Genomic DNA, 144,179 nt, shown 5'->3' on the forward strand with positions numbered 1-144,179 from the left:
ATGGGCTCCTCCTTGACACACTTAGTGATAGTTTACTAATTACTAAGTTTTGCCAGTGCATAGCAGAACAGGTAACCTAAAATTAACTTTTAAAATCTTCAAAAGTTTGGGTGGTACTTTGTCCTTGTTTTTTATTTTTTAATTTCAAAATTGATATGTGCTTCATGCTATTAGATCCCAAACCACAACAATGGTACAGAGAACTATCCTTACCCTACCAGCCATACATTTATTTCAAATCTTTTCATTATTCAAAATAAAATATACTATATTACATCAAATTGTTTTAGGTGTTATACAAACAATCACAAATTCAGATATTATTCTATGTACTTTATTACATTTCACAAAACAGATATTATGAAATTTTATTAAACAAAACGTTCAATGTTTCTGTCTTCTTTTTCAGTTAACACTGAGTAGTGGATATCATTCCTGGTCGAGTTATATAGAAAACAACTTTATTCTTTTGTAACATTTGCATGGAATATCCAAGGAGACTTGCATATAATTTATTAATTTCATTGTTAGTTAAGATAAGGGTTAGATCCACATTTCACTTGCACATTCTTTCTCTGCTAGCACAGAGCAGCATAACTTTAAATCACTTAAATATCTTCATAGACTAGTATTGCATGTTAGCTTTGCACAAATGCATTCATGAAATCACAGCAGCTGTGGATGACAACTCAAGACAAACAAGGATCAAGACTTAAGAGGCCTAGATTTTCCTGAGGAGCCACGGGCTGATCACTTTTCAGGTCTTAATACTGTCACTACTCCATATTATGGAAGAGGTATTCACATCTTCTTTAATTTTTTTTATTTAAAATTTGGTATCATTAAACTGTGGACCTAGAGTTTTTTATTTTTATGAGGTCTTCCTACACACTCAAATCTTTATCAAATGTAGTGGTATGTAAATAACTATTTCTGTCATGGAATTTTCTTGGATGTATCATAAGAAATTTGTCCATTTCAATAAAAGTTTTGAATTTTAAAAGAGCTGAGTTGTGAGATATTACCTATATGTGACATAGAGTAGCACAAAGTTAAAGTTCTCAATCAAACATGGAAGATTTCACAACCATTTAAACACATACACATTGTATACAAATAAATACATACATAAATTGGAAGAATGGGAATAGAAAGCAAGACAGAGCCCAAGAGAACAAATATTTAATCTTGTAATTAATACCTTGGTAAAATTGAGAGAAGGTGGTGGCATGATATAAGACCTAAAGATATTAGAAACTCAATCACTACTGCATCACCATCTGGATCCCATGTAGATTTTCTGTTGGGTTGACATCACCCATTCCCTGCAAATTTCTTGGCAGAAATCCTATGTCCTGATCCTGTCTAATTATGTTTAGGGACTCCAACACTACACCCAATACCTGGTTACTAATGGCCACTCATAAGCAGGGCAACAGTGAAAAGGGTCAAATAATGGAGAAATAAATACAAAGCGTACAGTTTAGAGAGACAAGGAGCACCAGGAAACAATATTGCAGGCAAGGCTTGTGATGAGAGAGATAAAGAGATTAAGGGGAGGCCTGATCTAGACTGGAATAAAGATCTCGCACATCTAAGCTTCCAACTTATAAAAAGAAAATGCCTGATAATTTACTGACCCTAGAAAGGAAGACAACCAAAACTGCTGTAAATGTGATCCAAGGAGCCCACATTCCTTACTAAGCTCAGCCAGACAGAGAGCCAATGTGACCGGGCAATGTGTAGCAATTAAAGGCCCTGAGAGTCTATGTGTGAAACTGTGGAAGTAAACCTGGATTACATTGGAGGAGTCCCTAAGATATGTATATAAAATAAAGAACTCTGTATACTTTGAAAAATCTAGAAACATTCAGGTATTCCAGAGCTGGTTCATCAAGCTAAGGTTCTTTTAAGAATTTTTACTGAGTTCGAGACCAGCCTGGTCTACAAGAGCTACTTCCAGGACAGGCTCCAAAACCACAGAGAAACCCTGTCTCAAAGAAAAAAAAAAAAGAATTTTTACTGACATGATTGAAAGTAAGACTCATCAGAATTTTTACTGACATGATTGAAAGAAAGACTCATCAGAAGCTAATAAATGATTAAAAGATTTATTTCATTATAATTTCTTTTACCTACTATTTATGATTATTTGAAAATTTTTTCCTAGGAAAAATATGAGTTTTATATTAATTAACTTTAATAATGAGTTAATAATGATGATTGTAATAACAATAACCAGTGTGTATAGAAACAAATCTTTAAAAAAAGAGATAACACTACATCCAACTTCATAAGAATTTAAAAAATAATAACATTCAAGAAGCATAAGGGCTTTGCTATTGGTGGCTCTTCACAAACTGATTGTAATGTTCTATTGCTGAAGAGAGCACCTACACAACCTTTGAATGCAGAGAAGTCAGACTGGTGCCTAACTAGAGCCTCCATCCCTACGGACTACTGCCTTCATCCCTACGGACTACTGCTCATGGTACTAGAAAGTACTCTGCATACCACCAGAAGAAAAGGTAAAGAGACGTAAACCCTTTGATCTACATTGGTCACCTGCCTGGATGATGTACTGGTGCAATAGTGGCCCGGTAATGTGGGAGCAACCAACCACTATCTGGTTGCATTCAAGCCCCACTCCACAGAATGGAACTCATGATTGACACTATCCAGGTGGCCAAGAACCTGGAGCTAGATAGGCCTTGGACCTTGGAGAAAACCAAATACTACAGCTCTGTGAAATGATTGCAGCAATGTAATGACTCCTAATAACATTCTTCTATACCCATAGATCAGTGTCTTGTTCAACCATCATCAGAGAAGCTTCCACCTTCAGTTTATGGGAACAAATATAGAGACACACAAATAAACAAAGGGCAGAGAGTGAGAGGCCTTGGAACATTCAATCCTAAATGAGCTGTCTCCAATAAACTTCCTTCCTCTGGGCTCCGAGAACCCTGCAGAAGAGGAGGCAGAAAAACTATAAAAGCCAGTGAGGATGAAAGACACCAGTGAAATAATGCCTTCCAGACATAACAGAACTGACACATAGATAAATTCACATAGACAGTGGCCACATGCAGAGTCTGCGCAAGGCTAAGCCAGATAGAGACCAGCACGGAGAGGGGAAAGTAGATATGATCTCTCATCTCTAACCAAGATGTCTCTACTCGACAACCACACACATAGGAAAAATTCTTTTTTCCAATGGCGTCTCTTTGAGTATACAAACATCATTTAAAAAGGAGCAAACCACATGCAGTTAAAGACCAACACAAAACGAACTCAGTAGTATTTTTGGAGATATTTTGACTCCTAATGCTTTGTCTGTCTGTGCACTTTTTAACCTCACTGATCTTTTGTTTAAATAGTATGGTTTCCAATTTTGTGTTTTTATGGGTATGTATGTGTGTTATCTGTGTGTCTGAGTGAATGTATCTGTTTGTGGATGTGTGTGTGTATCTTTTTTTATTTCTTTGGGTTATTTCCTATGTGTTTGTTTTATTCTATTCTGATTTGTTTACTTAATAACCGGTTTGTTTTCTAACAGAGAGAAAAAGAAGTCCTGAAGTTAGGTGGATGGGGAGAGGAGAGGATCTGGGAGAGATGAAAGAGGGAAAAACATTATCATAGTATAATGAATTAATAAATCTATTTTCATTAAAAGATAAATAAAATATGATTTTGAATTGGGGAGACCAAGATGAAAGTACAAATAAGCATTAATGGGATTTCTAGTGTTTAAATTCTGTTAATCTTCAATTCCTTTGTTGAAAATTGAATTATAATTACTAGAGAGTTTTTGAAAATTAAATGAAATTATTTTAAAAAAAAATTCTTTGTAAGTATGTTGCATTCAGGCTTCAAAATAGCTGTAGCAATTCTGTTGTTTTACTTTCAAACAGAACTAACTAATTAATTAATTAATTAATTTGAGGAAGGATATTCACAGTGGTTGTAATTTATCAAAGGTACTATTTGTTCTGATCACTGTATTTTTATTATTAAAAATAATTGTAAGATTAAATATGTTTTGATTACATTCTTTCCTTCTCCCAAGTTCTTCCAGATTCTCTCCTCCCTCCACCCACCCAAATTTTAAGTTGTTTCTCAAAAACAAAAATCCACTATATCAACAGAAAAAAAAAGTCAATGAAAGGGGAGGGGAGGGACGTGAGAGGAAGGGAGGAGGTGGAAATTTTCAATAAAAAATAAAAAAGAATGAATTAGAAACACAAAAAAGTCAACAAAACCATATACACCACCCATTCCCCCCTGAAAAAAAACAAACCATAACCAAATAAAACCACACACAAAAAAAGTGGGGTTCATTATAAGTTGGTCAACTACTCCTTTATATGAGGCCAGTACTAGATTGGTTAATATACCTAGTCACTATTGGAGAAAACTGATTTTCCCTCTCCAGCAGGTATAGGGTACAGTTCCATGATTAGCTTGGGTGTGGGGACAGTTTGGTGGTTAATGTGGGAATAAGACAGTTCGGTGGTTAACATGGGTATAGGGGTCAGTTTGGTGGTTAACATGGGTATAGGGGTCAGTTCAGAGGTTAACGTGGGCATAGGGGACAGTTCAGTGGTCAACCCAGGTATGGGTACATTACAGTAGTTAACACAGGTATGGGGGCAGTTCAGTGGTTAACATGGGTATAAGGGACAGTTCAATGGTTAACCTTTACCATAGTAGCTAGGTTTTCATTCATTCTTTCTTTCTTTAATATAATAGGATAAAAATATCACATTGAAGTTGGACAAGACAAACAAACAGAATAAAATAGGTCCAAGAGAAGGAACCAGAAGCCCACTCACTCATACACTCAGAAATCCCATAAAAACACACTAACGTGGAAGCCATGAAACATAATCAGAAGACCTGGTTCAGACCTGTGAAGGCCCTGTGTGTGGAGCTTCAGTCTCTGAGTTCATAGGAGTTTTGGTCATGTTGATTTAGAGGGCCCTTTTTTGGTGTCTTCTACACCCTCTGGTTCTTACATTCTTTCTGCCTTCTCTTCCCATGGTTGCCTGTACTCTGAGGAGAAGAATTTGATGGGGGCCATCCCATGTAGGGAATGAATGCTTCAAGGTCTCTTACTCTCTGTGTTTGCTCCCATATACTATAGGAGGAAGCTTCTCTGATGAGAAATGAAAAAGTTAGCACTAGTCTATGAGTATAGCAGAATGTCATTATGAACCATTTTACCATTATATTTTTTTTCTTTTTTGAGAATAGGATTATGAATTTTTAGCTTCATTCTCCTATGGCCTTAAAATTTTTATTATTGTTTATAAATGAAGCATTATTGTTCAGAGAAATTGTATATTGTGCATTAAGTCATATAGCTAACAAATGTCAAATATAATCTAAGACCACCTACAAATAAGTGTACTCTATTAAAAATAGTTCTATATAATCTGCATACAAAATAAACATGAATACAGAAAGAAGAATTTCTACCTTTTAATCAGTACAAAATTAGTTTTATGTACTAAAACAAAATATACTATGTAATATAATTTTAATACAACACTTCAAAATGTAGTTGGATATAATCTACTTAGTTTGACTAAAATTGAGCTGTTAACCTAAATAAGAACTAAAACAAAATTGCACTACATAGATGGACAATGTCACTCCAAAAGACATTGGTTGTTAAATAAAAATTCCAGTACCAGAATCAGATATCTCATTGTGATTTATTGGCAAAGGTGGGTCCCAAGGTCTCCAAAACTGAAAATGATATTACAATTTCCCTTGGTTATCCAACATACTAAACGTGGCTGAAATTCCAGTTCTTAAGACACCACACACATTGAACAAGAAATAAGGAAATTACTCTCAAACCATGCAGGATACTTTCTCCTTGCTACAATCTTTCATCATGCTGAAAATGTATGATGAAAATATGTAATGAAAGCCTGTATGTGAGGGACAAAGACATCAATGACCTTACCCAGCACTGGACACTGCATTCTGTGATACTGCCCTGCTGGACAAGATGTGTCCATCGCGCAATGGGGCAAACTGTTTGGAATTAGTAACCACTTTCTGACCAGATTTGGCCTACACCACAGGACAGAATTCCACATTTTTGGGCTGTAATCCTGCTCAAAGCCCGTGAGTGGTGGTCCCTAAGTCTGAGTTATTTTAGAATACTATGCTGTCAAATACCTTCTAAACAGTTATGTTCATGCTGAGAAACCCTGGCTCCTCTCAGTCTTAAGCAAGAGAGATAATTTTGTAAGTGAACAGCAGTCAGTGGAGGGATGCATCACTCATCAAAGTGTGCAGAGTGACTTGATGCACAGCCCAAAATGGGGCATCTATTTTACTCGCCCTCCACCAAGACACAGGAAATACCAGAAAGAAGAGGTAGAAAGAACAAAAGAACAAGAAGATAGAGAGAATTGCTATGTATACCATCTTCTGGACATGACATGTCTACTACACTCATGATGTCACAGCTACTGTGCTTACCTGCACATGACCTATTCAAGATCAAGCTAATTAAAATGCCAGCACAAAGAAGGGAGATGATCTCCTCTACCCCTTATTGGGGAGCTATTGACAGTGTACAGTTAGTGAAAGAGGGAGGTTCAGTTTTGTCCAATGGTAGGTTCCCCCATGATCCAGAAGGTGACTCACATCCATGGACATATGGGCAGCATGAAATGACTTATGAACAAAGAGAAACAAGAGCATGAGATTGGAGCCAGGCAGTGGTGACACACAACTTTAATCTCATTACTTGAGAGGCAGAGGCAGGTTTGAGGTCAGTCTGGTCTACAGGGAGAGTTCCAAGACAGGCTTCAAGGCTACACAGAGAACTCTGTCTTGAAAAAAAAGAAACATGAGTTTGACAGTGGATGAGTTGCAAGGGAGAAACTAGGGGTAGATATATTTTATCATAAACATGTACTAAATACTAAAACATGAAAAAATTAGCTAATGAATCAAGGTGAAATCAGAATTACCCACAATCTTCTATATTGATACAAAGATATATATATATAACTACCAATATTTATACAATTCTATAACATAGAGAATGGCTGGAATAGTGACAATATCACCTATGACTATGATCTAATCAGAGAAATTAGCATTTATAAAAACATTCCGCATCTCACTGAAATGATTTGGGGTCTTGAATTTATCATTTTATAGACAGTATATGTACTAATTTGGCTGAAGAGTTGGAAAAGCACAGCTTAAAAAAGGAAGATTATCAGACAGAAACATTTTTAAATTATTTGGCATATTTTTACATTCATTATCTGTAGCATAAGAAGCTTAATGCATGATATCTTCTCTGCCACCAGCTGCAGGAACTAATTTACTGTAATGAAATTGCAGTAGACTAAGCAAGAAGAGATGATTCAGTGGTTAAGAGTGCTTGCAATGAATACAAGATTAACTCAAAAAAATCAGTAGCCCTCTTATACACACATGACAAAGGGGCTGAGAAAGAAATCAGAGAAACATCACCCTTCACCATAACCACAAATAACATAAAAAATCTTGGAGTGACACTTACCAAACAAATGGAAGACCTGTGTGACAAAAACTTTAAATCTCTGGAGAACAAAATTAAAAAACACCAGAAAATGGGAAGATCACCTGTGCTCTTAGGTAGGCAGAATAAACACAGTAAAAATGGCTATCTTACCAAAAGCAATCTACAGATTCAATGCTATACCCAGCAAAATCCCAGCAAAATTCTTCACAGACCTCAAAAGAACAGTACTCAACTTCATATGGAAAAAACAAAAACCCAAGATAGCCAAAACAATCATGTACAATAAAGAAACTTCTAGAGGCATCACAATGCCTGATTTCAAACTCAATTACAGAGCTACAGTACTGAAAACAGCCTGGGATTGGCATAAAAACAGACAGGAAAACCAATGGAACTAAATCAGAGGCCCAGATATTAATCCACACACCTATGAACACTTGACAAAGAAACAAAGAAACAAAAATATAAAATGAAAAAACAAAACATATTCAACAAATGACACTGGTATAACTGAATATAAACAAGTAGAAGAGTGAAAATAGTTTTATATCTATTACCATGCACAAAACTCAAGTCCAAAAAATGAATCAAAGACCTCAACATAAAACCAAACACTGAACCTCATAGAAAACGTGGGAAGTACACTTGAACACATTGGCACAGGAGACCACTTCCTAAATATAACCCCAGTAGCACAGACACTGAGAGAAACAATTAATAAATGGGACCTCTGAAACTGAGAAGCTTCTGTAAAGCAAAGGACACAGTCCACAATTCAAAATGTACCCTACTAAATGGGAAAAGATCTTTACCCAACTCCACATCAGACAGAAGACTGATGGTGTGGGAGGTCCTTCTGTCTATGTGTTGCTTTTACTGGTTAATGAACAAAGAAACTGGCTTGGCCTGATAGCATAGAACAGAGCTAGGCAGGGAAAGCTAAAATGAATGCTGGGAGAAAAGAGTGGTAGTCATGGAGAAGCCATGGAGCTGCTGACGGAGACAGACCACGAACTTGTGGTGATACACAGATTAATAGAGATGAGTTAGTGTAAGATATGAAGTAGGCAGAAATATGCTTAAGCTATTGGCCAAACAGTATTGCAAATGATATGGTTTCTGTGTGATTAATTCGGGTCTGAGCTGCTGAGCAGCCAGGAAACCTACAAGGAGTCTTTCTTATAACAGACTGATCTCAAAAATTTACAAACAAATCAAAAAATTGATCATCAAAAGAACGAATAGTCCAATAAATGCATGGGGTCCAGAACTAAACAGAGAACTCTCAACAGAGAAAACTAAAATGGCTGAAAGACACTTAAGGAAATGTTCAACATCCTTAGCCATCAGAGAAATGCAAATCAAAACAACTCTGAGATTCCATCTTACACCTGTAAGAATGGCCAACATAAAAAACACTGATGACAAGTTATGCTAGAGAGGATGTGAGGTAAAGGGAACACTCCTCCATTGCTGTTGGGAGGGCAAACTGGTACAGCCGTTTTAGATTTCAGTATGGCAATTTCTAAGAAAATTAGGAAACAACCTACCTCAAGACACAACTTTTTTATACCCAAAGATGCTCAGTCATACTACAAGGAAATGTGCTCAACTATGTTCACAGTAGCATTGTTTGTCATAGTCAGAACCTGGAAACAGCCTAAATGCCCCTCAATAGAAGAATGGGTAAGGAAAATGTGGTACACTTACACAATGGAGTACTACACAGTCAAAAAAAGATAATGGCATTTTGAAATTTATGGGCAAATGGATGGATCTAGAAAACATCATATTGAGTGAGGTAACCCAGACCCAAAAAGACAAACACCATATTTAATCACTCATAAATGGCTTTTAGACATAACACAAAAAAGCCTATAATTCACAATCCCAGAGAACCTAGACAACAAAGAGGATCATAAGAGAGACATACATGGATCTAATCTACATGAGAAGTAGAAAAAGACAAGATGTTCTGAGTAAACTTGGAGCATTAGAACCATGAGAAGGGAAAGAAGGGAGGGGGAAAAGGGAGTGGAGCAGAGAAAAATACAATTACATTCATAGCAGCATTATTTTTAATAGCCAGAACCTGGAAACAACCTAGATGCCCCTCAACTGAAGATTGGATAAAGAAAGTGTGGCACAATTACACATTAGAGTACTACTCAGCGGGAAAAAAAAAGACATTTTGAATTTTGCATGCAAATGGATGGAAATAGAAAACACTATCCTGAATGAAATAACCCCGACCCAAAAATATGAATATGGTATGTACTCACTCATTAGTGGATTCTAGCCATAACCGAGGACACTGAGCCTATAGTTCATGATCCTAGAGAAGTTAAGTAATAAGGTGAACCCAAAGATAAACATGTATAGATCCTCCTGGAAATTGGAAGCAGACAAGATCGCCAGACAAAAGTTGGGAGCATGGAGGTGGTGGTGGGGTGGGGAAGGGAAGAGGGGGAGAGAAGGGAGAAAGGGAGGGTTGGGGAGAGCTTGGGGAAGTGGGATGACTGAGATGGAGGAAGGACAAATATGAGAGTAGGGAAGGAGATATCTTAATTAGAGAGGCATTTTGAGGTTGGCAAGAGGCTTGGATCTGGAGGGGTTCCCAGGAGTCCACAGGGATGACCCCAGCTAGGACCCTGGACAGTGGGGGAGAAGGTGCCTGAATTGGCCTTGTCCCATAGTCAGGCTAATGACTCTCTTGAGTATAACCATAGAATCTTGGTCCAGTCACGGAAGGAGATAGAGACAGAAACCCACATTGGAGCACTGGACTGAGCTCCCAAAGTCCAGTTGAAAATCTTAGCACAGCCCCATGCATGCCTGTGTCCCAGGAACTGAAGGGAAAAGAAGCAAGTGGGTCCCTGTGGCTTGTCTGTGGTCAGCCTAGCTGAACTCCAGGTTCAGTGAGAGATCCTGCCTCAAAGGAAAAGGCAAGAGTGATAGACACTCTTACTGTCTATCACTCAATACTGTCTTCTGGAATCCATATACACAGGCATGCACATTCACACATATGTACACAAACTCCTACATATGCACACCACCCCAAATACATACACAAAAAGGAATACCCGTGAGAGAGTATATATATACAATCTAAAAGAATATAGACATAATACATATTTATATCAAGGTAAGAAAAGGAAGATCAAGAAACTTCACCCAATGAAATTAAGAAGAATATAATGAGGAGGAAATAGCACCAAGTGTAAATGCACTTTACCATTAGCGTCCTCTTTTGTTGACAGAGACAGCAGCAAAACACAGGTTCTTATTCCACAATAATGATGACTATCAAATGTTCCATAATATTTTACAGCGATTCCCCCTCCTCCAGGGTTCAATGTTCCAAGGCAGATGAAATGTTGGACAATACCCACACAGGTTTAATGGAAAACAGGACATAGTAACTTTAAAATTAAAGAGAAGGTTGAGGGAATGGAGATATGGGTCAACAGTAAAAAGGGCTTGGGGTTCTTTCAGAGTACACTGGTGCAATTCTCAGAACCACATGGTAGCTTACAATCATCTGTAACTCTACTTCTAGGGAAACCAGTGTCATCATCTGGTCTCTATGGTACCAGGCTTGCAACAGGTACACAGGTATACAGACAAGCAAAACACCCATACATAGTTAAAAAGATGAAACCAATTAGCTCATACTGTAAAGTTTCATCCCTCCTATTTTGAAAAGGTACAATGTTATTCATGTTAACAAATGTCTTCATTTGTTTCTATGAAACATGACTTTATTAATCAAATCCTTGAATGCTTGTTTGACTTGTTGATTTCTCAATGTATAAATAAAAGGGTTCAACATGGGAGCAATTGAAGTGTTGAGAACAGCCACCCCTTTGGTCAGCGATGCCCGTTCGTTGGCAGAAGGTTTGATGTACATGAAGATGCAGCTTCCATACGAGATGGAGATGACAATCATGTGAGAGGAGCAGGTGGAGAAAGCCTTTTTCCTCTGGCTGGCGGATGGGAACCTCAGGATGGTGCTGATGATGCAGATGTACGACAAGATCACTAGGACCAATGTGAACAGCAGAGTAATGGAGGCAACATAAAGACCAAGTGCCTCTAAGAGCCTTGTATCTGAGCAGGAGAGTTGTAAAATGGGGAAGTAGTCACAGCAAAAGTGATCAATGACATTGGAAGTACAGAAATCTAACTGGAGGAATAGCATGATTAATGGGAAGATCATCAGAAATCCTACCAACCATGAGGAGAGGACAAGAAGGGCACAGACTTTCTGACTCATGATGACAGTGTAATGCAGTGGCTTGCAGATGGCGACATAGCGATCATAAGACATAGCAGTTAGAAGAAAGAACTCAGACACTCCCATGGAGATGAAGAAAAATAACTGAGCAAAACAGTTGTTGTAGGAAATGCTCTTAACTTTCGTAATTATTGACCTCAGAAATCTAGGGACAGAGACACTGGTGAACATAATTTCTAAGAATGAGAAGTTCTGGAGGAAGAAATACATAGGAGTCTTCAAGCGAGAGTCAAGCAAAGTGAGGGTGATGATGGATAGGTTTCCACACACACTTAATATGTAAGCGATGAATAAAAAGAAAAAAATTACAACCTGCAGTTCTGGTGTATCTGATATTCCCAAGAGCACAAATTCCGTAATCATAGAGTTGTTTCTCATGCTGATTTATTGTCCACAAAATCTATTGGTTAAAAAATTGAAGCATAAATTTATTTGTTTGGGGTTTTTTGTTTTTTGTTTTTCGAGACAGGGTTTCTCTGTAGCTTTGGTGCCCATCCCGGAACTAGCTCTTGTAGACCAGGCTGGTCTCGAACTCCCAGAGATTCGCCTGCCTCTGCCTCCCAAGTGCTGGGATTAAAGGCGTGCGCCACTACCGCCCGGCGCATAAATTTAATGTAAGAGAATTAAAGCTTAAATATTGATATTACTATAGTCAAGTAAATGAAGCAATATCTACCCATTCCTATTAAACAAAAAATATCTTGTTAAAAGAAAACGTATAGATAGGTGCATAAATCTTTCTTCAACCATTATATGCAAAGACTTTACATTCAGTCATTTCTGTGTGTGTAGTGTACCACTGTAGATTTGTGTAGCTATATTTAGTAGTATCTTCATTTTTAATACAAAACACTGTTTTCTGGTTTCACATATTGTATGCTTTCAGGAATGAGTGTATAACATTTGATTTCAATTCTAATATTACTTCAAACCTCTATAGTTTGTTTGTAGAAAATGAATGATCAATAATTTTTACTAAACTCAAATTGTCAGGGTTATTTTCAACCTTAATAAATGTGTTTCTTATCTTTAAACTTGCCTGAGGAAAAAGAGGAGCTAATACAAAAGCTCTTTTATCTTAAAGCGTAATAGTGCCTCCCTTCTCAAAGAATCAACAGAATAAATAAAAATATCTGTAGGATTTACTTCATCAAACCTCATCCTCCACACTGTAATCTCCTATTCTCTCCTGAGAGCTAACAGACAGCACAGTGTGTGTGGTTATCACAGTGTGATGGGCTGCTTTCTACGCAGGGAGTCAACAAGCGATAAGCATTAAAGCTGAAAATGCGCACTGTCCGCCTTTTTTTGTCTTGTCTTCTGAGTCTCTGTGGTTTTTTTCTTTAGGAATATATATATATTTATTTCATCACTATACCATCAAAACTGAGGAGCAACTATTATATGGTTTACATCATAGTTAAAATATAATAAAATGCAATAGTAATAAATATATTTAATAATTTGGTGTCCTTGGTTTTTCCAGTATAGTAAATCTTTGGATGAAAGATGAAAATGCATTTGCTCACAAATGTGAAACATACTGTTTGGTGTTGAAAGTAATATCAGTCAAATATAAAACCTTACAGTGGTCAGCCATGACTTAATGTCTGCCATTTAAAGAGAAAATTAAGCATATTAATATTATTCATCAGAAGATGTTTTTGTCATTCAGGTAATTATTGCCTCTGTGTAATACACAGAAAACTGCCATGTAAAAGAAGTATATGTTGAATTTCTTGTGATATTGCTAAAGTCTCACTGAGAAATAAAAATAAAACTATCTTCAATTACTTTTATCATTTCACAGAAACTAAGTATGCTGTGATTCATGTCCAAAACATAATACCGTCATCCATGCAACTCTTTAAGAACATGGAGAAACTGATACTGTTTTAAGACAGTAGAAAGTAGAGCGTGTTGAAAGTCTCCTGATAAGATAAAGATTGAAATCTGCACAAGCATAAATACAGCCTTACCTTTTCTGGTCAGAGTATAAATCCCTGATATACTCAGCTAAAGAACAGAAGAATGCACACAGAAGCTCAAGATACGTGGTAATGTTGTGACTCCTCTTTCTTGAAAACCAAACACTATAGAGAGACCTAGAAAAAGTGTACCAATCAATCGATAACACTTAGCCTGGCTTCCCTTTGGTCAAGCAATTTTCTTAATAAGGGCATGGACTCGGGCTATGCTCAGGAGATAATTCTTCCTCTATTCATTTGGGATTAGTTAAACTCAGGACTAACCTGTCCGACATGAGTTCTTTTTTTGAAACTCTTACTAATATTTTACTAATTAGTAAGTTCTTCCCATGCAGAGCAGAATAGAGTACTAAAAGAAAACATTATTTTAGTATCTTCAAAAGTTAGGATTGTATCTTATCTTTGTTTTTTTATTTTTTAATATCAGGATTCATATGTGCTCCACAATATGACATCCAGAACCACAGCAAGGTATGGAGACCTATCTTGACTTTTTCCTTGCATTTCCTTCAAATCTTCTGATTAGTCAAAAGAAGACAAATTATAACAAATCAAATTGTTTCTATGTATCACACAAACACAATCACATACTCAGTTATTGTATTGTATTTTGTTTATATTTTATTGCAATTTACATATTCTATAAATACAGACATTGTGAGATTCTACTGCATAAAATGTTCTACTGTTTTCCTTTCCTATCTTGTTTTTTTTTTTTCAGTTAACACTCAGAAATGGATGTCTTTCCTTGGCAAATTACCTAAAAATAAAATTCATCCTTCTGTAACAATTGCTTTGGATGCCAAGAAGACTTTTATATGATTTATTGTTCGTTGAGATTAAAGTTAGATTCACATTTTATGCATTAGTAACTCTGCCAAAATAGAATAGCATGAATGACTTCAAATTACTTAAATACTTTTAAAAATAGTATTGTACTTTAGTTTGCAAAAATGCATTCATGAGCTCACAACAGTTGCGGCTGATAACTCAAGACAAGCACAAGATCTTGCTTGGGAGGCCTAGCTGTTCCTGAGGAACCACGGGCTGATAGTGGCTACTGGAGGATAGGGGGTGATTTTCTTCAATGGTGTAGCCCTTAGCATGCTGCCCATATCCTAGTAAATAACCCTTCATCCATGGTGTAGGAGTGTCCCTAATTAAAATCAATAGGCTGTAAAAAGAATTGTGAAAGTAGAGGAGCTAATCTTGAGAAGATGAAGTTTGTTGAAAGAGTGAGAGGGATAAGAAAGGTTGATAAGAAGAATATGACTAAAATATATAGATATATTAAACTGTTGAAGAATAAATTAAGTAAGTACACATTCTTCTTCTGGGTTTCAATAGCCTCACTACTCCATTTTTATGGAAAAGGAGTTCACATCACATCCTGTAAAATTTCATCTTTAAAGTTTGGTAGCACTCAACTGTAACACTGATCTTAGAGCTATACTTCTTAACACTCTTATCTACACACTCAAATTCTTCAGTAGACATAGTGATATGCAGATAACTGCTTTCATTGGTGAATTTTGGTGAATGTACCAGAGATTTGTTCATTTCACCAATGTTTCAAACTTTTAAACAATCTTAGCCGCTACTTATTACCTATAACTAACACACAACAGCACAAAGTTAATATTCTCTTTCAGATAGGGAATATTTCACATCGAGGTACACACATATACATTGTATATGAATAAGTAAAATGGAAGAATGAGCATAGAAAACAAGACTAAGCCCAAAAGAACAAACATTTGTAATTAATATCTCAGTGTCAATATCATGTGGTGGCATGATGTAAGACCTAAAGATTTTAGAATTCCGTCACTACAGCATCACTGTCTGGATCCCATACAGACTTTCTCTTGGGCTGGTACCACTCGTTACCTGCAAATTTCTTGGCAGACATCATATGTTCCTATCCTCTCTTCATTTAGAAACTCCAGCACAAGCACCAACTACTTAGTTATTAATGATAGAGCTTAAACGGAGCTACAACAAAAAGGAATCATGGGGCAGAAATAAATACAAAAGCATAGTTTAAAGAGAAAAAGAACACCAGTTCTGTACAGATAAAGTGCAGGCCAACTCAGATGCTGTAAGTTCCAAAATGCAGAGGTTCTATCTTGCCAAAAAGACATCTTTTCAGTCTAGTCTTTCCTGACCAAGGTCTGAGTTCATGAATTAACCACTAAGAAACTAATCTGATGAAGTTGAGAGCAGTTCTCATTTGGTGGTAGAGAGATACAAATGTATAAGACAGTTTAATACTAATATCCATTTAGCAGAACAGCATCAATGGGTTCTTAGTTAGATATACTTTATGAAGCATACATTTAATTCTGTGGCATGACCCATAAGTTCAATAAGAAAGTGCTTGTTTACCCCTCTACCATCCATGCCACTATTGCATCTATGATTATATCTTGCAACACTGATCATTATTGTAGTTTACATGGTTTACAGCTTTTTAAAACATATTTTATGACTTTTCCCAAGAAAACTACATAGCACCTTCTAGTACAATAAACACTAGTTTAACTTCCTATTTTATTATATTTTTATTGAAAATAGATATTTTTCATACAAATATTCTGATTATGGTTTCCCCTTCCCCAACTTCTCTCAGATCTTCTCACTTCCTCACTAACCCTAATCCACCCCCTTTCTTTTTTTTTTCATTAGCACACAAGCACACATCTAAAAAAATAAATAACAATAAGATAAGATAAAAAACAAACAAACCAGAATATGGCAAAACAAACAAATAGAACAAAAAGCTAAAAATAAAAAACTACAAGAAACACATATAGATGGAGGGACACACATGTTCACACACAGATAAATGTTTAGCATTCCTGGTTCCCCTAGTATTTATCTGTGAATACCAGGACTTCTACAGGGTCTACCTGGTAGTGTGGACAGTGTGAGATCCCAGGAAAGACTATGGAACTAATGATCCTTGATGGGAACCTATTTTCTTGAATTTTCATATTATTTCCATTTTTGCTATGGGGTCTGGGCATCTGGAGTTAAGTTAATGTTTGTGTCTTTTGATAAGATTTTAAGCCTACTCAGTTGTACCCCCAAAGATGAAGTTACAGACTTGGGATCTTTTATAAAGTCCATAGGAAAATAAGCTGAAGAGAGCTGGTCTATTCAGAGCCACATGGGCAACTAGAGAGAGTCCAGAGGGTATATAGTGGTCTGGGCAGTTTGGGTGAATCCCAAGGGAGAGGGACAGAGTGAAGTAAGCCTCTTATCACCCACTTGTACATCTACAGATAGTTCCAAGGTAGGGTGGTGAGCTGAATATCTTCAGTTTATCCCTTGGGGAAATATCTGTGGGAAGCAGTTCTCCCACTGGGGTAAGCTATATGGACTAGGTGCATAGAAAATATCTTCAGTCAAAGATGTCTAGAGATAAGAGTGAAGCCATGTCTGGCCTCTTTCTAGGAGCCAACCATGAGAGCTGGGCACTGCCTAGAGAATCAACAGTATTAACAAGTATGGAGTCCTGGTGAAGGAAAATGGGCTCTGCACAGCCTAGGGAAAAGAAAAGAGAGGACTCTATTCAGCAGTATAGCATGATCAGCACAAGATCTGGGAAAGACAAAATCTTTTGCAGCCTAGGGAGGAGAAAAGAGAGGGTCCTACCAGTCTTTGCAGGATCACTAAAAGACAGGCTAGGTCTCAGTGGCCTAGGTAGGAGAAAAAGGAAGGGCCAACCTGGCACTGTGGGTAAGGTGGAATCCTAAAAAATTTGGGTGGGATCTTGGGTGGATGAGAGAGAAAAAGGTGAGGATTCTACCTGAAAGCATGGTTAGCATGGTGTGCTAATGTCCAAATGGTTGGGTATTTAAAAACTGGGTCTCTAGTTGGTAGCACTGTCTGGAAGGTTTCGGAAGTGAAGCCTTCCTGGAGGATGCATTTGAGAGTATATGGCAACTTTGAGAGTATATGGCTTTTCTCTACTTCCAGTTTGTACTCTCCTTCGTTCACATGGTAGAATATGTGAGTTCTCAGCTAACTGCTTAGACCATGACGCCTGCCTGCTTTCATGTCTCCCAGTCATAATATACTCTTTACCCTCCAGAGCTAAGCTACTTTTGGTTATGTGATTTGCAACAGCAACAGAGAAAGAAATTAATATGCATGCATAGTGTGGGAGGTGTTTCTGTCTATGTGTTTCTTTTGTTGGTTAATGAATAAAGAAAATGCCTTGGCCTGTTGACAGGGCAGAATTTAGGTAGGTGGGGAAGACAGAAGTGAATGCTAGGAGAAAGAAGGGCAGAGTTAGAGAAGCCATGGATCTGCCACTGGAGGTAGACATGCTGAGACTTTGCTGGTAGGCCACGAGCTCGTGGTGATATACAGATTAATAGAAATGGGTTAAATTAATATGTAAGAGTTAGCCAATAAGAAGCTAGAGCTGAGGCCGGGTGGTGGTGGCGCATGCCTTTAATCCCAGCACTCGGGAGACAAAGACAGGCGGATCTCTGTGAGTTCGAGGCCAGCCTGGTCTACAAGAGCTAGTTCCAGGACAGGAACCAAAAGCTGCGGAGAAACCCTGTCTCGAAAAATCAAAAAAAAAAAAAAAAAAAAAAAAAGAAGAAGAAGCTAGAGCTGAGACAAGCAATGATTTAATGAATACAATTTCTGTGTGGTTATTTTGGGACTAAACTAGCCAGGTGGCCAGGACAAACAAGCAGGCCCTCCTCCTATATATGCAGTCTGGGGAAAGACGCATGGATCCAGTGAGGCCTGGAGAGAGGGAAAAAGAATCCCTAAACAGCCCTGTGGTCAATATGAAGTCCTGTTAAGAACAAATGGGATCTTGGGCATCTAAAGGGGAGAAAGAAGAGGACTCTGTCTGGAAAGGATGTACAATGGGTACACTGTGAAAGAAAAACAGGATCTTTAGGATCCTAGGGAGTTAAGAGAGAGGGTCCCATCCAGCAATGTCATCTTTACAAGGCCCTGGGAACTCCAGGCTTAGTCTTGGTCAGCCTAAAGAGCAGAAAGGAAAGTCATGTTGTCTCTTCATTGTTTTCCCGAGGGGTAGCAAGCTACAGTGGCTTCCATTTAAACATTCTGATCTTAATAACACTCACTCTACTGGTCATGGAACAGAATGTGGTGATTCCTTCAATCTTTAAGTATTTCTACCCCAATTATGCATTCTGGACTTGGAAAATAATGACAGGGTGAGTTTGGGGACACACTGCACTGTCCTTATTTTGGTCCTGGAATAAAAATCCAAATAGATCCCCTGAGTGCCACAAGCACTTACTTTCACTGGAAGGCCATAAGGCTGTCTGAAATCTCCAAGAATCAATGTCACATTAGAGACAATGGGCCCTGAAGAGTCTGACTATTCTCTTTTCCCCAGAATACAGTAACCTAGTAAGGGTCCATTAAGAAAGATGGGACAGGAAGTAATAGAAAAATAGAGGGAAAGTACCATGATCTAGACAGCTTACCACTGACTGATGGGAGAAGGATAATTAGAATCTCTCAGGGAAACTCCATATTGATGGTCCAATGCAAACAGACCAGCCTTGAACACACTTGTCTGAAGGTCAGACAGTTTCTTAAGAAACTTAAGAGGGGTCATTGGAGTGGTTTGAGAGGGTGTGTCTAGGAGTATCTGTGGGGAAGAAAGGGAAGGAGAAGTGATATAGTACTACTTCAGTTAAAAATATTAGGAAGTATTATTCTACAGGTACAGGCAAATATCCTAGGCACTGCAAATTTGCAGTGAAATGGGCATGGAGAGATGGCTCATTGGTTAAGAGTGTTTGATGCACAATCAGGAGGTGAAGACGTTGGCTATAAGTAAACACATAAAATCTGAGCATAATCCCCTCAATGTCTGCAACCCAAGAACTGAAGGGCACATCAACAACTGGATCACTGGGACCTGTTGATGGCAAACCTAGCTGAGCTTCAGGTTAATGAAATATTCTGCCTCAAAGGAACAAGGCAAGAGTGAGAAGGGGACACCCAGCACTGTCCTCTGACCATCATACACGCAGGCACGCACATTCACACACACACATGTGCAAACTCCCAAATATGCTCACCATCCCAAATGGACACACAGAAAGGAATAGCCATAATAGAATGTACAATCAAAATGAACATAAAACACAATAACATTTGTATCAAGGTTAGAAAGGGAAGATTGAAAACTGTTCCCAATGAAATAGAGAAGAAAACAAGTAAATAATGAAAAGTGTGAATGCATTTTACCACTAGTATCATATTTTTGTTGACAGAGACAGCAACAAAAAACAGGTTCTTATTCCACAATAATGATGACTATCAAATGTTCCATAACATTTTACAGTAATCCCACATCCTCCAGGGCGGAATGTTTCAATGCAGATGAAATGTTGGACAATACCCACACAGGTTTAATAGAAAACAGGACATAGTAACTTTAAAATTAAAAAGAAGGTTGAGGGAATGAAGAGATGGCTCATAGGTTAAAAGTTATTGCTGTCCTTTCTGAGTACACTTGGTGCAATTCCCAGAACCCACATGGTAGCTCACAACCATCTGTAACTCTACTTCCAAGGGACCCAATGCCCTTCTCTGGTCTCTGTGGGTACCAGGCTTGCAATAGGTACACAGGTATACAGACAGGCAAAACACCCAAACACACAAAATACTTACTTAAAAAGATGAAATCAATTAGCTCATACTGTAAATTTTCACCAGGGCGATGTCCCCAGTTAGTTCTTTGGGCAGCTGAGGATGGGGAACCTGAAATGGCCCTATCCTATAGCCATACTGATGAATATCTTGCATATCACCATAGAACCTTCATCTGGCGATGGATGGAGATAGAGACAGAGACCCACATTGGAGCACCGGAATGAGCTCCCAAGGTCCCAATGAGGAGCAGAAGGAGGGAGAACATGAGCAAGGAAGTCAAGACCGCGAGGTGTGCACCCACTGAGACAGAGGGACTGATCTATTGGGAGCTCACCAAGGCCAGCTGGACTGGGACTGAAAAAGCATGGGATAAAACCAGACTCTCTGAACATGGCGGACAATGACGGCTGATGAGAAGCCAAGGACAATGGCACTGGGTTTTGTTCCTACTTCATGTTCTGACTTTGTGGGAGCCTAGCCAGTCTGGATGCTCACCTTCCTAGACCTGGATGGAGCGGGGAGGACCTTGGACTTTCCACAGGGCAGGGAACCCTGACTGCTCTTCAGACTGGAGAGGGAGGGGGGAGAGGAGTGGGGTGAGGGAGAGAGGAGTGGGAGGAGGGGGAGGGAAATGGGAGGCTGGGAGGAGGCGGAAATTTTTTTTTCAATAAAAAAAGGTACAATGATATTCGTGTTAACAACGGCTTTCATTTGTTTCTATGAAACATTACTTTATTAATCAAATCCTTGAATGCTTGTTTGACTTGTTGATTTCTCAATGTATAAATAAAAGGGTTCAACATGGGAGCAATTGAAGTGTTGAGAACAGCCACCCCTTTGGTCAGCGATGCTCGTTCGTTGGCAGAAGGTTTGACGTACATGAAGATGCAGCTTCCATAGGAGATGGAGACGACAACCATGTGAGAGGAGCAGGTGGAGAAAGCCTTTTTCCTCTGGCTGGCGGATGGGAACCTCAGGATGGTGCTGATGATGCAGATGTACGACGAGATCACTAGGACCAATGTGAACAACAAAGTGATAAAAGCAAAATAAAAACCAATTGTTTCTAAAAACCACGTATCTGAGCATGACAGTTGTAAAATGGGGAAGTAGTCACAGCAGAAATGGTCAATGACATTCGAAGCACAAAAATCTAACTTGAGGAATAACATGAGCAGTGGGAAGATGGTCAGAAACCCTCCCAGCCACGAGGTGAGGACAAGAAGGGCACAGACTTTCTGACTCATGATGACGGTGTAATGCAGTGGCTTGCAGATGGCAACATAGCGATCATAGGACATAGCGGTTAGAAGAAAGAACTCAGACACTCCCATGGAGATGAAGAAAAATAACTGAGCAAAACAGTTGTTGTAAGAGATTGTCTTGACTTGAGTAACTATTGATTCCAAAAATCTAGGAATGGAAACACTGGTAAATATAATTTCTAAGAAGGAGAAATTCCGGAGAAAGAAATACATAGGCGTCTTTAACTGAGAGTCAAACAAGGTGAGGGTGATGATGGTTAGGTTTCCACAGACACTTAATATATAAGCAATGAATAAAAAGAAAAAAATTACAGCCTGAAGCTCTGGTGTGTCTGAAATGCCCAAGAGCACAAACTCTGTAATCATAGAGTGGTTTCTCATAATGATTTATTGTTCATAGAATCTATTGATAAAAATCAAAGTGCAAATTTAATGTTGAAGAATTAAAGTTTAAATATTAATATTACTATATCCAGTAAAATGAAACAATATCTTTTCATTCCTATTAAACAATGAAAACATCTTGTTGAAAGAAAACATTTTTAAATGGGTTATAAAGCTTCCTTCAACAATTATACACAAAACCTTTACATACAGTCATAATTTCTATATGTGTAGAGTACTTTTGAGCTATAGATTTCTGCAACAATATTTTAATATTGTCTTCGTTTCCAATATAAAACATTGCTTTCTGGTTATACATCATATGCTTTCATAACAGAATACATAACTTTTAATTTCAACCATAATATTATTTTCCAAACTTCTATAATTTATTGGTAGAAACTGAGCATCTAATCATATTTTCTTTTTTTAAAAAAATATTTATTTATTTATTATGTATACAATATTCTGTCTACATGTATGGCCGCAGGCCAGAAGAGGGCACCAGACCTCATTACAGATGGTTGTGAGCCACCATGTGGTTGCTGGGAATTGAACTCAGAACCTTTGGAAGAGCAGGCAATGCTCTTAACTGCTGAGCCATCTCTCCAGCCCCCCTAATCATATTTTCTAAACCTAAATGCTCTCATGGTTATTTTCAAACTTAATATGTGTTATTTTAAAATGACCAGAAAAACAAATGTGTTTGTGAACACTGAAATTGTCAGAGACCAGCTTTGACAAAAATACCACTTACCAGGGTAGTGGAATGTGTGTTAGAAAAATAAATAAAGAGAACGAAATCGCAAGTTAAAATAATAAAACAGAAAATATAGAATAGCGCCAGGAGGGAGTTCCAATGAATACCGAAATTTGCCTGCCTTTAATTTTCCACACACTTTTATATCCCAATATGACAGGTTGAAGAAGACAAAAGACTGCTTTAACATGGTACAAAGGACAATTAGAATAGTTACTTCCTTCAATATTTAGAGCCATCAAGCCATTAATCCACGAGAAAGGCATTCTGTTGTTTAGGCAGTGAACTAACCTAGACCAAGTGTCCTGAAGGTAGTCACTCCCTAGGTCAAACCACCTATTTCCAAAAAAGGAGCAGAAGTGTGCAGGGTGGAGTGGATAGGTCTGTGTGGGACGTCTTAATGCCCAAAACACAAGAAACCACACCTTAGGTCAGAATGTTTAACCATATTTGGTATCAAAAACTTTGAGTGAGCTGAAACTCTCTGACCTTCAGACAAGATGATAATAGGCACACATTTTTGGGCCTCAATAAGAAATGAGAATGGATTTTCTATTATTATAAAAACAAGGAAGTCCTAATTTGTGGGTATTAAAACAATAGCAAGGAAGAATAATTTAAGCAGAGCGAGAGGTCAATAACTTTCTGTGAATTCTGAGTCACTTACAGCATTCCAACATCTTCGTTTTACTAAGTTCACTTTGTGATCTTATCTTTAAACTTTCTTGAGGACAAAAAGGAAAGCATAATAGTGCCTCCCTTCTCAAAGAATCAACAGAATAAATAAAAATAATATCTGTAGGATTTACTTCATCAAACTCTGCACTGTAATCTCCTATCAGTCCTGCTCTCTCCTGAGAGCTAACAGACAGCGTAGCATGTGTGGTTATCACAGTGTGATGGGCTACTTTCTAGGCAGGGAGTCAGCAAGGGATAAGTAACAAAGCTGATAATGGGCACTGTCCACCTTTTTCTGTCTTGTTTTCTGAGTCTCTGTGATTTTTCTCTTTAGGAATAGACATATATTTTTCATCATTATGTCATCAAAATGGACAAATAACTGTTATATGGTTTGCATGATATTTTAAAATATAAATAAATTCAATGTTAATAGTAATAAATGTACTTAAGTGATAATTCGGGGATCCTTGCATTTTTCCACTATAGTAAATCTTCCAATGATAGATAAAAATTCATTTCTTCACAAATGTGAAATACAGTTTGGTGTATATGATAATACCAGTTAGATATAAAACCCTACAGTGTACAGACATGACTTAATTTCTGCCACTTAAAACACAAAATTAGACATATTAATAATATTCTCCAAAAGTTTTTCTCATTCAGGTCGCTCTTGACCAAATTTTACACTGAATCCTGTCACATTAAAAACTTCACACTGAATTGCTTGTGAAATTGCTAACAGCCTCAGTGTTTGAAATCTGCACAAACATAAATACAGCCTTACCTTCTCTGTCCAGAGTATAAATTCCTGATATACTCAGCTAAAAAACAGAAGGATGCACACAGAAGCTCAAGATGTGTGTGGTGATGTCGTGACTCCTCTTTCTTGAAAACCAAACACTATAGTGAGACCTAGAAAACTGATAACATTTGACCTGGCTTCCCTTTGGTCAAGTAATTTTCCTAATAAGTGCATGGACTCAGTCTATGCTCAGGAGATGATTCTTTCTCTATTCACTTGGGATTAAACTCAGGGCTAACCTGTCCTACAATGGGCTCCTCATTGACACACTTAGTGATAGTTTACTAATTAGTAAATTCTGCCAGTGCAGAGGAGAATAGAGAACTAAAATAAAAATTACTTTAATATCTCCAAAAGTTAGGATTATATATTTTCCTTGATTTTTATTTTTCCACAATATGAGATCTAGAGTCACAGCAGTGTATGGGGACCTATCTTCTCCTTACCCTTGCATTTCCTTCAAACCTTTTTATTAGTCAAAAGAAGATATACCATAACAAATCAAATTGTTTCTATGTATCACATAAACACAATCACAGGCTCAGTTATTGTATTCTATTTTTGTATTTTATTGTATTTTACATATTCTACAAATGCAGACATTGTGAGAGTTTACTGTACAAAATGTTCTATAACTTTCCTATCCTGTTTTCTTTCAATTAACACTGAGAAATGGATGTTATTTTTGTCAAGTTCTCTAGAAAAAAAAAATCCATCCTTTTATATCAATTACATGAGATACCCAAGGAGACTTGTACAATAATTTATTAATTTGATGGTTGGTTAATATTAAGGTTGGGACCAGGTGGTGGTGTTGCATGCCTTTAATCTCAGCACTTGGAAGGCTGAGGCAGGTGAATCTGTACTTTCTGTTATGCTAGAGAGGATGTGGAGCAAGGGGAACACTCCTCCACTGCTGGTAAGAGTACAAACTTGTACAGTCACTTTAGAAATCAATATGGCAGTTTCTCAGAAAACTGGGAATCAAACTACCTCAAAACCTAGCTATACCACTCTTGGACATATATCCAAAGGATGCACAATCATATGACAAGGACACTTGCTCAACTATATTCATAGCATATTTGTAATATCCAGGACCTGAAAACAACCTAGATGTCCCTCAACTGAAGAATGGGGTAAAGAAAATGTGTATATTTACACAATGGAGTGTTGCTCAACTGTTAAAAACAATGGCATCTTAAATTTGCAGGCAAATGGATGGAACTTAAAAAAAAAAATTCCTGCATGAGGTAACCTAGAACCAAAAAGAAAACATGATATGTTCTCACTTATATGTGGATATTAGCTGTAAAGTAAAACATGTAAAGTAAAGCATTGCCCTGGTCTTCAAACCCAGACAGGCTTTAAACCCAAAGAGGAATTAGAGAGGAATGTATGGATCTCACTGGGAAGGGGAAATAGGTTTTTGAGGGTGAATTGGAGGCAGGTGGGTTGGGAACTGGAGAAAAAGTGGTTGATCTTAGTGTCCTCTGGAACATAAGGGAGCAAGGTCCTGTTTGAGTTACCATATACAAGGGGGTATCTTGAGCTGGAAGAGTAAAAGGCTTAAGATGAGACAGGTGAATCCAATGAGGGAGGTCCTTGAGCTTGGCAGCTGTGGGAGTTACAAGAATTACTATAAAGGGGCCCTGCCATTTAGGGGGAAAAGGTAAGGGGCGTTGGTCTTGGGGGGCGGAGAGAATAGTACCTGATCTCCTATTTTATTTTATTTACTTATTTATTTTAATTTATTAGATTTTTAAAAATACCAATCCAAGTTCCCACTCCCTCCTCCCATTCCCTCCACACACCCTCCCACCCCACCCCCATCCAACCCTCAGAGAGTAAAAGGCACATTGCTTTGGGGAAGGTCCAAGGCCCCTCCCTACTATATCTATGTTGAGCAAGGTATACTTCCAAAGAGAATAGGATCCCAAGAAGTCAGTAAATGCAGCAGTGATAAATCCTGGTGCCACACCAGTAGCCCCTCAGTCTGCCCCAGCAATTCAACAGTCAACAACATTCAGAGGGACTAGTTTGGTCCTATGCTTGTTACTTCCCAGTCCGGCTGGAGTTGGTGAGCTCCCATTAGCTCAGGTAAACTGTTTCAGTGGGTGAACCCATCATGGTCTTGACTTTTTTTTGCTCATATTCTCATTCCTTCCACTCTTCAACTGGAAATTGGGAGCTCCGTCCAGCGCTCCAATGTGGGTCTCTTTTACACCCTTCCTTGGAAGACGAAAAGAAAAAACATAAGAAGAAACGGCTGGTTCAGAGCCCAAATTCTTACTTCATAGATGTGAAATGTCCAGGCTGCTACAAGATTGCTACAGTTCTCAGCCATGCTCAGACAGTGGTTCTTCGTGTAGGTTGTTCGACAGTGTTGTGCCAGCCCAGAGGAGGAAAAGCCAGGCTCACAGAAGGCTGTTCATTTAGAAGAAAGCAACACTAATCATCTATACAAGTTCCTGAGTTTGCATTTTTCACAGAAAGCCTCATCAAGTTTAGTGACTCTACCAAGACAAAGTGACTGTGTTTGATTTTATAAAGTATACAACAGTGATCTCCTATTTTGGTGTCAGCTTTTCAATAAAGTTTTAATTATAAAAAAAAGATATTCATCAGTCTGACTACAGGGCAAATCAAGATCAGGCCCCCTGTCCTCTATTGCTTAGGGTCTTAGTTGGGGTCATCCTTGTGGATTCCTGGGAATTTTTCTAGAGTCAGGTTTCTGCTAACCCTATAATGGCCCCCTCAATCAAGATATCTCTTTCCTTGCTCTCATTTTCCTTCTTCCATCTCAACTATCCCATTTCCTCAAGTTCTCAACCCTCCTCTTCTCCCCTCCTCTTCTTTTTCTACCCTTCCATCCTCATGCTTCCAACATTATCAGGTGATCTTGCCTGTTTCCAATTTCCAGGTAGATGTATATATGTTTTTCTTTGGATTCACCTTATTACTTAACCTCTCTAGGATCATGAACTGTAGGCACAATGTACTTTGTTTAAAGCTAGAATTGACTTATGAGTGAGTACATACCTTATTCGTCTTTTGGGGCCTGGGTTACCTCACTCACTCAAGACAGTGTTTTCTCTTTTTTTAATAAATCTTTTTTTAATATTTTATTTATGTATTATGTATACAGTGTTCTGCCTCCATGTATGCCTACAAGCCAGAAGAGGGCACCAGATCTCATTGCAAATGGTTGGGATCCACCATATGGTTGCTGGGAATTGAACTTAGGACCTCTGGAAAGCCAATGCTCTTAATCGCTGAGCCATCTCTCCAGTCCCCAGGATAGTGTTTTCTAATTCTATCCATTTGCATGCAAAATTCAAGATGTCATTGGTTTTTATCACTGAGTAGTACTCTAATGTGTGGATTGCCACACTTTCTTCATCCATTCTTCCATTGAGGATTATCTAGGTTGTTTCCAGGTTCTGGCTATTACAAATAATGCTGCTATGAACATAGTTGAACAAATGCTTTTGTAGTATGATTGAGCATCTTTTGGGTATTTTGCCCGAGTGGTGTTGCTGGATCCTGAGGTAGGTTGACTCCCAATTTCCTGAGAAACCGCCACACTGATTTCCAAACTGGTTGCACAAGTTTGCATTCCCACCAACAATGGATGAGTGTTTCACTTACTCTACATCTTCTCCAGCATAAACGATCATCAGTGTTTTTGATTTTAGACATTCTGACAGGTGTAAGACGGTATCTCAGAGTTGTTTTGATTTGCATTTCCTTGAAGGCTAAGGATGTTGAACATGTGCTTAAGTATCTTTTGGAATTTGAGATTCTTCTGTTGAAAATGCTCTGTTTAGTTCCATACCCCATTTTTTAATTGGGTTATTTAGATTTTTAATGTCTAATTTCTTCAGTTCTTTATATATTTTGGAGATTAGTCCTTTTTCTGATGTGGGCTTGGTGAAGATCCCACTCAATAGGCTGCCTTTTTATCTTATTGACTATGTCCTTTGCTTTACAGAAACTTTTCAGTTTAAGGAGGTCCCATTTATTTATTGTTGCCCTTATTATCTGTGTTACTGGGGTTATATTTAGGAAGACTACTTTCCACTTTTCTATCAGGTTTAGTGTGGTCAGATTTATATTGTGGTCTCTAATCCATTTGGACTTGAGTTTTGTGCATGGCAATAGATATGGATCTATTTTTATTTTTCTATATGTTATGCCAACACCAGTTGTTGAAGATACTTCCTTTTTTCATTGTATAATTTTAGCTTCTTTGTCAAAAATCAGGTGTTCATAGGTGTGTGGATTACTATCCGGGTCTTTGATTCGATTCCATTGGTCAATGTCTCTGTTTTTATGCCAATACCAAGCTGTTTTCATTACTGTAGCTCTGTAATAAAGCTTGATGTCAGAGATGGTGATGCCTCCAGAAGTTTCTTTATTGTATAGGATTGTTTTGGCTATCCTGGGTTTTTTGTTTTTCCGTATAAAGTTGATTATTGTTCTTTCAAGGTCTGTGAAGAATTGTGTTGGGATTTTGATGGGGATTGCACTGAATTTATAGATTGTTTGTGGTAGGATTGTCATTTTTACTATGTTGTTCCTACCTAGCCAAGAGCATGGGAGATCTTTTCGTTTTCTGGTATCTTCATCAACTTCTTTCTTCAAAGACTTAAAGTTCTTGTCAAATAGGTCTTTCACTTCTTTGGTTAGTATTACCCCCAAGATATTTTAAGTTATTTGTGGCTATCATAAAAAGTGATGTTTCTCTGATTTTCCTCTCAGCTTCTTTATCCTTTGTGTATAGGAGGGCTACTGATTTTTGATTCAGTTGATCTTGTATCCTGCCACATCGCCAAAGGTATTTATTTATCATCTGTAGAAGTTCTCTGGTAGAGTTTTTGGGGTCACTTATGTACACTATCTTATCATCTGCAAATAATGAAAGTTTGACTTCTTCCTTTCAAATTTGAATCTCCTTGATCTCTTTTTGATGTCTTATTGCTATTGCTAAAACTTCAAGAACTATGTTGAAGAGATATGGAGAGAGTGGACAGCCTTGTCTTGTTTCTGATTTTAGTGGAATCGCTTTGAGTTTCTCTCCATTTAATTTGATATTGGCTGTTGGCTTGCTATATATTGCTTTTATTATATTTAGATATGTTCCTTACATCCCTGATCTCTCCAAGACCTTTATCATGAATGGGTATTGGTTTTATCAATTGCTTTTCAGCTTCTAATGAGATGATCGTGTGGTTCTTTTTTCTTTCTGTTTATTTATATGATGGATTACATTGATAGATTTTCATATGTAGAACCAGCCCTGCATCTCTGGGATGAAACCTACTTGATCATAATGGATAATTTTTTAATGTGTTCTTGCATTCGGTTTGCCTGTAGTTTAGTGATTATTTTTGCATCTATGTTCATTAGTGAGATTGATTTGTAATTCTCTTTCTTGGTTGAGTCTTTGTGTGGTTTTGGTATCAGGGTGGCTGTAGCCTCATAAAAAAAGAATCTGGCAATGTTCCTTCTGTTTCTATTATGTGGAACACTATGAGGAGTATAGCTATTCGCTCTTCTTGGAAGTTCTGGTAGAATTATGCACTAAAACCATCCGGCCCTGGGCTTTTTTTGGCTGGGAGGTTTTGATGACAGCTTCTATTTCTTGCAGTTCATAGGTCTATTTAAATTGCTCACCTGGTCTTGATTTAATTTTTGTATATGGTATCTATCTAAAAAATTGCCCATTTTCATTTACATTTTCCAATTTTGTGGACTATGGGTTTTTGTAGTATGATCTAATGATTCTCTAAATTTCCTGTGTCTTTTGTTATGTCTCCCTTTTTATTTCTGATTTCGTTCATTTGGATGTTCTCTCTCTCTGCCTTATGATTAGTTTGGATAAGGGTTTATCTTGTTGATTTTCTCAAAGAACCAGTTCCTTGTTTCATTGAGTCTTTGGATTGTTTTCTTTGTTTCTATTTTGGTGATTTCAGCTCTCAATTTGATTATTTCCTGTCTTCTGCTTGTCCTGGTTGAGTCTGCTTCTTTTTGTTCTATAGCAGATGGAGGCCATCACAGGAAACTGCAACAGGACACAAAGCAAGATAAGAGATAGCCATAAATAAAGGACATTGAGCATATAATTTGTGATCCTAGAGAAGCTAAATAAGAAAGTGAACCCAAAGAAAAACGTATAGTCATTCGCCTGGATAGGGGAAGTAGACAAGATTGCCGGGCAAAAACTGGGAACTTGCGGGTGAGGTGCATGGGGCTAAGGGGAAATGGGGTGAGAAACGTGAGAAGGGAAGGATGGGAGGAGCTTGGGGAAATGGGATGGTTGGGATATAGGAAGGGTGGATACGGGAGCAGCGAAGTATATATCCTATGGGAGCCATCTTAGGGTTGGCAAGAGACTTGACTCTAGAGGGGCTCCCAGGTGTCCAGGGAGATGTCCCCAGCTGGTGCCTTGGGCAACTGAGGAGAGGGAACCTGAAATAACCCTATCCCATACTGATGAATATCTTGCATATCACCTTAGAACCTTCATCTGGCGATGGATTGAGAGAGAGACAGAGACCCAATTTGGAGCAACGGACTGAGCTCTTAAGGTCCAAATGAGGAGCAGAAGGAGGGAGAACATGAGCAAGGAAATCAGGACCACGAGGGGTGCACCCACCCACTGTGACAGTGGAACTGATCTATTGGGAGCTCTCCAAGGCCAGCTGGACTGGGACTGAATAAGCATGGGTTGAAACTGGACTCTCTGAACATGGCGGACAATGAAAGCTGATGAGAAGCCAAGGACAATGGCACTAGGTTTCTATCCTAATACGTGAACTGGCTTTGTGGGAGCTTAGACTGTTTGGATGCTCACCTTCCTGGACCTAGATAGAAGTAGGAGGACCTTGGTCTTCCCGCAGAGCAGGGAATTTGTACTGCTCTTCAGTATCGAGAGGGAGGGGAAATGGAGTGGGGGGAGGAGAAGACGAGTGGGGATAGGGGGAGGGGAGTGGGGGGAGGGAGCAATATGTGGGAAGAGGGGGAGGGAAATGGGAAACGGGGAGCAGGTGGAAATTTTAATTAAAAGAGAATAAAAATAAATAATTAATTAATTTAAAAAAAGAGATTGTAGAGAGCTCATCTCCAGTGGATATATCCACATCACAGCTCTCGTATCTCAGGAACACCGTGGAAGATGGAGCAGAAAGAGTGTAAAAGTCAGAATACTGTAGCTCAGCTATGAAACAGTCTCTCCTAAAAATGTAAGCATACACAAGATTGGGAAAATGGCAATATCAAGGGACAAGTACATGTGGAAGGGGGAAAATTTCATGGGCCCCATCCATACAAAAAGATCTGTATGCAGCTAAAGACTGCTGGGAGAATAATCAGCCTCTCCCAGGGATGAGCCCTCTCACTGGTTATCCAATGTAGAGTCATCAGCCCCTAAACAATATACACAGAAAACAGATTCAGGAGATTTATTTTTATATATTCATGCATATGAATACATACAGCTATACATAAGTAACAATAATCAAAGAAAAAGTGGCTACCAACTTAAAAGGGAGACATAGGAGAGGTTCAAATGAGGGTTACTGGGCTGGGCTAGAGGCAAGAAAGGGAAGGGGGAAGTTATATAATTCTATTTTAATTAAAATCTTATTGAAAATGATTTCCAGCCTTCAAAAATTTTAATAAACAAAAATTTAAAATGTGGTACATGAGATTTTTTTCAATCACATCAATTGATATTTTTCCTTGGTGGGATGGATTTTGAACTCTTTGTCTCTTTGTGGTGTTTCGTGGAGAGAACTGCATTGATGGGGAAAGACACCACTTGCAGTTGTGCTTCAAACCTGTGAAAAACACCTAGGATGCTTCCAGGTTCTGGCTATTACAAATAATGCTGCTATGAACATAGTTGAACAAATGCTTTTGTCATATGATAAGGAATCTCTTGGGTATATTCCCAGGAGTGGTATTGCTGGGTCCAGGGGTAGGTTGATCCCAATTTTTCTGAGAAACCGCCACACTGATTTCCAAAGTGGTTGCACAAGTTTGCAGTCCCACCAGCAATGGATGAGGGTACCCCTTTCTCCACAACCTCTCCAGCAAAGGCTATCCTTGGTGTTTTTGATTTTAGCCGTTCTGACAGGTGTAAGATGATATCTCAAAGTTGTTTTGATTTGCATTTCTCTGATCGCTAAGGAGGTTGAGCATGACCTTAAGTATCTTTTGGCCATTTGAACCTGGAAGCATCCTAGGTGTCCTTCAATGGAAGAATGGATGAAGAAAGTGTGGAATATATACACATTAGAGTACTACTCTGCAGTAAAAAACAATGACTTCTCGAATTTTGCATGCAAATGGATGGAAATAGAAAATACTATCCTGAGTGAGGTAACCCAGACCCAAAAAGAAGATCATGGGATGTACTCACTCATAATTGGTTTCTAGCTATGGATAGGGGGCCTCTGAGTCCATAATATGTGGTCCTAAAGAAGCTAAACAAGAGGGCAAACCCAAGGAAAAACATATAGTTATCCTCCTGGCTATGGGAAGTAGACAAGAGTGCCGGGCAAAAAATTGGAATCTTGGGGGTAGGGTGGGATGGGGGTAAGGGGAGATGGAGAAAGAAAAGTGTGAAGGAGAGGATGAGGGGAACTTGGGGAAACGGGATGATTGGGGATATAGGAAGGTTGGATAGGGGAGCAGGAATCTTAGTTAAGGGAACCACCTAAGGGTTGGCAAGAGACTTGAACTTGGGGTGGCTACCAGATGCCCAGGGCAATGTCCCCAGTTAGTTCCTTGGGCACCTGAGGATAGGGAACCTGAAATGAACCTATCCTATAGCCATACTGATGAATATCTTGCATATCACCATAGAACCTTCATCTAGCAATGGATGGAGATAGAGACAGAGACCCACACTGGAGCACCGGAATGAGCTCCCAAGGTCCTAATGAGGAGCAGAAGGAGGGAGAACATGTACAACGAAGTCAGGACCACGAGGGGTGCACCCACCCACTGAGACAGTCGGACATCTATTGGGAGCTCACCAAGGCCAGCTGGACTGTGACTGAAAAAGCATGGGATAAAACCGGACTCTCTGAACATGGCGGACAATGAGAGCTGACAAGAGGCCAAGGACAATGGCACGGGGTGTTGATCCTACTTCAGGTTCTGGCTTTGTGGGAGCCTAGACAGTTTGGATGTTCAGCTTCCTAGATCTGGATGGAGGGGGGAGGACCTTGGACTTTCCACAGGGCAGGGAACCCTGACTGCTCCTGGGACTGGAGAGGGAGGAGAAGAGGAGTTGGGGGAGGGGGAGAGGGGCGGGAGGAGGGGGAGGGAAATGGGAGGCGGGGAGGAGGCGGAAAATTTTTTTTTAAAAAAAAAAAAAAAAACCTGTGAAAAAGCAAATCTAAAGTCAGTATTGCTCCAAAGGAGTTTGGACCACATTTGGGGTTGTTTTACTCATAACTACACTGAGTTTAGCCTTGCAGTTCGATTTCCTATGGTTCAGCAGCTCCATGTTAGGAAAAACAGGGTTGGATCCTCGCCGTAGTTGCCTCCTAACTTTGTCAGAAAACTTAGAGCGCAAGGCTGTCTCAGCCCTCAGACTCATCTCCATCTCCTCACTCTTTCTCCCAAGTCATTGGCTCTGCCCAGCTTTGGGCTCTGCAGAACGTCTCTCCATATGGTGTTCATCTGTGCAAGTTGCGGGGGTGGGGTTAGGAGCCCTCCCTGTGAGTTCCTGTCACCCTCACCCACCAGCTCCCTGTTTCACGTATCAGTTCCGTTTCTATCTGTCCATGGGGGGTTCTAATGTCCAAAAGGCCATTGATCCGCTGGCTACAGACTCCGCTCTAGCTCCTCTCTCAGTGGTGGTGTGGACAGGGAAGAAAGGGTATAAGCCAATGTCGGACCATTCCTCCTGACCTTAACAAATGAGTTTTTCCAAAGTCTTTAGCTTCCAGGCATCCCCACCAAATATGAATCCAGACCTTGGTCATCCAGCTAACTATTAAATGAAGTATTTCCTGTAATTTGCCCTGATCTCCACCAAACCACTGTGGCAGCTGGACACTGTCCGCAGCCCCTCTCATCTGTTTCCTGAAGAAAAAAAAGGAAAAGAAAAGAAAGAGAGAGAGAGAGAGAGAGAGAGAGAGAGAGAGAGAGAGAGAGAGAGAGAGAAAGAGAGAGAGAGAGAGAAAGAGAGAAAGAAATCTCACCTGGGGTTGATAAACTCACAACTATCATTTCAGGAATAAAAATTGCTATGTGTATCAATCATGCTGCCTGTTTTCTTTCATCATGTCAAATGGATGCGATTTCTAAATGCCATTTTACCCAGAGGTCTTTGAGTGTTTTTTAGGCAGTACTTAAAATCATGGTTATACAATTGTAGAACAAGATCTGAAATAGTCACCACTATAATAAAATCAGCAATTAATTATGTAATTTTATGTGTTTTCTCCATTTTCTTTAACTAGTAAAAATTTCTTGAATATAATAAGTAATTCATATAACAAGCTTTAAATAAGGAATGTGGTTTTTATTAGATGTTTCCATAAATTCAATTTCAGTTTAATGTATTATATATTTGTTTATGTATTTATGTATTATGTCTAAGTCTACGGATTGGTCTATAATCAGATTCTTCTGCAGTCTTTTTTTTTTCTGCAGTCTTAATAGACTTTATCCAATATTGTATCCTTCTGTCTCCAAAGACACTGTCTCTACAGAAGCAGAACTCAGTATACTTTGTAAACCTGAAATTAGGTAACTCAGAAGGTTCATTAGTGAATGTACATCACTAGGGATTTGCTTATTTAGTTCGTAGCATTTTTATTAACTAAGCAGGTAGGAAGTTAGATGTCACCAATGCTCATTGCTCTAAGTCAGGGCAACAACAATTGTAAGTGGAGAAGATTGCTGTCAGCTTTGTTTGTTTTTACAGGAAAGAGGCTAAAGTAGGACAATAGGGAAGCCCAAGAAATAGAATAAAGATAGATCCTACTGAGGTGTGTATGCATCCTCGAGCCGTTACGAACTTGACAGTGGCAAAGGTGGCTGTAAGTTAATATGAGAATCTTCATCTCAATTATCATGTTAATTTAGAAAATTTGAGACTTCAAATTTAAACAACCATTAAAAACAGTCACAATGGTAAGCAAATCAATTTTCTTGTTTTTACTGTATTTATTTTGTTTGATCTCAGTTTTTTTATACCCTGGAAAAAGATTACCTCATAAAATGGGAAATAAATGAGAGATAATTTCTATATTTTCAAAGCATTTCTTTGCATATATAAAAATATAAAATTATAACAATATATAATAAATATATAAATCTGTGCATAAAATGGAGAGATTTTTATGCACAAGAATATGTTTGCACTTAAGTGTAAAATTCAGCTGATGGCACATGCCTATAATCTCAGTGCTAGGAAGGCTTAAAAGCAGCAATAAATAAATGTTAAAATCTGATGACTGTTGAGAAATCTATTAAATATATTGAGAACCTCACATGAAATAAATAAGATCTATGTGCACATGCTTAGGTAAACACCTGGTTCCTCAAAGAATGACATTGAGGAATCATTGGAAATCTCTGTCCTCATTTGATTTTGAAAATAGAATAAACAAAAATCAGTTAGCTGCACTGATAGCACTAACAGCCAATGGTGACAACACTGATTAGGCTCACTCAGAAGACCGATCTCCATGTCACCTCTGAGACTAGAGGTAGAGTTGGAAGAAGGAATTTTTGAAGACATCTGGGGAAAAAAAGGCAATTTCTCTGTTGTGACCTATGAAGATAAACAGAGCAAAATATTAGTCTCTTTAAGAACTAAAGTATCAAATTGTGGTGAAACATGTTTATAATCTCAATAGGAGGCTGAGACAGGATGATTGGGATTTGAAGTATCCTGGATTATGTATCAAGATCCTGTCTAAAGACAATTTTAATCAAAAATATACTTAACCATATATATAATAATATATAATATGTATATAATTAACCACCAATTCATATAAAATGTAGTTAGACAAAGTCAATATGGAAATGTTTTGTTTTAGAAGACCAATTAAAAAGGAAAATATCTTTGTAGACAACTGATTGGAAAACATGTAATAGATAAATACACTTAGAAGCATTTAATAAACAACCAGTTACATGTGGGGTGAGCTGAGTTGTGCCAATAGTGAAAAAGGGTTCCCATTCCAAGGTTTCTAAATGAATGTCCTTCCTTGTATATTAATCCCCAGTAATGTTCCTATAGGTTGCAGAGATGAGGGTTACCAGTACCATATTTTAACACAGGAACTGATGAAAATGCTGTAATTTTCTTAAGTAAAGGAGGATAAAGGAAACACCAATATGGATAATTTTGTCAATGATCTAAAACATAAAAATTCAAATTGACTTTCACAACCTCAAAATTTGTAGAAAAGCCATAATTTCTAAATGAATATGTACTTATTGAAATTTAGCTACTACAGTTTATTTATGTAAATGTCCTCAAACATGTGACAATCTTTCTCCTAAATTGGATTAGCCATTCTCCTTATTCTTTTATTCCATTTTTTATATTGAGGTTAAGACTGGTCTGTGCAGGAAAAGCAAACTAAAATGTGATATGCATGGCATGAAAGAGAATCATCACAGTCAGGCTCTTGGAAATATATCTATCAACATTCATGTTGATATGAATGTATGTTCTCTGTATAATTATATCCTGATCTAAGACCTTCTGTGTAGTGTACCACCCTGAATTGCTAAGTGGTAGCTAAGGGACAAAGAAACCAAATAAGTAGGCGTATCAAGGGAACAACTAAAGAAATTTGTGTGTGTGTGTGTGTGTGTGTGTGTGTGTGTGTGTGTGTGTGCACATAGCTGAGCTGATATTTCTGCGTGCACTGTACATTCATGATTACTAAGTCTGGAGGTCTTTGGGGTTAAAACACACACTGCGGTAGACAAAATGTAAATGTTTTAGCTCTAGAGTTGGGACAGAGACCTGAAGTGATTATCGTGCATAGTGATCCCAGGTTGTCTGACTTGCGTCAGCACTTCGCAAAGAAACCATATGCTTGGAAAGTGCATCACAAAATTCCAGGCAATTCTGGTAATTCTTGAGCCAAAAGATACCTTTGCTTCCCATGAAACAGCAGAACCACAGGGGTTAGAAGTCCCTATACAGTAGGCATTTAGAGGGTGATGGTTTTTAAAGCTATAATGAATAAGAAAACTCTGGCAGATTTAAAACTGGAAATCTATAACAAAATACCTCTGAATGTTCTGTGCAGATCTAAGAGAGACCAGGAATCAGGAATGAGGAACCACACCATCACGACTTTCATCTTACTGGGACTGACAGATGACCAGCAGCTGCAGGTTCTTGTCTTTATCTTTCTCTTCTTTACCTACTCACTGAGCATAACTGGAAATCTGACCATCGTTTCCCTCATCTTAGTGGACCCTCACCTTAAAACAGCCATGTACTATTTCCTGAGAAGCTTTGCTCTCTTGGAGATCTCATTCACATCTGCAAGCATCCCCAGATACTTGTATAGCATAGCAACAGGTGACAAAATTATTACCTATAATGCCTGTGTCGGCCAAGTATTTTTCACGGACCTCTTTGGTGTGACTGAATTTTTTCTTCTAGCTGCCATGTCCTATGACCGCTACGCGGCCATCTGCAGGCCACTGCACTATGTGACTATCATGAACCCCACAGTCTGCAGGAGTCTTGTATTCTGTTCTTGGGTAGCTGGCTTATTTATTTTAATCCCTCCACTTAGCCTCGGCCTAAAGCTAGAGTTCTGTGATTCTAATATCATTGATCATTTCATCTGTGACGCTTTCCCTCTCCTCAAAATCGCGTGTTCAGACACATGGTCCATGGAGCAGACAGTCCTCATCTGTGCTGTGTTGACTCTCATTATAACACTGCTGTGTGTGGTTCTCTCCTACGTTTATATTATCAAGACAGTTCTTAGATTCCCTTCTGCCCAACAAAAGAGAAAAGCCTTCTCTACCTGCTCTTCCCACATGATTGTGGTTTCCATCACCTACGGCAGCTGCATCTTCATCTACGTCAAGCCTTCGGCTAAGAAGGAGGTGGCCATTAACAAGGGTGTGACAGTTCTCACTACTTCCATTGCCCCTATGCTGAACCCTTTCATCTACACACTTAGGAACAAGCAAGTCAAGCAAGCCTTCTGGGACTCAATAAAAAAAATAGTAATATTTCCCAAGAAATAAGACGGTGAAACCTAGCAAACAAGGGTGGTAAACTTCCCAAACTTCTGGGTCAGGTTAATGTTTTCTGGACACTTTTGCTCACTGTGGTTGCCTGCCATTCCAGGCCCCATGAACCTCTTTTAAGATCACATCCTTCCAGGTGTCCTTCCAGGTGTGTTAAAAGCTTTCAGAATTCATTACCCCTCTTCCACTTGTAAACTAAGAATACCCAAAAGTAACAAAATAATGCAAAACAATAAAGAAGCAATTGCCAAGAGATTTTTACATCTTCAGCAAAAAATAAGTCACAATTGTTTTTTCTAATCCAAAACTTTCAATTGATTTATTCACTAATTCATTTAATGGATATTGGATCAATATGTACTTTCTTTAAGGTAGGCACTGTTTGGGTCCTGAAAACAGAAGAAGACACAAACCAAAAAAAAAAAAAAAAAATCAATACCACCCCGTATGTACTCTCAGTGATAGGACGGAGAATGGGAACAGGCTAATGAGTGGATAACCAAAATGTTTGTTGCACAGCAGGAAATGCTTTTGATCATAAAACAGGATGAAATTCTATCATTTGTGATAGAGGTGGGATAGGACAATTGTGCTGAAGTAAATCAGGCACAAACAAGCAAGTAAGTATTTCCCTCATATATAGATTATAGAAGGACTGACCTCAGAGAAGTTGAGAACCAGAAGGTGTTTATCAGGAGCAGGGAGGAAGAGAATGCTGGGGAAAGTTTTAACTAAATTGCGGATGGGTAGAAGTCAGATGCTCCAGTTACTGCATACACGATTGCTGCAGAGATAATGGTACCATACGATATCATTCAATAGCCTGAAAATAAATTCTGAATGTTTTTATCATACAGAAATTATTAATGTTTGAAGAAACTAAATTTGTATCCTATGTGTTCTTGTATCAAGACATCATGTGATACTTCATAAATATGCACACTTGTTATGTTTGTTTTAAAACATGTCTAAAAATTAGTATGTAATAACTTTAAAAAGAAAAAGGCTTATTCTGAAATAATTGTTTGCCATCAATGAGAATGATGTCTTTTGATCTCATTAAATCTATCAAAAATGCTCATATATAAAAAATCATCATTATTAGCTGGGCATGGTGGCACACACCTTTAACTCCAGCCCTTGGGAGGCAATGGCCATCCTGATCTACAGAGCATGGTGTAGGGCAGTTAGGGCTGCACAGAAAAACTCAAAAAATTAATATTATTAACTATAGTGTTTCGTGGGAGAGGTAGGACATAACATTTATTCATTTTTTCCTGCAACCTTATTTCTTCCTTTTTTAAAAATATTTTCCCTTTATTGAAAAGATTCTTTTCTTCCACACTATTTTGTGATTATAGTTTCCCTCCCTCTGCTTCTCCCAGTTCTTCCCCTCCAGAACTACTTCCCTTTCTGTCCTTCATTAGAAAAGAACAGACGTCTAAGAGATAACAGCTAAAATGACAAAGTATAATAAAAATGAAGCAAAAACCATCATATCAAACATGGACAAGACAACCCAAAAGAAGGAAAACAGATCCCAAGAGCAGGCCCAAGAATGAATCAGAGACCCTCATTCTCACACTCAGGAACCCCAGAAAATTACTAAGCTAAAAGCTATAATACACATGCAAAGAACCTGGTTCGGACCCACATTGGCCCCGTGTTTGCTTCTTCAGTCTCTGAGTTCATATGAGCTTTTTCTCAGTTGATTTAGAGGGTCTTGTTCTCTCTCTGCATAACATCCGGATGTGGGTCTCTGTATTGTTCCCATCTGCTGCGGAAGGAAGCTTCTCTGATGATGGCTGAATAAGGATCTGATCAATGAGCACGAAAGAATGTCATTAGAAAGCATTTATCCCTACTTATCCTTTTTTTAAGACCAGTAGTATTTGGTTTTACCCTAGGACTCTGGACTATCTAGTCTCTAGTTCTTGGTCATCCAAGAAATGCCAGGTATGGGATCCATCTCATGAAGAGGGTCTTAAGTCAAATCAGACATTGGCAGGTCACTCCCACCACCTTTGGGCTACCATTACACTACCATATTTAGCAGACAGGACAGATTATAGCTCAAAGGTTTTTGTGGCTGGGTTGATGTTTGCATTTCTCTTTTGGTAGCCTGCAGAGTACCTTCTTACACCAAAGAAATTGGAATGTAGAGGCAAAAGCTACATGTAGGTACCAGCTCAACCTCTCCATGTTCATTGAGTTGTGTGGGTGTTGTCCTCTGCATTACCCCTCCCCACCGCATCTCCACACAACCCACTGTCAGTTTGTAGAGTGCAACATTGTCTTAGAACAAATTGGGTGGTTTGGGGATTTCCATGGGACTCCCTTGGCCAACAACCCAATTGAGTGCAACCCAAGTCTGCTACTGGAAGCTTCATTTGGTAACAAGACATGGTCAGTTGAGACTCCATATCCCCATTTTTAGGAGGCCTTGTTAGGATCACCTTCATATATTTTAGAAAGTTTCTGCTGTACTATGTATCAATATAATACCTCAAATGCTCCTCAATTCCAGCTGTCTCTCCCAGAATTCCCTCCCTCAACTCGATCTCCCTTCCCGACTTGGTCCTTCTGTTCCCATCTCCACCCACCCCCAATAAACCCATAAAATTTTTGGTTCCCCCTCCCAGAAAGATCCATGTGTACCACCCAGACCCTTTCTTTATACATAACTTCTGGGTCTATGGACTGTAGCTTGGTTATCATTAACTTAATGGCTAACATCCATATATAAGCAAATGCATTCCATATTGTCTTTCTGGGTGTGGGTTACCTCACTCAGAATGATTTTTTCTAGTTCCATCCATTCGCCTACAAATTTCATATTATAATTTTTTAACAGCTGAGTAATACTCCATTGTGTAAATATATCAAAATTTTCTTTATCCATTCTTCTGTTGGGGACATCTAGGTTGTTTCCAGTTTCTGGCTATTATCAACAGAGCAATGATGACCATGGCTGAGCAAGGGGGTAGGATGGAGCTTCCTTTGGGTACATACCCAGGAATGGTATGAGGGATCTTGAGGTAAGCCAATTCCTGGCTTTCTGAGGAATCACAATGTTGATTTCTATGGTGACTGTACAAATTTATACTCCCACCAGCAATGGACAAGCTGGGTGTGGGGGTATACACCTATAATTCCAGCACTCAGGAAGCTAGGATAGGAAGATCAGAAGTTCAGGGTTCTCTTCTGCTACCTATCCAGTTGATGCACAAACTGAGACATGAGACCATCTCAAAAAATAAGCAGTCATAAATACAAAATCAAGTGACAAGCTAATCAAAAGGTGTCATAGCACAGGGGATTACTAAATGGCTGTTCCCATTTTCTGGATATTATGAAAAGGGCAACAATTAATATGAATGAGCAGCTATCTCTTTCATAGACTGTAATTTAAGGGATATATGCTGAAGAGGGGGATAACTGTGTCATATGGATTTATTTCTAGCTCCTGAGAACATTCACTGATTTCCATAATGGGAGCGCCAATCTGCAATCCCACCATCAGTGAATAAGTGTTCCATTTTCACCACATTCATGTCAGAATTTCATGGAGCAACCCAGTCCCAGAAAGATGAACTGTATATTTTCTTCCATATAATGTGGATATTAGCCTTGAATCTTCAGACTGCATGCTCTCTTTGGAATACCCTAGAGATCAGAATATTAGTAAGGGTGATATCAAGAGAGAGGAGATATAATAAAGTGGTATAAAGGACTAAAGGGTCATAATGGTACAGGATGGGTTTAATGGAGAAGGGAGTAAGGGGAGGGTTGATAAGGGAGAGTAGGGAGGATAACTAATGCTTAGTCATTCAGAGAAAGGCATATGGAAACATACTGCTGTAGAACCTTCTTAAAAATACACACACATATATATGCATATATATGTAATGCGTAATTACCCTACAATGGGACAAAAATGCCCCTACTAGACACCATGGGATAACAAATAAAAAGCATAGTGCTAAGAATGTGTTGCCTCTTTAGGGGTTGTTAACAAGTGACACCCCACAGAACCCCAAATATTACAGGCTATTACTCATATTTTTGGTTACCTTCAAAATGTGATAGTAAGACATTGTTGCTGAAAAACACCACATATTTGACCTATAACATAGAGAAATCAAGTTGGTATACACGTGGAAGCTTCATCTCTGCTGGTTAGATTTCATAGTACTGGAATGAGCTGTGCACTCTACCAGAAGAGAAATGGAGTCACTAGTCTTGGCATGCTGTGAACTTAACAAGCTATAGCAAAAACCACCCTGTCAACACAAGCCCACTGGTACAATGGTGGTACAAATGTCAAAGTAGCAAACAACTGTTTTCTGATTGTGTTTAAGGCCCACAAGTCAAACCTATACCTGGTACTGTTATTAGGACAAAAAAAAATGTGGGTAGATAGGTTATAGGCTATAGAGGTCAATCTAATGCTATTATTCTATTAAATTGCTATTATTCTATTAAATTTTTCTAGTTGTAACTCTATCATTGCTTGTTGTTTTCTTAGTGGTAGATAAGTACAGAAAAATTTATTTGGTACTGAAGTATAACATCCAGTGTGAAGCTTTACAGCTTCAAAATGGCTACTCTGACTGCATAGATGTTCATTGAGATGTACAGACTTTAGGTCTGGTTGATTTTGATGCATGACTTTCTTATTTGAAAGTTCTTTTTAATAAAATTGAAATAAATAAGTAAAAGAACACAGTATTGTACTGACTCTTAATGACTTGCTGTTATGTTCATGGATTAGTGATCAATCACTGATCACTGCAAACGGATGGAAATTCACACAGAGACCCACGACTGACCCAAGTGTACACGATAAGAGGCTATGGAGTGTGCAGCCCCAGGGCATCATTTTGGAAACAGGGATGGAAAGATTCTAAGAGCCTTAGACCGTGAACCACTACAAGGAAATGGTGTTTCCTGATTCGTCGTGACAGTTACATGTATGAATTCAGCATCCGACACTACACAAGACTTACGCAGGTTCAGGCAGATAGAATTCCAGCATGGAAAGTGAGTTTCCTTTATGGGTTCAGTCTTTAGTGAGTTTACTGCCCCCAGTGAAAACCACACATCCAAGAGTGTATGGACAGCCCAAATTGTACATTGTGAGTTTCAAAAAAGAGACACAAAGTTGGGTGGGTATGGAAGGGGGAGGGTAAGGGATAAATCTGATTGAAATACGTTGTATAAAATTCTTAAAGGACTAATAAAAAATGAGGCAAACTAAGAGTGGTTTAAAATATAAGTAGAAGTTGAAAAGCATATAGTGTGCATTATAATACCTCTCCTTGGTCATTTTTTATAACAGTTTATGCAATTAAGTGAAAAAGGAAGCTATAGCTATAAATAATAGAAAAATAGTTCTAAGATTTTAAATTTTTGCAACCATTTACTTTAAAATATTAAATGGAAACTTGCTTCAAGTTTGACAACATTTTTGTATTATCAACTTAATACCTGAGAAAAAATAGAAGTTGTGATATATGTAATCTTTCACCTTTCTTTAATGGTGAGGGGAAAACGCAAGCTGGTTCTTGACCATCTGAATTTTTCCTTTCCTTTCATGTCTTGGCCTGTTCTTGTTGCTATGGCTGCATCTTTGGGTCTCTAAGGACACTGCCCCCACTGCAGCATCTCTCAGGACTTTTAGCTCAAGTTCATTACAGAGACTAATTAGTGATGTGTGAACACAGGTCACTGAGGACTCAGACATTTATTTATTTAGTTTCAGGTTGAAGAAATAAATCAAATGCATATTATGACAGAATACCCAAAATATCATCATGTCAATGGTTTGAAAAAAAGAGAACAACATTTGTGACTACATTTTATTTTCAACCAAAGAAATCGAGAATATCTGCCTAGGATAAAAGGGAATAAAATTCCAGTGCGTTGGAGATGAAAGAATCTTAAGAGACTCTAGGGCTTGACCTTCCCACAGTACAAGAGAAAGTTGGCATGGGTGTACTGAAATGAGAAAGTTCTACTTTACTGGTAGGTTCTCTGCATCAAAATAGACTCCAGGACACTTGCTGAAGAATCCTCTGAAGCTGCTGTTAGCTCTCAACAGAGTAAGTACGGTGGCTACTTCATTCAGCTTCATATTTGGTGATTTTCTCTGGTAAACATATTCAACCTGGCATAAATCAATTGCAAATCAACCAAAATCAACTGTAACTATTTATATAAATTGTTACTTAAAAATGCACGGATACTTCTGGGTTGTGTTTTCGGGGTGCTGCTTGTCATCAAAACCTAAATATAATGTGAATTTACAAATGGACAGTGCTGTGATTCATAACCTCACTCTCCTGTTTTAAGGGGAAAGGTGTATGCATCAAAAATCACCCAACATGATAAGTTATCCTGATGTGAACAAAATTGGTTCTCTGGAAAATTTTAATAAAAAAATATCTTTGGAAAATGCAATTATTTTTTTTTAAGTTTGCATCTTGAAAGCTAGGATTACGGCTGTAATAGAATAAATCAAGGTCGTTTTGTAGCAAGGGCTCTCACACAGCAGTAGAGGAATCAGCGAGTTACCACAAACTAACTCCAGGAGTAGACACTAGGGGATCTGGATTCGCAGCTGAAGGGAGGCTGAAAAGAACGCATTCCATTGACCAAAATCATCCAGTCTCTATAGTTCACAGGAATGTCACAGATCTTCAAAAGCCACTGATGGCTCTCCATCCCATTGCTGGTGACAGTAAACCTGCCATGTAATTAAAAGGAGATGTAGCCCTCATTTCTTGATGCAGAGACTGGTTTAAAGGAAAACAGCAACTGTTCACATAGCATGCAATTTCATTAGGAAAATGGAAACAAAATTGCTTTCTTTTCAAGAGTAACTCAAACACTGCAGATGGTCACTCAAGCATCCAAATACACTTCGTTAAATGTGCTGCTGATACAAAGTGTCACCTGAGAAAAAACAATAGCACAGCTGTTACTTTAAATCAAAAATTAGTGAATCCTTAACTCCTATTTTCATACATCATTGAAATATCCACTAAAGAAACATAAACAGAAAAATATGAGGTGGAAAATGGTAGTGAAGTCCTTTAATAGAAGCTGAAAGGCTGAATATTCCACGATGTAATTTTCTGAATGGAAACCTGATAGTCCAGAACGTGTATCAAAGAAAACCACCATTAACTTAAAGAAAAAAACAAAACAGACATGGTGTTAATACACCATGGGATTAATACACCATTAATCCCAGCACGAGGAGTACAGAAACAGGCAGATCTCTGTGAGTTCGAGGACAGTCCAGCATACTTATATAGTGAGTTCCAGGCCAGTCAGGCATACATAATTAGATTGTATAAAAAAAAATTAATCTTGAAAAAAGGTACAATAAATATATTGTACTGTGTTGATTCGAGCACTATTCTGTGACAGGGCCACACTGAAGGGTCAAGGAAAAGTTATGTAAAGGTCACTCGAAGACAACATCCTGGTACACAAAGGTACGAAATAAATGAAGCTTTTGTTCACAAAGGTGACATTTCTAACAATTAGAAAACTGTGCAAAAATGTAAATAGACTTTGCAGACATTTTAACAGTCATAGAAAATAAAGAGATATGTAACAGCATAGAGGAAGTTGTTTTAAAGATTGGCAAACATTCATGTTGTTTTTAATACAGGTGGAACTTTGAAATGATAACAGTTTATAAAACTAAAGAGAGTACTTAACTTTTAACACAAATGTACTGTGTTAAGTTAAATGGACTTAAGTGCATTTATGGAGATGCAAAAATATTTGTTCCACTGCTTGCTCTTTGGGCTGAGGAGGGAGGAAGACTTGATTGGGGGAGGGGGAGGGAATGGGAGGTGGTGGCGGGGAAGAGGCAGAAATCTTTAATAATTAAATTAATTAATTAATTAATTAAAAAAAAGACTTCCATGAGTTACAGTTTACAAGAAATAAGACTGAGCCAGTAAGAAATCTTATTGGAGGTGAAATGCACCCAAGTCCATGCCTGTTTGCCCTCTCTGGAAGGAACCCAGATTCTTGCTATAACAAGCAGGGAAGTGTTGGGGGAAGGGCTGCCTTCCTTTAAGAAAAACTCTGATGTGGGATGTCCTTCTGTATTTGTGTTGATTTTATTGGTTGATGAATAAAGGTGTTTTGGCCATTGGCTTAGCAGAGTAAAGCCAGGCAAGAAACCCGAACATAAATAGAGAGAGAGAGAGAGTAGGCAGAGTCAGAGAGACACCAGGTAGCTATGGAAAAAGAAAGACGCCGCTGCCGGAATGCCACAGTCTCGTGGTGATACACAGATGAATAGAAATGGGTTAATTTAAGATATAAGAGCTAGGTAAAAAAAACGCCTAAGCTATTGGTCAAGCAGTATTGTAAAAAAAAAAAAAAAAAAAAAAAAATTGTTCCATATCACTATGTAAATAGCATGTGAAAATATGTATTAAGGTATGTTAATTCCTTGACTTCTGATTTGAATATATTACTAGCAGATGCCTCAAGAAAACTAAAAAATTGCCAGTAGCAAAGTTAGAATGACAGCTTACATAGAGAGGAGAAGCTACATAGCACTTTGAACAGCATAGAAAGCAGCAGTGACTTTATTCACTAGTAACTAAGTCTCTTGGTTCAATTGCAAAAGGAAAATATCAAAATCAACTATAGAAAAATACAAATTTTTAAACGTGCACCCCACAAGGGCTGAGTTAATGGCTCTGTCAGTGAGGACCCAAGTGCAGATTCCCAGCAACTACGTAAGTAGCTGGTGCTGTGTTGTGTGCCTGCAATCCTTAGGAAGACCCCTGGAGTTCACTGGCCGGCTAGCTTTGCCAAATCAGCAAGCCCCAGTTCTGTGAAAGACCTTGTCTCAGAAAATAAGAAGGAGAGCAATAGAAGAGGTACCTGGTGTGGACCTGTGGCTTCCAGATGCATGTGCATTCAGATAAATACCTGAACACCTGCAAATGCACACATGTGCATACACCATACACACAAAGAAAAGTTTAAGTCAGTCACCAAACAGTTTGATGATGAAGCCCAGAAAGAGTATAATGCCCCTTTCAGTGTGCAAATCCAAGGAATAGATTTGTATATTCAGCTAAACTATTTCTTACACCTTGATTACTATCTAGAACTGTGTTGGTTGCCATCCTAGTTTTAAAAAGTAGAACTATCCCTGATTTCAGTATGCTTGCTTTCTCAGAGAGAGTGTGAAGCAGACACAGGAGACAAATGAGCAAGGCAAATGACAGACCTTTAGGCTGCTCTTAGTAAAGCGACATTCAAATTAAACATCAAAAGTCAGTAGTTATTCAGAGTCAGCACATAGAAAGCCTTGTAGTATTTTAAACTTGATTTTGAAATCGATAGCAGTGATAAATTTTTAAATTTTTTCCATCCTCAATACACTGAAAGCATAAAGGATATATGTTTTTTTCTCAGCTTGGAACAAACATTTTCTATATATAGTCGATTGTGTACTCCAGTAAACAATGAGTATCAGTTCCACACTAATGAAGAAATATAAAAATAATCAGAGACATTATAGATCAATGAAAAAATTTCAACTTAAACCAGAAAACATACATCACAAATGCATGCTTAATCATCATGGCAAAATATAAAATACAAGTTACAGTTAAGCAACACAGCCTGTTCGTGGAATCCAGATGAGTTGTTACATGTTTACATTTTATCAAGGATCAAATATTTTTAAGGAATTGCATGATTGCTTTTGAATGTGAACCTTTCAAATGCAGAAGAAATAGACATACGAAGACAATGCTTTCATTGAATCAGAACACATTGTGATTTAAATAGAACACCATAGGAAGATTCAGTAGATACAGACAACAAACATAAAACTGAAGAATATTAATGTTGCAACAATTATTTATTCTTCTTTAAAAATGTATCACAAACTGCCAAGCCAATTGACTAAAGAAAATTGTTGAATAACTAAGCTCACAGGAATATTGGCAGTATCAGCTACTGCTTACAGAAGAAAGAACACATGAATAAGTTTACTATAACACTCTCTGCTCACTGCTTTCTGGCTTTGCTACTTTTCAAGTAAGACATCTCTAAATTTTACATGAAGACTGAATAATTCAGTAGTCAGTGATGAAAAACAACACGATAACCACCTTCATTCTGTTGGGGCTAACAGATGACCCTCAACTTCAGGTTCCAATTTTTCTGCTTCTATTTTTTGCCTACATGTTGAGTGTAACTGGGAATCTGACAATCATATCCCTCACTATATTAGATTCCCACCTTAAAACACCCATGTACTTTTTTCTACAAAATTTCTCCATATTAGAAATTTCATTTACCTCTGCCTGTATCCCTAGATATTTGTACAACATAGCAACAGGAGACAGGTCCATCACTTATAATATTTGTATCATTCAGGTGTTTTTTACTGATGTTTTTGGAGTAACTGAATTTTTTCTTCTGGCCATTATGTCCTATGATCGCTATGTGGCCATCTGCAAACCCCTGCATTATGTAACCATCATGAGCAGCAAGGTGTGTCAGAAGCTTGTTCTCTGCTGCTGGCTGGCTGGTCTGCTGATCATACTCCCACCACTGACCCTGTTCCTAAATTTGAGATTCTGTGACTCAAATGTTATTGATTATTTTGTCTGTGATGCATCTCCTATCTTGAAGATCTCATGCTCAGACACTTGGCTCCTAGAGCAGCTGGTGATTGTCTGTGCAGTGCTGACCTTCATTCTGACCCTCGTGTGTGTTGTTCTGTCCTACGGACACATCATCAAGACCATTCTGAGATTCCCCTCTGCCCAGCAAAGGAAAAAGGCCTTTTCCACCTGTTCTTCTCACATGATTGTAGTTTCAATCACCTATGGAAGCTGTATTTTCATTTACATCAACCCTTCAGCAAAGGAATCTGTGGCTATCAATAAAGGTGTGGCAGTTTTGATGACATCAATTGCTCCCATGTTGAACCCTTTCATTTATACTCTGAGAAATAAGCAAGTGAGACAAGCCTTCAGTGATTCCTTCAAAAAAATTGTCATGATCTCAATGAAGAAAAAGAAAATTCAAATATAGAAATAAAATATTAATTAAGAATAAACCATTAAAGTCCATATATGTTTCTCTCTTCTGGATTGGATCTGTATTTGGATGAACTTTCTCATGAATTTTTGAGAAACAGCAGAATACATGTGTTATAAAAACAGAAGTGATGAAGCTGGAGAGATGGCTCAGAGGTTAAGAACACTGGCTTGTTCTTCCAGAGGTCCTGAATTCAATTCCCAGCAACCACATGGTGGCTCATAACCATCTGTAATGAGATCTGGTGCCTTCTTCTGTATTCATAATAGATAGACAGACAGACAGACAGACAGACAGATAAGATTTATAATGGGAGTCAAAAAAAGAAAATAGAAGTGATTAGGGACTGGGGCTGGGGGAGAGGAGACCATGAGAGGAGGGTTAATAACAATGATGTGCAAAAAGCATTATGAGAACCACTATTTAGTAAGCTAGTTAAAAAATATTTTTAAAGGAGTTAGAACAAATGTACTCTAAATGGCAGGGGCAGGGGTTATACTTCCCAGAAGCTACAAGATATGAAATGAAAATTCCAGTGCCAGATATGGGGTACCTCCCTATGTCTTCTTTATTAGGACAACCCCAAAGACCTCCAAAACATTAGGATACTGCCCCTGCTCATGATTGACAATCATAACTTATAACCTTATTGTTGAAGACACCACATGGTTTGGTTATACGATATAGGATTAATCAGCCTGGAACGGAGCTGGAAGCTTCCTCCCTGCTAGCTAGCTTTCCTTGTACCAGAAGATGCCATGCAGGGTGCTATGGGGAAATATATCAATTTCCTAACCACCAGTGAGCCTTCTATTCTAAAATAATATTGATACCCATGCAAGATATACTGACTGGTGCAATAAAGTCACATAGGCGACAGGAGTAACCAATTGCTTTCCAAGTGAATTTGAGACGCTCCGTACTGGCAAAAATTTATGCCTGGTAGTACAATGTGGTATGATTATAAAGAGATTGTGGACCCTAGGTGGGGAAGCTGCTCCTGTCATTTTGCTAAATGAGCAGGTCTAATGGACTTCTAAATATCTGTGTTTATCCCCATAAATAGTTCTATCTTCAAAACTGGTCAAAGCAACTTCTTTTTGAAGAGTCAAAGACTCATAACTGGTAAAAGTATTGAGTCTAAGTTGAGTGATCGACCCTAATGAGGACAGTTATCACCTTGAGGCTCAGAAAACCTCAAGGAGATCATAGGGAACAAAAGCAAGGCTAGAATGCAGAAGAGAGCGGGGCAGTGTGGTCTTCGGGACATGGCAGAATGGCAGCGCTCGTGGACTCACACAGCTGTGATGTGCACAGAGCAGAGACCATCATCTGTACTCCAGCAAGGATGTGGGAGGAGCATATGAGGAGCCACCCCCTTTTAATTTACTTTTTTATTTCTCTTTACATTCCATCCACAGTTCCCCCTATCCCTCCTTCCACCCACCCCTCTCTATCCCCGATCCTACCCCATCCACTCCTCTCAATGGGTAAAGGCTCCCATGGGAAGTCAACAAAGTCTGGCATCTTAAGTTTGGGCAGGACCGAGCCCCTCCCCCATGCATTAAGGCTGAGCATGGCATCCCACCACAATGGACTCCAACAAGCTAGCTCATGCACCAGGGATAGATTCTGCTCCTACTGCCAGGTACCTCAAAGATAATCCAAGCTTCACTTCTGTCTCCCACACATGGAAGGCCTAGTTTGGTCTCATGAAGGCTCCACAGCTATTGGTCTAGAGTTCCTGAGTTTCCACGAGCTTGGTTCAGCTGTCCACGTAGATTTCTCCTCATGACCTTGACCTCCCTTGCTCATACATTCCCTCCTCCCTTTCTTCAATTTGATTCCCGGTGCTTGGTTGTGGATCTCTGGATCTGTTTCCATCAATTGATAAATGAAGATTATATGATGTCAGTTGGGGTACTCACCAATCTGATTACAAGGAAGACTAGTTATGGCTTCCTCTTCACTATTGCTAGGAGTCTTAGCTGGGGCCATCCTAGTGTATTCTTGGGAAATTATTTAGTACCAGGTTTTTCCTTAATCCCATAGTGACTCTGTCTGTCAAGATCTCTCTTTCATTACTCTCCCACTTCGTCCTCCTACCCCCCTTGACCATCACATTCCCTCAAGTTCTCATCTCCCATTCTGGGGTTTTTTTTTATGACAGCTTCTATTTCCTCATGACTTATAGGTCAATTTAAATTGTTCACCTGGTCTTTATTTAATTGTGGTAAAAGGTATTTATCTAAAAACAAGTCCTTATCTTTTACATTTTCCAATTTTGTGGCATATAGGCCTTTGTAGTAAGACCTAATGATTCTCTGAATTTCCTCAGTGTCTGTTGTTATGTCCCCTTTTTCATTTCTTATCTTGTTAATTTGCACGTTCTCTCTTGGCCTTTTGGTTAGTTTGGATAGGGGTTCTCAATCTTGTTGATTTTCTCAAAGAACCAGCTCTTTGTTTCATTGATTCTTTGGATTGTTTTCTGTGATTCTGTTTTGTTGATTTCAGCCCTCAGTTTGATTATTTCCATTCTTCTACTCCTCCTAGATGAGTCTGCTTCTTTTTTTTTTCTAGAGCTTTCAGGTGTGCTGTTTAGTCTCCAACGTGTGCTTTCTCCTTTTTCTTTAAGTGGGCATTTAGTGCTATGAACTTTCCTCTTAGCACTGCTTTCATAGTGTCCCATAGGTTTGGGTATGTTGTGTCTTTATTTTTGTTGAACTCAAGGAAGACTTTAATTTCTTTCTTATTTCTTCCTTGATTCAGGTGTGGTTCAGTAGTTGACTGTTCCGTTTCCATGAGTTTGTAGGCTTTCTGCGGGTTGAATTGTTGTTAAATTCTAACTTTACTCCACGTTGATCCAATAATACACAGGTGGTTACTCCAAATTTTTGTATTTGTGGATGTTTGCTTTGTTACCGAGTATGTGATCAACTTTAGAGAGGTTCCAATGAGGTGCTGAGAAGCAGATATATTCTTTCCTATTTGGGTGGAATGGTCTATAGATGTCTGTTAAGTCCATTTGATTAGTTACATCTGTTAGTTCTCTTATTTGACATGTCCATTGGTGAGAGAGGGCTGTTGAAATCTCCTACTGTTATTGTGTGAGGTTTGTTGTGTTATATGATTTCTAGTAATGTTTCTTTTACATATGTGGGTGCTTTTATATTAGGGGCAAAGATATTCAGGATTGAGATTTCATCCTGATGAATTGTTTCTGTTATGAGTACAAAGTGTCCATATTCGTCTCTTCTGATTGATTTTAGTTTGAAATCAATTTTATTAGATATTGGTATAGCCACATTCACTTGTTTCTCAGGTCCGTTTGACTGGAATACCTTTTCCCAACCCTTTACTCTAAGGTAGTGTCTGTCTTTGAGGTTGAGGTGTGTTTCTTGTCACCAGCAGGATGTTGGATCCTGTTTTTGTATTCATTCTATTAACCTGTGCCTTTTTATAGGTGAATTGAGTCCATTGATATTAAGCAATATTAATGACAAGTGGTTGCTAACTCCAGTTATTTTTTTGGTGATAGTGTTTTGTGTGTTTCACTTATTTGAGTTGTGTTGGTTGAGGGTTGTCAGATGTCTGTGCTATTGTTGGTGTTGTTGGCTTCCTTGAATTGAGGTTTTCCTTTCAATACTTTCTGTAAGACTGGGTTTGTGGATATGTTTTGTTTAAATTTGTTTTTGTCATGGAATATCTTGTTTTCTCCAACGATGGTGAAAGAAAGCTTTGTTGGGTACAGTAGTGTGGGCTTGCATCCATGGTCTCTTAGTGTCTGCAACACATCTATCCAAGACCTTCTGGCTTTCATGGTTTCCATTGAGAAGTCAGGTGTAATTCTGATAGGTTTACCTTTATAAGTTACTTGACCTTCTTCCTTTGCCCTTCTTAATATTCTTTCTTTATTCTGTATGTTTTGTGTTTTGATTATTATATGGAGAGGGGATTTTTTTGATCCAGTCTATTTGGTGTTTTGTAAGCTTATTGTACCTTCATAGCAATATACTTCTTTAGGTTGCGAAAGTTTTCTTCTATAATTTTGTTGAATATATTTTCTGGGCCTTTGAGCTTCCACAACTATTATTCATAGGTTTGGTCTTTTCGTGGTGTCCCAGATTTCCTGGAAGTTTTCTGTTAAGAATTTGTTCGATTTTGTTTTCTTTGATCAATGAGGCTATTTTCTCTATAGTATCTTCAGCACCTGGGATTCTTTCTTCTATCTCTTATATTCTGTTGGTTATACTTGTCTCTGTAGTTCCTGTTCATTTACACAGATTTTCCATCTCTCAGTTTGTGTTTTCTTTATAACCTCCATTTTGGTCTTCAAGTCTTGAACTGTTTCCTTTACCTGTTTGATTGCTTTTTCTTGGTTTTCTTGGATATCTTTGAGGGATTTATTAATTTCTTCTAACTTTTTGTTTGTCTTCTCTTCCATTTCTTTAAGGAAGCTTTTCACTTCCTGTTTAAGGGTCTCCATCATTTTCATAAGGTTACGTTTAAAGTTGATTTCTTCTTCTTCTTCTTCCGGATTAGGATGTTCAAGTCTTCCTGCTATGTGTTCACTGGTTTCTGGTGTTATCATGTTACTTTTCAGGATGTTGGAGGAATTCTTGCATTGGTGCATGTCCATCTCTGCCTTCAAATGAGGCCAGCAGAGTCTTGGCGTCTTGGTCCAATATTTTGCTGTGGCTGACTGTGTACTTGGGAGTTTTTATTGCTCTGTCCTCTCTTACGTCTCCTCAGCACTAGAGCAGGCTCTCAGATTCCCTCTGCCTTGAAGCAGTCTGTGCTGGGGGATCTAAGGACCTTGCAGATGAAAGGGATTGCTTTGGGGCTGGGTGGATTTGGGTAAAGCCAGTAGCCGGGAACACACCCTGATGAACAATCAGAAAAGCTTACGGAATTGGAGGGGGCCTGGACTCAGATCCCTGGGACTGCTTAGCCACTCACTCACCTCTCCAGGTCCCCTCAGCACGGGAGCAGGGCCTCTTGCCAGGCCCCAAGGACTCTGTAGACAAAAAGGCAGGCTTGGGGGAAGGGTGGAATGGTAAAAGAAGCCCCAGCAGCAGGAATACTCCTCGCTGGCTCTCCGAACCCCTCAGCCCTGAAGCAGGCTGTCCCGATGTCTTATTTTAACCCATCTCTATTAATCTGTGCATCACCGTGAGGTCATGGCCTACCTACAAAGTTCGGCATGTCTCACTCTGGTGGGGGCTCCATGGCTTCTCTTTTACTCTGCTCTTCTTTCTCCCAGCATTCAGCCCAGCTTTCTCTGCCTACCTCACTTTCCTGCTCAGGCCCAAGACAGTTCTTTATTCATTAACTAATTAAAGCAACACATAAAGAGAAGGACCTCCCACACCACTGTCCTTGCCCAAACTGAGACTATAATGTGGCACAAACAGCCCTTGTTTAACCTAGCTCACCAATCGTGTTGCTGGGTTAGGGAAAAGGAAAACATGTTGAAAAGAGAGTGAGAGAGACATACCCAGACCTGCAAAGAGGGAGGGAGGCAGAGGCAGATTATGCTTCTGTAGAGAACTTTCTTAATTTTATGGGGTTTTTTTTTGGGGGGGGGGGTGTTTGTTTGTTTTTGTTTTTTTGTCCCTGTGAACGATATCCAGGAATTCCCATCAGAGGTTGTGGACATTTCTTGGTGATTTTAAAGTTTTATTTCATGCAGAAAAATGCAGATTAAGAAATGGAATAAGCCGGGCGGTGGTGGCGCACGCCTTTAATCCCAGCACTCGGGAGGGAGAGGCAGGCGGATCTCTGGGAGTTCGAGGCCAGCCTGGTCTACCAGAGCTAGTTCCGGGACGGACGCCAAAGCAACAGAGAAACCCTGTCTCAAAAAAAAAGAAAGAAGGAAGGAAGGAAGGAAGGAAGGAAGGAAGGAAGGAAGGAAGAAAGAAAGAAAGAAAGAAAGAAAGAAAGAAAGAAAGAAAGAAAGAAAGAAAGAAAGAAAGGGAATAAGAGAAGTCACCTCAGGACAGAATCCCACACTGCTTTATTTCCAACTTGTGAAAAGGAATTAGAGGAAAGCTTAGAGATGGCCATTGTTTGAAGTTGTGCAGCTGAACCCTCAACTGCCGTGGAGACCCAAAGATGCCGGAGATTCCAGAGCTGTGGGATACCTGCTGAGAAGGGTAGCTCACAGGCAGTGGAAACAGCCCAAGAGAAAGAGGTGTGTTGCAGTCAATAAAGCTGAAAAAATTGGAGATGAGAAGAATTTTTTTTTTACATCAAACATGGAGATGAGTTTGGAGTTTGCCCAGTTGATTTTCACTGGTCCAGTATTTCCTCACTATGCTCACTTCCCTATGTTTTGGAATGGTAATGTATATACTGTGCCATTATATGTTGGAAGTATGTTATCTGTTTTTGATTTTGATTTTATAGGGGATTACAGTGAAAAGATCACAAGGCTCTCAGAAAAGACTTTGATCTTTGGACTTTCAGACATTGTTGAGACTACAATAGACGCTGGGACTGTCTTAGGTTGGATTTATTATTGTTATGAAAAGACACCATGACCACAGCAACTCTTTTTTAAATTAATTTATTTAAAAAAATATTTTCTCGATGGTGGCGCACGCCTTTAATCCCAGCACTCGGGAGGCAGAGGCAGGCGGATCTCTGTGAGTTCGAGACCAGCCTGGTCTACAGAGCTAGTTCCAGGACAGGCTCCAAAGCCACAGAGAAACCCTGTCTCGAAAAACCAAAAAATATATATATATATATATATATTTTCTCATTTTACAAACCAATCCCAGTTCCCACTTCCTCCCCTTCTCCCACTCCCTTCATCTTCCCTTCCCACCCCCTTCCATTCCTCAGAAAAGATAAGGCTTCATGCGGGAAGTCACCAAAGTCTGGCACATTGCTTTGAGGCAGGAACAAGGCCCTATTTACTATAGCTAGGTTGAGCAAGGTGTCTCTCCAAAGAGAATGGGCTCCAGAAAGCCAGTACAAGCAGTAGGGATAAATCCTGGCGCTACTACCAGCAACCCTGTAGTCTGTCCCAGCCAGACAACTGTCACCCACATTCAGAGGACATAGTTTGATCCTATGCTGGTTTCTCTATGGTCGGGTCAGAGTCAGTGAGTTTCCATTGGCTCAGGTAAGCTGTTCAATGGGAATTCTTTGCTCATATTCTTGTTCTTCCCTCTCTCTGTGTTATATGTGGTGTGTGTCTGTGTGAGGGTGTATTTTATGTGTCTCTTTGTTTCGTATGTTTGTATGTGTGTGTTTTATGTGGTGTGTGTATGTGTGAGGGCGTGTGTTTTATGTGTCTCTATGTGTATGTTGTATGTGGGGAGTACTTACGTGTGAGATAGCGTGTTTTGTGTGTCTGTGTGTGTGTTGTATGTGGTGTGCATGTATGTGTGAGGGTGTATGTTTATTGTGTCTCTGTGTGGTGTGGTGTGTGTGTGTGTGCACTTGCTTTTCTGTGAGAGTGTGGAGGTCAGATATTGACATCTGGTGTCTTTCCTCAATATGCTTGCCACCTTACTATTTGACACAGGGTTTCTCACTGAACCAGTGGCTTACCTTTTACATTCTATATAGGGAATATCTAGAATCAGCTCATCTCTGACCCCATCTTATATGTTACGGTTACTGGTACAAGTCAACATGCCCAGCTAGTACATCAGTGTTGGGAATCTGAATCCAGGTCCTCATGTTTTTAAAGCAAGCACTTTATCTGCTGAGTCATCTCCTCAGGCAGAGAGAGAGGCAATCTGAAGAATTATCAGAGTAAGAAACTCAAGAAATGGAATTGTTTAAACCCCAAAGAAAAGCAATCCACAAAGAAATATTCAAGTTGGCGGTGGTGATGCACACTTCTAATCCCAGCACTTGAGAGGCAGAGGCAGGCAGATCTCTGTGAGTTCAAGGCCAGCCTGGTGTGCAGGAGCTACTTACAGGAGAGGCTCCAAAGCTACACAGAGAAACCCTGTCATGAAAAAAAATTTTACATGGTATAATAATCACTTCTGAGCAAGAGGTAGGAATTTCGAATACAGTGTGCTTATGCTTTGGATAGTTATTGATTGAAGAGTAAAGAGATGATAATGGGAAAAATATGGTGCAATAATTAGGCCGATCCCCCAATTTATGACAAGCAAAAGAATTTAACTAGCTGGTATACATTCTACCAATATAATTTTCTGCCTCTTTCATCAAAGGTCAATATCAGAAAGGTCTTGAACTAGTTTGAAACAGACTGCTGACGCCAGCCATACCCAGCTTACCTGAGAATTCACTTCAAGAGAGAGGAGGAAGATCCTGAATATCCTCCCTCATTTTCACTTAGTATCAGGCCACTAAGAGGAGTGAAGATGCAGGACTTTTCTGACAGCATCACTGAAGGCTTGCTGTACTTGCTTATTCCTTAGAGTGTAAATGAATGGGTTAAGTAAAGGGGCAACTGAGTTATTGAGCACAGCCACACCCTTATTGAAGGCAACTCCTTCTGTTGCTGAAGGCTTTATGTACATGAAGATGCAGCTCCCGTAAGAAAGGGAGATGACAACCATGTGGGAGGAGCATGTGGAAAAGGCCTTCTTTCTCTGCTGTGCAGAAGGGATCTTCAGAATGGTCCTGATGATGTGGGTGTAGGAGAGAATGACCAGCACCAGCGTGACTATCAAGGTCACGACCGCTAAGACAAATTCAATGAGCTTCAGCAACCTTGTGTCTGAACAAGCGATTTCTATGAGGGGCCCATAGTCACAGTAATAATGATTGAGCACATTGGATGCACAGAAATCCAGCTGACTGGTCAAGATGATTAAGAATAAGATGATCAGGAAGCCACTCAGCCAAGAGCAGAGGACCAACAGGGAGCAGACCCTGTTGTTCATGATGGTGGTGTAGTGCAGGGGCTTGCAGATGGCCACATAGCGGTCATACGACATGGCCGTCAGAAGGTAAAACTCAGTGGCTCCAAACAAGATAGCAAAGAAGAACTGCGTGAAGCAGCCAGCAAGGCTGATGGTCTTGATTCCCGTAGAGATGCTGAAGAGTATCCGGGGAGTAAACGTGGATGTGAAGGAGATCTCCAGGAAGGAGAAGTTCCTGAGAAAGAAGTACATGGGTGTCTGGAGGTGGGGATCCAGCAGTGTGAGGAGGATGATGGTCAGATTCCCCACAATGCTGAGGATGTACGTGAGCAGGAGAAACAGGAAAACACAGACCTGAAGCTCGTGGGCATCTGTGAGTCCCAGCAGAATGAATTCAGTCAGAGTTTGATTTTTCATCACCGACTTTTGTGCCTTGTGAAGCTGAAAAAGAGAGAAATGGGCGATGATGGTGAACAGAGCCCAGTGCTGCAGTCAGGAGGCCTCAGAGTTCCCCTGAAAATCTGTCTTTAGGGAATCCATCTGTTCTGCATGATCCAGAAGCAATGGCTGCTGGCTTCAAACTTGCTCTTCACCAAATCTGTGTTAAAATGTACATCCTATGACTTTGCTCCAAATAGTCCCATGACCAACTGGGCTTTCCTGGGTGCAGCTTTTCAATTTTAATTTTTATGCCTTATTCTTACTTCAACTCTCAGAGGATGTAATAGCACCAACTGTCTTTCCCCAGCCTCACGTCTCGATGATCCACTCTATTGTTGTCATCTCAACACATTCACCACCTGCTTTATTCTGTTTCTCCATTTGCTAACACCCACAGTGCAGTGCAAGATTGGTCCTCTCTCTCTCTCTCTCTCTCTCTCTCTCTCTCTCTCTCTCTCTCTCTCTCTCTCTCTCTGTTTTGTGCCTAGGACAGAGCTCAAAACAGCATTCAAATACTGAATTCTGTGTATGTGTGTGTGTATATATATATATATATATATATATATATATATATATATATATATCTGTAATGGGATTGTTATTCCAGAATGTCAATATTTTCAGGAAGGGGTTACTGGGCTCCCAAAGATTCTCTTTCAGTGTTTGCTAACTAAGTCTGTTAGAGGAGACTTTGGAGAGGTTTTCTTGTCTAGCTGGGTTTCTGGCATTCAGCTTCTGGAGATTTCACTGCTTTGTCTTCCAAATTTATGTTCAGATCCAACACAACACAAGCACACATGGATCATGTGCAAATATTTTCATTTCATCATTGCAGTAATAAAATACTGGAAACAATAAAATTACAAGAGTATGCAAAGAACAATATTACAATTATTTCTATTGTGGAATAATATGGGGAATTTCTGTTTTATGACTTCGATAAGACTATAATATATGCTGGTGCCCTGCTTCCCAACAGTGTGATTTTAACTTTGTGTGCACAGACTAGCATTTGAAAGTATTCCAGTGGCCAGGGATTTTTTTCTGTGTAAAGGATGGAATATCTTTCTTTATCCTTCATGTTAAAAATGTTCAATACAAGCCAACGTGTGGTTTTTAATATCAAAATTTGCAGAAAGGTAGTAGACAGCCCTTAGAGAGGTGGACGGACTCACTTTTTGACACAGGGAAGGAGCTGAGAGATTTGCCTCTGGATGTTAGGTGGGGTGAGTCAGATGGAGATGTTGGACAGACTGGAATTTCGGACAGTAACTAACACAAAAGCAGGTTTTAATACTAACCTGTACCCTGATTGGTCACAAAGCGCAGATGCAGGCTTGTGGATTCCTGGTGCTGTGAGTCAGAGTGGAGAGTAGATATGGATGGAACCTGACACAATGGATCATTCCTATCTGGATCCTCCCACAGGCCCCCTTTTCTCACAAAGCACCGGCTTCTGTGGAGGTTGTCTGAACGTTTCTAGTTCTCCTCATCTTTAATCAGTCACTTACTGCCCCTTTCATGGGTCCACATAGACTCAACCTGTAATCCCTGAGGATGCTGCCTTATTTGAAGCAACTGGATATAGGAACAGTCAACTGAAAGCCCTACTGCTTGTATATTGTCTAAAATGTGGTCTTGGTCTTTTTTTCCAATTTTATATAAGATTCAGGAAAACAATTTTGTTTAATTGACTCATCAGAGACCATTGGAGGATAAGTGATTGCCCTGAGACTCAGGTCCAGGAAATGTTAGTTAGTCTCTCTCCAAAAGAGTACTGGGGATTAGATTTAAGAGGTAGCTATGTAAGATGCTCCAAACAGACCCATGAGAAAGCTGCCTCCATGTAGGAGTTGGAGTAATCGCTTTGTGGGAACTTAAGCAATAACCATGGCAGGGGAAAGAAAGTGAAGTGTTTACTCAGGGTATCTAAGGGGACAGAACTGATAATGGTGTGTGTGTGTGTGTGTGTGTGTGTGTGTGTGTGTGTGTGGTTCACATGCATACATACACACATACATAGTGGATTTATTATAATGGCTTAAGGGCTGAGGTTGGACTGGTCCAACAATGACTGTCTCCCAATAGAAAGGTCAAGAATCCAGTAGTTGGGGCTGGAGAGATGGCTCGGAGGTTAAGAGCACTGCCTGCTCTTCCAAAGGTCCTGATTTCAATTCCCAGCAACCACATGGTGGCTCACAACCATCTATAATGGGGTCTGGTGCCCTCTTCTGGTCTGCAGGCATACATATATACAGAATATTGTATACATAATAAATAAATAAATATTAAAAAAAAAAGAATCCAGTAGTTGTTCAGTTCATGATGCTTTATGTCTATTGGAATATGGAAGATGTATGTTATTTTTCACTGTGTTTTTCTTTCATTAAACATATATTCTTTTATCATTTTCTCATACCATAGAATTTTGAATACAGTTTCCCTCTCTCTACTTCTGTCTGTTTCTACCTATCCCCTCTCACATCTGAATTCATTCCCTTTCTATCTCTCATTAGAAAAAAACAGGCTTCTAAGATATAACAACAAAATATAAGGAAAAATAAAACATAATAAGCTAAAAATCCTTATACTGAAGTTGGACAAGACAAGGCAACAGAAAAATAAAGGAACCACAAGAGAAGGCACAAGCATCAGAGACCCACTTGTCCACACATTCAGTATTCCCCCAATAAAGTGTTAAACTGAAAGGTATAATTTAAATGTAGAGGACCTGGTGCAGACCCATGTAGGTCCTCTGATTGCTACTCCAGTCTTTCTGAGTACATATGACCTTTGCTTGGTTGTTTTAGAGGGCTTTGTTCCTCTGGCATCCTCCATCCTCTCTGTCTCCCCACTCCTCCTGGTTCCTCTTCCCTGGGATTCTCTCTAAGGGGAGGGATTTGATGGAAACATCTCATTTAGAGCTGTGTTTTCTAAGGTCTCATTCTCTGTGTAGTGTCTGGCTGTGGGTTCCTGTATTTCTTCCCAATCTGCTGCAGGAGAAAGCTTCTCTGATGATGGCTGATAATAATCTGTGTGTGGAACAGGATATCACTTGTTGGGTGTTGTGTGTTGTGAGGGTCAGTCAAAGACAGAGGGTCACTCCAAGATATAATTTAATCTCTCTGGCAGCTGGGAGGAGTAGTTTCTTCGAACTGAACTCTAAACAGATGTTCAAAGGAGTATTTATTACAAAAGTTTTGTTTATTGTGTAAAACAAATTCCACACCCAAAGCCCCTGATCTAATCTATATGTTTTCTGAAGGAAAAGATCACTTCCCTGGAACTTTATTCCTTACTATGTACTGCTTGTAGTGCCCAATAATGCAAGACACTCCAGGTGTGCCAGGACCATCTTGTGACCAAAGTCATGCAAAGACTGTAAAGTTCCTTCAGGAAAACCACTCTGTAGATAGATAACAGAAAACAACCACTGTTTTCACAATGGTTTCCCTGAGGGTCTAAGTACTTCTAAGCACATTAATTTTTGGCTCATGATTTTTCCTGGTAGGTAGAAGCAACTCCAATGCCTTCTATTTGGCCTTTCTAACCATAATATCCTATTCCACAGACCAGGGAATCAATGTGGGAGTTCTGCCAGTATCTGAGTATATCTATCCCAATTATATATCCTGGAACTAGAGACATAACCCTAGGGTAAATTAGGGGATGTATTGGACTTAATGATTGATGTACTTATGCCAAAACTCCATGAATCACACGGCCTCCATAAGCCCCTACTTTAACTGAGGTCTATAATGCTTCTTGGGGTCTTCTGGAATTAGCATCAATTCAGAATCAGTATCCAATAGACCCTAGAAAGTCTTATTGTTTCCTTTCTCCTGGCATATGGTTGCCTTTGAAAAAGTTCATAGATTCTCTAGGATGAGAAACTAATAACAAAATTGTTAGGTATTTTAGTAAGGTCCTTCCTCAGAGGGACCAGGTCTTCCCTTCACTCAAGGGATTCTGGGTCTGCAGAATGGGTCATGTTTGGAAACTGATTCATAAGCCAAGATTCCCTCTGATCCCCAAAATTCCCATGTTGGATTTCATGATCCAACATAATGCTTCTTTCATTTGTTGAATAATTTTTTTGCTTGTACAGATAGAACAAAATTAGTAGGCTTCAAATCTATTTCACTTCCAGAAATACCAAGACCTATTATTACCACAGTAAATCCTTCAAGGACTTCTGATGTGAGAGCCAAAGTTATGTTTTATGTTTTAATTACTATGCTTAAGGGAACCATGAAACATAAATGCCTCTGATCCACAAGCCATTGTCTAAGGAGATATAGTTCCTGAAATGCTAGATGTTATTGTTTATGGGAGGTAAGAAATCACATGTTTTCACTCCCCTGAACAAGTTTGTTTGACCCAACTACACCAGTCTTGCTTGATCATGTGTGGTCAGGATAACATCAAGATGTACACTTGTCCCTGATTTGGCCTAGAAGAATTGTGGTGAATTATGGGTTTTTCTTCTTAAGCCCCTTGCAAAATGTAACTTGGGGACATTTTCTGGGAACCTGGGTATGGACCTGGCCATAGCCCATCTGTTAGAACCCAGGCTCAACTTGTCTCTGCCCCTTGGGAACCTGGCACCCCTCTGCATATGACAAGTAGCTCCCTGACTGTATGCATGTGTAAAGGTCTCTTTCAGAGACAAACTCTTCTCATTCCGGATCTCTCTCTTCCCACCACAGCAAGCAGCTCTCAGCCTATCTCTCTCCTCTCCTCTTCTTTCTGCCTCTCTCTGTCTCTCTATCTCTCTGTCTCTGTGTGTCTCTCTTCCCTCCCTCCCCTACTTTTCAATACCCTCTTCTATTCACCCAGGAACTTCATTCACTTCCACCGCATCACCCACTAGCAAGTCGACGAACAGGTAGAGAGTTCTTAGGTTCCCATAATTTGCCAGGTTTCCCTCAAATATCCCATGCTTTCAACAAATCTTAAAAGTCACCAGCTAAAGGGTGTTTTGTGAGTTTGGTTCTGGAAAAATTCTCATTTTGTTTCTAGAGTTGAAAGACTTTAAGCCCTTGATGACATTAAACCCACTTTGGTTTGGGCAAAGTCAGTGTCTTTGACCTTTACACAGGAAAGCAGCTTTCTCTCTAAATTCTGTACTAACACATGTGGTAGAAGCTTTATCCTTTGGTCTTCCAAGGGACCTTAGTGATCATCTGGTTTAACAAACAAAAGATCCATGGGATCCATGATTTTAAAAAGTCACTAGTTAACAATATAGTAAGATGAAGTTTAGGAGGAAAAAACTTAAACTTCAACAGCAATGGCTTGGAAAGTGTCCTTGGAGAAAGATGTAACAATGGGGTCAGAGAGGTCACGTGCAAGCCATTGTGTCAGGTGGAAGCACAGATGGAGCGTCTTTTCACTCTTCTTACTGCTTGAGAGATTATTCAATGGCGTTCAAAGAAGCCTCTTAGAGATTCCCTGATTGAGGCTGGACCTGTGAGAAGTCATTCAAAAACAGCCTCCACAGCTGAACGCTTTTCCTCATTTCTGGGCACTCTTCAACTGGAGTCTTATGTTTTGCTTGACTCAATATTTGAGGGAAGTAAGGGCTGTGAACACCCACTCTTCCACTCTTCGCAGTAGACCCCTACCCAATTGATTTGCTTCCTAACTTACAGCTGGGGTGGAGAAGAGCCAGGGTAGTTAGTTTGGGTTGACATGGCAGTTGAAGACTAACTTGTTCATAGTTTGTGAAGAGTTACTGTTAATACTAGCTTTATTAAAAATTTATACCTAGTAAGTCATCAAACCTGATAAATAAATTTATTATAATCAACAAATATATATCTTTTCCATTTTCCAAATGTGTTGATGACATAGATACTAATAGATTTATTAATATTAACCCACCTTTGTATCACTAACACAAATCCAAGGTTTGTTATCATTCTTTTAACAGGAAAAAAAGGATAATTTAACGATTTACTATTTTTTATTTAAAATTCCAGCTCTGCTTTTTCTGAGTTAGATTATTTTTCATCCCCCACCCCTTGTTTTGCTATATATCCTAGACTGGTCTTGAAGTCTTGATTCTCATGCCTCAACCTCCAGAATATTGGTATTAATTTTCCCAATTTCCTGTGTGTGTGAGATGCATGTGTGTTATGTTTGCATATACATGGGCACATATGTATTTGCATATATGTGGTCACATGTGAATATGCACATACATGCATGTGTGTATACCTTTGAAGGTCTGAGGTTCAATCTTCTACTAAATTTTTTACCCTATTCACTGAGGCAACATCTCTCATTTAAAACCAGAGTTTATCTATGGCTAGCGTCTTGCAAGTCAGCTTGTTTTGGGATCCTTTGTCATTGTTGTCCAAGGCTGGGATTCCAAATTTCTCTGGATGCTTAGTTGGCATCTACCTGGGTTTTGAGGATCTGAACTCTGACCTTATGCTTCCACGCTAAGTCATCTCCCCACATGAGGACAAGGGGTCAACTGTAAAGAGAAATGAGAGGTTATGACTCAAGGCTAGAAGATATTGGTTACTGGAGTCTTTGAGTGGAGGTGAGGTCTGTTTCAGAGTTGAAGGAGGGATGATCTTAAGGGCAAGGGTATTTTGTTCAGTATGTCAAAGAAAAACTTTGATTTATTGAACTAAAGGGTGAAAATAGTGCATACACGGGGAAAAGCCTTGAAGATACCACTACCAGCCTCCCTCCCTGCCAACAACAAAAATGAGAAGAAAACTGTGAGATACACAGGGAGGTCAGGAAGGAGTTTTTCTTTATTCCCACTGAGTCATCTGACTGATTGGCAGATTATTTAAGAGACCAATATGGGCAGTGAGCACTAGGCAAGTTTGGTTCGGGTTTCAGAGAGGTACTTTCCATTACTTCATCGACTAGAAAGTCTGAAAAACGTGTAATAGGCCAGTGCTTAGTGGAGTCTCCATATGCATGCTACAGCACATGTGAGCCCGTCCTCACACATATAAATAAACAGATCAGTCAGACAGATAGCTAACTAACCAACTGACTAATAGAATCAGTGGGTGTATGTTAAAAAGAAAGAAGAACAAGTGGAATTTAGAAAACAACTTGGGGTGTCAATTCTCTTTGTGTAGTATGGATCCCTAGGATTGACTGGTTGTCAGGACGGGCAACAATTTACAGTCTGAGTCATCTCTCCAGCTCTGAAGTGACATCTTGTTTTAAACTTTATTTTATTAAATAAAAGTATTGTCTCTTCACAAAATTAAAAAGCAGCAATATTTGTGTATATAATGTGTACATAAAAGCACATATGGTACTTCTAAAGTGTTATTCTGGGCTTACGATGACAAGAATTGGGGAACAAAAATTAATTGTATATCTCTCCTAAAAGATCAGTATATAGCTTTGTTCTTTTTTATGGATAAATCTTCTTGCTAATTCTAGTCAAGGGCATAATTTATTAATGAGCAACCCCCATGAGCCTGATTAACATAACACAGTCAGTAGAATATAGTGGATGCTAGATGTTGACACACATGGTCACAATAAAGTTTATATCACACTGTGACTGTAAAGACAGATAATATTTCTATTACAGCATGTCTATTATTGTGAGAGACATAGTTTCTATGTTTGTTTCGACAGTCACGTCAATCCACTTAATCAATAAATGTTGTGTTGTGACCATACTGTTATTTCCAGACACATTTCTTAGAATAATGCCTGACAACACTGGGTAACATTACTGGATTTCCCTTCTGCATAGGAAATACTTGTGATGTCAGTTATTCATGTGACACTTCAGGGTGTCACCTATGCTGTTGCTAACCTTTCACGCTTGAACATTTCAGTGATGGTCTCATTGCCTTGGGAAAGTTCCTTCTTTTACATTTTCTATGCTATAGAGCAAAATGACAAACAATCTTTCAAATATTCATTAACTTGTGAATGGCATACCAGAGGATTCTTGGGCTCTCTCTGTTCTTGGGGGAGATGGATGAATAGAACAGAGTGTGTATTAGATTTTTGGAGATTTTTAAATATCCACAGTAACGTTTTTCCCTGTCTTCAGAATAGGCACTATGGGATCAATTGTGCTAACAAACAATATGTTCCCTGGAGGTCTTGATACGGGAGATTAATAATAACCTTTTGTTGTGATAGTAAAGAACTAAGGTTAAATAGATGTTTAAAGAAGGCATCCTGGAGAGACAAGTGAGGAGGTTGCAAGGGGAGTGTTAAGCTTAGGTCACCATCAGGCTGGAGAGAAGAACATCAGGGGTGAAGTGATGGGGTTGGATGTCATCCTTGTACTGAGTGGCCTGCAAAAGAGACTGTTTCTTTACTAGCATGTATCAATTATACAAAGTGATGATCTTCATATGACATTTCAAACAAGCTTATATTGTAGTACCAGAGGTATTTTTAAGTTGTCTTCAAGTCATTTGGAAAGCCACAGGTCCTTTTTAGGTAGAGAAAATAGGTATGCAACTTATGAATTGTAGTTCTCTTGAGCAGACCCCTTTAAAAATTTTTCATACATACTATGGTTTTCGTGTTTATATGAGATTTCTGGGTGCAAAGTGTGTGTCTCTGCATCTATATGCATTTCTCGCACTTTTTTCTCTGGCTCTTTTACCTCTATTTGTATCCTATTCCATTTGTTTTTGTTTTATCTTATGCTTTTATTTTTTAAATGCCTTTTTTCTAATGAGAAAGAGAAACAAAGGGTGTGATTTAGATAGGAAGGGAAGTGGAGAGGTTCTGGGAGGAGAAACTCCAATCAGAGTATATTGTATGAAAAGAATCTATTTTCAATAAAAAATTTAAGAAAGCAATTGAGACAACCATACGGTAGAGTCTTATTGCATGCCACGTGCTCAGTGTCTCCTATTGATAACTCCCTACATCATTCTGATGCCTTTTATAACTAATCAATTGGTACTGATAGGTTATTGTTAAACAAATTCCATCATTTATTCAGATTTTTAAAAACATTTACCTAGTTGCCTTCTGTACTTCATGATCTTACCCAGAATGACCGTATTGAATTGCTGTGTATCTTTAGTCTCCTCTTGTCTGTGATGGATTCTCTAACATTCCTTGCTTTCAACGATCTTGCTAACTTTGAGGAGCCATGGTCAGATAGTTTATAAGATGATCCAAAATTGGAATTTGTCCAAGGTTCCAGGGAAGAAGCCCAAAGAGGGACAGTACCATTTTAAATACATTGTGCCAGAAAATCTGAAGATCAACTTCTGATCAATTAGTGAACTTTTCAAATTTGTAAGCTAGAAGGTTCTGTAGAGTTTAAGAAAATAGTATTTAAGGATGATAAACCCCATGCATAAGGGTGAGTAATATTGAGAAAAAATTAGAAGGATATCTTTAGGCAGCTTTGTGCCTAGAATGCTAACTGAGAGATTAAGACTTTAGGTTAGTACTCTAACAACCTTGACAAGAATATGAGACATGGGTGAGACAGTTTTCTCTCTCCGTGGATCTTCCGTCAAGAAAGAACTATTGTTTAAACAATTTTCTTTTTTGTTTATTTTTGAAATTATAATATAATTCCATCATTCTCCCTTTGTTTGCTCCCTCTTTCAAATTCATGGCTTCTTTTCTCATTAATTGCTGCTACATGCACACACATACACACATATATAGAAATATATACATATATATTTCTAAATATAATCTTCCCAGTCTGTACAATGCTACTTGTATGTATGTTTTCAGGGGTGATCAGTTCATATTGATAATCACTTGCTATGTGCGTCTCTGAGGAAGAATGTTCTCCCACTCTCAGAACTCCTTAGTTACCTGTAGCAGGAAAACCTTTTAGTGGAAGAAACTGGTAATTCTGAGGGGGTAGAGATGGAAGAGTTGAGATCAGGGTGGCATAGACACATATCTTTGGAGATACGTATGGAAAAATTAGCTATTTCCATGTGAAATTCTAATCTTTATATAAAAGTTAATGCCACAAAGTGCTGAACATTTTGGTTGATCAAACTTGGTACAGTCTCAGTAGTGACTGGACTTGATGTAAGAGTGACCTTAGTGGTTCATATTCTGTATCTACCCCTCCCCACAGGTGCTCTGGTTAAAGTCAGCAGAGCTTAGCCTGATTTGCATTTCCTCTAGTTGAGTGGGTGACCAAAAGGAGAATGCCCCATTTTCATAGAACACAGGCAGGTAGATGGGTGCCTTTTCTGGACCTAATTAATTTCAAACATTTATCCTATCCAAATATACTTGGTTCTTGAATAGTGAATTCGATAGGTTTTGAAAAAATCTTAAAATTTTTCTTTTTGTGTTTTGAGAGAAGGTTTCTGTGCTCGGGATGGTCTTGAAGTTGTTAACTAGCTCAGCCTTGAACTCTTGACCTTCTTGCTTCTGCTTCCTGAGTGCTGAGATTACAGGTGCCTGGCTATATGATTTTGTGGAAAATTCTTAGCTTTTTTTGTTTTTTTTTAAATATTTATTTATTATTTGTATACAATATTCTGTCTTTGTGTGTGCCTGAAGGCCAGAAGAGGGCACCAGACCTCACTACAGATGGTTGTGAGCCACCGTGAGGTTGCTGGGAATTGAACTCAGGACCTTTGGAAGAACAGGCAATGTTCTTAACCTCTGAGCCATCTCTCCAGTCCGAAAATTCTTAGCTTTCACCATTGTCCAAAGCAAATAAGGAGATTAACTATTATAAATACTGACTGCTGAGGGGTCACATTCACGTGCAACCATTAACACAGATGCTTATTGAATATGCAGATCCTACAGGTGTGTGTTTATCATAAAGGAAGCCTGAGGATGTTAGTTATATTTTTTGATGTTTTAGAAATTTTAAATATGAAAAGAAATTCTTTGGAGAATAATCCTATTTCCTCTGAATACTTTTGTCATCTAAAGAAGGGTTATACCTTTAATATGTCTATGGTCTTACTTGGAATATACCTGAGCAATTAGATGTTTGGTAGGAATAAATAATAGCTCTGTGCACATTATGAAGGCACAAAACTTTATTTCCATTATTAGAAAACACATAAACAATGAGGAAGACTTTATCACTTTAGAGCATTTTAAAAATTTGATCTGAGTTATTTTCATGATGATTACTGGTTCTCGTCTCACCTTCCCAAATCTCTCCATGATTTTCAGTTTCCCCAGGAAAAAAAAAAAAAGAATACCAGTATTCCACCACAGAAAATGCTTACATGAGGCACAAGCTTAAGGAATTAAAGACAAGAACACGCCAAGTTGTTTTCTTCATTGACCACTTTGCATATGATGATGCAGTATTCTGAAAATACCTCTTGCATCCTAAGAGCCTGGAACTTTTGCTGGACCTCACAGCTAGGGTTAATAATAGACCTTGAAGTAGCTTAAGACTTAAGACTGTTATCCTACTGTGTGCACAAACTGTTTGATTAAACTGCCTTTGAGAGAATAATGTAAGGCCAACTGTACTTGTTTTGGATTTTCTATGCAATTGACTTTTACAACCTAAGCTAATGCATAGTTGCAATTTTAAGCCATGTACTCTCTCCTATGCCCCTGACCCAGATAATGCACGTGTATCATTTTCTGAAAACAGCAAACATAGGTTGTAAACAAACTTCCTGAAATCTACCATTAAGGTTGAAAGCAGCCATTTATGGATATTGATTGATAAACAATGATATGTGGGTTAGTTGGGATCAGATGGAGCCAGTGACTTAATCCCTTTAAACCTCAGCTTAAGTTTTCTGAAAAGTATCCCATTCCTTCCCCATGTGATGTTTCTGTGTTGTTCAATAAATTCAGAGTGAAGCCCTCTGTTAAGACAGACAGACAGACATGTAACAGACACACATGGCATATACAGGAACACAGCTCTTCTCTCTCTCTCTCTCTCTCTCTCTCTCTCTCTCTCTCTCTCTCTCTCTCTCACACACACACACACACACACACACACAGAGAACCACACAGACACAGAGACACATACAGAAAGAAACAGACAGGTACAACCACACAGACAGACAGACAGACAGACAGACAGACAGGGACAGACACAGATACTGGTGCAGACACAGATGCATACCAATGCAACTGACAGACAGATGAAGGAAGATACAGGAGTGTGATGTGGAGAGTTCAGATTTGAACTTGTTCTTGTCTAGATGACAAGAGAAAGTGTTTTTATTTCTTCCCTTAATGTGACACCAATGCATTTTTGGTAACTCAGAGTTAATCGCTAATGCACATAATCCTCACACACATCTAAGCAATTACCTTGATCTTTCATCTTTATTCCCACATATTCAACAACACCCATCTTGTCGCCAAGAAAGCTCAACTAAAGGTCCATCTCAAAAGATTGTTCGGGTCCCTGCTTTCTCCTTCCTTATAAATTTTCAGCAAAACTAACTGAATAGTCTCATTTCCTTTTGCTTTTAAATAAGGTGTTTAGATCGAGAACACCACCTTGTACATTGGGGCTCTTCAGAGGAGCACACAGATACACATGAACTTCTCAGATACTGATAGACTGATAGCACCAGATAAAACATCCCTAAAATGCCTGAGTTGGCAGCTGAAAGATGAGCTAAATTTCAGTTCTTTGATTGTGGCCAGTTTGTTATAGATGTGATGAAAGGAGGGAAAGATGTTTGGTCTTTAGGGGAATGGGTAACACAGGTACACTCCAGGCAGTGGTAGATTTGTCAGCATCCCCTTCACGTGTGTTATGATACAAACTAGTGAAATATCAACATCTGAAAGCTGTTACCCCTTAGCATTGGGACTTTGATCATATTGAAACATGGTAGAGGTTTTTAAAGTAGAGTCTTTAATGACTCTTGCTGAGTCAAGGGCAGAGATTAAAGTATTCCCAAGAAGTGAGACATGTGTGTTTAGATCCCACCAGAGACACAAGTCTTATTTGTATGTCTTTTGTATGGCATTGCGAACTTACGTAATCTAATCTTTGAGGAATACCCTAATTGGAGAAACGATTCTAAGTAAAATAAACTTAAAAGAAGGTGAAACAATTTACATGATTTTCATTTTTGGATTATAAGAGAAAACTATCAAAGCAAAATTATCTCGATGAATCTATGTGATGGGAGGAAGACACACACTGTCAAGTCCAGTTACTTGGATGAAATTAAGGTTCACCTAAGGAACTTACTTCTTTGTGAGAAATAATATTCGTTTTACGGTGTCTTTGAAAGCTGCTTTGACTTGCTTGTTTCGAAGTGTATAAATGAACGGGTTAAGCAGAGGGGCCACTGATGTTGTGAGCACAGACACAACCTTATTGATGGCCACCCCTTCCTTTGCCGAAGGTTTGATGTAGATGAAGATGCAGCTGCCATAAGTGATGGAAACCACAATCATGTGGGAAGAGCAAGCGGAAAAGGCTTTCTTCCTCTGCTGGGCAGAAGGGAACTTTAAAATGGTCTTGATGATGTATGTGTAGGACAGAACAACACACACTAGAATAATAATGAGTGTCAGTATGGCCAAAGCCAGGATCATTTTCTCTATAAACACCGTGTCTGAGCAAGTTATCTGCAGAATGGGAGAGGCATCGCAGCCAAAATGATCCATCACATTGGAGTCACAGAACTCCAGCTGGAGACCTATGCCAAGAGGCGGGAGGATGACCAACAGGCCAGCACACCAACAGGAGAGGACGAGAGCTGCGCAAACTCGGTTGTTCATGATGCTGGTGTAGTGCAGGGGCTTGCGGATGGCTGCATAGCGGTCATAGGACATGGCTGCCAGGAGGAAAAACTCCGTCGCTCCAAAGAAGACAATGAAAAACAACTGAGCAGCACAAGCATTGTAACTAATGGTATTGTCCCCAGTAGCCATCGTGTACAGGAATCTGGGGACACATACAGTGGTGAACGAGACCTCTAAGAAAGAAAAGTTTCGGAGAAAAAAGCACATGGGCGTTTTAAGATGGGGACCCAAGAGCGTGAGAGCGATAATGGTGAGGTTCCCAGCCGCGCTCAACATGTAGGTGAGGAACAAAAACAGAAAAAGAACTTGTAGTTTGGGATCGTCTGTCAACCCCAGCAAGATGAATGTTGTTATTGCCGTATGATTTCTCATCCCTGTCTCGTGCCAAGTCATGAGTGTTCGGACCTGAAGAGAGAAGTGTTAGAAGAAACTGGCAGTGGAACCTGAAGACTCCCCAGCCAGGGAACCCGCATGCGCACCCTTTCCCCTGACTTGACAATGTTTGGTAAGACAGCAATACCACTGGTGTCCTGCTTCATGGCCTCTGTGGAAATATTTGTATTGTTCTTATGTATATAATTTTCTGACTTTTCTACATTCTCTACATTTCTAAAGATGCCAAATAGAATCCAAACCAAACATAAATCATGTGCATGTACGACATGCAACTTCTCGGCTTCATTGTCTCAAGATATAGATTTATTCTTCCTAAAAGAAGTCTTGACAATGTGTTCTTTAATCCCCTTTCATCTTTTTAATTTTTTCTCATTCCCACCATTCTGTAATGCTCTAGGTTACAGAATTAATTAGGCTACTTAGGATTTTATGTTGACCCTCTTACATTGTTGTCATTAATTTTAACAGTATCATTTCACTTTGTTGTTTGAATTTCAGATTAACCCTAAATAGGAGATTAAAAGTGTAAAACACAAGGTTGTGCCTCCGCTTTACCATTCCTGTATTTGGCAGTGAGGAGTATTTCTTTAGTAAGTTTTGGGACTTTTTCGGTAGAAAGTTTTTTGAGATCTCTGAAGTAGTGTAAGGAAACAAGTTCTAGAATTTGGACATAAACCTGATGTAGTCCTACTGTAATGCTTTAGGTAAAGGATGGAGCTAGTAGGGTGGTCTGCAGTACTGCCCACAACTGACTACCCTGCCCTCTTAGTTATTGCTCCTTAGATCATTCTTCCCACTACCCAATCAACCATTTCCTAATCTTTTTGCTGTTTTCTGGTTTTTTAAACTAGCATCCATCTATGTATCTATCTTTCTATCTATCTATCTATCTATCTATCTATCACCTATCACCTACTTATAGGATATCATCTACCATCTATCCATCTATCTGTCTATCTATTTATCTATCATTTATCTACCATCTGTCATCTATCATGTACCTATAGGATATCATCTACCATCTATTCATCTGTCTATCTATCATTTATCTATCAACCATCTGTCATCTATCACCTACCTATAGGATATCATCTACCATCTATCCATCTGTCTATCATCTATCTATCAACCATCTGTCATCTATCACCTACCTATAGAATATCATCTACCATCTATCCATCTGTCTATCTATCTATCACCTACCTATACAATATCATCTGCCATCTATTCATCTATCTGTTTGCCTACCTACCTACCCACCTTTCTAATTGAAGCAAACATATAAGAACCTTGAGCTTATTTAAATCAGTCTTTGTAAACAAATTACACAAACACCATACCTTTCTCTTCGGCACTCATCATTGTCCATTTTCTCACTTCCAAGCAGTCCAAGTGTTCCTTTACTCAAACTTATATTTTTCAGGAATGTCAGTATGATATTGGTTCGGCCAAGTCTCCCTTTCTTTATGTCAAAACTTAACATTCATTGAAATTTATTTCCAGCAACTTTTCTCAGTTGTCTACCCTGCAAAAGAAAATATGCCAGGCTTTCTTGGGCTGCCATCCCCCAAACCATGACACAGAGACTTATTACTAATTATGCATGCTCAACCTTAGCTTTAGGCTTGTTTCTAGCTAGCTTTTTTCTTTTTAACTTAAATTAATCCGTTTCTATTAATCTATGTGCTGCCCTGTAGCTCATTTATTTCATCTATCTATCCTGCTTTCTTGCTTCCTCCGTGTCTATCTGGCCCCTGGCTGACTGGCTGGCTGGCTCCCCCTTTCACTCTGCCTGCCAGCCCTATCTATCCCTCCTCTGCTTAGCTATTGGCAACTTTTTGTTATCAGCTTTTATTAGATCACTCACGTGTCTTAGGCAGGCAAGGTGAAACGCAACACATCTTTCCACAGTTAAACAAATACAGCATAAAAAGCAACACACCTTTCCACAGTTAAGCAAATTCAGCATAAAAAGCAACACATCTTTACATAATTATGCAAATGTAGCATAAACAAATGCAATATAACTTTAATAACATAGTTAAGCAACTATTCCACAGCACACAAATCTTTACATTTAATAGAATATTAAACAAATATTCTATTCCACAATAAGAAAACGTGATGAATTATCACAAGAATAACAGTAGTTCATAATAAATAATATGCTCTTTTTAGTTTTCTTTGTGTTATTAGTAGGAAATAATTATTCAGTGAACATTTTTAGGTTAATTCAAGGGCTTGCTGATAACTCCTACAAACTTCTATATTAGAGGAGAAAAATTAATTTCTTATATTTTAAAACATCCACCCCAGTTGTACTAAATGTGTGTCTTCACAGTTGAACATCAAAGATATTGTAGATTTCTTATTTTTATTATTGTTCAAATAAATATCCAACATCTATTCACTCATATAAACACTTAACAAGCACCCATTATTTACAGAACATAACACCGAGAATAGGGGCAAGTTATTCCCAAAAGGATCTTATAGGCTACAACATTTCCTTTTTTTGTGACATAGCAACACAAGATTGCAGCAAAAACCTTTGGATTTAGGGGTAACAATGATCCCATGCTCGTTGCTTGACACTTGTTCTTAATGACCCTGGTAGCTATTCATAATTTATTCCATTCATTCAAACTGATTTTCTACCAAAGTTGGCAGTCAACACTGTCACTAAAATCTGAGTAAGACACAGTGCTCAGTGTTTGGAGGCACGATATTTGAAACAGGGAAACGTGCCCCGCTCCTTAAGGGATTAACAGGAGAGAGAGGATCTTGCTACCTATTTGCTAAAGGGAGACTAACAGACTGAACACAGTGCCATACCAGAGTCTCTTTTTAATTTTCTTTCTTCTCTCCTTTCCTTCTTCATTTCCTGTCTCCAATTGTAGAATGTTTAAAAACTTTATAACAGCCTTTGGCACCCTCATTCCAACCTCATCCCCAACAACATTCCTTTCTTCCTATCAGGACTTCTGTTTTTCTCTTTGCTAGGAGTGGATTATGACCACAAAGGTATTTGATGCCTGTTAGTTTAACATTGAAAGTGTTTGGCATAGTAATGAGTCAGATTTCAGGATTGTGTTTTAACACATGATGCTTGTTAAACTGATACCGCTTCTGACAATGCTGTGAAGAATTGTAGTGGTGGATCCTTTGACCTCACTTTATACACTAGCAAGCACACCCATGGTCTGTGTTAGGCTAGAAAAAAAATTCCTGAGAGATGGAGAGTTATTTATTTTTGCAGTTTGAATAAATATATCTTGAAACAATTTTATTCAATAAATAATATTTGCCTCTCTTCTGTAAATGTCTCAATGAACAGTAACAGATATTTCCCAGTGATTTAACTTATGCAAAACTACATTATCAGTTTGGGAGTTCTAGGAATGTTTAAGACTCAGTCTCTTTCCTTCATAGATTCTGTACTTACTGAGTTTTAAAATATATTGAGGTCTTTAATCCATTTGGACTTGAGTTTTGTGCATGGTGATAGATATGGATCTATTTAAGATATTTTATCTTATCCACAAACATAAGAATAATTGTTTAGGCTCTAGAAGAGTTTGAATGCTGCATCTCCCCACAAAAGTGCTAAAATGATTTTAGTACCTGGGGTGGGAGGTACTAGATTATTTCTCACATGGATATTGTTTGGATTCTTTGACAATACTAGTTTTGGGGGCTGTGGTGAGTGTTTTCCCGTAGTTTTCATGTTCCTGTTAAGTAGTAACTGTCTTATTAACTGGTCCTTACAGTCAGGAGAAGGAAAAAGATGCAGGAAAATTCCAGCTTCGTGTTCCCCCAGACTAACGGTTTATCAGAAATGATTGCCAATTGCTTTTTTCCCCTTTCTGAAGTATCACTTGTAATGAAGTAAGTTCCAAAATTTAAATCTATTATGACAAAGTTTTTATGGGTACAGTAGTCTAGGTTGGTAGCCATGGCCTTTTTAAAACTTATAGTGCATTGCTCCAGGCTCTTCTGGCTTCCAGAGCTTCCACTGATCTTCTGGTAAGTTTTCCTTTTTATGTGACTTGTGCTTTTTCCTCTTGTATACTTCAATACTTTGATTTGTTCTTTGTTATAGTGTTTTGTCTCTGATACTCTCTAGGGAGCTTCTCTTCTGGTTTTGTCTAGTTGAGGTTCTGTTTTATTTTTATCTGTATGGATGTGCCTTTAGTATGGGGACGTTTTCTTTTTCTTTTCTTTCCTTTTCTTCTTCCCCCAAATAAGCCCAGACCATTAACAATTGAAAGTCCAACAAATAAGTCTTCTCCAACAGTTACTCAAAATGTACAGTTATTCAAAGCTGATTCTGCTAGTGGGGCTGGGAACAGAAGTGGGTCTGGTAAGGGTGAAACCATGGAGAGAACTCGGGAGTCGGAGGCCAGGGTCTTGCATGTCAGAGTGGGGCCTGTGTCCTGCACTGTGCTGTCAGGAGGGGGACAAACGCTCACCCACCTTTGGGGGAGAATATCCCTCACCACCTTCCAGTGCCAAGCAGGGTCGGTGAACAAGATAAGACTAGAACAGCTCGTGGAGGTGAGGGGCCCATGAGAGGGAAACCTGCTTATTTCAAACAGGTGGCCTTTCACGCACTTCCCACAATTAGAGGGAGGGGCCCGAGAAGCCTGGGAGTTAGTGGGGAATGAGCAAAGGGCACAGAGACCTGGAGGGCCAGGGTGGGTACTTGCATAGGTTGCTACGTGTGCAAGGGGTACACCTAACACCCCGCCCAGCCCGGCACTGGGCGAGGTGGTGGGGCCACAGGCAGGTCCCTGGTCCACAGACCAGGAGGCAGGGGTGAGGTCTGGGGGAATGGGCTGATAGTGTAGAGAATGCTGTGGTTTTCTATTTTTTCCCCTTGGAGTTTTCTTATATGATTTTGTTGAAGATCTGGTCCATGCCACTGTCATGGGATTCTTCGTCCTCATCTGTGCCTAAACTTCAAAGATTTTGTCTTTTTATGGGGCCTCACATGTCTTATATGGCCCTTTCCTGTGTTCTTAAGAAACCACATTCTTTGCTTATTTGGTATAGATCCTCTGTTTTTCTTCAAGTCCTCACATTTTGTCTTCTGCTTCACTCATTGTATAAGTATAGAGGTGTATAAACGTTCACCCTGACTTCTCTAACTGGGATACCGATTTTGTAATCCATTTTCTTTTCAGCTTGTGTTAACTACAATGTTTCTGTTTCTCTATTGAATTTTGTTTTTAAATACTGAATTATCTTTATCATTCCATTCAGCTGTGCATTTTTATTTTCTTGGACATCAGTATAATTTTTGATTCAATGATCTGATAGTCTGAGTTTTAAAAAAAACACTTCAGTTATACTTACAGTATGTATGTATTTAAATATCACTAGTTTAACTCTGAGTATTTTTTGGTTATTTGATGTAAAACAGTTGCTAAGGCTTCCATATCTTTTGGGGGGGGTGATTTTAGCAGTTTCTTCTTGAGTAAAATCTATATCTTAATTTTCACAAGTAGCCTGTTTTGTTGCTTTTCACTTAAACTTTCATATAAATCTTAACAATGACAGTAATGTATTTTTACATTTTAGCTATACATTTATTCTATGAATTCTTGCTACACAAGAGCGAGGTTTTTATTTTTTGTGTTTTATTTTGATTGTTTAACACGGATGATATAATGAATGTATATTTAATGAGTCAAGAAGTTTGTTATAGATAGTTATGATAGAAAAATAAAAATCATTACTACTTTTTCTTATAAATATAGTAATTTATTTATAGTTACATACTGAATTAAAAATTTTATTTGGTGTATACTTTTTATTAGCAGTATGTATTCATCGTAAAATATAGCCTGTTTCCATGGCTAGAGATGGCTTAGGCCATCAACATCTTATGAAAGCTTGAATCATCAATTTCGGCATTCTAAGGCAAGTTTTTTGATTGAGTCATGGAAGGCCCTTTTGACTTGCTTGTTCCTCAAAGTGTAAATGAAGGGGTTCAGCATGGGAGCAATGGAAGTGGTCAGCACTATCACACCCTTGTTGATAGCCACTGAGTCCTTTGCTGATGGTTTGACGTAGATGAAGATGCAGCTGCCATAAGTGATGGACACCACAATCATGTGGGAGGAGCAGGTAGAAAAGGCCTTTTTCCTCTGCTGGGCAGAAGGGAAGTTGATAATGGTCCTGATTATGTATGCATAGGAAAGAACCACACAAAAAAGGGTTGTGATGAAGGTCAACACGGCACAGCCTATAACCATCTGCTCAATGACCGATGTGTCTGAGCAAGAGATCTTCAGGAAGGGAGACACGTCACAGAGAAAGCTATCAATGACATTAGAATCACAGAATTGCAGATTTTGGCTCAGGCTGAAGGGTGGAAGAATGACAAATAACCCAGTCATCCAACAGCTGAGAAGGAGCCTTCTGCAGGCAGTGCTGTTCATGATGACGGTGTAGTGCAGGGGTTTACAGATGGCCACATAGCGGTCATAGGACATGGTGGCCAGGAGAAAGAACTCAGTCACTCCGAAAAGGTCAGTGAAAAATGCTTGGCTGGCACAGGCGCCATAGGTAATAGTCTTGTCGCCTGTGGAGAGGTTATACAGGTATCTAGGAATACAAGCGGACGTGAACAAGATTTCTAAGAGGGAAAAGTTTTGTAGGAAAAAGTACATTGGGGTTTTAAGGTGAGGGTCCATTAATGTAAGTAAGATAATTGCCAAATTGCCAGTTATATTTAGCAGGTAGGCAGAAAGCAGGAAAATCAAAAGCAGACTTTGAATTTGCGGATCCTCTGTTAGTCCCAGGAGAATGAATGATGTCACCGTATGATTCCTCATAGCTGATTCCCGAGTTTTATCTGGTCTCGTAAAAAAATCAGATATTCTATCAGAATATATGGAGGCCACAGTTCCACAGTTATTAACCACGAGAAGCAAACTCAAACAAATGGTTCACACAAAATGTCTTCTTTGTCTTGGTAGTTAATATTTCCAATATTCTCTCGAGCTTGTAAGTTCCTGTGTTTTTATAATATTTGAAGTGATATTTTATACAGATCATTTTAACAGTTACAACATAATAATTCAAGATGGTCTACATCTCTATTGCATTATTCAAATGTATTTTAAAATTTAATTTCGAACTGGTTCTCATTGGTTAAGAATTAATTGACTTCTCTGCACTTTTTCTGTTTTGAAATTGAAATTAAAGTTCACTGAAAGCTTCCTATCCTGCCTGCGTCTTCATCCCTAACCAAGCACAGCTGTACAGCAGATGACTTCCTATCCTGCCTGTGTCTTCATCCCTAAAAGAACACAGCTGTATAACAGATGACTTGGAGTTCCTATAGAGGCTCTCCAAAATCTACCTCCAATTACAATTTCAAGCCACCCTGTATAAAACTGTACATGGTTATTTTGGGCATACTTAGTGTGGTCTGTGATAACAAGTTTTATGATTTTTAAGTGGATTGAACTTGTGACTTTTTCATTTTTTGCAGTGTTGGGAATAGATCCAGGGTCCTGTGCATGCTGGGCAAGCATTCCATCCCTGGGTTGCATCTCAGCCCTTTCTGATAGAATCTGCATGTCTTAGTCCTTCCATGTGTATCTAGCAGTGATCTTTCTTCAGAAATTCAGATTACATACAGACACATATGCCCCATATTCAACACACATACATTTTATTCCATAGACTCTGTTCTCTTCTTCTAATGTGTTCCCTCAAATAAAGCTAGGCATTGAGCCTATATGCTATGCCAAGTCTCAAGTAATCACTTTAAAGAAAGCACATGTTGGAAGCACTGTCTCCACCAATCTCTTCCCCTTCCTGCTCTATCTTTCTTTAAGAGTGATTGCATCAAACCCAAGAATACCAATATCCCATCGGTATTCAGTCCAAGCATTGCTTATTTCCAGAAATTCTTTTGACTCAAATGACAAAAGGTGGGTATGGTGGGTGGCCCGTACCTGTAATCCCAGAGATGGGGAGGTGGAAGCCCGAGGATCCTGAGGCTCACTGGCCCGCCAGCCTAAGTGAACCAGGGAATTCTGGGTGTTTCAGAAAACATGGTGGAGAATGTCTGGAGAAGATTGCTACCTAACATCACCCTCTGGGGCTTCACACGCAGATGCATGTGTAAGCATGAGCACCCACACTCATACGCACCAACACCACACACGTAAATTAACAGGTGAACTTTGCAATACTGGATTGGGGTCAACAGTTCATTGACAGTGCTTTCCATTCCTTTATTGCAGCTTAGTTATAAATATCCTTAATTTAGACATTTTGGTCAGTTTTTAGGGCTTGTTATTTTTCTTACACACCAGTGAATGAAAGATTTTCATGGAAGATGCTAATGCAACAGAAGCCAAGAGTGGATTTAACACACTGACTGATGAAAATATTCCTCTCTGGGCTGGCTAGATGATTCAACCGGGTAAATGTGCCTAGTGTGAGCCCAATGACCCGAGTTTGCTCCCGGGATCATACGGTGTCAGGAATTGACTACTGCAAGTTGTACTTAGTCACCCACATATACACCACACCACATAAAATAAATACAGCTTACTAAAACATTCATTATTACTAAGATAAGTACAAAGCCAACTCCACTCCCAAGTCAAGTTCTCACACTTATTTCACTGTCTCAGAGAAGTGTCTTCAACCAGGATCTCACTTTCCATGGGAACTGGCAGTGTGAACGACAGTAGAGGCACCTGGGGGGTAATCTCAATAGATCACTTTAAGATACAATGGCAGCCCCTCAGAAATCTGTCTGCCCCTCTGAATCCTTCTCTTGCCATCTCACAGTCACCAAATGCTTCATCAAGGCGCTAAACTCAACCCTGAACAATTTGGGGACATTAGAGTCTAGGAATATACTTACTTTACAATGATTGTAAATGACATCTTTGTATGAGAAAACCATTTTTGTTCTGTGCTGTTAGCTTCAAGTTTTGGCAACACATAAGTGACTCTAAAGTGTGACAGATTTTTCTTTTTAAAAATTCTATTGATTTGAGAATTCTACATTACAGTAAAGGGATCTCAAACAACATGATACCAAACAAATTCCTCCAGTTTGGGAGTGTAAAAACGATGCTATTGCATGGCTGTGAATTGTACGACCTTTTGATGGCCTGTTTAAATAATTGCCATGAATAACTATAAAGGATCCAGTGGTAGTACCCTCACGCTGTTCATAGTTGACTTAATCACAGTTTCTGCTCACTGTGTGACTATAAAAAACTAGCAAAGATATAAAATTGAGCATGAAGGTGCAGTTGAGAAGTGGTTTTGTGGTAAATGCTATCCAGAATCTTCACAGGAAGCCCTAGAAATTCATGGATTTTCATCACTACTATAGAGTGTCTCCTCAGTAGATTCTTCCGTTATTATACATCGGGTTGATATTTCCTTCACTGTGCTCCTGTGTCTTATCATTTTATTTTTCAGAAATGTAACGTTAGGAACAATCTCTTTGGTAAGAAAATGTACTGTTTGTAATTCTCAGAGACGCACTGCCAATGCAACTTTTAAAACCTATAATTAAGAACCAGAAGATCTTTTATAACACAGGTTCAGAAGTGAATGAGGCTGGGGAGATAGAGCAGTTGGTAAAGAACTTGCTTACAAACAGGAGAGCCTGCATTCTGTCCTAAGAACCCATGTTAAAAATATCCCAGGCTTGGTGGTGAATGCTTGCAAACCCAGTGCTGGGGAGGTGGAGGCAGGCAGATTGCTGGACGTACTGGCCAGACAGTCTGGCCTAGTTAGCAAATTATAGACTAGTAAGAGACCCTGTCTTTAAAAAAAAAAATGAGAATGAGCCGGGCGGTGGTGGCGCATGCCTTTAATCCCAGCACTCGGGAGGCAGAGGCAGGCGGATCTCTGTGAGTTCGAGGCCAGCCTAGTCTACAAGAGCTAGTTCCAGGACAGGAACCAAAAAGCTACAGAGAAACCCTGTCTCGAAAAATCAAAAAAAAAAAGTGAATGGCAAGAATGACAGTCGACGTTGTCATCTGGCTTACACACACACGCGCACGCGCGCACATACACACATGAAAATGTTTTTTGCATATTAAAATATTTTAAACCTGACACTCATCGGTCTTCAGAGAAGGAGCATGCTTCAGTGTCTTCTCTTACAGGCTGCTAGAACAAAATTTTAAAGTACAGTCAACTATTTTATGTATTTTAAAGCAACTGGAAAGAATAATACTTCCCATTTATCTTATTATATGGATAACTTATGCAGTTGAAAATTTGGTTTATAGAAAAATATTGTAAAATAAAATAACAAGGTAGCTTATATTCTATATCATGCCTACATTTGCTTTCTAAAATATAACTAGATATTATAAATAACAGAAATATTAGTATTATACCCAGAACTTTTACAATTAACTATGTAACTTATCATATGCTATTTACTTTAAAATATCACTTGAATATTTTTGATGTCTATTTGACAAAGCCTAACTTAACCGTAACATTCCAGCCAAATGATCCCCTAATAATATCATCTTTTCCTCCCTGTTACCATGTTTACTTCTTCAATCATTCTTCCAGTGACAAGTTCATGTTTAAGGACCTCATACTCATTCTTTCAGAATTCAATGACATCCTAATCTGAAATATTTTTAATCCTGAATCAGCATGTACAATGTCTGAGATTTGCTTACATACGTGAGTAGAAAGAACATTCGCTGTAGGTCTCAAGCAGACTATAATGTGAACAGTTTGCATATTATTTTCAGCTAGTGTATAATGCATGTCTTTAATCCCAGTGCTTGGGAGGTAGAGGCAGGTAAACTTCTCTGAGTTTGAGGCCCGCTTGATCTACATAGTAAATTCCAGAACAGCCAAGGCTATATAGAAAGAACCTGTCTCAAAACAAAACAAACAAACAAGACGGAACAAAAAACCCACACCCAAACTAAACAACAACCAAACAAAAATTTAAAAACAGAAAAACAACTTTCAAGTCTTCTTCTTTTAGAACTGGGATCAGGGTAGCTACCCAGCTTCTCTAACATCCAATCAAGCCCATGGCTACAGTCAGCATCATAGGGGAAGGGAGTTCCTGAGATTTCTGGTGGTCCAGGAAGTTCCCAGGGATTGCAGGGAACAGTAGACAGAATCTGAGGTGCTGGAAGATTGTCTCTGCAGCTCACCCAGCCTCCTGCCAAGCCCTCATGCATATTCTTTGGCTTTTAGCTCAGTCTGTAGACCACACTTCTAGTCGCTCAGAACGGAATCCCTTGTTCTAAAATACCTATCTTTGTTGCCAATCCTGGAGACTCTCTTCTTATATGAAAAACAAGAGATAAAAAGCTGAAAAAAATTTATTGGCACTGAGCCATGTTATTTTCCCCATATGTATTTGGAAGATTAAAAAGAAAGTCAATGTAGGGGACATTCAGCATATCACCTTTTAGGTAACCAGCCACAGTCAGAAATGGTTTCCTGTGAACGGATGTTATTTTCACTGTGAAGTGAAAGTGGGTTCAGGTCCGATTACTGAAGTAACAATCTAGGCAATGCTCATTGTTCACTAAGTGACTGACAACTAACCGAATTTACTAAATTTCTGATTTCTACAAAAGGGACAACTCCCACTTAGGCTTCCTTTACAATACTTCATAATATTGCATACACAAATGATACTGATAAATGTATGCCAAATGTGCTTCTGTGAACATTTTCCTAATCTTTCATAAAGAAAGGTGAGCACGACTAGGAAGATATACTCACTCTTTGGAGAGCCAACTGTAGCTTTCGCTGGACACTAACAATAGATTTCTTGCACTGGACGTGGGGTGGATCTTGCTAGTAAGGGCTTGTGTTGAATTTCTGGCTCTTTCCCATCCCCATTCACCTTAGGACTTTGTCTGCTGAGATTCTCATCTCCCACATGGTGCCCTGGGCATGTTTAGGGATTTCATCTATTTTTAAATGCTCCAGAACATAATATGGGGTTCTTTTTTTTTCTTTTTGATATTAGGAGTTTTCTCTGGTTTTGAAAGAGAAGATATTTTGATTCTTGTGAACAGGTGAGAAGGTTTATATGACAGCAGGGTAAATGTTTGTTTTATTTGTCAAAGCTGTGGTAAAATCGCCACAAGGGACAATGGTGACCCAGTTTTGAGATCCACTAATGAATCTTCTGTATAATGAACTTGGCAGAAATCCCAAAATAAATGTAGCGGGGGGGGGGGCGGGAGACAGTGTCCTCAGAGAAAGGGAGATGCCGCAGCTGCAATGAGTGCGAACCGACAAAGCATTGATGATCAGGACACTACTGAGACCCGGGCCTCCATTAAACTTATCGTGGCTGAGTCCAACTCTGGCAGGTGATAAGGGTTGGAAGTAAAGCACCTGTATCCTCTGCAAGAACAGAGCGTTCTTAACTGCTGAGCCACTATTCCACCCTCCTCTGTTGATTTATAGAAAACAAAAGATAGGAAAAGCTAGGTCCAGATTTTATTGAAGCACACACACACACACACAAACATTCATGCACACACACATTCAGACACGAGCATATACACATGGGGACAGGGTGAGGCATGGATGGATGGACAGACAGAAAAACAGACAAAGACAGAGCAAACCCCCCCACACACCAAATGATTTCCCACGTGGGAAAAGGGGACCCAAAAACGGTGGCCAAATCTGCTCGGAGGGTCAGGGTTTTTATGTTTGGGAAGGAGTCATCTTCCCATGTTTTTTTTTTTTTTTTCTCTTGGAATTGGCTAACTTGGACCATAGCAGGAAATTGGATAAATCACACAATCAGACAAAGCCAGAGAAGCTAATACATTCCTACCACAATAGTTCTCTGTTTGAGATTTGAAAATTCTGCCCCCAACAGTTTCCTCCATCAAGGGAAAAAAAATCATGAGGATTTGTCTTAGGAAGGGAGGGGAAGCAGTAGGCTGGTTTTCTTTAGTGCTTGTTAAAGTACATTAACCCACCCAGAGTTTTTTTTTTTTTTTTTTTGGTTTTTTGAGACAGGGTTTCTCTGTGGTTTTTGGAGCCTGTCCTGGAACTAGCTCTTGTAGACCAGGCTGGTCTCGAACTCACAGAGATCCGCCTGCCTCTGCCTCCCGAGTGCAGGGATTAAAGGCGTGCGCCACCACAGCCAGGCAGCATCTTTTTCCTATCTGTTTACCCGAGATTTGTTTGGCTCCTGGTTGCTCATCATCAACACATTCTCCCAGGCCACTTCTGAAAGTTTTGAACTGTACTGCAGACTTTTTAACTTGTATGTGTTCTGTAAATGTCACACACATACAGATATATTTATTGTGTGTTGTTTGCTATGAATCAAAATTAAGTGTTGTTGGAACAAAACATTCTTCATTCAATTTGACCAGAGGAGGGGTAATCATCTGGCAAATTGGTCATGTAAATAATTGCACCTGTGAGTTCACACATATATGCTCACGTATGTTTTCAGCATAGGATACTCATGACACATGTAAAGAATGATACAAGCTTCCTGTACTTCTCACTCTGCACAAAAATCAATTCTAAATGGACCAAAGAACTTATTAACGTAAGACTTCTGAAACATTTAGAAAAGGGGTGAAAATACTGCAGGTGGCAAATGTACATCCATGTGCCTGCACATTCTGCCCAATGAGTTCTTCTGGAGTTTTACTTGGGTTAGCACTTTCTGAACTGAGTGGACTTTCTAGGTAGGCAGTCCCTGCACCGGACTTTCCTGTGATTGGGTCGATAACTCGGCCAACTTTGAAAATGATCTCAGCCAGTTCATGTTTCGCCTGCTTTGACCTCACGACCAGCAGAGCTCTAAGGAGTACGATGTTCCCGACGGAGCTCTGCTGGTGGGCATCGTGAACAAAGCAGGTTTTCTGCTCGTTGAAGTACTTTAGCAAGTAGGGATCCAAAACAAGTCTGGTCGCTTTGACTTTAACAGTTTTTACCATGACTGTGCCAATCACCTTCCCCATGACCCATTTGGCATGGACAGATGTACGGATTACTGACATTATGGGTCTCTGAGCACCTTCTGGAGTCTACTATTCAGACCCAGGTGGGCGAAGCATCAACCTGGATTTTTTTTTTATTCAGTTTGATTTGGTCTGATTGGCTTATTGTGTCGGCAAAGAGGTTTTTGGTCTGGAAAAAAAAAACTTAACAATATACATAAGAATTTATTTGAGCCATAAAGAAAAGCTGAAATGCCATATGCAAGAAAATGGAAGCAACTTGATATAGTCATATTAAGTGAATTAAGTCAGATTAAGAAAGACTGATATAGGGCTGAAGAGATGGCTCAGCAGTTAAGAGCATTGCCTGCTCTTCCAAAGGTCCTGAGTTCAATTCCCAGCAACCACATGGTGGCTCACAACCATCTGTAATGAGGTCTGGTGTCCTCTTCTGGCCTGCACGCATACATGGAAGGAATGTTGTATACATAATAAGTAAATAAATTTAAAAAAAAAAAGAAAAGAAAGACTGATCTATATTTTCTCTGTGTTTCACATATTTCATATGGGAACATAAAATCATATATGTACACATGACATAGAAGTGGGAATGAAATTGTGTAGAAGAACAAAGGGAACTAGTGGGAGAGAAAGGGCAGAGAAAGATGAGACTGGGTATGGCAGATAGGCTCACAGTAGCTATAAATGTCTACAATACGGCCCTTATGGAAACCAGAAGTTTGTTTCATGACAACTGGAAGCAAGTTTATTGAAGTGGGGAAACAGGGCCTGGAGGGATGGCTTAGTGGTTAAAATACTGGTTGTTCTTTTGGGTTCAATTTTCAGCACTTATAAGGAAGCTCACAACCATCTGTAATTCCAGGTCCAGGGGATCTGATGCCCTCTTCTGAACTCCACTGGTGGTATATAGATATACATGCAGGCAAAACACTCACACACAATAATATAATAATAATAACAAATGACAACATACTTATTAGAATCTACAGGGTTTTTTGTTTGTTTTGTTTTTGTTTTTGAAGACAGCATTTCTCTGTAGCTATGGAATCTGTCCTGGAACTAGCTCTTGTAGACCAGACTGGCCTTGAACTCACAGAGAACTGCCTGTCTCTGTCTTCCGGGTGCTGGGATTAAAAGCATGTGCTACCACTGCCCAGCTGAGTCTATGCTTTTAAGCGAACAAGTAATTATGTACAATTAATATATTTGGGTTGCAAAAATACATATAGACAATTTTCTAAAAGTGTGTGTGTGAAGATCCTTGTGTAATAGCGTTAATATTCAATCGTAAGTATCAATTTTTCATCAAATGTGTGGTCTGTGGTCTGCAGATAAAATGGATTTCAACATATCTAAACAACAGATGAGAATACTTAATAGAGACGACTCATATCATTTATAAAAATAGTGAACTTTAGAATTATTGCTGTACGTGACCTGAGGACTCAGCTGCCCAGCATCCTTACACAGTTTTCCTTGGCCTACAGAAGGTGCAATTTTAGAGATATAAGCTTTCAAGATTTCAACACTTTAGTGTAGGAGGAGGGCATGCTTGTTCATGCCGGCTGCCTGGCTAGGTTAACCCCAACATAATCACACAGAAACTGTATTAATTAAATCACGGCTTGGCCCATTAGCTCTAGCTTCTTATTGGCTAACTCCTACATATTAATTTAACCCATCTCCATTAATCTGTGCATCACCACGAGATTGTGGCCTACCAGCAAAGTTTCAGCACATCTATCTCCAGCAGCGTATTCATGACGCCTCCCTGACTCGACACTTCTCCCAACATTCAGTCCAGTTTTCTCCACCTACCTAAGTTCTGCTCTATCAACAGGGCAAGGCGGTTTCTTTCTTCATTAACCAATAAAAGCAACACATAGACAGAAGGACCTCCCACACCTCTTTAGTTTTGTGATGTTTAGGATTTTAGATTTTAGGAAGGTTTGTTTCCTTTGGGATTCAATACTCAGGACTCTGAGCAATTATACCTAAAAGCTTCAACATGTTGCTAATGTGGTTGAACTGATGAGGATCCACTCCCACCTGGCTGCCAAACATTGGTAGTGTTGTCTCTATGGTACTGGTTTAGAGACATTAAGGATGTGGGGAAGGGGTGGCAGAGTTTTTTCCTCCTTGGTCTCTGAGAGCATTGAGGCCGCTCAGTTTTTTCAGAGCTTGAATGTGAAGCAGTGAAAATGAAATCTTGGGTTTCAGTGGAGACCCCAAGATGTCTTGGAGATACCAGGAGCGCTGCATAAAGGGAGTGGAGAGAAATGTTTGTTGAGGGCAGAAAATCTAGAAGGGAGCCTTCTGAGCCCTGACATCAGAGATGACGCTGCAGGATTTGATGTTTGTCATGCTGAGTTTGGGTGTGGCTCTAGTACAGTAGCTTTCTCACTATACACTTATTCCTCTGTTTTGGAATGACAATGTATGCTTTATACCATTGTATGCTGGAAGTACGTAATTTGCTTTTTGGTTTTACAGGGGTCTACAGCTAAGAGTCTTGAAGTCTTGAGTGTTAGAAGAGACTTTGAACTTTTAAACAGTGTTGAGACTGAGAGAGAATGGGAAGTTTTAAGGTTGGACGAATAGAGTTTGTGTAGTGATATGGCCACGAGCCTATGGGGCCAAACAGTGGAATGTGGTGGTTAGAAGAAGAAATGCCTCTTAAAGACTCATGTATTTGGACACTTGGTCCCCAGTTGGTGGTGCCACTTATAGATGTCATGGGGTCTTGCTGGAGGAGATACATCACAGAGGGTTGGCTTTGAGAGTTTTCTAGCCTTACTGCACTTTCAGTTTGTGCTCTCTGCTTTGCATGTGATCAAAGATGTGATCTCTCAGGTCCTGCTTGGACAACCTGCTGCCATGTCCATGCCCCCACCATATAAAGAGTCACTTATGGAACCACAAGGCAAAACAAACTGTTTCTTCCATAAGTTGATTTTGGCCATGGTGATTAATTACAGCAATAGAAAAGGAATAAACATAGTGGAAGACTCTAAATCATGGAGGAGCCTTCACCCCAGGGACATATTACAACCCTGCTGCACTTTCTTTAGAGAAACAACTCCGACAAAGACCCAAATATTGAGTGGAGATGTCCCAGAAAATTCCAGGAACTTCCAGCGAGACCTCATTCCCTTAAAACTTGATTATTTCTTCTTCTTTCATACATTTACATCCCAACCACAGTTTCCCCTCTCTCCACTCTTCCCAGTCCTCCCCACACACCTCTGTCTCTTTTTCTCCAGATCTACTTCCCCTGCATTTCCCTGCAGGCTCCCAGGGATATCAACTGCACACCACAAAACAATTTACAATAGGACTAGGCACAAACTCTCATATCAAAGCTGTATGAGGCAATCCCATAAGAGGAAAAGGGCCCTACAGGCAAAAGAGTCAGAGACAGCCTCGCTCCTACTGTTAGGAGTCCAACAAGAACACCACATTACACAACCATAACATATATGCAGATGTCTGTGACTGTCCCTTCATTTTCTGTGAGATCCCTATGAGCATTGCTTAGTTGATTCTGTAGGCCATGGTCTCGTGGTGTCCTCAAAACCTCTGGCTTCTGAAATACCCCCTCACCTCTATAAAGTTCCCCTGGCTCTGTTTATGTTTGACTATGGGTCTCCTCATCTCCCATCAGTCTCTGACGGCTATTGAATTAGGCACTGGTCTATGAGTTTAGCATGCTAGCAATAATATACTCATTGAATCCCCCTTCCTCCAGTTGTGTTTGGTTCTATTCTAGTGTCCGGACTATATAGCCTCTGGTTCCTGGCCACCCAGCCAGTGTCAGATGTGGGTTCCCTCTTATGCAGTGGGCCACAAGCTGGACCAGTCATTGGTAGGTCACTCCCATAAGTTCTGTGCCACCATTACCACAGCATATCTTAGAGGTAGGACAGATTGTAGGTTGAAAGTTTTGTGGCTGGGTTACTGTCCCCGTCCCACTGCTGGGAGCCTTGCCTGGTGGTAGAAGATGACTTGTTTAGGCTCCATATCCTCTCATTGCTAGGAAGACTAGGATCCTAGTGAACACTAGGATCACTCTCATAGATTCCAGAAAATTTTCACTGCACTAGGTTTCTACATTGGACCCTCAAATGCCCCCCAATTCCAGTCATCTCTCCCAGTATTCCCTCCTAAACTCCTCACTTGATCCTGCCTATTCCCAAGTCCACCCAAAAAAAATTATTCTATTCCCCTTCTCAAGGAGATCCATGCATTCCCTCTCTGGGTCTGTGGATAATCTAATTATTTTAATAGTCAAAGAATCAGAGCAGGAACTATTAATCACTGAAACATATGGGCTGGGTGTATATGAATCATTTGGGTAACAGAGACCTCAGGGATGCTTTTCCCTTGGTTTAGTTACCCAACCTAGTCCCACCTCTAAACAGGAGATTCCTAGAAAAGACAAAAATGTATGAGTAGCACAAATTAAGGCTCAAAGCAAGATTTTTGAGATTGAAACTGGATGTGGAAAAATGTATTCATTGAGGTTGAAACTGGATATGGGAAATCCTGGAATGGATCAAATATTCTGTCAGCATAGTAAATGATTGTTAGTCTTGTTCAGCAGGAAGTCCAGAAGTTAGAGTGACCCATTTCCTCTCAGAGGAGTTTTGAATGTCCTAGAGATGAAATGTATGGTCTTTGTCTTCCAGAATGAGATAGCCCTAACAAAACATTATGAGACAAAGAACTCCAAAATACCATTAAGTTCATTTTGTGTGGACCTCCTGCTGCAGGTATGAGGTTTTCCCTTAAGAGTGCTTTGTATCTTCAATGAGACTTCATTGAAGAAAATGTCCTTCTAATGCCTTCTGTAGAGCTGTACTTGTAGATAGATACTGGTTAAATCTAGTTTTACCATGGGATGTCCCCTCAATCTATTGTTATTCTAAGTTTTACTGGCATAGAGGTTTGGGCTGGTGTCTGTGGCTGAGGAATGTGAGGAACATTCATTCAGGCTTCTGGCTTTTAGAGTCACCATTGAGAAGTCAGGTGTTAGTCACTTGATGATGTTTTCCCTTGCAATTATTATTGTTGTTGTTGTTGTTATTTAAGACAGGGTTTCTCTGTGTAACAGTCTTAGCTATCCTGGAATTAGCTCTTGTAGACCAGGCTGGCCTCAAACTCAAGAAGATCCACCTGCCTCAGCCTCCAGAATGCTGGGATTAAAGGCACCACCACCGCCCAACTCTTGCGGATTATTATATATTCTTTCTTTGTTTTGTACATTCAGTGTCTTGATTATTATATATTGTGGGGAATTTATTTCTGGTCTAGCTTATGTGGTGTCTGTAAGCTCCTTATACCTTGATAGGCATCTCCTTTTTTAGGTTAGGAACATTTTCTTCTATTGTTTGGGCGAAAATATTTTCTGTGCCTTTGACTTGGGTTTATTGTCCTTCCTCTATTCCTATTATTCTTAATAGTGTCTCATATTTCTTGGATGTTTTTACCTGGATTTTCTTAGACTGAACATTTTCTTTGGCTGAGGTATCTGTTTCTTCTATCTTATCTTCAATGTTTGAGATTCTCTCTTCCACCTCTTCTATTCTGCTGGTGTGGTTTGTCTTTGAGATTCCTGTTTCACTTTCCAAATCTTTCATTTACAATTTTACCTCAGTTTGGGTTTGTTTTTTTTTTTAGTTATCCCATTTCCACTTTTGTCTCTTGACCTGTTTTCTTAATTAATCCCACTATTTGTTTTCATAGATTTCATTAACCAATTCATTCATATTCTCTTTAAGATCTTGAACATATTCATAATAGCTATTTTAAAGTCCTTGTCTTATACTTCAGCTCTATTGCAGTTCTCAGGAACAGTGTAGTAGGGTTGTGGGGTTCTGGTGGTGACATATTGTCCTGACTGTTATTGATTGTATTTTTATGCTGGCATATAGGCATTTGGGTTTGGTACGGTTATAATTCTAGGTGTTAATATCATGGATATTATAATTTTGTTTCTGTTTGACTGTCATGATCTAGGCACTCAAAACATTTTAAATTTGATCTATTCATTATTTAGCATCATTTGAGCTAGAAGATATGTTGTGAATTCCAATTTATTTTCTCAGAAGTCCAAGAGATTTAGCATAAGCTATCTGTTTCATTATTGGGATTACATTTGTTTTATTTTCTTGCTTTGTTTTCAACTTTTGATTGCTCAATAAAATCAGAATTGCATTAACTTAAAAAATATGATTTGCTATGATTGAGAATTTATTCTGAAAGATGTTTATTTGCAGGGAGACTAAAAGAGCAAATTAATGTGATAGAGTATGTTTGAGCAGAAAACACTTTCTAAAAAATGATATTTTAATTTATTGACAGGTTTATGTATGTATATAATGTATTTTGGTCATATTCACTTTGAAGTCTCTTTTCTTTTTAGTGTGTGTGTGTGTCTGTGTGTATGTGTGCTCGCGCGCGCACATGCTCCTTTACCTTATTCATTGAGTCTAGGTCTCTCAGTCAAAGTCAGACTCTCGCTGATATGATAATCTCCTGGCAACTTGCCGTGGGGATCCCATGTCTACACCTTGTAAGCTGCAATTACAAATGAGCCTCCATGCCTACTCTGCATTTCTGGGGTTCCGGGGTCTAAACTCTGACACTTATGCTCATACAGCAAGGACTTTACCAATGAGCAACCTTCCAGTTCTCTTCTGCCCTCTTCTCCAATGGATCACTTCTTCTTCCCAACATGTTCCCTTCCTTCTTTCAAGTCTTTCTCCCTTTCTTTTCTTTCCCCCTTTTCTTCTTCCTCCTTCTCCTCCTTCTAATTCTTCATAACTCACTGACTTTAGGTAGGGAATCTTACCTGTGCATTGATGTGGGACCGTTTTCTGGGTAATGGATAATTTACCTGTGGCTTAACCCCTGAGGAAAAATGGATTCCCCTTCCACATTAGCCAGCAAAGTTTAAGAACTCTTCGATAATAAGGGGTGGTTCCTATCCTGAGTGAAGTGAAATAACCCAGACTCAGAAAGACAAACACAGTATGTTCTCACTCATAAGTGGATATTAGATGTAAAGGATAACCAGACTACAATCGACAGCTCCAGAGAAGCTAGGTAACATGGAAGACCCAAGAGGGACACATGGATCACCCTGGGAAGGGGAATTAGATGAGATCTCCTGGGTAAACTGGGGGTGAGGGGGGAAATAAAGAGGACAGAATGGGAGATGAGAACTTGATGGAATGTGATAGCTGAGGGGGGGGAGAGGGACGAAGTGGGAGAGTAATGAAAGAGAGATCTTGACAGACAGAGTCACTGTGGGATTAGGGAGAAACCTGGTGATAGGTAATTTCCCAAGAATACACAAGGATGGCCCCAGCTAAGACTCCTAGCAATACTGAAGAGGGAACCCTAACTAGTCTTCCCTGTAATCAGATTGGTAAGTACCCCAACTGACATCATACAACCTTCATTCAGCAACTGATGGAACCACATGCAGAGATCCACAACCAAGCACCAGGAATCAAATTGAAGAGAGGGAGGAGGGAATATAGGAGCAAGGGAGGTCAAGATCATGAGGGAGAAATCTACATGGACAGAAGAAACAAGCTTGTGGAAATTCAGGAACTCTAGACCAATAGCTGTGGAGCCTTCATGAGACCAAACTAGGCCTTCCATGTGTGGGAAACAGTGGTAAAGCTTAAATTATCTTTGAGGTACTTGGCAATAGAAGCAGAATCTATCCCTGGTTGGTGCTGGAGAATTGTCTGTAATCTGTCAATCAAGTTTTAAATAAATGCTGATTGGCCAGGCAGGAAATATAGGCAGGAAAACCAGGCAGGGAGTAGAAATGTTGCAATGAGGACAGGAGAATTCTGGGAATAGGGAAATTGATTTCTCTCACTCCTGCCTAGATCACTGAAGCACCAGGATGTGATCTGCCCCACTGAAAAAGGTACTGAGCCACATGGCTAACATAGATCAGAATAATGGGTTAATATAAGCTACAAGAGCTAATAAGTAGCCTGACCTAATGGGTCAATCAGCTTTATAACTTATAGAGATCTCTGTGTGATTTTCTTTGGGGCTTGCCAGCTGTGGGGTACTGGGCAGGAGAGAAAACCCAACAAGCCAGGCCCTCACGTTACACTGGTGCATGAGATAGCTTGTTGGAGTCCATTGTGGTGGGATGCCATGCCCAGCCTTAATGCATGGGGGAGGGGCTTGGCCCTGCCCCAACATAAGTTGCCACACTTTGTTGACTTCCCATGGAAACCTTTACCCATTGAGAGGAGTGGATAGGGTGGGCTTGGGGATAGATGGGAGTGGGTAGGAGGAGGTGTAAGGGGAACTGTGGATAAAATGTAAAATGAAATAAAAAAGTAAATTAAAAAGGGGGTGGCTCCTCATATGTTCCTCCTACATCCTTGCTGGAGTACTGATGATGGTCTCTGTTTTGTGCACATCACAGCTGTGTGAGTCCACGAGCGCTGCCATTCTGCCATGTCCCGAAGACCACACTGCACAGCTCTCTTCTGCATTCTAGCCTTGCTTTTGTTCCCTATGATCTCCTTGAGGTTTTCTGAGCCTCATGATGATAACTGTCTTCATTAGAGTCAATCACTCAACTTAGCCTCAACAATTTTACCAGTTATGAGTCTTTGACTCTTCAAAAAGAAGTTTCTCTGACCAGTTTTGAAGATAGGACTATTTATGGAGATAAACACAGATATTTAGAGGTCCATTAGACCTGCTCATTTAGCAAAATGACAGGAGCAGCTTCTCCACCTAGGGTCCATATTCATACCACATTTGTATTACCAAGCATAAATTTTTGCCAGTAGGGAGTGTCTCAAATTCAATTGGAAAGTAATTTTTTACTCCCATAGCCTATGTGACTTTATTGCACTAGTCAGTACATCTTGCATGGATATCAATATTATTTTAGCATGGAAGGCTCACTGGTAGTTAAGAAACTGATATCTTTCCCCCTAGCATCCTGCATGGCATCTTCTGGTACAAGAAAAGCTAGCTAGCAGGGAGGAAGCTTCCAGCACAATTCCAGGCTGATTTATCCTAGGTCGTATAACCAAACCATGTGGTATCTTCAACAATAAGGTTATATCATCCAGTTATGTTTGTCAGCCAAGAGCAGGGCCAATATTCTGTACTGTTTTGGAGGTCTTTGGAGTTTTACTAATAAAAAAAGCATAGAGAGGTACTCCATACTTGGCACTGGAATTTTCATTTCAAATATTGTGTCTTCTGGGAACAGTATAACCTCCCCCCACCAAGTTAGAGTATATGTGTTCAAACGCCTTTAAAATACTTTTAACTAGCTTACTAAGCAGTGGTTTTCATAATGATTTTCACACACCATTAATTCTTTTTATTACTTAAAAATGCACCAATCCAAATTCTTACTCCCTCCCCTCCTCCAAGTCCCCTCCCTTTCCCTCCACAGACTCTTCCACCCCACCCCTTCAACCCTAAGGAAGTGCCTTACGCACCACCCTGTGGAAAGTCCAAGGCCATCCATACTACATGTAGGTTAAGCAAGGTTTACATCTATAGGGAATAGGATCCCAAGAAGCCGGTATATGCAGGAGAGACAAATCCCAGTGCCACTATCAGTGGCCCTCAGTCTGCCCCAGCTGTCAGCCCCCTTCAAAGGGGCTTGTTTGTTCCCATGCTCGTTCACTCCCATTCCAGCTGGAGTTGGTGAGCTCCCATTAGCTCAAGCAAACTGTCTCAGTAGATGAACCCTTCGTGGTCTTGAATTCCATGCTTATACTCTCACTCCTTCCACTCTTCAACTGGATCTTGGGAGCTCAGTCCAGTGCTCCAGTGTGGGTCATTGCCTCTGTTCCCATCTGTTGTTAGATGAAGGTTCTATGGTGATATTTAAGATAATCATCAATCTGACTACAGGGTACCATCCTCTCATGGTCTCCTCTCCCCTAACCCCAGTCCCTATTCTCACTTAAGCGTCCATTATACTACTCATCATCTCTATTTTCTTTTTTGATTCCCATTAGGAATCTTATCTATCTATCTATCTATCTATCTATCTATCTATCTATCTATCCATCTATCTACTATGAATACAGTGTTCTGTCTCCATGTATGCCCGCACGCCAGATGATGGCACCAGATCTCATTACAGATGGCTGTGAGCCACCATGTGGTTGCTGGGAATTGAACACAGGACCTCTGGAAGAGCAGCCAGTGCTCTTAACCACTGAGCCATCTCTCCAGCTTTATCACCTCTATATTTATATCAATTGTGTTCTGCTGTTTCTCAAAAATCATGAGAAAGTTCATACAAATACAGATCCAAACAAGAAGAGACAAACATGTATGAATTTTAACAGTTTATTACTAATTAATATTTTATTTCTATATTTGAGCTTTCTTTTTATTCATTGAGATCATAGCAAATTTTTTGAAGGAATCACTGAAGGCTTGACTCACTTGCTTATTTCTCAGAGTATAAATGAAAGGGTTCAACATGGGAGCAATTGATGTCATTAAAACTGCCACACCTTTATTGATAGCCACAGATTCCTTTGCTGAAGGGTTGATGTAAATGAAAATACAGCTTCCGTAGGTGATTGAAACTACAATCATGTGAGAAGAACAGGTGGAAAAGGCCTTTTTCCTTTGCTGGGCAGAGGGGAATCTCAGAATGGTCTTGATGATGTGTCCGTAGGACAGAACAACACACACGAGGGTCAGAATGAAGGTCAGCACTGCACAGACAATCACCAGCTGCTCTAGGAGCCAAGTGTCTGAGCATGAGATCTTCAAGATAGGAGATGCGTCACAGAAAAAATAATCAATAAATAATCAATAAATCACAGAATCTCAAATTTAGGAACAGGGTCAGTGGTGGGAGTATGATCAGCAGACCAGCCAGCCAGCAGCAGAGAACAAGCTTCTGACACACCTTGCTGCTCATGATGGTTACATAATGCAGGGGTTTGCAGATGGCCACATAGCGATCATAGGACATAATGGCCAGAAGAAAAAATTCAATTACTCCAAAAACATCAGTAAAAAACACTTGAATGATACAAATATTATAAGTAATGGACCTGTCTCCTGTTGCTATGTTGTACAAATATCTAGGAATACAGGCAGAGGTAAATGAAATTTCTAATATGGAGAAATTTTGTAGAAAAAAGTACATGGGTGTTTTAAGGTGGGAATCTAATATAGTGAGGGATATGATTGTCAGATTCCCAGTTACACTCAACATGTAGGCAAAAAATAGAAGCAGAAAAATTGGAACCTGAAGTTGAGGGTCATCTGTTAGCCCCAACAGAATGAAGGTGGTTATCGTGTTGTTTTTCATCACTGACTACTGAATTATTCAGTCTTCATGAAAAATTTAGAGATGTCTTACTTGAAAAGTAGCAAAACCAGAAAGCAGTGAGCAGAGAGTGTTATAGTAAACTTATTCATGTGTACTTTCTTCTGTAAGTAGTAGCTGATACTGTCAATATTCCTGTGTGCTTAGTTATTCAACAATTTACTTTAGTCAATTGGTTTGGCAGTTTGTGATACATTTTTAAAGAAAAATAAATAACTGTTGTGACATTAATATTCTTCATTTTTATGTTTGTAGTCTGTATCTACTGAATCTTCCTATGGTGTTCTATTTGAATCACAATGTGTTCTGATTCAATGAAAGCATTTTCTTCGTATGTCTATTTCTTCTGCATTTGAAAGGTTCACATTCAGAGGCAATCATGCATTTCCTTAAAAAATATTTGATTCTTGATAATATGTAAACATGTAACAACTCATCTGGATTCCACGAACAGGCTGTGTTGCTTAACTGTAACTTGTATTTTATATTTTGCCGTGATGATTAGCATGCATTTGTGATATATGTTTTCTGTTTTAAGTTGAAATTTCTACATTGTTCTATATTGTCTCTGATTATTTTTATATGTCTTCATTAGTGTGGAACTGATACTCATTGTTTACTGGAATACTCAATCGACTATATATAGAAAATGTTTGTTCCAAGCTGAGAAAAAAACATATATCCTTTATGCTTTCAGTGTATTGAGGATGGAAAATACTTTAAAAACTTATCACTACTATCGAGTTCAAAATCAAGTTTAAAATACTACAAGGCTTTCTATGTGCTGACTCTGAATAACTACTGGCTTTTGACGTTTAGTTTGAATGTCGCTTTACTAAGAGCAGCCTAAAGGTCCGTCGTTTGCATTGCTCATTTGTCTCCTGTGTCTACTTCACACTATCTCTGAGAAAGCAAGCATACTAAGATCAGGGATAGTTCTACTTTTTTAAACCAGGATGGCAACCAACTTAGTTCTAGATAGTAATCAAGGTGTAAGAAATAGTTTAGCAGCATATATATTATACCATGGGCTTGCACACTGAAGGGGCATTATCCTCTTTCTGGGTTTCATTGTCAAACTGTGTGGTGACTGACTTAAACTTTTCTTTGTGTGTGTGTGTGTGTGGTATGTGCACATGTGTGTATTTGCAAGTGTTCAGGTATTTATCTGAATGCACATGCATCTGGAAGCCACAGGTCCACGCCAGGTACCTCCTCTATTGCTCTCCTTATTTTCCGAGACAAAGTAATTCACAGAACTGGGGCTTGCTGATTTGGCAAAGATAGTTGGAGAGTGAACTCCAGGGGTCTTCCTAAGGATTGCAGGCACACAGCACAGCACCAGCAATTACGTAGATGCTGGGAATCTGCACTTGGGTTCTCACTGACAGCCCCTGTCATGGAGTGCACTTTTAAAATTTTGTATTTTTCTGTATTTGATTTTGATAGTTTCTTTTTGCATTTCTACCAAGAGAGTTAGTTACTAGTGAATAAAGTCATTGCTACTTTCAATGCTGTTCAAAGTGCTATGTAGCCTCTCCTCCCTAGTAAGCTGTCATTATAACTTTGTTACTGACAAGTTTTTAGTTTTCTTGAGACATCTGCCAATAATATACTCAAATAAGAAGTCAAGGAATTCACATACCTTAATACATATTTTACATGCTATTTACATAGTGATATGGAACAAGTATTTTTACCTCTCCCTAAATGCACTGAAGTCCATTTAACTCACTGCACTAATTTGTGTTAAACGTTAAGAACTCACTCTAGTTTTATAAACTTATCATTTCAAAGTTTCCCCTGTATTTAAAACAAGATGAGTACTTGCTAACCTTTAAAAAAAACTTCCTCTGTGCTGTTAGATAGCTCTTTATTTTCTAAGACTGTTAAAATGTCTGCAAAGGCTATTTACATTTTTGCACAGTTTCCTAATTCTTAGAAATATAACCTTTATAAACAAAAGCTTCATTTCTTTAGAACCTTTGTGTACCAGGATGTTGTCTTTGAGTGAACTTTATATAACTTTTTCTTGACCCTTGAGTGTGCCCTGACACAGAATATTGCTCAAATCACCATAGAACAATATATTTAATACACCATTTTTACAAGATTCATTTTTTTACACAATCTCATTATGTATGCATGATTAGCCTGAAACTCATATGTATTTGTGTGTGTATGTGAGTGTGTGTGCATATATATATACATATATATGTGTGTGTGTATATATGTATATGTGTACATATACATATACATATACATATACATATACATATACATATACATATACATATACATATACATATATATATATATATATGCTGGACTGTCCTCGAATTCACAGAGATCTGCCTGTTTCTGTCTCCCTCATACTGGGATTAATGGTGTATACCACCATGTCTGTTTTGTTTTTTCCTTTAAGTTTTTGGTGGTTTTCTTTGATACACGTTCTGGACTATCAGGTTTCCATTCAGAAAATTACATCGTGGAATATTCAGCCTTTCAGCTTCTATTAAAGGACTTCACTACCATTTTCCACCTCATATTTTTCTGTTTATGTTTCTTTAGTGGCTATTTCAATGACGTATGAAAATAGGAGTTAAGGACTCACTAATTTTTGATTTAAAGTAACAGCTGCGCTGTTGTTTTTCTCAGGTGACTTCTATCAGCAGCGCATTTAACCAAGTGTATTTGGGTGTTTGAGTGACCATCTGCAGTGTTTGAGTTACTCTAGAAAAGAAAGCAATTTTGTTTCCATTTTCCTAATGAAATAGCATGCTATGTGAACAGTTGCTGTTTTCCTTTAAACCAGTCCCTGCATCAAGAAATGAGAGTTACATCTCCTCTTAATTACATGGCAGGTTTACTGTCACCAGCAATGGGACCAAGGGCCAGCAGTGGCTTTTGAAGATCTGTGACATTCCTGGGAACTATAGAGACTGGATGATTTTGGTCAATGGAATGCAATCTTTTCAGCCTCCCTTCAGCTGCCAACCCAGATCCCCTAGTGTCTACTCCTGGAGTTAGTTTGTGGTAACTCGCTGATTCCTCTACTGCTGTGTGAGAGCCCTGGCTACAAAACGACCTTGATTTATTCTATTACAGCCTTAATCCTAGCTTTCAAGATGCAAACTTTAAAAAAAAATAATTGCATTTTCCAAAGATATTTTTTATTAAAAATTTCCAGAGAACCAATTTTGTTCACATCAGGATAAATTATCATGCTGAGTGATTTTTTACCACATACACCATTCCCCTTAAAACAGGAGAGTGAGGTTATGAATCACAGCACTGTCCATCTGTAAATTTACATTATATTTAGGTTTTGATGACAAGCAGCACCCCGAAAATACAACCCAGAAGTATCCGTGCATTTTTAAGTAACAATTTATATAAATAATTACAGTTGATTTTGGTTGATTTGCAATTGATTTATGCCAGGTTGAATATGTTTACCAGAGAAAATCATCACCAAATATGAAGCTGAATGAAGTAGCCACCGTACTTACTCTGTTGAGAGCTAAGAGCAGCTTCAGAGGATTCTTCAACAAGTGTCCTGGAGTCTATTTTGATGCAGAGAACCTACCAGCAAAGGCTCATGTAGAACTTTTCCGTTTCAGTGCACCCATGCCCACTTTCTCTCTTGTACTCTGGAAAGGTCAAGCCCTAGAGTCCCTCAAGATTCTTTCATCTCCAACACATGGATGGATTTTCTAATCAGGAATTTGGCTCCCTTTTATCCTAGGCATACATTCTCAATTTCTTTGGTTGAAAATAAAATGTTGTCCTCTTGTTTTTTTCAAACCACTGACATGATGATTTCTTTGGGAATTCTGTTACAATTTGCATTTGATTTATTTCCTAAACCTGAAACTAAAATAATAAATGTCTGAGTCCTCAGTGACCTGTGTTCAGATATCACTAATTAGTCTCTGTAATGGACTTGAGCTAAAAGTCCTGAAAGAGGCTGCAGTGGGGGCAGTGTCCTTAGAGACCCAAAGATGCAGCCATAGCAACAGGAACAGGCCGACACATGAGAGGAAACATTCAGATGGTCAAGAACCAGCTTGCGTCTCCTGTGTTTTCCACTCACCATGAGCGAAAAGCTAAAGACTAAAGTTATCACAACTTCTATTTTTCCTCAGTATTAAGTTAATAACACAAAAAAATTGACAAACTTGAAGTATGTTTCCTTTTAGTATTTTGATGTAAATGGCTGTGAAAATTTAAAAATGTAGAAATGTGATGTCTATTATTTACAGCTATAATTTCCTTTTTCACTTAATTGCATAAGCTGTTATAAAAAATATTGACCAAGTAGAGGTATCATAATGCACACTTATGCTTTTCAACTTCCATTTATATTTTAAACCACTCTTAGTTTGCCTCATTTTATTAGTACTTTAAGAATTTTATACCATGTACTTTAATCAGATTTATCCCTTACCCTCCCCGTTCCATACCCACCCAACTTTGTGTCTCTTTCTTGAATCTCACAATGTACAATTTGGGCTGTCCATACACTCTTGGATGTGTGGTTTTCACTGGGGGCAGTAAACTCACTAAAGACTGAACCCATAAAGGAAACTAACTTTCCATGCTGGAATTCTATCTGCCTGAGCCTGCATAAGTCTTGTGTAGTGTCGGATGCTGAATTCATACATGTAACTGTCACGATGAATCAGGAAACACCATTTCCTTGTAGTGGTCCACCATCTAAGGCTCTTAGAATCTTTCCATCCCTGTTTCCAAAGTGATGCCCTGGGGCTGCACACTCCATAGCCTCTTATCGTGTACACTTGGGTCAATCGTGGGTCTCTGTGTGAATTTCCATCCATTTGCAATGAGCAGTGACTGATGCACTAATCCATGAACATAACAGCAGGTCATTAAGAGTCAGTACAAGCACGCCTTTAATCCCAGCACTCGGGAGGCAGAGGCAGGCGGATCTCTGTGAGTTCGAGGCCAGCCTGGTCTACAAGAGCTAGTTCCAGTACAGGAACCAAAAGCTACGGAGAGCCGGGCGGTGGTGGCCCAAGCCTTTAATCCCAGCACTCGGGAGGCAGAGGCAGGCGGATCTCTGTGAGTTCGAGGCCAGCCTGGTCTACAAGAGCTAGTTCCAGTACAGGAACCAAAAGCTACGGAGAGCCGGGCGGTGGTGGCGCAAGCCTTTAATCCCAGCACTCGGGAGGCAGAGGCAGGCGGATCTCTGTGAGTTCGAGACCAGCCTGGTCTACAAGGGCTAGTTCCAGGACAGGCTCCAAAACCACAGAGAAACCCTGTCTCGAAAAACCAAAAAAAAAAAAAAAAAAAAAAAAAAAAAAAAAAAAAAGAATTAAGACTCAGTACAATACTGTGTTCTTTTACTTATTTATTTCAACTTTATTTAAAAGAACTTTCAAATAAGAAAGTCATGCATCAAAATTAACCAGACCTAAAGTCTATACATCTCAACGAACATCTATGCAGTCAGATTAGCCATTCTAAAGCTGTAAAGCTTCACACTGGACTTTATACTTCAGTACCAAATATATTTTTCTGTACTTAACTACCACTAGAAAAAATAACACGCCATGATAGATTTACAACTAGAAAAACAATTTAATAGAATAGTAGCATTAGATTGACCTCTATAGCCTATGACCTATCTACCCCCAATTTTTTTTGTCCTAATAACAGTGCCAGCTATTGGTTTGACTTGTGGGCCTTAAATACAATCAGAAAACAGTTGTTTACTACCTTGACATTTTACCACCATTGTACCAGTGGGCTTGTGTTGACAGGGTGGTTTTCGCTGTAGCTTGTTAAGTTCACAGCATGCCAAGACTAGTGACTCCATTTCTCCTCTAGTAGAGTGCACAGCTCATTCCAGTACTATGAAATCTAATCAGCAGAGATGAAGCTTCCACGTGTATTCCAACTTGATTTCTCTATGTTATAAGTAAAATGTGTTGTGTTTTCAGCAACAGGGTCTCCCTATTACATTTTGAAGGTAACCAAGAATATGAGCAATAGCCTATAATATTTTGGGTTCTGTGGAGTCTCACTTGTCAAAAACTCCAAAAGGGCAACACGTTCTTGTCACTACGCTTTTTATTTGTTATCCCATGGTGACTAGTACGGGCATTTTTGTCCCATTGTAGGGTAATTACTCATTACATATATATGCATATATATGTGTATGTGTGTATTTTTAAGAAAGTTCTACAGCAGTATGTTTCCATATGCCTTTCTCTGAATGACTAAGCATTAGTTATCCCTCCCTACTCTCCCTTATCTACCCTCCCCTTACTCCCTTCTCCATTAAACCCATCCTGTACCATTATGACCCTTTAATCTTTTATACCACTTTATTATGTCTCCTCTCTCTTGATATCACCCTTACTAATATTCTGATCTCTAGGGTATTCCAAAGAGAAATGCATATCTGAATATTCAAGGCTAACATCAACAAATGGGAGTAAACATATAGTTCATCTTTCTGGGACTGGGTTGCTCCATGAGATTTTGACGCGAATGTAGTGAAAATGGAACACTTATTCACTGATGGTGGGAATGCAGATTGGCGCTGCCATTATGGAAATCAGCGTGGATGTTCCTCCAAAGCTAGAAATAAATCCACCATATGGCACAGTTATCCGCTCTTCAGCATATATCCCCTAAATACATTCTGTGATAGAGATAGCTGCTCATTCATGTTAATTATTGCTTTATTCATAATATCCAAAAAATTGGAATAGCCATTTAGTAATCCCTTGTGCTATGACACCTTTTGATTAGCTTGTCACTGAATTTTGTATTTATGACTGCTTATTTTTTGAGACAGAGTCTCGTATCTCAGTTTGTGCATCAACTGGATATGCAGCAGAAGAGAACCCTGAACTACTGATCCTACCATCTTAGCTTCCTGAGTGCTGGAATTACAGGTGTATACCACCACACACAGCTTGTCCATTGCTAGTGGGAGTATAAACTTGTACAGTCACTATAAAAATCAACTGGTGATTCCTCAGAAAGCTAGGAATTGGTTTACCTCAAGATCTCCATACCATTCCTGGATATATACCCAAAGGAAGCTCCATCCTACTTGCTCAGCCATGTTCATTATTGTTCTGTTGATAATAGCCAGAAACTGGAAACAACCTACATGTTACCCAACAGAAGAATGGATAAAGAAAATTTTGATATATTTACACAATGGAGTATTACTCAGCTGTTAAGAAATGATAATGTGAAATTTGTAGGCAAATTGATTGAAAAGTAGGAGAGGGAGGGAAGGGAGACGCACAGAGACAGAGAGATAGAGAGACAGAGAGAGGCAGAAAGAAGAGGAGAGAAGAGAGATAGGCTGAGAGCTGCTTGCTGTGGTGGGAAGAGAGAGATCCAGAGTGAGAAGAGTCTCTTAAAAGGACATTTGCACATGCATACAGTCAGAGAACTACTTGTCATATGCAGAGGGGTGCCAGGTTCCCAGGGGCAGAGACAAGGTGTGCGTGGATACAAACAGATGGCCTATGGCCAGGTCCATACTCGGGTTCCCAGAAAATGTCCCCAAGTCACATTCTGCAAGGATCTTTTTTTTTTTTTTTTACTTATTTATTTATTTTTATTCTTTTTTAATTAAAATTTCCACCTGCTCCCCATTTCCCATTTCCCTCCCCTCCTCCCAAATATTGCCCTCCCCCGACTTCCCTCCCCCTATCCCCACTCCTCTTCTCCTCCCCCCACTCCATTCCCCCTCCCTCTCGTTACTGAAGAGCAGTCCAAATTCCCTGCCCTGCGGGAAGACCAAGGTCCTTCTATCTACGTCCAGAAAGGTGAGCGTCCAAACAGGCTAAGCTCCCACAAAGCCAGTTCATGTATTAGGATCGAAACCTAGTGCCATTGTCCTTGGCTTCTCATCAGTCTTCATTGACCGCCATGCTCAGAGAGTCCGGAATCAACCCATGCTTATTCAGTCCCAGACCAGCTGGCCTTGGTGGGCTCCCAATAAATCAGTTCCACTGTCACAGTGGGTGGGTGCATCCCTCGTGGTCCTGATTTTTTGCTCATGTTCTCCCTCCTTCTGCTCCTCATTTGGACCTTAAGAGCTCAGACCGTTGCTCCAAATTGAGACTCTGTCTCTACCTCGATCCATCGCCAGATGAAGGTTCTAAGGTGATATGCAAGATATTCATCAGTATAGGATAGGGTCATTTCAGGTTCCCTCTCCTTAGTTGCCCAAGGTACCAGCTGGGGACATATTCCTGGACACCTGCGAACCCCTCAAGAGTCAAGTCTCTTGCCAACCCTAAGATGGCTCCCTTAGATAGGATATATACTTCGCTGCTCCCGTATCCATCCTTCCTATATCCCAACCATCCCAATCCTCCGAGCTCCTCCCATCCTCCCCTTCTCATATTTCTCATCCCATTTCCCCTTTGCCCCATGCCACCTCACCCGCAAGTTCCCAGTTTTTGCCCTGGAATCTTGTCTACTTCCCCCTCTCCATGCGGATGACTATATGATTTTCTTTGGGTTCACTTTCTTATTTAGCTTCTATAGGATCACACATTATATGCTTAATGTCTTTTATTTTATGGTTAGAAACCGATTATGAGTGAGTACATCCCATGTTCCTCTTTTTGAGTCTGGGATACCTCACTCAGGATAGTGTTTTCTATTTCCATCCATTTGCACGCAAAATTCGAGAAGTCATTGTTTTTTACTGCTGAGTAGTACTCTAATATGTATATATTCCACACTTTCTTCATCCATTCTTCCATTGAAGGGCATCTAGGTTGTTTCCAGGTTTTGGCTATTACAAACAATGCTGCTATGAACATAGTTGAACAGATACTTTTGTCATTTGATGTGGCCTCTCTTGGGTATATTCCCAATAGTGGTATTACTGGATCTTGGGGTAGGTTGATCCCAAATTTCCTGAGAAATCGCCACACTGATTTCCAAAGTGGTTGCCCAAGTTTGCATTCCCACCAGCAATGAATGAGTGTGCCTCTTTCTCCACAACCTCTCCAGCAAAGGCTATCATTGGTGTTCTTGATTTTAGCCATTCTGACAGGTGTAAGAAAAGGATCGTCTGGAGGCATTACCATCCCTGACCTCAAACTCTATTACAGAGCCTCAGTATTGAAAACAGTTTGGTATTGGCATAAAAACAGAGAAGTCGACCAATGGAACCGAGTAGAAGACCCTGATTTTAACCCACAAACTTATGAACACCTAATTTTTGATAAAGGAGCTAAAAGTATTCAATGGAAAAAAGAGAGCATCTTCAACAAATGGTGCTGGCAGAACTGGTTGTCAACGTGTAGAAGAATGAAAATAGATCCATATCTATCTGCAAGGATCTTAAGAAGAAAAACCCATAATTCACCACAATTCCTCTAGGCCAAATCAGGGACAAGTGTGCATCTTGATGTTATCCTGACCACACATAATCAAGCAAGACTGGTGTAGTTGGGTCAAACAAACTTGTTCAGGGGAGTGAAAACATGTGATTTCTTACCTCCCAGAAGCAATAACATCCAGCATTTTAGGAACTATATTTCCTTAGACAATGGCTTGTGAATCAGAGGCATTTATGTTTCATGGTTCCCTTAGGCATAGTAATTAAAACATAAAACATAACTTTGGTTCTCACATCAGAAGTCCTTGAAGGACTTACTGTGGTAATAATAGGTCTTGGTATTTCTGGAAGTGAAATAGATTTGAAGCCTACTAATTTTGTTCTATCTGTACAAGCAAAAAAATTATTCAACAAATGAAAGAAGCATTATGTTGGATCATGAAATCCAACATGGGAATCTTGGGGATCAGAGGGAATTTTGGCTTATGAATCAGTTTCCAAATAGGACCCATTCTGCAGACCCAGAATCCCTTGAGTGAAGGGAAGACCTGGTCCCTCTGAGGAAGGACATTACTCAAATACCTAACAATTTTGTTATTAGTCTCTCATCCTAGAGAATCTATGGACTTTTTCAAAGGCAACCATATGCCAGGAGAAAGGAAACAATCAGACTTTCTAGGGTCTATTGGATACTGATTCTGAATTGATGCTAATTCCAGAAGACCCCAAGAAGCATTATAGCCCTCAGTTAAAGTAGGGGCTTATGGAGGCCATGTGATTCATGGGGTTTTGGCATAAGTACATCTAACAGTAAGTCCAATACATCCCCTAAGTTACCCTAGGGTTATGTCCCTATTTCCAGGATATATAATTGGGATAGATATACTCAGATACTGGCAGAACTCCCACATTGATTCCCTGGTCTGTGGAATAGGATATTATGGTTAGAAAGGCCAAATAGAAGGCAATGGAGTTGCTTCTACCTACCAGGAAAAATCACGAGCCAAAAATTAATGTGCTTAGAAATACATAGACCCTCAGGGAAATCATTCTGAAAACAGTGGTTGTTTTCTGTTATCTATCTACAGAGTGGTTTTCCTGAAGGAACTTGATAGTCTATGCATGACTTTGGTCACAAGATGGTCCTGGAACACCGGGAATGTCTTGCATTATTGGGCACTACAAACAGTACATAATAAGGACTAAAGTTCCAGGGAAGTGATCTTTTCCTTCAGAAAACATATAGATTAGATCAGGGGCTTTGGGTGTGGAATTTGTTTTATACAATAAACAACTTTTGTGTAAAAATCAATAAATACTCCTTTGTACAGCTGTTAAGAGTTCAGTTCAAAGAAACTACTCCTCCCAGCTGCCAGAGAGACTAAATTATATCTTGGAAAGATCTTCTGTCTTTGACTGACCCTCACAACACACAACACCCAACAAATGATATTCTGTTCCACACACAGATTATTATCAGCCATCATCAGAGAGGCTTCCTCCTGCAGCAGATTGGGAAGAAATACAGAGACCCACAGCCAGACACTACACAGAGAGAAAGAGACCTTAGAACACACAGCTCTACACAAGATGTTTCCATCAAATCCCTCCCCTTAGAGAGAATCCCAGGGAAGAGGAACCAGAAGGAGTAGGGAGACCGAGAGGATGGAGGATGCCAGAGGAACAAAGCCCTCTAAAACAACCGAGCAAAGGTCATATGTACTCAGAAAGACTGGAGTAGCAATCAGAGGACCTACATGGGTCTGCACCAGGTCCTCTACATTTAAATTATACCTTTCAGTGTAACACTTTATTGGGGGAATACTGAATGTGTGGACAAGTGGGTCTCTGATGCTTGTGCCTTCTCTTGTGGTTCCTTTATTTTTCTGTTGCCTTGTCTTGTCCAACTTCAATATAAGGATTTTTAGCTTATTATATTTTATTTTTCCTTATATTTTGTTGTTATATCTTAAAAGCCTGTTATTTTCTAATGAGAGAAGAAAGGGAATGAATTCAGATGTGAGAGGGGATAGGTAGAAACAGACAGAAGTGGAGAAAGGGAAACTGTATTCAAAATTCTTTGTTATGAGAAAATGATAAAAGAATATATGTTTAATGAAAGAAAAACACAGTAAAAAATAACATACCATACATATTGAAGATTCCAATAGACATTAAGCATCATGAACTGAACAACCACTGGATTCTTGACCTTTCTATTGGGAGACAGTCATTGTTGGACCAGTCCAACCTCAGCCCTAAGCCATTATAATAAATTCACTATGTATGTGTGTATGTATGCATGTGAACCATACACACACAGACACACAAACAGACACACACACACCATTATCAGTTCTGTCCCCTTAGATACCCTGAGTAAACACTTCACTTGCTTCCCCCTGCCATGGTTATTGCTTCAGTTCCCACAAGGCTATTACTCCAACTCCTACATGGAGGCAGCTTTCTCATGACTCTGTTTGGAGCATCTTACATAGCTACCTCTTAAATCTAATCCCCAGTACTCTTTTGGAGAGAGACTGACTAACATTTCCTGGACCTGAGTCTCAGGGCAATCACTTATCCTCCAATGGTCTCTGAAGAGTCAATTAAACAAAATTGTTTTCCTGAATCTTATATAAAGCTGGAAAAAAAGACCAAGACCTCATTTTAGACCATATACAAGCAGTAAGGCTTTCAGATGACTGTTCCTATATCCAGTTGCTTTGAGTAAGGCAGCATCCTCAGGAATTACAGGTTGAGTCTATACGGACCTATGAAAGGCGCAGTAAGTGACTGATTAAAGATGAGAACTAGAAACGTTCAGAAACCTCCACAGAAGCCTGCGCTTTGTGAGAAAAGGGGGCCTGTGGGAGGATCCAGATAGGAATGATCCATTGTGTCAGGTTCCATCCATATCTACTCTCCACTCTGACTCACAGCACCAGGAATCCACAAGCCTGCATCGGCGCTTTGTGAGCAATCAGGGTACAGGTTAGTATTAAAACCTGTTTTTGTGTTAGTTACTGTCCCAAATTCCAGTCTGTCCAACATCTCCATCTGACTCACCCCACCTAACATCCAGAGGCAAATCTCTCAGCTCCTTCCCTGTGTCAAAAAGTGAGTCCGTCCACCTCTCTAAGGGCTGTCTACTACCCTTTCTGTAATTTTGAATTAAAAACCTCACTTTGGCTTGTTTTGAACAATTTTAATATGAAGGATAAAGAAAGGTCTTCCATCCTTTACACAGAAAAATCATCCCTGGCCACTGGAATACTTTCAAATGCTAGTCTGTGCACACAAAGATAGAATCACACTTTTGGGAAGCAGGGCACCAGCATAGATTACAGACTTATCTAAGTCATAAAATATAAATTCCCCATATTATTCCACAATAGAAATAATTATGATTTGGTTTTTTGCATACTCATGTAATTTTATTGTTTCCAATAATTTATTGCTGCAATGATTAAATGAAAATATTTGCACATGATCCATGTGTGCTTGTATTGTCTTGGATATGAAAATGAATTTGGAAGACAAAGCAGTGAAATCTCCAGAAGCTGAATGCTAATGGGCAGAAAGTGTTCCAGATACCCAGCTAGACAAGAAAACCTCTCCAAAGTCTCCTCTAACAGACTTAGTTAGCAAACACTGAAAGAGAATCTGGGGGAGCCCAAGAACCCTTTCCTGAAAATATTGACATTCTGGAATAACAATCCCATTACAACATATAATCATACAGAATTCAGTATTTGAAGGCTTTTTTGAGCTCTGTCCTAGGCACAAAACCTAAAGAGGAGAGAGAGAGAGAAGAGAGACAGAGAGAGAGAGAGAGAGAGAGAGAGAGAGAGAGAGAGAGAGAGAAGAGAGAGAGAGAGACAGAGACAGAGACAGAGAGACAGAGACAGAGAGAGAGAGAGAGAGAGAGAGAGAGAGAGAGAGAGAGAGAGAGAGAGAGAGAGACGACCAATCTTGCACTGCACTGTGGGTGTTAGCAAATGGGGAAACAGAATAAAGCAGGTGGTGAATGTGTTGAGATGGCGACAATAGAGTGGATCATCGAGACGTGAGGCTGGGGAAAGACGGTAGGTGCTACTACATCCTCTGAGAGTTGAAATAAGAAAAAGGCATAAAAATTAAAATTGAAAAGCTGCACCCAGGAAAGCCCAGTTGGTCACTGGACTACTTGCAACAAAGTCATAGGATGTACATTTTGTGAAGGGCAAGTTTGAAGCCAGCAGCCATTGCGTTTGGATCATGGAAAAGAGATGGATTCCCTAAAAACAGATTTTGCGGGGAACTGTGAGACCTCCTGACTGCAGCACTGGGCTCTGTTCACGGTCATCTCCCGCTTCTCTCTTTTTCAGCTTCACAAGGCACAAAAGTCGGTGATGAAAAATCAAACTCTGACTGAATTCATTCTGCTGGGACTCACTGACGCCCCAGAGCTTCAGGTCTGTGTTTTCCTGTTTCTCCTGCTCACGTACATCCTCAGCATTGTGGGGAATCTGACCATCATCCTCCTCACACTGCTGGATCCCCACCTCCAGACACCCATGTACTTCTTTCTCAGGAACTTCTCCTTCCTGGAAATCTCCTTCACATCCACGTTTACTCCCCGGATACTCTTCAGCATCTCTACGGGAATCAAGACCATCAGCCTTGCTGGCTGCTTCACGCAGTTCTTCTTTGCTATCTTGTTTGGAGCCACTGAGTTTTACCTTCTGACGGCCATGTCCTATGACCGCTATGTGGCCATCTGCAAGCCCCTGCACTACACCAGCATCATGAACAACAGGGTCTGCTCCCTGTTGGTCCTCTGCTCTTGGCTGAGTGGCTTCCTGATCATCTTATTCTTAGTCATCTTGACCAGTCAGCTGGATTTCTGTGCATCCAATGTGCTCAATCATTATTACTGTGACTATGGGCCCCTCATAGAAATCACTTGTTCAGACACAAGGTTGCTGAAGCTCATTGAATTTGTCTTAGCGGTCGTGACCTTGATAGTCACCCTGGTGCTTGTCATTCTCTCCTACACTCACATCATCAGGACCATTCTGAAGATCCCTTCTGCACAGCAGAGAAAGAAGGCCTTTTCCACATGCTCCTCCCACATGGTTGTCATCTCCCTTTCTTACGGGAGCTGCATCTTCATGTACATAAAGCCTTCAGCAACAGAAGGAGTTGCCTTCAATAAGGGTGTGGCTGTGCTCAATAACTCAGTTGCCCCTTTACTTAACCCATTCATTTACACTCTAAGGAATAAGCAAGTACAGCAAGCCTTCAGTGATGCTGTCAGAAAAGTCCTGCATCTTCACTCCTCTTAGTGGCCTGATACTAAGTGAAAATGAGGGAGGATATTCAGGATCTTCCTCCTCTCTCTTGAAGTGAATTCTCAGGTAAGCTGGGTATGGCTGGCGTCAGCAGTCTGTTTCAAACTAGTTCAAGACCTTTCTGATATCGACCTTTGATGAAAGAGGCAGAAAATTATATTGGTAGAATGTATACCAGCTAGTTAAATTCTTTTGCTTGTCATAAATTGGGGGATCAGCCTAATTATTGTACCATATTTTTCCCATTATCATCTCTTTACTCTTCAATCAATAACTATCCAAAGCATAAACACACTGTATTCGAAATTCCTACGTCTTTCTCAGAAGTGATTATTATACCATGTAAAATTTTTTTTCATGACAGGGTTTCTCTGTGTAGCTTTGGAGCCTCTCCTGTAAATAGCTCCTGCACACCAGGCTGGCCTTGAACTCACAGAGATCTGCCTGCCTCTGCCTCTCAAGTGCTGGGATTAGAAGTGTGCATCACCACCGCCAACTTGAATATTTCTTTGTGGATTGCTTTTCTTTGGGCTTTGAACAATTTCATTTCTCGAGTTTCTTAGTCTGATAATTCTTCAGATTGCCTCTCTCTCTGCCTGAGGAGATGACTCAGCAGATAAAGTGCTTGCTTTAAAAACATGAGGACCTGGATTCAGATTCCCAGCACTGATGTACTAGCTGGGCATGTTGACTTGTACCAGTAACCATAACATACAAGACGGGGTCAAAGATGAGCTGATTCTAGATATTCACTCTCTAGAATGTAAAAGGTAAGCCACAGGTTCAGTGAGAAACCCTGTGTCAAATAGTAAGATGGCAAGCAATTGAGAAAAGACTCCAGATGTCAACATCTGACCTCCACACTCTCACAGAAAAGCAAGTGCACACACACACACACAAGCACACACACATACCACAGAGACATATAAAACATCCACCCTCACACATACATGCACACCACATACAACACACACACACACGTAAGTACTCCCCACATGCATCATACACACAGAGACACATAAAACATATACCCTCACACACACATACATAAACAGAAAGACACATAAAACACACGCCCTCACACATACACACACCACATAAAACACACACATACAAACATACGAAACAAAGAGACACATAAAATACACACCCTCACGCAGACACACACCACATATAACACAGAGAGAGGGAGGAGCAAGAGTATGAGCAAAGAATTCCCACTGAACAGCTTACCTGAGCCAATGGGAACTCACTGACTCTGACCCAACAATAGAGAAACCAGCATAGGATCAAACTATGTCCTCTGAATGTCGGTGACAGTTGTCTGGCTGGGACAGACTACAGGGCCGCTGGTAGTGGCACCAGGATTTATCCCTACTGCTTGTGCTGACTTTTGGAACCCATTCTCTTTGGAGAGACACCTTGCTCAACCTAGCTATAGTAAACGGGGCCTTGTTTCTGCCTCAAAGCAATGTGCCAGACTTTGGTGACTACCCATATGAAACCTTATCTTTTCTGAGGAATGGAAGGGGGTGGGAAGGGAAGATGAAGGGAGTGGGAGAAGGGGTGGAAGTGGGAATTGGGAATGGTTAGTAAAACGAGAAAAGATTTTTTAAAAATAAATTAATTTTAAAAAAAGAGTTGCTGTGGTCATGGTGTCTTTTCATAGCAACAAAACTCCAAACCAAGACAGTCCCCAGCATCTATTGTAGTCTCAACAATGTCTGAAAGTCCAAAGATCAAAGTCTTTTCTGAGAGCCTTGTGATCTTTTCACTGTAATCCCCTATAAAATCAAAATCAAAAACAGATGACATACTACCGACATAAAATGGCACAGTATATACATTACCATTCCAACACATAGGGAAGTGAGCATAGTGAGGAAATACTGGACCAGTGAAAATCAACTGGGAAAACTCCAAATTCTTCATCTCCATGTTTGATGTAAAAAATAAAAACCCCTCTGATCTCCAATTTTTTCAGCTTTATTGACTGCAACACACCTCTTTCTCTTGGGCTGTTTCCACTGCCTGTGAGCTACCCTTCTCAGCAGGTATCCCACAGCTCTGGCATCTCCGGCATCTTTGGCTCTCCAAGGCAGTTGAGGGTTCAGCTGCACAACTTCACACAATGGCCATCTCTAAGCTTTCCTCTAATCCCTTTTCACAAGTTGGAAATAAAGCAGTGTGGGAGTCTGTCCTGAGGTGACTCCTTTTATTGCATTTCTTAATCTGCATTTTTTTCTGCATGAAATAAAAGTTTAAAATCACCAAGAAATGTCCACAACCTCTGATGGGAATTCCTAGATATCGTTCACAGGGACCAAAAAAAAAAAAAAACCTAAAATTAAGAAAGTTCTCTACAGCCAGGCGGTGATGGCACACGCCTTTATTCCCAGCACTCGGGAGGCAGAGGCAGGCAGATCTCTGGGAGTTCAAGGCCAGTCTGGTCTACAAGAGCTAGTTCCAGGACAGGAACCAAAAAAAGCTACGGAGAAACCCTGTCTCGAAAAATCAAAAAAAAAAAAAAAAAGAAAGAAAGAAAAGAAAGTTCTCTACAGAAGCATAATCTGCATCTGCCTCCCTCCCTCTCTGCAGATCTAGGTATGTCTCTCTTTCTCACTCTCTTTTCAACATGTTTTCCTTTTCCCTAACCCAGCAACACGATTGGTGAGCTAGGTTAAACAAGGGCTGTTTGTGCCACATTATAGTCTCAGTTTGGACAAGGACAGTGGTGTGGGAGGTCCTTCTCTTTATGTGTTGCTTTAATTTGTCAATGAATAAAGAACTGTCTTGGGCCTGAGCAGGGAAGTGAGGTAGGCAAAGCTGGGCTGAATGCTGGGAGAAAGAAGAGCAGAGAAAAAGAGAAGCCATGGAGCCCCCACCAGAGTGAGACATGCCGAACTTTGCAGGTAGGCCATGACCTCACGGTGATGCACAGATTAATAGAGATGGGTTAAAATAAGACATCGGGACAGCCTGCTTCAGGGCTGAGGGGTTCGGAGAGCCAGCGAGGAGTATTCCTGCTGCTGGGGCTTCTTTGTACCATCCCACCCTGCCCCTCAAGCCTGCCTTTTTGTCTACAAAGTCCTTTAGGACCAACAAGAGGCCCTGCTCCTGTGCTGAGGGGATCTGGAGAGGTGAGTGAGTGGCCACATGGCCGGACAGTCCCAGGGATCTGAGTCCAGGCCCCCTCCAATTCCGTAAGCTTTTCTGATTGTCCATCAGGGTGTGTTCCCGGCTACTGGCTTTACCCTAATCCACCCAGCCCCAAAGCAATCCCTTTCATCTGCAAGGTCCTTAGATCCCCTAGCACAGCCTGCTTCAAGGCAGACGGAATCTGAGAGCCTGCTCTAGTGCTGAGGAGACGTAAGAGAGGACAGAGCAATAAAAACTCCCAAGTACACAGTCAGCCACAGCAAAATATTGCACCAAGATGCCAAGACTCTGCTGGCCTCATTTGAAGGCAGAGATGGACATGCACCAATGCAAGAATTCCTCCAACATCCTGAAAAGTAACATGATAACACCAGAAACCAGCGAACACATAGCAGGAAGACTTGAACATCCTAATCCGGAAGAAGAAGAAATAAACTTTAAACGTAACCTTATGAAAATGATGGAGACCCTTAAACAGGAAGTGAAAAGCTCCCTTAAAGAAATGGAAGAGAAGACAAACAAAAAGTTAGAAGAAATTAATAAATCCCTCAAAGACATCCAAAAAAACAAGAAAAAGCAATCAAACAGGTAAAGGAAACAGTTCAAGACTTGAAGACCAAAATGGAGGTATAAAGAAAACACAAACCGAGGGATTGCTGGATATGGAAAATCTGGGTAAATGAACAGAAACTACAGAGACAAGTATAACCAACAGAATATAAGAGATACAAGAAAGAATCCCAGGTGCTGAAGATATTATAGAGAAAATGGACTCATTGATCAAAGGAGACAGCAAATCCAACAAATTCTTAACAGAAAACATCCAGCAAATATAGGACACCATGAAAAGACCAAACCTAAGAATAACAGTGGTAGAAGAAGGAGAAGAATTCCAGCTTAAAGGCTCAGAAAATATACTCAACAAAATTATAGATGAAAACTTTCCCAACCAAAAGTTTTATAATTTTTTTAAAAATGCTGCAAGATCCCTGGCGGCAGTGGGCAGCAGAAATGCTGTATGTCCCAAATGGTGGTAGCGGGCCATGTGGCAGCAGACAGCGGGCCCTGGGAACTGCCAGTCCCAGGCAGAGACGGCTGCTGGTCCCCGAGCAGTGGCTGGTCCAAGGCAGGGAGACACATGGCAGGCAGTCAGGAGACACGACATGAGAGTGAGGTTGAATATTTATTCAGGAGGCTATGGAGGGGAAAGAAGGAAGGGGACAGAGAGACAGAGAGAGAGAAAGAGAGAGAGTGAGTGAAAGAAAAGGAGGAAGAGACAGAGAAGGGGAAGCGAAGAAGTGGGGAGAAAGGCAGAAGCGAAGCTGCCTCTCCAAGAGAAAGATGGAAAAGAGAGCTAGCTCAGGCCGGTAGCTGAAGATCAGCCTGCCTCAGTGGATGGTGGAGGGAATGGGCATGGCTTGTCTCTTAAAGAGACAGAACAACCATTACAAAGAGAAGAATATTGCTATGAAGGCACAAAACATACAGAATAAAGAAAGAATATTAAGAGCTGCAAAAATGGTCAAGTAACATATAAAGGTAAACATATCAGAATTACACCTGACTTCTCAATGGAAACCATGAAAGCCAGAAGGTCTTGAATAGATGTGTTGCAGACACTAAGAGACCATGGATACAAGCCCAGACTAATATACTCAACAAAGCTTTCTTTCACCATCAATGGAGAAAACAAGATATTCCATAACAAAAACAGATTTAAGCAATATGTATTCACAAACCCAGCCTTACTTCTGTACTTTCTGTAGTACTAGAAGGAAAATCTCAACTCAAGGAAGACAACATTACCAACAATAGCACAGACATCTGACAACCCTCCATCAACACAACTCAAATAAGTGAAACACACAAAACACTATCACCAAAAAAAAATAACTGGAGTTAGCAACCACTGGTCATTAATATTGCTTAATATCAATAGACTCAAATCATCTATAAAAAGGCACAGGTTAGCCGGGCAGCAGTGGCGCACGCCTTTAATCCCAGCACTCGGGAGGCAGAGGCAGGCGGATCTCTGTGAGTTCAAGACCAGCCTGGTCTACAAGAGCTAGTTCCAGGACAGGCTCCAAAACCACAGAGAAACCCTGTCTCGAAAAACAAAAAAAAAAAAAAAAAGGCACAGGTTAAGAGAAGGTTAAGAGAATGGATACAAAAACAGGATCCAACATTCTGTTGTTTACAAGAAACACACCTCAACCTCAAAGACAGGCACTACCTCAGATTAAAGGTTTGGGAAAAGGTTTTCCAAATCAAACAGACCTGAGAAACAACCGGATGTGGCTATACTAATATCTAACAAAATTGATTTCAAACTAAAATCAATTAGAAGAGAAGGAGATGAACACTTTATACTCATAACAGAAACAATTCATCAAGATGAAGTCTCAACCCTGAATATCTATGCCCCTAATATAAAAGCACCCACATATGTAAAAGAAACATTACTAGAACTCAAATCACACATCAATCCCCACACAATAATAGTAGGCGATTTCAACACCCCTCTCTCACCAATGCACATGACAAATAAGAGAACTAACAGATGTAACTAATCAAGTGGACTTAACAGACATCTATACAACATTCCACCCAAATAGGAAAGAACATACCTGCTTCTCAGCACCTCATGGAACCTTCTCTAAAGTTGATCACATACTCGGTAACAAAGCAAACATCCATAAATACAAAAAATTTGGAGTAACCACCTGTGTATTATTGGATCAACATGGAGTAAAGTTAGAATTTAACAACAATTCAACCCGCAGAAAGCCTACAAACTCATGGAAACGGAACAGACAACTACTGAACCACACCTGAATCAAGGAAGAAATAAGAAAGAAATTAAAGTCTTCCTTGAGTTCAACGAAAATAAAGACACAACATACCAAACCTATGGGACAGTATGAAAGCAGTGCTAAGAGGAAAGTTCATAGCACTAAATGCCCACTTAAAGAAAAAGGAGAAAGCACACATTGGAGACTTAACAGCACACCTGTAGCTCTAGAAAAAAAAAAGCAGACTCACCTAGGAGGAGTAGAAGAATAGAAATAATCAAACTGAGGGCTGAAATCAATAAAATAGAAACACAGAAAACAATCCAAAGAATCAATGAAACAAAGAGCTGGTTCTTTGAGAAAATCAACAAGATTGACAAGCCCCTATCCAAACTAACCAAAAGGCCAAGAGAGAACGTGCAAATTAACAAGATAAGAAATGAAAAAGGGGACATAACAACAGACACTAAGGAAATTCAGAGAATCAATAGGTCTTACTACAAAGGCCTATATGCCACAAAATTGGAAAATGTAAAAGAAATGGACTTGTTTTTAGATAAATACCTTTCACCACAATTAAATCAAGACCAGGTGAACAATTTAAATTGACCTATAAGTCATGAGGAAATAGAAGCTGTCATAAAAAAAAAAACCCAGAATGAGAGATGAGAACTTGAGGGAATGTGATGGTCAAGGGGGGTAGAAGGACGAAGTGGGAGAGTAATGAAAGAGAGATCTTGACAGGCAGAGTCACTATGGGATTAAGGAAAAACCTGGTACTAAATAATTTCCCAAGAATACACTAGGATGGCCCCAGCTAAGACTCCTAGCAATAGTGAAGAGGGAACCCTAACTAGTCTTTCCTGTAATCAGATTCTTCATTTATCAACTGATGGAAACAGATCCAGAGATCCACAACCAAGCACCGGGAATCAAATTGAAGAAAGGGAGGAGGGAATGTATGAGCAAGGGAGGTCAAGGTCATGAGGAGAAATCTACGTGGACAGCTGAACCAAGCTCGTGGAAACTCAGGAACTCTAGACCAATAGCTGTGGAGCCTTCATGAGACCAAACTAGGCCTTCCATGTGTGGGAGACAGAAGTGAAGCTTGGATTATCTTTGAGGTATCTGGCAGTAGGAGCAGAATCTATCCCTGGTGCATGAGCTCGCTTGTTGGAGTTCATTATGGTGGGATGCCATGCCCGGCCTTAATGCATGGGGGAGGGCCTCGATCCTGCCTGAACTTAAGATGCCAGACTTTGTTGACTTCCCATGGGACCCTTTACCCATTGAGAAGCGTATAGGATGGGATATGCAGGGGGATAGAGAGGGGTGGGTAGGAGGAGGGATAGGGGGAACTGTGAATGGAATGTAAAGAGAAATAAAAAAGTAAATTAAAAAGGGGGTGGCTCCTCATATGCTCCTCCCACATCCTTGCTGGAGTACTGATGATGGTCTCTGTTCTGTGCACATCACAGCTGTGTGAGTCCACGAGCGCTGCCATTCTGCCATGTCCCAAAGACCACACTGCACAGCTCTCTTCTGCATTCTAGCCTTGCTTTTGTTCTCTATGATCTCCTTGATGTTTTCTGAGCCTCGAGGTAATAACTGTCCTCATTAGGGTCGATCACTCAACTTAGTCTCAACATTTTTACCAGTTATGAGTCTTTGACTCTTCAAAAAGAAGTTGATCTGACCAGTTTTGAAGATAGCACTATTTGTGGTGATAAACACAAATATTTAGAGGTCATTTAGCAAAACGACAGGAGCAGCTTCCCCACCTAGGGTCCATGATCTCTTTATAATCTTACCACATTTACATTACCAGGCATGAATTTCTGTCTGTAGGGAGCGGCTCAAATTCAATTGGAAAGTAATTGGTTACTCCCGTAGCCTATGTGACTTTATTGCAGCAGTCAGCACATCTTGCGTGGATATCAATATTATTTTAGAATGGAAGGCTCACTGGTGGTTAAGAAATTGATATCTTTCCCCCTAGCACCCTGCATGAAATCTTCTGGTACAAGGAAAGCTAGCCAGCAGAGAAGAAGCTTCCAGCGCAGTTCCTGGCTGATTTATCCTATGTCGTATAAACAAACCATGTGGTGTCTTCAACAATAAGGATATAAGTTATGATTGTCATTCAAGAGCAGGGGCAGTATTTTGTACTGTTTTGGAGGTCTTTGGGGTTTTCCTAATAAAAAAGACATAGGAGGTACCCCATATCTGGCACTGGAATTTTCATTTCATATCTTGTAGCTTCTGGGAACAGTATCCCCCCACCCCCGGCCATTTAGACTACATTTGTTCTAACGCCTTTAAAATTATTTTTTAACTAGCTTACTAAATAGTGGTTTCCATAATGCTTTTTACACATCATTGTTATTAACCCTCCTCTCATGATCTCGCCTCCCCGAGCCCCAATCCCTATTCTCACTTAAGCGTCCATCATACTACTCATCACCTCTATTTTCCTTTTTGACTCCCATTATAAATCTTATGTATGTATGTATCTATCTATCTATCTATCTGTCTGTCTGTCTATCTATCTATCTATATATCTATCTATCTATCTATTATGAATACAGTATTCTGTCTGCATGCCAGAAGAAGGCACCAGATCCCATTACAATCTCATGGTTGTGAGCCAACATGTGGTTGCTGGGAATTGAATTCAGGACCTCTGGAAGAGCAGCCAGTGTTCTTAACCTCTGAGCCATCTCTCCAGCTTTATCACTTCTGTTTTTATATCACATGTGTTTTGCTGTTCTCAAATATTCTTGAGAAAGTTCATCCAAATACAGATCCGATCAAGAAGAGACAAACATGTATGAATTTTAACGGTTTATTCTTAATTAATATTTTATTTCTATATTTGAACTTTCTTTTTCTTCAGTGATACCACGGCAATTTTTTTGAAGGAATCACTGAAGGCTTGTCTCACTTGCTTATTTCTCAGACTATAAATGAAAGGGTTCAACATGGGAGCAACTGATGTCATTAAAACTGTCACACTTTTATTGATAGCCACAGATTCCTTTGCTGAAGGGTTGATGTAAATGAAAATACAGCTTCCATAGGAGATTGAAACTACAATCATGTGAGAAGAACAGGTGGAAAAGGCCTTTTTCCTTTGCTGGGCAGAGGGGAATCTCAGAATGGTCTTGATGATGTGTCCATAGGACAGAACAACACACACGAGGGTCAGAATGAAAGTCAGCACTGCACAGACAATCACCAGCTGCTCTAGGAGCCAAGTGTCTGAGCATGAGATCTTCAAGATAGGAGATGCGTCACAGAAAAAATAATCAATAACATTTGAGTCACAGAATCTCAAATTTAGGAACAGGGTCAGTGGTGGGAGTATGATCAGCAGACCAGCCAGCCAGCAGCAGAGAACAAGCTTCTGACACACCTTGCTGCTCATGATGGTTACATAATGCAGGGGTTTGCAGATGGCCACATAGCGATCATAGGACATAATGGCCAGAAGAAAAAATTCAATTACTCCAAAAACATCAGTAAAAAACACTTGAATGATACAAATATTATAAGTGATGGACCTGTCTCCTGTTGCTATGTTGTACAAATATCTAGGGATACAGGCAGAGGTAAATGAAATTTCTAATATGGAGAAATTTTGTAGAAAAAAGTACATGGGTGTTTTAAGGTGGGAATCTAATCTAGTGAGGGATATGATTGTCAGATTCCCAGTTACACTCAACATGTAGGCAAAAAATAGAAGCACAAAAATTGGAACCTGAAGTTGAGGGTCATCTGTTAGTCCCAACAGAATAAAGGTGGTTATCGTGTTGTTTTTCATCACTGACTACTGAATTATTCAGTCTTCATGTAAAATTTAGAGATGTCTTACTTGAAAAGTAGCAAAGCCACAAAGCAGTGAGCAAAGAGTGTTATAGTAAACTTATTCATGTGTACTTTCTTCTGTAAGTAGTAGCTGATACTGTCAATATTCCTGTGTGCTTAGTTATTCAACAATTTACTTTAGTCAATTGGTTTGGCAGTTTGTGATACATTTTTAAAGAAAAACAAATAACTGTTGCAACAATAATATTCTTCATTTTTATGTTTGTAGTCTGTATCTACTGAATCTTCCTATGGTGTTCTATTTGAATCACAATGTGTTCTGATTCAATGAAAGCATTGTCTTCATAGGTCTATTTCTTCTGCATTTGAAAGGTTCACATTCAAAAGCAATCATGCAATTCCTTAAAAATATTTGATCCTTGATCAAATGTAAACATGTAACAACTCATCTGGATTCCACGAACAGGCTGTGTTGCTTAACTGTAACTTGTATTTTATATTTTGCCGTGATGATTAAGCATGCATTTGTGATGTATGTTTTCTGTTTTAAGTTGAAATTTCTACATTGGTCTATATTGTCTCTGATTATTTTTATATTTCTTCATTAGTGTGGAACTGATGCTCATTGTTTACTGGAATACACAATCGACTTTATTTTTTTTTTTTTTTTTTGGTTTTTCGAGACAGGGTTTCTCTGTGGTTTTGGAGCCTGTCCTGGAACTAGCTCTTGTAGACCAGGCTGGTCACAATCGACTTTATATAGAAAATGTTTGTTCCAAGCTGAGAAAAAGACATATATCCTTTATGCATTCAGTGTATTGAGGATGGAAAATACTTTAAAAACTTATCACTACTATCGAGTTCAAAATCAAGTTTAAAATACTACAAGGCTTTCTATGTGCTGACTGTGAATAATTACAGATTTTTGACGTTTAGTTTGAATGTCACTATACTAAAAGCAGCCCAAAGGTCTGTCGTTTGCATTGCTCATTTGTCTCCTGTGTCTACTTCACACTATCTCTGAGAAAGCAAGCATACTGAGATCAGGAATAGTTCTACTCTTTTTAACCAGGATGGCAACCAACACAGTTCTACATAGTAATCAAGGTATAAGAAACAGTTTAGCAGCATATACATTATACCATAGACTTGCACACTGAAAGGGCCTTATACTCTTTCTGGGCTTCATCATCAAACTGGTTGGTAACTGACTTAAACTTTTCTTTGTGTGATTGGTATGTGCACATGTGTGTATTTGCAAGTGTTCAGGTATTTATCTGAATGCACATGCATCTGGAAGCCACAGGTCCACACCAGGTACCTCCTCTATTTCTCTCCATCTTATTTTCCGAGACAAGGTCATTCACAGAACTGGGGCTTGCTGATTTAGCAAAGATAGTTGGAGAGTGAACTCCAGGGGTCTTCCTAAGGATTGCAGGAACACAGCACAGCACCAGCTGCTTATGTAGTTGCTGGGAATCTGCACTTGGGTCCTCACTGACAGCCATTAATTCAGCCCCTGTCATGAATTGGATTGCACTTTTAAAATTTTGTATTTTTCTGTATTTGATTTTGTTATTTTCCTTTTGCATTTGTACCAAGAGACATAGTTACTAGTGAATAAAGTGATTGCTGCTTTCCATGCTGTTCAAAGTGCTACGTAGCCTCTCCTCCCTAGTAAGCTGTCATTATAACTTTGTTACTGACAAGTTTTTAGTTTTCTTGAGACATCTGCCAATAATATACTCAAATAAGAAGTCAAGGAATTCACATACCTTAATACATATTTTACATGCTATTTACATAGTGATATGGAACAAATATTTTTACCTCTCCCTAAATGCACTGAAGTCCATTTAACTCACCGCACTAATTTGTGTTAAACGTTAAAACTCTCTCTAGTTTTATAAACTTATCATTTCAAAGTTTCCCCTGTATTTAAAACAAGATGAGTATTAGCTAACCTTTAAAAAAAACTTCCTCTGTGCTGTTAGATAGCTCTTTATTTTCTAAGACTGTTAAAATGTCTGCAAAGGCTATTTACATTTTTGCACAGTTTCCTAATTCTTAGAAATGTAACCTTTATGAACAAAAGCTTCATTTCTTTAGAACCTTTGTGTACCAGGATGTTGTCTTTGAGTGAACTTTATATAACTTTTTATTGACCCTTGAGTGTGGCCCTGTCACAGAATATTGCTCAAATCACCATAGAACAATATGTTTAATACACCATTTTTACAAGATTCGTTTTTTTTACACAATCTCATTATGTATGCCTGATTAGCCTGAAACTCATATGTGTTTGTGTGTGTGTGCATATATATATATATGCGCTGGGCTGGCCTCAAACTCACAGAGATCTACCTGTTTCTGTCTCCCTTATACTGGGATTATTGGTGTATACTACCATGTCTGTTTGTTTTTTTCTTTAAGTTTTTGGTGGTTTTCTTTGATACACGTTCTGGACTATCAGGTTTCCATTCAGAAAATTACATCGTGGAATATTCAGCCTTTCAGCTTCTATTAAAGGACTTCACTACAATTTTCCACCTCATATTTTTCTGTTTATGTTTCTTTAGTGGATATTTCAATGACGTATGAAAATAGGAGTTAAGGATTCACTAATTTTTGATTTAAAGTAACAGCTGCGCTATTGGTTTTTCTCAGGTGACTTCGTATCAGCAGCACATTTAATGAAGTGTATTTGGATGTTTGAATGACTATCTACAATGTTTGAGTTACTCTTGAAAAGAAAGCAATTTTGTTTCCATTTTCCTAATGAAATTGCATGCTATGTGAACAGTTGCTGTTTTCCTTTAAACCAGTCTCTGCATCAAGAAATGAGGGCTACATCTCCTCTTAATTACATGGCAGGTTTACTGTCACCAGCAATGGGACCAAGGGCCATCAGTGACTTTTGAAGATCCATTACATTCCTGGGAACTATAGAGACTGGATGATTTTGGTCAATGGAATGCAATCTTTTCAGCCTCCCTTCAGCTGCCAACCCAGATCCCCTAGTGTCTACTCCTGGAGTTAGTTTGTGGTAACTCGCTTATTCCTCTGCTGTGTGAGAGCCCTGGCTACAAAACGACCTTGATTTATTCTATTACAGCCGTAATCCTAGCTTTCAAGATGCAAACTTTAAAAAAAATAATTGCATTTTCCAAAGATATTTTTTATTAAAATTTGCAGAGAACCAATTTTGTTCACATCAGGATAACTTATCATGCTGAGTGATTTTTTTAACACATACATCTTTCCCCTTAAAACAGGAGAGTGAGGTTATGAATCACAGCACTGTCCATCTGTAAATTTACATTATATTTAGGTTTTGATGAGAAGCAGCACCCCGAAAACACAACCCAGAACTATCTGTGCATTTTTAAGTAACAATTTATATAAATAATTACAGTTGATTTTGGTTGATTTGCAGTTGATTTATGCCAGGTTGAATATGTTTACCAGAGAAAATCATCACCAAATATGAAACTGAATGAAGTAGCCACTGTACTTACTCTGTTGAGAGCTAAGAGCAGCTTCAGAGGATTCTTCAGCAAGTGTCCTGGAGGCTATTTTGATGCAGAGAACCTACCAGCAAAGGCTCATGTAGAACTTTCCCGTTTCAGTGCACCCATGCCCACTTTCTCTCTTGTACTCTGGGAAGGTCAAGCCCTAGAGTCCCTCAAGATTCTTTCATCTCCAACACACTGGAATTTTATTCCCTTTTATCCTAGGCACACATTCTCGATTTCTTTAGTTGAAAATAAAATGTAGCCACAAATGTTGTCCTCTTCCTTATTTCAAACCACTGACATGATGATTTCTTTGGATATTCTGTTACAATTTGCATTTGATTTATTCTTAAACCTAAAACTAAATAAATAAGTATCTGACTCCTCACTGACCTGTGTTCAGATATCACTAATTAGTCTCTGTAATGGACTTGAGCTAAAAGTCCTGAAAGAGGCTGCAGTGGGGGCAGTGTCCTTAGAGACCCAAAGATGCAGCCATAGCAACAGGAACAGGCCGACACATGAGAGGAAACATTCAGATGGTCAAGAACCAGCTTGTGTCTCCTGTGTTTTCCACTCACCATGAACGAAAAGCGAAAGACTAAAGCTATCACAACTTCTATTTTTCCTTGGGTATTAAGTTGATAACACAAAGACATTGACAAACTTGAAGCAAGTTTCCTTTTAGTATTTTGATGTAAATGGCTGTGAAAATTTTAAAATGTAGAAATGTGATGTCTATTATTTACAGCTATAATTTCCTTTTTCACTTAATTGCATAAGCTGTTATAAAACTATTGACCAAGGAGATGTATCATAATGCACACTGTATGCTTTTCAACTTCCATGTATATTTTAAATCACCTTTAGTTTGTTTCATTTTATTAGTTCTTTAAGAATTTAATACAACGTATTTCAATCAGATTTATCCCTTACCCTCCCCCTTCCATACCCACCCAACTTTGTGTCTCTTTTTTTTCTTAATTTTTATTTTTATTCTTTTTTAATTAAAATTTCCACCTGCTCCCCGTTTCCCATTTCCCTCCCCTCCTCCCAAATATTGCCACCTCCCCCCACTCCCCTCCCCCTATCCCCACTCCTCTTCTCCTCCCCCCACACATTCCCCCTCCCTCTCGATACTGAAGAGCAGTCCAAATTCCCTGCCCTGCGGGAAGACGAAGGTCTTCTATCTACGTCCAGGAAGGTGAGCGTCTAAACAGGCTAAGCTCCCACAAAGCCAGTTCGTGTATTAGGATCGAAACCTAGTGCCATTGTCCTTGGCTTCTCATCAGCCTTCATTGTCCGCCATGCTCAGAGAGTCCAGTTTCAACCCATGCTTATTCAGTCCCAGACCAGCTGGCCTTGGTGGGCTCCCAATAAATCAGTTCCACTGTCACAGTGGGTGGGTGCATGCCTCGTGGTCCTGATTTCCTTGCTCATGTTCTCCCTCCTTCTGCTCCTCATTTGGGCCTTAAGAGCTCAGACCGTTGCTCCAAATTGAGTCTCTGTCTCTACCTCGATCCATCGCCAGATGAAGGTTCTAAGGTGATATGTAAGATATTCATCAGTGTAGGATAGGGTCATTTCAGGTTCCCTCTCCTCAGTTGCCCAAGGTACCAGCTGGGGACATCTCCCTGGACACCTGCGAACCCCTCTAGAGTCAAGTCTTTTGCCAACCCTAAAATGGCTCCCTTAGGATATATACTTCGCTGCTCCCGTATCCACCCTTCCTATATCCCAACCATCCCAATCCCCCAAGCTCCTCCCATCCTCCCCTTCTCAAGTTTCTCATCCCATTTCCCCTTTGCCCCATGCCACCTCACCCGCAAGATTCCAGTTTTTGCCCTGCAATCTTGTCTACTTCCCCTCTCCAGGCAGATGACTATACGATTTTCTTTGGGTTCACTTTCTTATTTAGCTTCTCTAGGATCACAAATTATATGCTCAATGTCCTTTATTTATGGCTAGAAACCGATTATGAGTGAGTACATCCCATGTTCCTCTTTTTGGGTCTGGGATACCTCCCTCAGGATAGTGTTTTCTATTTCCATCCATTTGCACGCAAAATTCGAGAAGTCATTGTTTTTTACCGCTGAGTAGTACTCTAATATGTATATATTCCACACTTTCTTCATCCATTCCTCCATTGAAGGGCATCTAGGTTGTTTCCAGGTTCTGGCTATTACAAACAATGCTGCTATGAACATAGTTGAACAGATACTTTTGTCATATGATAGGGCATCTCTTGGGTATATTCCCAAGAGTGGTATTACTGGATCTTGGGGTAGGTTGATCCCAAATTTCCTGATAAATCGCCACACTGATTTCCAAAGTGGTTGCACAAGTTTGCATTCCCAAATCCCCATTAAAATCCCATCAAAATTCTTCACAGATCTTGAGAGGACAATAATCAACTTTATATGGAGAAACAAAAAAACCCAGGATAGCCAAAACAATCTTATATAATAAAGGATCGTCTGGAGGCATTAACATCCCTGACTTCAAACTCTATTACAGAGCTTCAGTATTGAAAACAGCTTGGTATTGGCATAAATACAGAGAAGTCAATCAATGGAACCGAGTAGAATACCCTGATTTTAACCCACAAACATATGAACACCTAATTTTTGATAAAGGAGCTAAAAGTATTCAATGGAAAAAAGAGAGCATCTTCAACAAATGGTGCTGGCAGAACTGGTTGGCAACCTGTAGAAGAATGAAAATAGATCCATATCTATCGCCATGCACAAAACTCAAGTCCAAATGGATTAAAGACCTCAATATTAGTCTGAACACACTGAACATGATAGAAGAGAAAGTGGGAAGTACTCTACAACATATGGGTACAGGAGAACACTTCCTACGTTTATCCCCAGCAGCACAGACATTAAGGACAACATTGAATAAATGGGACCTCCTAAAACTGAGTGGCTTCTGTAAAGCAAAGGACACGGTCACTAAGACAAAAAGGCAACCCACTGACTGGGAGAAGATCTTCACCAACCCTGCAACAGACAAAGGTCTGATCTCCAAAATATATAAAGAACTCAAGAAACTAGACTTTAAAATGCTAATTAACCCAATAAAAAAAATGGGGCACTGAACTGAACAGAGAATTCTCAACAGAAGAAATTCAAATGGCCAAAAGACACTTAAGGTCATGCTCAACCTCCTTAGCGATAAGGGAAATGCAAATTAAAACAACTTTGAGATACCATCTTACACCTGTCAGAATGGCTAAAATCAAAAACACCAATGATAGCCTTTGCTGGAGAGGTTGTGTCTCTTTTTTGAATCTCACAATGTACAATTTGGGCTGTCCATACACTCTTGGATCTGTGGTTTTCACTGGGGCGCAGTAAACTCACTAAAGACTGAACCCATAAAGGAAACTAACTTTCCATGCTGGAATTCTATCTGCCTGAGTCTGCGTAAGTCTTGTGTAGTGTTGGATGATGAATTCATACATGTAACTGTCACGACGAATCAGGAAACACCATTTCCTTGTAGTGGTCCACCATCTAAGGCTCTTAGAATCTTTCCATCCCTGTTTCCAAAATGATGCCCTGGGGCTGCACACTCCATAGCCTCTTATCGTGTACACTTGGGTCAGTCGTGGGTCTCTGTGTGAATTTCCATCCGTTTGCAGTGAGCAATGACTGATCACTAATCCATGAACATAACAGCAAGTCATAAGAGTCAGTACAATACTGTGTTCTTTTACTTATTTATTTCAACTTTATTAAAAAGACTTTTCAAATAAGAAAGTCATGCATCAAAATTAACCAGACCTAAAGTCTATACATCTCAACAAACATCTATGCAGTCAGATTAGCCTTTCTGAAACTGTAAAGCTTTACAGTGGATTTTATACTTCAGTACCAAATACATTTTTCTGTACTTATCTACCAAAAAAAAAAAAAAACACGCCATGATAGATTTACAACTAGAAAAACAATTTAATAGAATAGTAGCATTAGATTGACCTCTATAGCCTATGACCTATCTACCCCCAATTTTTTTGTCCTAATAACAGTGCCAGCAATTGGTTTGACTTGTGGGCCTTAAACACAATCAGAAAACAGTTGTTTACTACCTTGACATTTTACCACCATTGTACCAGTGGGCTTGTGTTGACAGGGTGTTTTTTTTCTGTAGCTTGTCAAGTTCACAGCATGCCAAGACTAGTGACTCCATTTTTCCTCTAGTAGAGTGCACAGCTCACTCCAGTACTATGAAATCTAACCAGCAGAGATGAAGCTTCCACGTGTATACCAACTTGATTTCTCTATAAGTCAAATGTGTTGTGTTTTCAGAAATAGGGTCTCACTATCACATTTTGAAGGTAACCAAAAAGATGAGAAATAGCCTGTAATATTTGGGGTTCTGTGGAGTCTCATTTGTCAACAACTCCCAAAAGGGCAACACGTTCTTGTCACTATGCTTTTTATTTGTTATCCCGTGGTGTCTAGTAGGGGCATTTTTGTCCCATTGTAGGGTAATTACTCATTACATATATATGTATATGTGTGTGTGTGTATTTTTAAGAAGGTTCTACAGCAGTATGTTTCCATATGCCTTTCTCTGAACGACTAAGCATTAGTTATCCCTCCCTACTCTCCCTTATCTACCCTCCCCTTACTCCCTTCTCCATTAAACCCATCCTGTACCATTAAGACCCTTTAATCTTTTATACCACTTTATTATGTCTCCTATCTCTTGATATCACCCTTACTAATATTCTGATCTCGAGGGTATTCCAAAGAGAGCATGCAGTCTGAAGATTCAAAGCTAACTTCCACATTATATGGAAGAAAATGTATAGTTCATCTTTCTGGGACTGGTTTGCTCCATGAAATTCTGATGTGAATGTGGTGAAAATGGAACACTTATTCACTGATGGTGGGATTGCAGATTGGCGCTCCCATTATGGAAATCAGTGAATGTTCCTCAGGAGCTAGAAATAAATCCATATGACACAGTTATCCCCCTCTTCAGCATATATCCCAATTACAGTCTATGAAAGAAATAGCTGCTCATTCATGTTAATTGTTGCCCTTTTCATAATATCCAGAAAATGGGAACAGCCATTTAGTAATCCCCTGTGCTATGACACCTTTTGATTCTCTTGCCACTTGATTTTGTAGTTATGACTTTATTTTTTGAGACGGTCTCGTATCTCAGTTTGTGCATCAACTGGATATACAGCAAAAGAGAACCCTGAACTTCTGATCCTCCTATCCTAGCTTCCCGAGTGCTGGAATTATAGGTGTATACAACCACACCCAGCTTGTCCATTGCTAGTGGGAGTATAAACTTGTACAGTCACTGTAGAAATCAAATGGTGATTCCTCAGAAAGCGGGAATTGGTTTACCTCAAGATCCCCCAACCATTCCTGGGTATATACCCAAAGGAAGCTCCATCCTACCCCCTTGCTCAGCCATGGTCATTATTGCTCTATTCATAATAGCCAGAAACTGGAAACAACCTAGATGTCCCCCAACAGAAGAATGGATAAAGAAAATTTTGATATATTTACACAATGGAGTATTACTCAGCTGTTACGAAATGATAATGTGAAATTTGTAGGCAAGTGGATGGAACTAGAAAATTCATCCTGAGTGAGGTAGCCCAGACCCAGAAAGACAATATGGTATGTATTTGCTTATATATGGATGTTAGCCATTAGGTTAATGATAACCAAGCTACAGTTCATAGACCCAGTGAGGTTAGATATAAAGAAAGGGTCTGGGTGGTACACATGGATCTTTCTGGGAGGGGGAACCAAAAATTTTATGGGTTTACTGGGGGTGGCTGGAAATGGGAACAGAAGGATCAAGTGGGGAAGGGAGATAGAATTGAGGGAGGGAATTCTGGGAGGGACAGCTGGAATTGAGGAGCATTTGAGGGATAATATGGATACGTAGTACAGGAGAAACTTTCTAAAATATATGAAGGTATCCTAACAAGGCCTCCTAAAAATGGGGATATGGAGTCTCAACTGACCATGTCTTGTTACCAAATGAAGCTTCCAGTAGCAGACCTGGGTTGCACTCAATTGGGTTGTTGGCCAAGGGAGTCCCATGGAAATCCCCAAACCACCCAAGTTGTTCTAAGACAATGGTTGCACTCCATCCACAAACTGACAGTGGGTTGTGTGGAGATGCGGTGGGGAGGGGTAATGCAGAGGACAACACCCACACAACTCAATGAACATGGAGAGGTTGAGCTGGTACCTACATGTAGCTTTTGCCTCTACATTCCAATTTCTTTGGTGTAAGAAGGTACTCTGCAGGCTACCAAAAGAGAAATGCAAACATCAACACAGCCACAAAACCTTTGAGCTACAATCTGTCCTGTCTGCTAAATATGGTAGTGTAATGGTAGCCCAAAGGTGGTGGGAGTGACCCGCCAATGTCTGATTTGACTTAAGACCCTCTTCATGAGATGGATCCCATACCTGGCATTTCTTGGATGACCAAGAACTAGAGACTAGATAGTCCAGAGTCCTAGGGTAAAACCAAATACTACTGGTCTTAAAAACAGGATAAGTAGGGATAAATGCTTTCTAATGACATTCTTTCTCGCTCATTGATCAGTTCCTTATTCAGCCATCATCAGAGAAGCTTCCTTCCGCAGCAGATGGGAACAATACAGAGACCCACAGCCAGATGTTATGCAGAGAGAGAACAAGACCCTCTAAATCAACTGAGAAAAGCTCATATGAACTCAGAGACTGAAGAAACAAACACGGGGCCAATATTGGTCAGAACCAGGTCCTTTGCATGTGTATTATAACTTTTAGCGTAGTATTTTTCTGGGACTCCTGAGTGTGAGAAGGAGGGTCTCTGATTCATTCTTGGGCCTGCTCTTGGGATCTCTTTTACTTCTTTTGGGTTGTCTTGTCCATCTTTGATATGATGGTTTTTGCTTCATTTCTATTATACTTTATTTTGTCATTTTTAGCTGTTATCTCTTAGACGTCTGTTCTTTTCTAATGAAAGACCGAAAGGGAGTAGTTCTGGAGGGGAAGAACTGGGAGAAGCAGAGGGAGGGAAACTATAATCACAAAATAGTGTATGAGAAAAGAATCTTTTCTATAAAGGGAAAATATTTTTTAAAAAGAAGGGAAGAAATAAGGTTTCAGAAAAATATTGATAAATGTTCTGTCCTACCCTCCCCCACCAAACACTATAGTTAATAATATTAATTTTTTGAGATTTTCTGTGCAGCCCTAACCATGCTCTGTAGATCAGGATGGCCTTTGCCTTCTAAGGACTGGAGTTAAAGGTGTGTGCCACCATGCCCAGCTAATTATGGTGATTTTTTTATATATGAGCATTTTTGATAGATTTAATGAGATCAAAGACATCATTTTCATTCATGGCAAACATTTATTTCAGAATAAGCCTTTTTCTTTTTAAAGTTATTACATATTAATTCTTAGACATGTCTTAAAACATAACAAGTGTGCATATTTATGAAGTATCACATGATGTCTTGATACAAGAACACACAGGATACAAATTTAGTTTCTTCAAACATTAATAATTTCTGTATGATAAAAACATTCAGAATCTATTTTCAGGCTTTTGAATGATATTGTATGGTACCATTATCTCTGCAGCAATCGTGTATTCAGTAACTGGAGCATCTGACTTCTACCCATCCGCAATTTAGTTAAAACTCCCCAGCATTCTCTTCCTCCCTGCTCCTGATAAACACCTTCTGGTTCCCCACTTCTCTGAGGCCAGTCCTTCTATAACCCACATATGAGGGAAATACTTACTTGCCTGTCTGTGCCTGATTTACTTCAGCACAATTGTCCTATCCCACCTCTATCACAAATGATAGAATTTCATCCTGTTTTATGATCAAAAGCATTCCCTGCTGTGCATGTACAACATTTTGGTTAGCCACTCATTAGCTTGTTCCCACTCTCTGTTCTATTATTGAGAGTACATATGGGGTGGGGTAGATTTTTTTTTGTTTGGTTTGTGTCTTCTTCTGTTTTCAGGGCCCAAATAGTGCCTGCCTTAAAGAAAGTACATATTGATCTGATACCCATTAAGTGAATTAGTGAATAAACCAATTGAAAGTTTTGGATTAGAAGAAACAATTGTGATTTATTTTTTGCTGAAGATGTAAAACTCTCTTGGCAATTGCTTCTCTATTGTTTTGCATTATTTTGTTATTTTTGGGTATTCTTTTGGGTTTTCAAGTGGAAGAGGGGTAATGATTTCTGAAAGCTTTTAACACACCTGGAAGGACACCTGGAAGGATGTGATCTTAAAAGAGGTTCATGTGGGCTGGAATGGCAGGTGGCCACAATGAGCAAAAGTGTCCAGAAAACATTAACCTGACCCAGAAGTTTGGGAAGTTTACCACCCATGTTTGCTAGGTTTCACCGTCTTATTTCTTGGGAAATATTACAGTTCTTTTTATTGAGTCCTAGAAGGCTTGCTTGACTTGCTTGTTCCTAAGTGTGTAGATGAAAGGGTTCAGCATAGGGGCAATGGAAGTAGTGAGAACTGTCACACCCTTGTTAATGGCCACCTCCTCCTTAGCCGAAGGCTTGACGTAGATGAAGATGCAGCTGTCGTAGGTGATGGAAACCACAATCATGTGGGAAGAGCAGGTAGAGAAGGCTTTTCTCTTTTGTTGGGCAGAAGGGAATCTAAGAATTGTCTTGATAATATAAACGTAGGAGAGAACAACACACAGCAGTGTTATAATGAGAGTCAACTACTGGATTCTTGGCCTTTCTATTGGGAAACAATCACTGTTGGACCAGTCCAACCTCAGCCCTTAAGCCATTATAATAAATCCACTATGTATGAATATATGTATGCATGTGAACCATACACACAAACACACACACACCACTATCAGTTTTGTCCCTTTAGATACCCTGAGTAAACACTTCACTTTCTTCCCCCTGCCATGGTTATCGTTTCAGTTCCCACAAAGCGATTACTCCAACTCCTACATGGAGGCAGCTTTCTCATGGGTCTGTTTGGAGCATCATCCCTAGCTACCTGTTAAATTTAATCCCCAGTACTCTTTTTGAGAGACAATAATTAACATTTCCTGGACCTGAGTCTCAAGGCAATCACTTATCCTCCAATGGTCTCTGAAGAGTCAATTAAACAAAATTGTTTTCCTGAATCTTATATAAAGCTGGAAAAAAAGACCAAGACCACACTTCAGACCATATACAAGCAGTTGGGCTTTCAGCTGACTGTTCCTATATCCAGTTGCTTTGAGTAAGGCAGCATCCTTAGGAATTACAGGTTGAGTCTATGTGGACCCATGAAAGGGGCAGTAAGTGACTGATTAAAGATGAGGAGAACTAGAAACGTTCAGAAAACCTCCACAGAAGCCTGCGCTTTGTGAGAAAAGGGGGACTGTGGGAGGATCCAGATAGGAATGATCCATTGTGTCAGGTTCCATCCATATCTACTCTCTACTCTGACTCACAGCACCAGGAATCCACAAGCCTGCATCAGCGTTTTGTGAGCAATCAGGGTACAGGTTAGTATTAAAACCTGTTTTTGTGTTAGTTACTGTCCCAAATTCCAGTCTGTCCAACATCTCCATCTGACTCACCCCACCTAACATCCAGAGGCAAATCTCTCAGCTCCTTCCCTGTGTCAAAAAGTGAGTCCGTCCACCTCTCTAAGGGCTGTCTACTACCTTTCTGCAAATTTTGATATTAAAAACCACATGTTGGCTTGTTTTGAACATTTTAACATGAAGGATAAAGAAAGGTCTTCCATCCTTTACACAGAAAAAACATCCCTGGCCACTGGAATTCTTTCAAATGCTAGTCTGTACACACAAAGATAGAATCATACTGTTGGGAAGCAGGGCACCAGCATGGATTACAGTCTTATCTAAGTCATAAAATATAAATTCCACATATTATTCCACAATAGAAACAATGATAATTTTGTTCTTTACATATTCATGTAATTTTACTGTTTCCAGTATTTTATTATTACAATGATGAAACAAAAATATTTGCACAATGTATGCTTGTGCTGTGTTGGATATTAACATGAAAATATGGCGGTCAAAGCAGCAAAATTCTCCAGAAGCTGAATGCTAAAGGACAGAAAGTGTTCCAGATACCCAGCTAGACAAGAAAACCTCTCCAAAGTCTCCTCTAACAGATTTAGTTAGCAAACACTAAAATAGAATCTGGGGGAGCCCAGGAACCCCTTCCTGAAAATATTGACATTCTGGAATAACAATCCCATTACAACATATAATCATACAGAATTCAGTATTTGAAGGCTTTTTTGAGCTCTGTCCTAGGCACAAAACCTAAAACAGGTGAGAGAGGGAGAGACAGAGAGAGAGAGAAGAGAGAGAGAGAGAGAGAGAGAGAGAGAGAGAGAGAGAGAGAGAGAGAGAGAGAGAGAGAGAGAGAGAGAGAGAGAGAGAGAGAAGAGAGAGAGAGAAGAGAGAGAGAGAGAGAGAGAGAGAGAGAGAGAGAGAGAGAGAGAGAGAGAGGCCCCATCCTGTGGGTGTTAGCAAATGGGGAAACAGAATAAAGCAGGTGGTGAATGTGTTGAGATGGTGACAATAGAGTGGATCATCGAGACGTGAGGCTGGGGAAAGACGGCAGGTGCTACTACATCCTCTGAGGTTTGAAGTAAGAATAAGGCATAAAAATTAAAATTGAAAAGCTACACCCAGGAAAGCCCAGTTGGTCATGGGACTGCTTGCAGCAAAGTCATAGGATATACATTTTAACACAGATTTGGTGAAGAGCAAGTTTGAAGCCAGCAGCCACTGTGTTTTAATCATGCAGAACAGATGGATTCCCTAAAGACAGATTTTCAGGGAAACTCTGAGACCTCCTGACTGCAGCGCTGGGCTCTGTTCACCATCATCGCCCATTTCTCTCTTTTTCAGCTTCACAAGGCACAAAAGTCGGTGATGAAAAACCAAACTCTGACTGAATTCATTCTGCTGGGACTCACAGACGCCCCAGAGCTTCAGGTCTGTGTTTTCCTGTTTCTCCTGCTCACGTACATCCTCAGCATTGTGGGGAATCTGACCATCATCCTCCTGACACTGCTGGATCCCCACCTCCAGACACCCATGTACTTCTTTCTCAGGAACTTCTCCTTCCTGGAAATCTCCTTCACATCCACGTTTACTCCCCGGATACTCTTCAGCATCTCTACGGGAATTAAGACCATCAGCTTTGCTGGCTGCTTCACGCAGTACTTCTTTGCTATCTTCTTTGGAGCCACTGAGTTTTACCTTCTGACGGCCATGTCGTATGACCGCTATGTGGCCATCTGCAAGCCCCTGCACTACACCACCATCATGAACAACAGGGTCTGCTCCCTGTTGGTCCTCTGCTCTTGGCTGAGTGGCTTCCTGATCATCTTATTCCCAATCATCTTGACCAGTCAGCTGGATTTCTGTGCATCCAATGTGCTCAATCATTATTACTGTGACTATGGGCCCCTCATAGAAATCGCTTGTTCAGACACAAGGTTGCTGGAGCTCTTTGACTTTGTCTTAGCGGTCGTGACCTTGATAGTCACGCTGGTGCTGGTCATTCTCTCCTACACCCACATCATCAGGACCATTCTGAAGATCCCTTCTGCACAGCAGAGAAAGAAGGCCTTTTCCACATGCTCCTCCCACATGGTTGTCATCTCCCTTTCTTACGGAAGCTGCATCTTCATGTACATAAAGCCTTCAGCAACAGAAGGAGTTGCCTTCAATAAGGGTGTGGCTGTGCTCAATAACTCAGTTGCCCCTTTACTTAACCCATTCATTTACACTCTAAGGAATAAGCAAGTACAGCAAGCCTTCAGTGATGCTGTCAGAAAAGTCCTGCATCTTCACTCCTTTTAGTGGCCTGACACTAAATAAAAATGAGGGAGGATATTCAGGATCTTCCTCCTCTCTCTTGAAGTGACTTCTCAGGTAAGCTGGGTATGGCTGGTGTCCGCAGTCTGTTTCAAACTAGTTCAAGACCTTTCTGATATCGACCTTTGATGAAAGAGGCAGAAAATTATATTGGTAGACTGTATACAGAATACAGCAAGTTAAATTCTTTTGCTTGTCATAAATTGGAATATCAGTCTAATGACTGCACCTATATTATTCCCATTATCATCTCTTAACTTTTCAATTGATAATTATCAAAAATGTAAATACACTTTTTCTGTAATTCCTACCTCTTTCTCAGAAGGGATTATTTTATCATGTACAAAATTCTTTTTTTCAAGACAGGGTTTCTCTGGGTAGCTTTGGAGCCTCTCTTTTAAGTAGCTCTTGACCACCATGTTGGCATCAAACTCACAGAGATCCACCTGCCTTGCCTCCTGGGTGCTGGGATTAGAGGTGTGCACCACCACCACCCAACTTGAAGAGTCCTTTCTGGATCACTTTTCTTTGGGCTTTGAACAATTCCATTTCTCGAGTTTCTTATTCTGATAATTCTTCAGATTGCCTCTCTCTCTGCCTGAGGAGATGACTCAGCAGATAAAGTGCTTGCTTTAAAAACATGAGGACCTGGATTCAGATTCCCAGCACTGATGTACTAGCTGGGCATGTTGACTTGTACCAGTAACCATAACATACAAGACAGGGTCAAAGATGAGCTGATTCTAGATATTCACTCTCTAGAATGTAAAAGGTAAGCCACAGCCGGGCGGTGGTGGCGCATGCCTTTAATCCCAGCACTCGGAAGGCAGAGGCAGGCGGATCTCTGGGAGTTCGAGGCCAGCCTGGTCTACAAGAGCTAGTTCCGGGACGGGCACCAAAGCTACAGAGAGACCCTGTCTCGAAAAACCAAAAAAAAAAAAAAAAAAAAAAAAAAAAAAAAAAAAAAGTAAGCCACAGGTTCAGTGAAAAAACCCTGTGTCAAATAGTAAGGTGGCAAGCAATTGAGGAAAGACACCAGATGTCAACATCTGACCTCCACACTCTCACAGAAAAGCAAGTGCGCGCACACACACACACACACACACACACACACCCCACAGAGACACATAAAACACACACCCTCAAGCATACATGCACACTACATATAGCACACACAGAGAGAGACACAGATATCTTAGAAAATCATCTCCTATTATACAAGATTGGGTTCCTTGTGTGCTCCCATGAACATTTCTAACTATTTTCTGAGAACAAAATGAAAATTGTCGTGATGAAATCATCTGGACTCTTTCTAAAGGAAGACTCAGAAAAAAGAGAAATCTTAAGCAATCTTGGCAGTAATAGAAATCTGCTAAGAGACAGAGAGAAGCAAGGGTGTGACTGAGATTTAAAGGGTACATTTAAAGATGATTTCTGGGAGAGTATATAGGATGGTTTGCCGTATTCTATTATCTCCGCATTTTCCAGTACTCAAAGACCCCTGGATGCCGCTCTGACTTTGCCAGTCATTGCACTCACCGCAGCCTGAGACCCTGGACAAGCAGAGCCATCTGGCATCTATACTTCAGGTCCCATTTTCCTCATGACCACTGTTCCTACCGTTATCCTTTGTGAATAAAAGCCACCCAGAACCTTGGAGGTTCTGGCACCTTCTCCGAAGCATCAGCCTTATTTCCTGTGTGGGTGCAGGGCCTCGTAAGGGCCAATAGTTTAGTGTCTGCCCTGCTCTTGTGTAGCCCTCATACACCCTTACGTTACTCGACCTCCCTGTTCATTCCTTTATCATCTTTCATGAAGTTAAGATATTACCATATCACTAAACATTGGACATCACCTTTTCTAAGTTCTAAGAGCAACCTCAGTTCTTACTCAAATGTTAGTCCCATATTTTGAAGAAAAGTCTCAAGTAAATTCTAGCCTAGCTAGTCTTCTATGGCGGACTCCTAATAAAAACCTAATCCCAAGAGCATACCTCTGGCTCCTGCTGGTACAAATCATCCAGCCACTAAAATTCTTTCAGTGTGTAGCTTCATTCCTCCTTGACTTAAGTCTGTATGTCTCAAACTAAACTATCAGGGTTTTGACCCTAATATAGCAATCCTACATATACATTTTTCGTTCATTGATAACTGGTTTTAAGACGATTGCTCTTGAAGTGACAGCATGCTGGAGGAGGTCAGAAAGAAATGAAGGGGACCTCAAATGCAAATTCACATGGGAATACAAACTTTATATTATTCCTGCAGAGCCCACAGAATTGCCTCCCCATTCACTACAAGTCTGAGCCCCTTTCTTGAAAATATATAGGTCATTAAGGGCTTTGAACTCTCTGCTCCCTACAGGTAGGAGTTGTCAGAGACTTGAGCACTGACGGCTCTAGACTGGGGAATCTCTATGGTGCCTCACAGATAGCAAAACATTATACAGGGAAAAGCCTGCATATCAGAGCTGCTCTAAACAGATGACCCAAAACCATAGTTTCTGTGTTATTGGCCAAATACTGTACCACCCCCAGGAATTCCCTCTTGTTCATTCTGAGGAAATAATATATCAAAACCCCTTTTTAACACATTCACTTTATATGTCAATAGACTTCATCATAGAAATATTTTCATATTCATGCTCCCATATTGGCTTAGGGTTTCTATGGCTGTGAAGAGACACTATGACCATGGCATCTCTTATAAAAGAAAACATTTAATCGAGATGGCAGCTTACAGCTTCAGAGATTTATTCTATTATCATCTTAGCAGGGAACATGGCGGCTGCGAGTACAGCAAAATGCATACAGACAAGGTGCTGGAGAGACAGTGAGAGCTCTACCCCTTCCACAGGCAACAGGAAGTGATCTGAGACCCTGGGTGTGGCTTGAGCATATATGAAACCTCAATTCCCGCCTCCACAGTGACGTACTTCCTCCAAAAAGGCTACACCCACTCCAACAAAGCCACACCTCCGAAGAGTGCCATTCCCTTTGGTAGTCATTTTCTTTCTAACCACTACATTCCACTCCCTGGCCCCCAAAGGTTTGAAGTCATATCATAATACAAAAATGTACTCAGTTCATCTTCCAAAAGTCCCTGTGGTAGTATGAAAGGAAATGGCCCCAAAGTGGCACTATTTGAAGGTGTGGCCTTATTAGAGGAAGTGTGTCTCTGTGGGGGTGGGCTTTGAGGTTCCATTTGCTCAAACTTCACTCAGTGACTGTCAGTAGACTTCCTGTTGCCTGTGAGATGTAACACTCTCAACTCCAGCGCCATGTCTGCCTGCACGCCACCATGCTGCCTGTCATGATGACAATGGACTGGACCTCTGAAACTGTAAGTGAGCCCCCTCAATTAAATGTTTTCCTTTATAAGAGTTGCTGTGGTCTGGAGCACTGGGCTGAGCTCCCAGAGTCCACTCAAAGAGAGGGAGGAGCAAGGATATGAGCAAAGAATGCCCACTAAAACAGCTTACCTGAGGCGATAGGAGCTCACCAACTCTGACCTGACAGCAGAGGAACCAGCATAGGATTAAACTAGGCTTTCTGAATATGGGTGACAGCTTTATGGTTGGGACAGAGTACAGGGCCACTGGCAGTGAGACCAGGATTTATCCCTACTGCTTGTACTGGCTTTTTGGAACCCATTCTCTTTGGAGAGATACTTTGCTCAGCCTAAATATAGTATAGAGGGCCTTGTTCCTGCCTCAAAGCAATGTGCCAGACTTTGGTGACTTTCCATGTGAAGCCTTATTTTCTCTGAGGAATAGAAGGGGGTGGGAAGGGAAGGTGAAGGGAGTGGGGGGAGGGTAGAGAGGGGGAACTGGAATTGGTGTGTAAAATGAGAAAAGATATTTTTTAAATAAATTAATTTTTAAAAAAAGAGTTCCTGTGATCATGGTGTCTTTTAACAACAATAAAACCCAAACTAGGACAGTCCCCAGAGTTTATCATAGTCTCAACAATGTCTAAAAGTCCAAAGATCAGAGTCTTTTCTGAGAGTCTTTTAACTGTAATCACCATAAAATCGAAATCAAAACACAGATCGCATACTTCCAACATACAATCACACAGTGTATACATTACTATTCCAAAATATGGGGAAGTGAACATAGTGAGGAAATACTGAAGTAAAATTAGACTGAAAATCAACTGGGCAAACTCCAAACTCTTCATCTCCATGTTTGATGTCAAAAAAAAAAAAAAACAAACCTTCAGATCTCCAATTCTTTTCAGCTTTGTTGACTACAACACACTTCTCTCTCTTGGGCTGTTTCCATTGCCTGTTCACTACTCTTCTCAGCAGGTAACCCACAGCTCTGGCATCTCCAGCATCTTGGGGTCTCCAAGGCAATTGAGGGTTCAGCTGCACACCTTCACACAATGGCCTCTCTGGGCTTCCAGGCAGGGATGTCTGACACATGCCTGGTCTCAGCAGCTTTCCTTGGCTGAGGAGGCAAATTCCATAGCCCTTTTCTTAAAGCCAGAAACACAAGGTCAAAGCTGCCAAGTTCTGCTGATTCCATGGCCCCCTTGTTCAATTACGACTTCACCAACACTCTGTTTTCAATGGCTTCCTTCACTGCCTAAGCTTGGTTGGCCTGAAACTGGATCTGTAGACAGGCTGGCCTCGAACTCACAGATCTTCCGATTATTTCTTCACCAGCTTTCTATTTTTGATAGCTCCCTTCACTTTCTAAGCTTGGCTGTCTTGGAACTTGCTCTGCAGATCAGGCTGGCGTCAAACTCAGAGATCCACCAGCCTCTGCCTCCAGAGTGCTGGGATTAGAGGTGTGTGCCACCACATCCCTCTCTAAGCTTTTCTCTAACACCTTTTCAAAAGTTGAAAATAAAGCAGTGTGGGATCTTGTTCTGAAGTAACTCTCTTTATTCCATTTCTTAATCTCCATTTTTTTCTGTGTGAAATAAAACTTTAAAATCACCCAGAAATGTCTAATGGGAATTCCTGGACATCTTTCATAGGAACAAAAAAAAAAAAAATCCTAAAATGAAGAAGGTCCTCTACAGGAGCACAATCTGCCTCGGTCTCCCTCCCTCTCTGTAGCTCTGCATCTGCCTCTCGTTCTCACTCTCTTTTCAACATGGTTTCCTTTCCCCAAACCCTCAACACGATTGGTGAGCTAGGTTAAACAAGTGCTGTTTGTCCCACAAGGTAGTCTCAGTTTGGACCCAGAGAGCACGAGCAGCTAGCAAATTCGTTCCACCTTCCATTCCAAAACTCTTATAATGAACAGCAATTCCAGTGCAAAGTCCAGATAGGAACTACTAGGAGGGCCAGGGGCTGAAGACTTAAAACACAGTTCTGTAAGAGTCTGCATTCACAAGGCCTGGCTTCAATAATCTAGATACAAGTAAGTGGGTGATTGGCTCCCTCTAGTGGCACACAGTATTCTTGCACGATTACATACACCTTGTTATACAGATTTTTTTTTCTTTTTTCTTTTTATTTTATTCTTTTTTAATTAAAATTTCCGCCTCCTCCCCGTTTCCCATTTCCCTCCCCCTCCTCCCCGTTTCCCATTGCCCCCTCTCCCTATCCCCACTCCTCTTCTCCTCCCCCCAATTCATTCCCCCTCCCTCTAGATACTGAAGAGCAGTCCAGATTTCCAATAATAATTATAAAATATTTTAAATAAGAAAGTAAAACAACTTGAACTTTTCTTGTGATTGAATCATTGCTTGGGGAATGATCTAAACAAGCATTGTCTTCAAATCAGACTTCTATTTTTTAGAAAATGTCAAA

General features: G+C 39.7%; 13 protein-coding genes across 13 annotated transcripts; 5 read left to right on the forward strand and 8 right to left on the reverse strand.

Annotated features, from left to right (window-relative positions):
- Positions 1 to 11,282: 11,282 nt before the first annotated feature.
- LOC130866382 (olfactory receptor 6C3-like) lies at positions 11,283 to 12,221 on the reverse strand. Its single transcript, XM_057757797.1, has one exon. It carries the CDS (start codon positions 12,219 to 12,221, stop codon positions 11,283 to 11,285), a length of 939 nt encoding a protein of 312 aa, XP_057613780.1.
- An 8,983-nt stretch (positions 12,222 to 21,204) lies between these two features.
- On the reverse strand, positions 21,205 to 22,143 carry LOC130866380 (olfactory receptor 6C3-like). Its single transcript, XM_057757795.1, has one exon. It carries the CDS (start codon positions 22,141 to 22,143, stop codon positions 21,205 to 21,207), a length of 939 nt encoding a protein of 312 aa, XP_057613778.1.
- Positions 22,144 to 25,966: 3,823 nt separating this feature from the next.
- On the forward strand, positions 25,967 to 26,995 carry LOC130866197 (40S ribosomal protein S27-like). The gene is made up of 2 exons (XM_057757425.1): positions 25,967 to 25,975; positions 26,584 to 26,995. Exons 1-2 carry the CDS (start codon positions 25,967 to 25,969, stop codon positions 26,845 to 26,847), a joined length of 273 nt encoding a protein of 90 aa, XP_057613408.1. The 3' UTR covers positions 26,848 to 26,995.
- A 10,726-nt stretch (positions 26,996 to 37,721) lies between these two features.
- Positions 37,722 to 38,657, forward strand: LOC130866491 (olfactory receptor 6C2-like). Its single transcript, XM_057757977.1, has one exon. The coding sequence runs from the start codon at positions 37,722 to 37,724 to the stop codon at positions 38,655 to 38,657; it is 936 nt and encodes a 311-aa protein (XP_057613960.1).
- Positions 38,658 to 48,803: 10,146 nt separating this feature from the next.
- On the forward strand, positions 48,804 to 49,757 carry LOC130866449 (olfactory receptor 6C2-like). The gene has a single exon (XM_057757909.1). The coding sequence runs from the start codon at positions 48,804 to 48,806 to the stop codon at positions 49,755 to 49,757; it is 954 nt and encodes a 317-aa protein (XP_057613892.1).
- An 8,342-nt stretch (positions 49,758 to 58,099) lies between these two features.
- LOC130866198 (olfactory receptor 6C4-like) lies at positions 58,100 to 59,035 on the reverse strand. The gene has a single exon (XM_057757426.1). The coding sequence runs from the start codon at positions 59,033 to 59,035 to the stop codon at positions 58,100 to 58,102; it is 936 nt and encodes a 311-aa protein (XP_057613409.1).
- A 13,176-nt stretch (positions 59,036 to 72,211) lies between these two features.
- On the reverse strand, positions 72,212 to 73,147 carry LOC130866390 (olfactory receptor 6C2-like). The gene has a single exon (XM_057757810.1). It carries the CDS (start codon positions 73,145 to 73,147, stop codon positions 72,212 to 72,214), a length of 936 nt encoding a protein of 311 aa, XP_057613793.1.
- Positions 73,148 to 79,077: 5,930 nt separating this feature from the next.
- LOC130866511 (olfactory receptor 6C2-like) lies at positions 79,078 to 80,013 on the reverse strand. The gene has a single exon (XM_057758015.1). The coding sequence runs from the start codon at positions 80,011 to 80,013 to the stop codon at positions 79,078 to 79,080; it is 936 nt and encodes a 311-aa protein (XP_057613998.1).
- A 6,726-nt stretch (positions 80,014 to 86,739) lies between these two features.
- Positions 86,740 to 87,201, reverse strand: LOC130866199 (28S ribosomal protein S17, mitochondrial-like). The gene has a single exon (XM_057757427.1). It carries the CDS (start codon positions 87,199 to 87,201, stop codon positions 86,740 to 86,742), a length of 462 nt encoding a protein of 153 aa, XP_057613410.1.
- Positions 87,202 to 97,554: 10,353 nt separating this feature from the next.
- On the reverse strand, positions 97,555 to 98,512 carry LOC130866513 (olfactory receptor 6C2-like). Its single transcript, XM_057758017.1, is given in 2 exon segments — positions 97,555 to 97,998; positions 98,000 to 98,512. Coding segments are annotated over 2 exon segments (957 nt in total).
- A 13,764-nt stretch (positions 98,513 to 112,276) lies between these two features.
- Positions 112,277 to 113,212, forward strand: LOC130866493 (olfactory receptor 6C4-like). Its single transcript, XM_057757979.1, has one exon. The coding sequence runs from the start codon at positions 112,277 to 112,279 to the stop codon at positions 113,210 to 113,212; it is 936 nt and encodes a 311-aa protein (XP_057613962.1).
- Positions 113,213 to 122,038: 8,826 nt separating this feature from the next.
- On the reverse strand, positions 122,039 to 122,992 carry LOC130866521 (olfactory receptor 6C2-like). The gene has a single exon (XM_057758032.1). The coding sequence runs from the start codon at positions 122,990 to 122,992 to the stop codon at positions 122,039 to 122,041; it is 954 nt and encodes a 317-aa protein (XP_057614015.1).
- Positions 122,993 to 137,460: 14,468 nt separating this feature from the next.
- On the forward strand, positions 137,461 to 138,396 carry LOC130866200 (olfactory receptor 6C4-like). The gene has a single exon (XM_057757428.1). It carries the CDS (start codon positions 137,461 to 137,463, stop codon positions 138,394 to 138,396), a length of 936 nt encoding a protein of 311 aa, XP_057613411.1.
- The last annotated feature ends 5,783 nt before the right edge of the window (positions 138,397 to 144,179 follow it).

Source organism: Chionomys nivalis, chromosome 25 (assembly GCF_950005125.1).
Source record: "Chionomys nivalis chromosome 25, mChiNiv1.1, whole genome shotgun sequence".
NCBI classification, from domain to species: Eukaryota; Metazoa; Chordata; class Mammalia; order Rodentia; family Cricetidae; genus Chionomys; species Chionomys nivalis.

Bases quoted from the DNA above. Each gene is read 5' to 3' on its own strand.
- LOC130866199 (XM_057757427.1), bottom strand. From the start codon at position 87,201: ATGTCAGTAATCCGTACATCTGTCCATGCCAAATGGGTCATGGGGAAG.
- LOC130866491 (XM_057757977.1), top strand. From the start codon at position 37,722: ATGAGGAACCACACCATCACGACTTTCATCTTACTGGGACTGACAGAT.
- LOC130866521 (XM_057758032.1), bottom strand. From the start codon at position 122,992: ATGAAAAACAACACGATAACCACCTTTATTCTGTTGGGACTAACAGAT.
- LOC130866449 (XM_057757909.1), top strand. From the start codon at position 48,804: ATGAAAAACAACACGATAACCACCTTCATTCTGTTGGGGCTAACAGAT.
- LOC130866200 (XM_057757428.1), top strand. From the start codon at position 137,461: ATGAAAAACCAAACTCTGACTGAATTCATTCTGCTGGGACTCACAGAC.
- LOC130866390 (XM_057757810.1), bottom strand. From the start codon at position 73,147: ATGAGAAATCATACGGCAATAACAACATTCATCTTGCTGGGGTTGACA.
- LOC130866198 (XM_057757426.1), bottom strand. From the start codon at position 59,035: ATGAAAAATCAAACTCTGACTGAATTCATTCTGCTGGGACTCACAGAT.
- LOC130866382 (XM_057757797.1), bottom strand. From the start codon at position 12,221: ATGAGAAACAACTCTATGATTACGGAATTTGTGCTCTTGGGAATATCA.
- LOC130866493 (XM_057757979.1), top strand. From the start codon at position 112,277: ATGAAAAATCAAACTCTGACTGAATTCATTCTGCTGGGACTCACTGAC.
- LOC130866511 (XM_057758015.1), bottom strand. From the start codon at position 80,013: ATGAGGAATCATACGGTGACATCATTCATTCTCCTGGGACTAACAGAG.
- LOC130866380 (XM_057757795.1), bottom strand. From the start codon at position 22,143: ATGAGAAACCACTCTATGATTACAGAGTTTGTGCTCTTGGGCATTTCA.